Here is a 121,896-nt window from a genome sequence, read left to right as displayed (position 1 = left end):
AAGCAGGCTGAAGCCCTAAATAGCTTTGTGGTAGCTCAGCCGAAACCAGAAATAATTGTCACTTAGCGAGAACTGCCTCCCCCCCCCCGCCCCCCCCCAAAAAAAAGAAAAAAAAAAGCCCAATACATGGGTTAATTCAAATCATTCTTTCCAGACTGTCCCATTTTTCAGTTCAGTTCTGAACTTGCTCTGAGTTTTTGCAGGAAGGTTAGAGTTTAAAAGAAATCTCAAGCATGTGTGTACCACACAGTGTAACACACTCACACAGCATCTCCTATAGAAACTGAGTCTAAAAGATTCACGACTGCATCAAAACTGTGTCAGAAGTAGCTTCTTGAAGATACTGCATTCATTATCTGTCAGAAATTACCAATTTTCTAAACTTAGATCATTAACACCTCAGACAGTGGAGAGTTTGACAGGGATCAGAGATAAATGACTAAATGCAATCCCTTTGAACAAAACAAACAAACAAAACATTAAAGACACGAAATAGGTTATTTCTTAAGCCACACAACTTCAGATATTCAAGACTTACTCTTGAAAACAGGCATTATTTTTTTCCCCACAAATAGCTACATTACAATTAAGATTAATTTGAAAGTAGTTTATAAATAAAAAAAGAATAAAACTTGTAAGTCTCACATTTAACCTAACTTCTTTGTGAACAAACATATTTGTTATGGTACTAAACTATCAATTTAAAACCAGTTCCATGGTTATAACATAAAATGTATAATTAGGAAAAATATAGATGAACTGTCTTCCTTAGGAAAATTTTATTCCAGTACTTATTTTTCTTTGGACAGAGGAAGCTATTGTAGCTGAATACACAACAGCTCTTTCATAATAGAAAAAGTTACCAGCATGCACATAAGTTGCATCAAGAACAGGGGCTCTATACAATGTCCAGAGTCTGTGCCATTGAGAACCGCATTGCCTTTATATGCTGTGGATCAAAGAGCACAACCATCTGGTCAGCTTTCAGACTAAATGAGCCAATGCTATCCTGCATGCCAATTTGCATGATTGATTAAAAAAAAAAAAAGCCTATTATATATCTGTCTCAGTAATGTCTGATGTTATGGTTTTAGCAACATTCTCTTGGTTTATAATTATTTCAAGTTTCATGCTTTAACAATACATTTATTTTTATGGGTGCAATAGGCATCACTGTTATATAATGCTTCTCTTGCTTTATTATTTAAAATTAAGATTTAAAGGATAATAGCACTAAACTGACTTTTTACACTGGTTTTAATTCCTTCTTCCAGTTTTTACAGGATTCACTACCACAGAAGGCAGTAGATGAAGGATTATAAAAAGTCTTCATATAAAAGGTCTAAGAATTGATATTTAACCAACTCTAAGATGTAAATTAATGCACAACAGCAAAATTTAAGCTTAAAATACCAGGATAACATTTATATTAAAAATAATTCACCAACAGATAATACAGTCTAGTGTTTATTGTATGTTATGGAAGGTACACTTGAATTTCAAAAATTTAAAACATATAAAAAGTGGTTAAGGGCTAACATTTTATCAACATGTGATAAATGTGTAAGAATGTTTATTATACAGCAGGGTACAATGGTAGTGTTAATGCCAACAGGGCACCACAGAGTTAGTTTAAAAAAAATTTCCACTATGCTTTATACAAACAACACCACTTGCTGTTGTTTAAGAACATTGGGAGAGGATTGCTGTCTGAGGGATAAGCAGTCCTATAACATTTTTAATGTTAGATAGTGTCATAGTATATAGTTTGGTGAATATTTCAAATAAAAGTACAAATGCTGTAATTACTTCACAGAAATGCACATCCAATATCTGTTTTCAATAAGAACAATAGGTACAAGATTATAACTCTCCCTATATGAAATAATTTACACACAGATGAAACCTACACTATCTAAAATAATCACTAAATACATTTTTCTTCTCAGAAATAAACAAGCAATTATTGTTTTGCATGATCAATATCAAAAAACATATAGCAGAAGTAGTATTTTTTTTTAAACATAACTGATGCCAAAAAAAAGGAAAAAAAAAATCTTCATGAATGTGCAACCTAAAAATCAACCAAGCTTATATTGTAGTACAAGCATATTAAGAAACCACTGATCAGAAATACAACTTTATGGAAAAAGTTTATAATCCACAAAACTGTTCATCAGGCCATAAAGTAAAATAGCTCCACAGTTTACAGATAAAATTGAGGCCACATAGATGCGTGCTACGTCTTATCTCCAGTAAGTAGATACTTAGGCAGAGGATGTGACACTTTGCTTGTAGACCGCATGGTATGCATTTCTCAGCAAGACATAAGGGAAACAAGACTCCAAGAGATCCATTGTCAGGAATGGAGACTCCTGCACAATCTGAAAAACACCAGAAACAGTTTTGCAAAACATCTTCTGGTTGCTCCTAATAATCTATTCCTTATAGATACTTCTGTTCACCACCACAAGAGCACTGATGGTTTTTATAGCAAAAAGAAATAATACGAAGTTTAAATGCTGGGGAGAAACATGTTGCTATAAATACATTGCTTCTCACTGCTAGTCATATTTCCAAGAGATGCATAAAATTAAATGGAAAACCTCTGAGCAAAGAAGCTTTTCCTTCCCCCCACACGCTGAACAGCACTTCTTTAATGTGAAATTTTATATTAATAATGTACATACTAAATCAGCAATGAAAGTGATCTGAACATTGTAATACCATGTTCTAGGCAACCAAGGACAATGGTAAAAATGGGTGTTTGTGCATGCTGGGGGAGGGGAGGGGTGCCAAAATGTAATCCCTGACATTCGATTGTCAGTAAGAATGACATCAGGAACAATTTCCCTTGGTTGATGAGCTACACCAAAGATGACTCCAGAAAAACCTTTGTTGAACAATGTGATGTGAAGCCTATCCCTAAAGCTACTAATACAAATAAAACAGACAAAAGCTTACCATGTCTAGTAGTAAGTAAACAGATTCTCTGTTCCGTGTAGTAGTTTTGTCAGTCTCCTGGCCAATCTTCAGCAGACTAGACGATGCAAGCTATATAAAATGAGTATTTCAAAGCAGTAAATAAAACAATACATTGATCAGCTTCTGCGTGTGTGTGTGTGTGTGTGTGTGTGTGTGTGTGTGTGTGTGTGTGTGAGAGAGACCTTTCTGAAAATCCTGAGCACACTAACCATCACTGGGTTTTACTCTCAGCAAGTCATTTCTGTGTATTTGAAGTAGCGTTTAATAAGTGATGTGCTGTATTTTACTACAAAAAGCCATTCATTTATCTCACAGAACTTCTACTGAAGTTAATGACAGAACTCCCACGGGATCAAGACCTCACTTTCTCTGTCTTTCCCAATATGCACAAAAAAGTATTGCATGTTTGTAAGATTAAAAAATGATTGAAGTTTTTATTGCTTGAAGTTATACATATTTTTCCAATAGAAGGAAAACAGCTAGGTTTTACTTACAGAACTATATATTTATTTGAGGAAATGTCACTCTAATAAGCAATGAATAATGATATACTAGAGCATGAGCAATCCAAATTTACTAGTTTTAAAAGACTATATAGTCTAGAAACTTATACAGGTACTTAGCTCTTTACAAGATCAGGATGATAAAATGCTTTATTTGCAGATAAGCTGATAACCCCCTTTTTTCATGACTTACAGATATCTGAAAGAAAAAAAATTCCCTTCGACTTTCAGATGTACAATCATTAGTTATGTGCTTACACCAACCACTGGCGATGTGCCTAAACCATATATGCTTATTAGGCATAGAGTTGAACTTAAAATATTAGTTCTACATCAATATTTCCTCTTTTTAAGATTAGAAATTAATCCATGAAAGAATTTGTTAGAGAAAAGGCACACTACAAAAGAATCTTAGCGCATACTCATCAGCATGAAATAACCTAAGATTATTTTCCTGTATTTAATTAACTTCTGACAGAAAGTAGATCATCTCCAAGCAATACATCATCTTCCCGAGAGTAACGTTCTTTTCTGAGTAACAATAATTGATATGTAAAAAGTACTACAAAAACAAAATTAACAAAATATCTGAACCACCAAGTCATGGTCTGTGCCGTAAAAGCAGTGGTAGGAAACTAGCTCATCAGCTCTGAAGAAATACAAGCCTCATACCAAAAATGTTCTAAATCACATGAAACTATACTGGTTTCCTTCACTTGTCAAATGTATGCAACTTGACACAGCCATTTTTCTTTTATGGTCAGCAGTTGCATTAGACAAGGTCAATGGCTAAAGGTTTTTCTCTTTTACAAAATGCAATGAAGTTCCAAAGGTGAAAGATCTTTTTAAGAAAAAAGAAAGTTGCTTCTGTGAATTTCTAATTACAGAAAGTTACGGTTACCCCCATAACTGTTTAAAGCACCTAGGAAAAAAAAGGGGGGGGGGGTCTTGTTCACATTTATAGGACAAACATCAAAATTCAAGAATCACTCAAAATAAATAGTCATTTTTAAAATTAAAGTGAAGCTGCCATTTTAGCCTTTCGTTTCAAGTATTGCATAATTAGGAGCCACTTTAAAAGTTCAATTAACTGCCTAAGAAGCACACCAAAATATATTTAAAACTCCTCACCACCACCTAAGAGCTTTTGACTTTTTTCTAGGCATCACTGGATTTCAGAAGCTATAATTTTCAACGTACTCTAGAACATAAAAATTCCTCTACCCAAATATTCTCAGAGCATACAGCAATCAGACAGCTATTGTTTAAGGAGGGCATCCATGTCAAAAGGTACAACACAGAAGCCATGTCTTACCTTTGTGAAAGTTAGAGGTACACTCTATGAAAAAGTGATATAAACTAAAATGTTCAACATATCATAGGAAAGGTTTGCCAGACAGAATCCTGACTTTATACACATTGCTTTTTCCAGTCTTGGAGAGCACAACATAAGAGATAAGTGCTAAAATACTAATACACAAAGTATTATACTGAAAAAATTTATGACACTAGTATTAATTGGTTTGCTACTGTTACTTTCCAACATCACATACAACTGACTACTGCTAAAGCACTATTACTAGATTTAATCTATATGTATATTTGCATTAACAATGCTTTTGTATCTTCTGCACCAAAAATCAGATTAAAAAAAGAAAACAATGAATTTGAACATACTTCCTGAAGTCAATAGATACTTTTCTTCTTAAGATACAAATTTTGATCTATTGCTAGCCTTCAAAAAGTAACTTAACCCCATCTGATTTTCTCCTAATCAGAATCAACCCTGTATTATATAATCATCTTAATTTGGCTGCAATCTGTAACTACAGCAGAATAAGTAACATGAAACTATGAAGCAATATTACAATTGGAATAAACTGAAGTTAATCAATATTTATCCATACCAATCTAAATCTTTACAGTATGACCTTGTGACATACTATCATGGCTGATTGCTGCAGTAAAGATGACACTAGCAAATCAGAAAAACATTGACATGTTAACGGCAGCACTGTATAACCTAGCACTATGCATCAGATAGATTAAGGGGCATTAGGGCATGTGAGTTCCCCTCTTTTTAGAGAAGTTAGCTGTAGAAATTAAATTATACATACAGCCAAAAATTCTTTAAGACGGTCTTCAATGCTTCCCTTGTGGATGGTAAACAAAGCTGCAGCAATCTGGTTGATAGCTTTTGCCAAGCAATGTATGTTGTTGCAATGCCCTAAATAAAAACATACAAAAATTACCTCAGCATCACGTTTGAAAATTAAAGTGTTCTTTGAAAAATGTTACCACAAAACAGATTTGTCACAATGAAAGATCAACATTTAATGCTTTACACAACAGCAGAAAAGTACTCTTGCAGACTGCACTTGATATCACGAATGTTATCAGAAGTACAGAGCAAAGCTATAATGATCATAATAGCCTGGCAAAGACCCTTGTGACTTTAGATAAGGAAAAGCATACACTGTAAGTTTATCTCATTTCTACAGAGCTTGAGAGTATTACCGCTTGATTAGGCTAAATGGACATGTGCAAACAGGATTTTCTTAAGCTAATTAGCCGTTTTTCTCCCCTTCTCTGTAAATGAACAAGTCATCAGGACCAGATGGTATTCACCCAAGAGATCTACAGGAACTCAAAAACAAAACTGGTGAATTGCTAATTGTAGTACAGAACAGCTTGCTTAAAATTCACCTAGGCTCCAGAGGACTGTAAGGTGATTAAATGACACCAGTTTTCAAAGAGAGTGATGGTTGAAAACTAAGAAGAATTGCACATCAGGAAGCCTGATATCTCTTCTAGGTAAATTAGGTGAGTCTACTGTGTTAAAACAAAATTAATAGACACCTGTACAAACATGACATTATGAGAATGTGTCAACACATTCAATGGAAGTGGTCTTTGAAAGAGTTAACACGCATGCAGATAATGGACACTTCTGATATGCTATTCTTTCTAAGCAGTTTGGTGGGGGTGGGAGGGGTTGACCATTGCTGATTTAGTCATTTATCGTAACTCCAAAGTCATGCTTGAATAGTGAGGTCAGCTGAGACCCCATCATTTCATATGAGAAAGATGGGATGCCCTCCATGTGCAACACTGTTCGTTTAAAAATGAATTTCATCTGTCATTTTATTGCCCAATTTATTCAGTGTCATATCTTTCTGCAGCTCTTTTCTTCTCTCCAGTACTTTCCATAACTTCATATGATCTGACAGTTTTCTCACTTCACTCTTCACCCCTTTTCCAGGTTGTCTAGGAATATGCTGAACAGTGGGTGCCAGCAAAGAACCCTATGGGCCTCCACCAGTGGACTCCTTTTCCCCTCTGGGCAAGAGCTGATACTCCTACTTGCTGTCCCCTACTTATTTAATTAAATACTACTCCATGAATATGCTAATGCAAAATAGAATAGCCACTTTCCTTGAGCATGCAGTCAAGAACATCTGCTCTGCTCGATTCTGCTGATTTAAGTTTATATTTTTTTGAACTGAATAGAATTGATTTTTAGGTCTAAGAGATTGTAGAAAAAGCATCAGCAAGGGAAATTCAACTGAGAAACTGCTGTCTTCCAATCTGGTCAGGTTTCAAGATTTTGGAAAAGACTATCCCTCTAGTAGACTAATATCCTAGTCTAGTCTCTAGATGAAAAACTAGCACTCTAGTCTAGTATTTGACTAATAGTCAATGGAAGAAGCGTGTAGACATTGCTAAAGCTGTCCAAGAACTATCTGTATTTGGGAGGTACATCTTGCCAGATTAGAAAGCTGAACCTTCTTTAAATCTATGACTTGTTGATGGTTATATTCAGAATTTGGCCAGGGAGTTTACTTCATAAAAAGTAGCACATGTTACATTCTCATTCTGGAAATAGTAACTATTTAGTGTCTAAAGACAGATGTTCTACAACAAGGGGCAGAAAAGATGAAAAAAAGTATTATGGAAGGAAGGCAGGACTGACAAGGTCTATTCTGTTTGCTCAGTTATTTTTATAGAGTGAACACATTCCACATTCTGCAGACTAAGAGGGTCCTTAGAAGAGAGAGGAGTTTGAGGAAAGCAAGCGTGCACAAGCTCTAACCTACTGGAGAAAGAGAACGTGGGCAGTAATGTCTAGCTAGCCTAATTCAGGTTCCTAGAAATAAGTTTGCGCAGGGACAGGTGTGTATCACCGAGACTTGAAGGAGAAACCAATAACAGAAAATATTTCTAGAGGATTTCTTTTACAAATCTCTAAGCAATACTTACAGCGTTATAAGTAATACTGTAAGTAATAGTATAAGTAGTATTTAACAGATGTAGTCTTAACCATACAAAGCAAGTTCATTTGGACCCAGTTAAGACAACCAACCTGCTTGTCCTATAACAAGCAAGATTCTCCCCCTTTTCGCCCAATCGTTTGGTATTCCCTACTCTTGTTGATATCAAGAGTTTCATTCAGCCATCAGCACTTTGACAAACCATGCAAAAACTGATAGAAATACTGTGAGACTGCAAATAACATGAAACAACTTTGTGGGTTAAAAGCTGTTGTCCCTATCCATCGAAAACAAGTTGTTGACTAACTTCCTTAGACTTTCAAATCAATTTTCAAGTTCTGTTCATTACACAAGAGAGATATTCAGCTTTTCCACAATGGGCAAAAGGCTATGCCTTCTGCTTGAAACTAGACTTGAGAGTTAACAAATCTCTAATCTCTCAAAATTGAAGAAAACATTTCCCCTTCAAGAAAGCTGATTTCCATGTATAATTACAAAATAAATACCCCACTTAAAACCATAACCTTTGGTCTCTCAAGAAATTCTGATCTGCATACTGCACTAAGCGATACTGAAAGCTTTTGGGTGTTTTGGTCTCTTCCCAAAACTTCTAATTTTCAGAAGTCAACTTAGACATTCTATGTAATTTCATTTTGTCCTGATTAAAAATAACATAACTTAAAAAACATAAAAATACACTGTATCAAGTAAATGGATGCAGAACACAAATGTTCTTTTATCTGAGCCATGGTACACATCACAAAGGAAACAGAATGAACAGCTGAAAGGCGACTTTTGTATGTGTTGGAACAGTTTTGTCAGTCATTCCTATTCAACTTAATTTTGTCTGAAAGAGAGAACTCAGTATTTTGCAGATTACATGAAAAGAATTTCCTTGAGGCAAAGTTGTTTTTCTTCTTTTTTTTTTTTTTTTTTTAATATAAGGAAGTTGAACTATTCCTTAGGATATAATTCTTTTCACAGCTCATACCTTCCAGATGCTGTTCTCAAAATGTTATTCTTAGTAATATGAACAGTACATTCATATAGAAAACTTACTTTAATTAGTGCAAGACTTTTGTATAATTAGTATAGTTGTTTCAGTAATGGTTACATTTGCTTTGTGACACTCAATGTAGAATGTATTCTCTACCTATTCCACATATTAGTCCAAGATTGCCCCCTACAGTATTTGAACTGCTTCTGTTCTTAAAATCTCCACTTTTCATAAAAAGCGATCTGAAAACAGGACTTAAGCAAATGCTTTTCAAAATAGCTTTCAGAGAATTTTTCTAACTTCAGGCTAGCCAATTCTTAAATTTGTTCACTACAAAACCTAAGTAAATATTTAAAGCAAAAGTATTCAAGAAATAACCAGGAGTACTACAAAGAAAACATTCACAGCAAATATTTAACATTACCTTCAATGGCAGGGCTGTACTGAGACATCACATTACTGGCCAAAGTTGGCAAGGAGACGGCTACAAAAACCATGAGAAGGCAAGCAATTTTATATTCTTCTTCTGGACTAATGTTTTCTGAAAATAAAAATAAAGTCCTTTAACTCAGAAATCATCTTAAGACATTTACTTTCAACTGCAGGCAGCTTAGAGTATAAACTGTCTGATCAAATTGAGGGAGAAAAAAAAATGTTTGCATTTTGAGAAGAGGAGTATTATCTCAGTCTTGCCATAGTAAGATTTCACAGGGCAGGGTGAAGCTTCAAAACGTCCAGTTTCTTATCTGTGGAATGAAGTTGCTGCCATCCTATTACTTTTAACCATTTAAGTCATTAAACTTTTAGCTTGCTGAGCCAAGTATTTTTTCATGCTGGTGTAAATCCAGTCACCACTCTCAGGGGGGCAGAGCTCACCTGAAAGCACTGTGCTTCAAACTGCAAAGAAGGAAAAATCCAGAATACAAGATCCTAACCAATCGTGAAAACATACAGAAATTTACTGTCTTGTTCACACAGCTGCACAATAAAAATTATATTTAAAATGCTATTTCATATACTAGGTATTATCCGAAGATATATCTATGTATATTATAGATATAATGTATATAAACAAATATATATGTTTATATTTTATGCTACTCAAATAAGTTGAGCTTGATAGTTGTATGTTTTAACATCAAAACACCTTTTGGAATTAGCTGTATTTTTCTTTTCCAAAACAACTACTATTAGAGGGGAAAAAATACCAAGGTAACACTTAAAATATTCTTGAACTGATTAGAATATTAAACATCCCATATACACAGAAAAAGAAAAAAAAAAGCAACGAAGTGTTCAATAACGAAGATAGGGAACAAAGTTAAAAAACGTCAAAAAGCACTTAAGAGTCTCCATTCATGCCTTTGAAATTGCCAGAGTAAACAGAGCTGGAAAGCTCAGACACCACTATTCCAGAGCAAATAAGAGGAAGCACTAGAAAAATTGTTAGAACATTAATATGTTTATTTTACCATGTTTTCCCTTGTAAGCTTCATGTTAACACTTGTACAACACACCACTACCAGTGTTGAACTACACGCAGGAACTACATTTAGTTGGCATTTTCAGCTTCTAATGCCTACCTGCATGACAGATTTATTACAGATCTGTACAACAGAACTTATGTCAGTAGTTGTTCTCAACAGTCTCACTTTCATTGTCCTTGAATTACTGCAGTTTTCACCACAAGCCATTAAACTCATTAAACATCTACCCGTTATCCTTTTCTAGGTCAACAAGTTAATCTGTGGTTCAAAAGATTCTCAGCTAACAAATTGGCACGATCTAGACAGCAGACACACAAAATATTCGTGTTCTTAGGCCATTTATGAAGTTCACCTAAGGAACGCAAAGGAGCTAAGATACACAAGTCTCTCCCAATCACTACAAACACTTTCATACTGTGGGGCATTTTAAAAATTTGAGGGAGCAAAAGGTACTTTTTTTTTCCCCCCTCCTCCTAAATTGTAACTTCTTACCTGATTTTTGGGAAGACAGTGCTACAACCAAGGCAGGATCAATCTCACAAGGCAATCCAGCAGCTGATGACAATTCATATACATTCATTGCCACCTGAGGACCGGAAGTAAGATAATTACAAGGAAGACAACATTGAATGCTTTTGTGTAAACATTACGAAGCACAGATATGCTAATATTTTTAAACGTTTTAAACATTTGAGGCACAAAGGAACTTCAGAGACTTGACAGAAGAAAAGATAAAGAGCCTTTAGATTTTCCTTGTTTCTAACCTACACTGAACAGCTGGGTCAGTACTTTTTGTGCTAGATGGTTATCATTCTTTTTATCAGGTCAAATCAAGCTTGTATGTTTTTCTAAATTATCTCCAGAGCAAACACACTGAATTCCTGGTTAGTCTTCTGTTTCTACATCTTTTCTGTTCAAAAAACCTGACATTTTCTCTGTCAGATCTGAAGTGTCAGCTAAGATCTACAAATATAGAATTTTTAGACAAGCAGAAGGCAAAAGTTGCAATTTGATAAAATATTACAGTAAAACAGAAATGTAATCTCACAGCAACATTGAAATTTGATACAGATTAACAGTGGCCAGAGACTCCAAATGCCAAAAATTAGAGTGTAAGTGGGCCTAATATTTGGAGGAGCTGAGAACACTTTGAAATTTATTCCATTTTCCAATCTGGCTCAGTCTTCCTGTGTCTTTTATTGCCATTAACAAACTTTCAACATAGTATTTATTTCTTTCCTTAATTTACATTTTGAACAAAGTATCTGAAGCTGTAATTCAGATGTAACCCTCCAAAAGCAAAGGTATACCAAATACAAAGGACTGAGAAATGCTGCTGATACGTCTTACTTCTACTAACAGTTGAGAAGCGCCACCCTTCTCACAAACAATCTCATATAGTTTATTAGCTGTATTTAGCTAGCCTGGCTAGCTGAGAGCAGTTTTGGTATGAAAAGCATGCTGCTTTGTTAGCAAAGTGCTAAGCTGTCAGCAGGACATATGATACCAGCTTGAGTACAGTGCTGCATTAAAAGAATTACACAGCCTCCGAATGGGAGCTGGTTCACAACAAACTGGCTTCGAGCACCAGTGGCTCGCATGCAAGCCTGGGGCCTGTTTGTGGAAGCCTGTACAGACCTTCCAACAGCCTAACACTACATAGAGCCAGCTAAAAAGAAATCTCCATTTTACCAGTGGCTCCCAAACGTTTCAGGCTTACTAAAATAAAAACAACATTTCATAACAAATATTTATCTCATGAACAGCTTTAAAGCTATTTCTGCTTTGCTGTGATAAATTCACTACGTAGGAAATTACTGGTATTATGTCCTAAAATATCCGAATGTCCTAATCTATTGTATAAAGCCTTGCAAAGATCTGTTGACATGCCTTCTTTTAAGAAAACAAACAAAAACAACCCCACTCATTGTCCCAAAAGAAGTCAGTCGCCTGTAATCACACCCCTATACACGACAAGACCAGAGAGAAAGCTCAAACAGCAAACTGCTGCTTGTCCACGCTGCCTAATTGTTAGCAGACTCTTCGCATAGCTCTGGCTGCACCAACAAGCTGTTTTCAAGAGAAGGCTCTGGCAGAGATATGGGGCAGCACAAGCCAGAAATTGTTCCCAGTAGGAACTACGGACAAGATTACACAGGTTTGGCTCCTTCTCCACACACAGTCCTCCAACACTATCCTAGCAAGGTTTGTATTCTCAAGCAATTCTACATGGCATTATGCCACACCACAAGACACGTGACATCTAAGCTTGGTATCACGTAACCACCCCTGTGGTGGACTGTACCACCCCCATATTATTTCAGACACTTTGAACTAGAATATCTATGCACAAAATAATAGGTATATCTAAGAATCACAGGGGAACTGCACAGGGCCCAGAGAAGACCTACAGCTAAATATTAAGTAGGCAGAAGCAACCAGGTGGTGCTTACGTGGCAGAGAACAGTTGTCGGCATGGTTTTACCTAGCAGCAGAGACATGGCTTTTTTGCCATCCCCTTATGATTGTAAATTACTCTAGTGACTTTGAGAACAGAAGAGTACTAATGCTTCTGCATATCTGCTGACACAAATGAGTCCAGTGATCTCTTTAGAGATCCATTTAGATGTTTAAGATGATCTGTTACTATCCACTCAAGAATGCCAATGGTAAATATTGTCTTCAATGATTTATTTACTGTTTTAGCAGTTAACTATTTAGTTTTAGCTGTTTTTTTACTTTTATCTTATTTTCAGATTCCCTTTGACATCAGGGGTTGTAAGATGTCTTCTGAAAAGATTAGGCACCAGTAAGCAGTGGAAACTTCCTTCTCCTCTCTTCTGCATGCTGATTCCTCAAGTTTAATAATGGAACATGATGCACCGGCAATAAAAGATTTTTTTTTTTTTTTTAAATAATTATGGGTGAGAATTTTTCTCTAGGAAGGCTCTTCTCGAGAAGTGCAAAGGCAATTTGCATTATTTTGATGTAGCTGCTATCATGAGCCAATTTCCTTGAAGCTTTATGTCTATTTTCCACAGCATTTCCATATTATTTCTCCACTGTGGCATGAGTTTCAATGTTTTCTGGGACATCAAGCATTATGGCTGCTTTATCAGCTTTGCAAGTTTCAGAGAGCATGTAATTCTTTATCTTTTGTAGCAAAATTACATACATGTGAAATTTCAGTAGCTTATCATATCCTTCATGCAACTTCCGACACACTTCTCAGAGTGCTGAACTGTCTTCTCAAATAATGAGACCCACCCATAGTTGGCTCTGAATAGTTCTTGTAATGTGCTTTTAATAAGGATAAAGATTTTTTTTTTTAATTTAATAAATCTTCATACATAACAGAACTTAAGTTTCTTGCATCAAGAATATACGGCAAAACATAGCCTTCAAGTTCAGCAATTACAAATAGGTTCAAGTTCAGGAATTACTGAGCATCACATGGCCAGAAGCCACATGATAAACTAACAAGGGATTTTTGGATGTAAACATACTACTGTTCAGATGCGAGGCACCATATTCATGCTGCTATTTCCTCCCTTCCCTCAAACATTTCAGAGGGTAGGATCATATGAATTTTCAATTCAAGGCCAAAATCAGCCTCATAGCTATTACATGCATAGAGCTCCAGCTATGTACAGAAAGTCCTTGAAACATTTTATTTTACCAGCTCATACTATGAAGTATCTCAGTATTCCTCCCTTTATTGCTTAGCCATGTTTTAACACTTGATAAATTTTGTTCTTAATTCTTTTCATGAGAGTTCTCAAATGCGTTCACAGGCAGATAGACTTGTGTTTATCCTATCAGCTTTTTTCTGGAACTGTAGTAGGCTTACTGAAGCACAGTTATTTAGCTCCTTGGAACAAAGGTTGTTCTTTGCTTCAGGATTTTTCACACTAAGCATAAGAGTCTTGCCCCTTACATATTTTTAATAGGACAAAAAAAAAAAAAAATTGACTCTATTACCCTTAGGACCAAACATTACCTTCATGTCAGTCTCTCTTGGAATGTGATCCTTGAAGTCTTCAATTGAACTTACAAGGAAAGGAATGTGATAGGATAAGACCTAAGGGAGACAAATAAGAAATTAGAAAAAAATATTTTCAATATTAATGATCAGTTAGATACTAATGTTATTTTACTGGATTATTCTTTTTTTTTTTAATAAGTTATTTTAAGTATATGGATTAGTTTATTGATTTAAGACTTGAAAGCTTAATGAACTCAAAACTGAGCTGTTGGTGAATGAAGTGAAAGTTTTTAAAATGTATTAAACACTGAAAAGACTGACAGGCATGTTCCAATGAAAACCTATAAGTTCTAATGTAATATTTCCCTGAACAGTACCCAAAACATGCAAATTTTTTCCCAGAACTCGTAATTCAAGTTTCAGTTATGACTGACTTCCCATTTTACCCATGTGCCAAACTTTCAAAAGCCACCATTTCTGAACAGCGAAGCTTCAAATACCTTATTATTCCATTAAATCTAATGGAAATAACTGAATATGTTCTAAATGATTCAGGCATTTCTTACGTCTCTAAGTGCTTCCTGTGCCAGTGACCGAAAGGACAAGATCACACCAATAATCGTCATTCTCTTCAAAACACTGTCAACAGCTGAAGAGAAAAAAGAAAAATTAGTGAACAAGAACTTGTTGATGTTTACACGTTCAATTCCCCTCTCCACCCCAAAAATGAGAATGAAAACATTTAACAAAATACTGAAAAACATATGGTACTGAAACAAAGGCATTCCTTTAAAAAAAGTAATTATCCAAAAATAAATGTGTGTTGAAGCAGGTTTTCATAGGTGAGCTGATGATGAAATTTTCAGAAGACATACATCCTGTAAAACAGGGAAATGATCCCTGTTATAAACAGTTAACAATATTCAATGCTAACCCTAGTTCTGTCTTTTCTTGAGTTTCAAATGTCTCATTTTAACAATTATTTTAAATAATTATTTTAAATTGCGTTAATAATTACATTGTAAAAAAACCCTCCAAAGAACACAATGATTACTGTGATGAAATCAAATCAGAAACATGTGATTTAGGAGAAAAATATTTTATGCGAAACATAAAACTCCGGGCTTTCTATTCTACAGCCATGTATTCACCCAGTTTGCAGATTGTTATTATAGCCATTACAAGAGACAGAAGTCTGTTTTACCTCTAAGCATTATCATTCCTGAAGAAAAAAGATGCTTAAAGATCATTGCTGTAGTGCCTGTGTACTGATTAATACTGAAATGTCATTTTGTCCATACATGACAAGATTGGAAAATTTTGAAAAGTTACATCAGTTCATATGAACCCACTTATCCTGCAAGTAGCATACAATGTGCTGCTTCTGTTTACTTAATACACAGACATTAATTTTTCCTCATTTTCATTACAAAGACAAGGATGAAAACAATTCTACATCTTTAATAGGACCCTTCTAGTTACCCACATGATAATCTTTTAAAGAGTGCTGCCATCTGGTCTGGCTTGTCGAAGCTGGTCCTCATTTGTGTTAGAACTTCAACGTTCTCCACCACGAGTTTCTAAAGAGAAGCAAGGCTTCAGGTCAGCTACAGATCTCAGTTCGTTAACAAGGTAAGGGCATGGCTTAGGACTTTTTAGTCTGGCAGAGGAAACTAAACTCATGGAATAGAGATGTTCCCATTGTCTTCTTAATGGGACTACAATACTGTGTCAGGTCCTACAGTACAGGAAAGAGAAAGCTCTAAATCACAGAACAGAGCATGAGATAAGCCTAAGAACATGATTTTTATACTCAGAAAAAGGTACAACTTCTTAAAATGAAGGAATGAAACTCAGTAAAATCAGACAATGGATCCTTATGCTATTTATAAGAAAATTAAACACACACACAAAGATATATCTATATTATTTAGCTTCCAAAAGTAATCAGATCCTTTGGGGTACCTGTTAGGTTTCACTAGTAACATTGAAAAGTTGAATGAAGAGTTTAAGAGCCAGACTGTTAAACCCCTGTGCAGTTTACTTGAGATTTTCATTTATTACAACATAAAAGAAAAAAAAATTCATTCAAAACCACAAAACTTGGCCTAAAATAGCTAGCAAACTCCCAAGTTCAACACTTTCCATGTCTGTTTGACAAAAATTAAAAGATAAATGGGTATTTTTTCAAATTTATGAAGCTCATATGTCACTTGTAGCATTAAGGTAAATGTAATATCTTTCCTGTAACTATTCTCCAAGTATATATTAAATTTAAATTACTGGAATTGCATAACTACTTCTGTCAGATCTAAAAAGGATTATCTTGCTAACTGGGGAACTTATGTTGTGCCAAGCAGTATTTTTAAACTCCCTTCAAGCAAGAAATAGTTATGTTACTCTTACAAAAAATATTTTTCAATTTGGTTACAAACTACTCTATTTTGGAAACAGAATGAATGATAACCTCTCTTCAGGCAGAGGACAGCCAGCGGCTAAGGAAGTTTAGAGATCTTGTGTGCTTCTGAGCACTAAATGAAGAAAGATAATGCCAGCTTTTCCCAAGGCAACATCTTTTAAAGAAGGGTTAATTTAGTGCTTTATATACTAAACAATATCAAGGTAGGAAAGAACTGAAGGATGGAATAATAAGAAAACAGGATATTCTGGATTGGGAGTAGTCTCCCAAAGTGATTATTAATAGCTTTATTTTTCATGTGGACACATTTCAATCCAGCGCAATTACTAAACAGCACAAACAAAAGGAGCAATGAGGAGGGGCAATGAAAAACTACCATTCAAACATGCAGACCACTATAAGCATGTAACTTAAGGTATATTATGTATAATCTAGGAAGAGAAGTACCAGCAGGATCCTACTGCTAAGGATCCAAGCACATACGAGAAAGACAGTTCTGCTAACGGCTTTACAAATTTTATTTTACTTCAACCCATGCTGAAAACAGGGCGAAACATAGCAATCGGCAAGCAGGGAAATTCAGTTACAGAGTAAATATTCCTGCTACCACAGGAGGAAAACAAAAGAAAGCCCACAAAACCCAAGATGGCTTAAACCATAATGCCGCTATGAAATAAACTGTGATCTCTGTTACTCCCAACAATTAAGTAGCCTATGCAAAGCAGCTTAGATCTCAGCTAGCATTCAACTGCACTGTGTCATCGCCGTGCTATTTCCATAACCTCCATCCATGATCCACCCACTCTTTCCACTTTCATTTTTCTTATCTTCAGTGAGAAATAAGGAAAGAAACAAGCTATGGGAGACACTGCAAGCCAACCACCTCCAAGCACGAGTGCACATGTGTGTGCATGTAGACAGACACATTCAAAACAAATTTCCAAGCTGAAAGCCAAAGCAAGATAGATCACTGGTTTGCACTTGAAATCAAGATGGGCAATTGTAAACCAACCAATATATCAGAACTTGGCGGATGTGTGACATTTTAATTAAATTCCCTCAAAGCTCTCCGGAATGCAAGATTGAAAGCAATAGCCCACACATTTCTACTGAGTCAAGCTTTCAGCTTTACAAAAAAATCCAGCATATTGGTTTAAGTTTTAAAAGCGACAGGCTACAATACAGTTCAAAATAGTTACTTAAATGAAGCAAACTTTTTTCCCTCCTCAGTCTTAACCTCCAGATATAAAACCAGCACCTGGTTCCACTGTGGGATGAGAAAGCAAAGCAAGCACGCTGAACCCTACTCTTAATAAATTCCCCATTCTATCCCCTTGTTACTTCCTTCTCCCAAATACAGATGTTTCTCAGTGCTCTCTAAGTCAACTGCATCTAAGCCAGACAGATGAATGCTTTACTACTTTTCCTCCAAATATGAGGCCATGTTCATGTGGAACCACATTATATATCACAAGATGATTTATCCTTAGGAGTATCAGAACATAACAGATTTCAGAGACAATTAAAAGTTACTTTTTTTAAAAAAAATATACAGAGCTACAAGATCAATCATGCTGGTTTGGAAGAAGTATGACACACAACTTAACATAATTGGATAAAGGCAGCAGCAGCCAAAAAACTTCTATCGAGTGACTTTGTGTTGTACTGGAATGAGACGGACACCACTTCATATCTAGCCAAGAGTTACATAGGTAAGCCTTACTACTCAAACTATTCTCACCTGGAAAGAGTTAAGTACACAGGCATCAAGTGCTTCTCCCACCACTGCTGCTTGTTGCTTTGAATATACATGTAAGTAGCTTCCTTGACATGCCCATATTACCTTGGGGGGGGGGGGGTTGCATGCTTGTTTTACAGGACGCTAACCTTATTTCTTGCCTTCCTATAGTAAAATGGCAATAGCAGGAAAGGCTGAACATTTTAATACAGGATCGTTAAGACTGTATCTTTTATCACAATGCAACTTTTCTAAGCAAAGACGAATCACTCAATCTCAAAGCATGCGAAGTGTCAAAGTTCATGAAGATTGCTTGTGTTACTGGAGGTAACAAAAGCACAGCTACTCAGTATCACAAAGGAAGCCTGCACAGAAGACCTTCCCCATCCCCATCCAAGGTTACCTTAAGCTCAGCAACTTGTGAAGAAATGTGCCACATCAGACTTTCACTGAGGAATTTCATGCCATATGGTCCCAGAAGTTCAGAGAGGGCCCTCATTTCTGAGAAATAAAACAAGTTGTTCTACTTCAAACATTCCTTCTTCAGTAATTTGATACTCGTCATGTATCTAGCAATAATATTTTAATTGCTAAAATATTTACCTCAAAATCAAATTTTAGATATGAAAATTTATATCATGATAAAACTAAAGCAACAGTCACTAATGAATCATATACTGAACTCTACATATCAAATGCAGCAACCATACTCTTACCAAGAATAGGAAAAGGTAGATCTGCCAAGGCATGGAGACAGCAGAAATGAAAGTTATTTAAAATAATATTGAAGGTTAATAGAACACTTTAAGGGTTACTGGTATTCCAATTACTCAAGCATGTGATAACTATCCCTCACAAATATTTGGTAGAAACATCATACGAAATTTACCTGATATGTCAGAGTATTCCTCAGCATTAAATGTCAATTCATTTTCTGTTGGCAAATTCACAAATGCCTTCATGGCTGGAAAATAGGCTATGTGACCATTGCTGACTTGCCTTAGCAAAGTTTCCAAATACCTTATCAAGAGGGAAAAAGAGTTTTAGGTGAAAAGACATAATCCCTCAGTACGTCTGAGTGTAAGTACTCTATATAGATGAAACCTTCTCTTGTGATAAAGAGACAGCACACTAAAGTCTCACTTTCACAGTTCAACTGATGACTATGTCTTATTCTACATCTTTCACCTACAAAGAGATGAAATCACAACAGGCAAACTTTAAAGTGTTTTTAAAGCTATCAGGAGAAGTAAGCCTGTGCAGTCTGAAACTTAAAGTTTCAAGCACTTACACCACATGTAATTCCACTTCTCCAATTCCAGATACTTAATTAAAAAATATGTATATAAAAAGCTTGCAACAGATACACATATTTACTTACCAATTTGTGTATAGACTGGTAATGGTTGGCTCACCATGACTATCTAAATGCTGGGTTTGCTGAAGAAGAACATTGTTAAATACTCGTGTTATGTCAATCTGTACATAATTTTCTATTGATTGGAGGACTGTCATATAGGCTCTTACACTGGTTAACAGCTCTGAAGGCTTTGCAATCTCTTGTGTTGCTTGATTATACATAGTCATTCCAACAATTGACCTTTTAAATCAAAAAAATGGGAGTTACATACATTTATTAGTAAAATTAAACAGACAAATATGCAGCTATTAAATGATTTTATATTCAAAGCTTTTATTGGAATACTTCATTACTCTGCAAGTGTGAAACACTTTTGTGAAACTGTTATATCAATGAATATGCTATACTAGCAGTTTTAAGAATAGTCCTAAACACCAAAGACCACTGTATTCATAATAACGCCTCCAGCAAGAAGTTCATGAGACTAAGAATGGTCAGCATTATAAACATAAGGCTTTTCTTCCCATATATAAACTCATCCATGATGTGGAATATTTAATTTACAGCTAGTTTGGTAAATAAACAAATCGTAGCACATGCTTTGATTTGTCCAAATCCTCACCATAAATAAAATCAGGCTTCTAATAACAGATGTTACATATATCATGCTAGTTTTCAAGCTAGATGAGCTGCACAAAGGACTATTTCCTGTTAACACAAATGGACGTGGAGTTGCTCAGCACCTCACAGAACCAGGCGTTCATGCAAGCTCAGTCAGAGAGTTCTTAAAGCAAACAAACTCCTCTTAGTAAACAAATACTTGTTCTAATATTCATTTTAAGCCCAGTAGAGTCTCAAACATTCAGAATTAAGCTTTAATTGGTATGTACTTTTCAACAGCAGGATAACAGAAGCAAAAACAAAAAAGTAAGAGCGCAGTGGATTGCTGTCTTCATCAGAGGTGAACAGGTTGAGTTATTCTGGAGGAGAACATGAGCTTAATGAAACTTTTTTGTTGTTTCTTGGAAACAAGTAGATAAGCCTATTTTCACAAGCTTACTTCTGATGCATTCTTTTCCTTTTAAACCCAGTTCAAAACTGGTCACATTACAAAATTAAGGTGGCATAATAATAAGCTATAGTCCAATCATCTGTGAAAACAGAGTAGCTGAAAGTAGTACCTCCCCCCGCCCCCAATCATGGAAATCAATACCTTCAACTAAAGGTAAATTGCAAGCCTCTAGAAGAAATGCGACTTAAATATCAGAAAAATAATTATAGACTGAACATTTATCCAGCTTGACTAACAAGGCTTATTTCTTGCTTGAGGCAAGAAAAAGGAAAGCAGTCTTTGAAAACCATTTATTTCTTGCCTATGGCTTCAGCACCAATCCATGAGCCCCCAAAAAACCCAAACTAAAACAAACAAGCAAAAATGACCTGCAGAACTCCAGATTCATAATCCTGAAGATTACAGCTGACATATTAAAGTCATGAAGTTATATTTACTATTATGCCACCTTGTCTTACTTCAGCAATGGAATGCTTTAGTGACATACTATCATGTCATGATGATTAAAAATTTCATTAACTATTTATAGCCTGCTTGGGATATATAGTTAAAATCCTCAGCATAAAATATAATCAGGACAATTGGCTGTTTTAGTAAGAAAACCTCTCCAGGGGTTGCCTTTTGCCTATTTCTGCAAACAATGATGGAAAGATCAAGGTAAGGACAGACAAGAATATCAAGTGACAATACTACTTATTTTAAGAAAAAAGGTAATTAATTAAAAAAAAAAAAGTCTTCTCAGTCAGCTTTGCCAGTTCTTGAGTTCTGATTTTTAGATTTCCCTTCCAGCAAGCCACAAACACTTGAAACAATGCCTAACACTCTGCGACAGAACCATGAAAGAGAGTTATAACTTGAGAGCCTAAAAATGGGCATCACCAACTCCTACAAAATATACAGGATTAGGAATGTAGGATCAGGCTGTTAAGGTGACATTAATTTTGAAACATTTTGTTTTAAAGCAAGAACTAACTACTGTGTATGTCCGCACAGCTAATTTATTTGTAATTTCAGTCACAAATTGATTCAGAGTTTTGCAATCCACCTTTAAAAAGAAGTTTTAGGTAGTAAGTACACAATACTTTATGTCAAACTAAGAAAGATTTATCTTGTTTTTGAATAAACCTCTCTTTACAAGATATCTTACTTGGTAAAGCGGATTTCCAGGTGAGACGTTAAATATTCTCTTGGGGTAAACGTGTGTTCCCAAACCACCATGTTTGGTACGTAATTGATTGAGAAGCAGAGCTCAGAAAGTGCAGTGTGCAGTTTGTCCAGGCTTTAAGAACAGTAAACAAGAAAATACAAAAAATATTTAAAGAACCATAAATATTTTTATTGTGGAAGGCGCATGTTGGAGGAAGATGGAAGGAGCTTAAAGAGCAGGTACAACTCTAACACTTCCTTTCATTATTTTTATTTGCTTTCAGGGATTTTTTTTTTCTAGCTTATTGCTTGAAAAATAGCATTTCAGTAAGAACACAGAAGCCTACAACTGCATATTGATCTGTATTATGCACAGTAATACCTATTTTCCTCTAAACTTGCCCTCTGCTTAGGGGCTTGTTTCTTAACCCAACCTGGCAATACAAGTGATGTGTGTTACTAGTTGGTACTAAAAGCCTAAAAGCCTGAAAAAAAAAAAAAAAAAAAAAAAAAACCTTAAAATACAATAAGTTCTTTTGCTTCAACTTTTCTAATCATTACAGCTTTCTGATGTTTGTTTTTTGTGACTGTAGCAAAAAGACTTTCTTTTCAGAGGCCTGGGTGCTTAACCCCTCCCAGCCACAACATTAAGTATTTAGGGTTTCCTTTTCATAGCTTCCTTCCTCCTCTTATTTTTATCACTTTATCACCTTGCCTTATGATCCTTCCTAACAATTATCTTCTACCTTGCTGTTTTTCCTCCTCTATTATTTTCTCTTACACCTCAGTCTGGATTTATTCAACTTTCTCTCTTTCAGGTGGGGTTTGTTTTTGATCAGTTTGCTGGCATTTTCAACTTCTCTACAGCCACTAAGAAGGAAACCTGCCCTAAAGGATGGAGGAGGAACAGAGCCTCAACTCCATCGCAGCAGATGGAGGCAGCAAACAGCCTTTCAGTGGCAAGAACACCCAGGGCAGCCTGTACTGTTTCCAGCTAACAGTGTTAAGCAAGGCATAATCAAAAATGCCATGTGCTCCTTGGACTCCCACAACAGTTAACGTGACTGTTCAGACCTAACTAAAGCATGGGGATCCTTCCTGCTCAGGAAGGAAAGCAGCTGAAGGGGTAAGTTTAATGAACCACACATTCCTAATGCACTAAATAAAGAGATTTCAGTCTCTATACAACATCACAGGCTCACAGTCTACAAAATTTTTATATTTACAGGCAATAAAACTTACTCAAATAAAATAAGTAAGAAGTATTCAATATGTAAAACACATGAATTTGACTGGGGATTTGAAGTAAAAGGAGCAGAAGAGACTTACTTTGTCACAACCAATCTGTTTTTTCTCATGCTTTCTACTCCTGGTTTCTCCCTTTCTGGTTCTCCTTTCTTTCCAGTCTGTTTTTTTGACTTTTTGTTCACTGCTTGACTGATGGTTTTGGCACAATGTTTTGGCAGCAACTGGTAGAGGGAAAGAGAAATTCCCCCATCCCCCCCGCCAAAGAAAATTAAAATCCAATTTCTTAGCAGGTATGAGATACACAGTAAGCTTACGGTTCAGGCGAAGACTTCATTACACATGTAAACCTTTGTCTCATTTTGACTACTAGCTATAAAATTCTAATAAAAAAAGTCTTCCTCAAACTGTCTTCAATGTTATAAAAACAAAACTTCCCTAAAACAGGAAAAAAAAGGCGAACAGAAAATAGAGCCATAAAATTTAGAAAGTTGAACGAAAAAACTCAAAGGAGAATTAAAAGAATATACACACACATACTGGTAGATAATACATAGTAAGTTTTTTTTATGAACTCTGATTATATGAGACACAGCATGAAGTATCAATCCATGTTAAATAAAGCGTACACACACGCAAAGTTTTAGAACATTCAACACGACTACATGAAGTTTAACTTGCATCTAAATTTTCCACAGAATAATATTTAAATTTCATTTATATTCCCCACTGACACAAAAGTTCTTGAGCAAAGCACTGAGATTTGGATGATAATAGTTTAATTGTGGCACAATCATGATTTTGAAAATTACACATTATTTAATGAATTATGAATTATTCTCTAAAACAATATTCATAATAGATTCCGATAACCATATTATCACCAGCTTAGAACTATCAGCTGAATAAAACATTCTGCCTAATCAAAAGGGAGAATAGCAACACCCACCTGATCACTCAGGGTACATTGTTCTGTGCAAATATCTGTGATAAGATTTCGAGCTTGCTTAGCCATCTCATCCAAGAACATGTTACATAAGGAGAGACTGCGATCTCCAATATGATGCCGCTGTTAAAGAGAAAGTTGAGAAGTCTGTTTGCCAGTTCCCTGTTAGGCCTCCAATATTCACACAACATGTACACTGTACTGCAGATAACAGTTAACCAAATCACAGAATTGGGGTACTAGAACTAAATGCCTAATCTTTCAGCCCATTTATCACTGAGACCAGAAGGGTCTTCCCTAGGTGGTAATCGAAAGTAGCAAATCCCTGTTCTGCCTGTTGTGGGGCAACCACTTGAGGGCAATGACTGGCTCCTTCACAGACCTTTAAGCTCAAACTCTATGGATCTACACACCTGAAAGATAAGAAATCCATTTCTTTGAAAGTTAATTCCTGTTTTTTGGTGAAATTTACAGACTAAAACCAGCTTCGATACAGTTTGTATAGGCAGGCTGATGCGGCAATTAAGCAATACGTCTCATATCTTTGTTGTAAGCTGACCTAAAGCATCACGCACACATGTAATTACATATGCACAGCTTTTCTAATCAGAACACAACACTATAAAATGTTCCTAAAAATATACACAGAATATACACATAAAAAGAGTTTAAAGTTTTCCAGAAGGTATACTATATGTCAATCTAAGACCACTATATTTAAACAAAAAAATTATTTTAGAAAGTTGAAATAAAGGAGTCATCCTGGAGATTTTAAGAAAGTCCAGCAAAAACTTCCTCCCTTTGTAACAGGGATTTTTTTTTTTTTTGCTGTTGATGAGGCACTTTAGTTCTAAACAAAACTGATAAAAACCCTATTTCATTAAATATGAGAATTAGAGATCTAGCACTCCTCCTGAGCAGTTATGCTATATTTATTTACTGTATTATATCCATTTCAAATAATAGATTAATTAATATAATTTATCTCAGATCCTTTCATTCTTGAGGATTTAGGCAGGGAGGTAACTTGAACCATGAAATCTTCAAAGTCACTGGCATTGCATATTGTCATCAAAAATATTCTGTTTATGATATTTTGCAAAACTCTTCATGTAAAAAAGAGGCAAAATAAATCAAAAAAGTAGATTTTCATCTTTAATTTTGAGCTGAATCTACTTTAAAGCATCCAATACTCAAGGTTTCTGGGAATTTCCCCCTCATTAATTTGTACCAGTATTAAACCTAAGAGGAAAAGAGTATTTAACTCAAGTTATAGAAAAAGCACAGTGTCATACCACTGAAAGTCAATAATGCAGCCCTGACACATACATTCTTTCTGGATTCAGTTCTTTTTTCCACTGGATCTGCACAAGCACAGCCTTCTGTCTCAATGAAATCCTTCATGTTTACTTTGTAACAGCCACACACAGGGCACTGAAGACTTTTTCCAAAACAAGAATAGTTACTAAATCATGCAATCCATATATTGAATTAAATGTTCTGTTGGCTGTGACAAAATGTGCTTGCTACGGCTGAATTTAAAGTAACTAGTGTAAGGTGGACCTTGTCTACTGACTTCTTACTGTTACTATAATGGTTCTGAAAGACATCTCTTGTCCTGAAGGGAAGATTTCCTGGAAACTTTTTAGTGGTTGTCTTATATAAATTAAGTGCAGCTGTATGAAGCACAGTAGACAGAGGAAATAATGACACAGACAAATATGAAAGAGGATAACAGAAGAGGATTTGACGTTTAAATAAGAAAAACATACATACTTCAATAAATCTTATTCATCTAATTGTTTTCAGATCAGCACTCTTATGAATGAAAACACACCATCACGAACACTAACCAAGTTTGGCCAAGTTAACCCTTGGAGTAATTCTAAAGTCAATAGACATTTAAGAAATGTACTGAAGGACCTATTTCATTACCACATAAAAACACAAAGAATTTTCTCAGAATGAAGTTACATGCTTTAACAAATGGTCAGTTTCTTTAAGCAGCATTTTGCTTTTTTCATTTCTAATTCTAACCAAAGCCAGGGGGAGACAGCAAAATGAATGCTTGCATTATCCTGTATTTCACTTAGTATTTTTTTTTTTTTTAACTTATTAGAGAAATACCATTTATAACAAGTCATACAGAACTCTTGACTTGGTATTTCCTTCTCTAACTACAAGTTTATAAACCATTTTAAAACAACTTTTGCTTACAAGTTTTAATAGGCATGTGATACTTATTAGCACCTAAATCTTGATAAGTGATACGACAAGAGTCATACACACAGTACCTGCTTTAGTACATTTCTCTGTTCCTCAAAACAAAATTAACTATTAAATGGACCCCCAGTAGTCAACAGTCAGGAGATCTGAGCTTCATTTCAAGTTCTGCCATTAACCCAACGATTGATCCCAGAAAGCCATCTAACCTTTGTACCTTTGTTTCACCTCTCTTTAAAACAAGGATAATACTTGCTCACTTCAGAAAAGGACTCTGAGATCTATGAAGGATATGTTATTAATAAGTTATCTATATGATTTACTTCCCTTTTTACCACTGTTCTCCCTAGCATCTTAAATTGGTATAATACTTTCTTTCAGTGTTCTGTACTAGCCCTCTGTACTTTAAATGACAACTGAAAATGTACTTAAATGACAACTGAAAATATCTAAGACAATGTATTTAAAAATTACCTCTTCTGGGCATAGTTCATGGGTGCAGCTCATAAAATGAGTACAAAGCAGTGGGAATGCAATTGAGTATCTTGATTGAGAGGGAAGCTCCAAACATTGCTGAAACATCTTCTCAAAAGCACGACTATAAAAACTGATCAGAAAGAGACATTTAAATGGAGTACATACATAAAATTTCTGAAAATAAAGTCTACTTCACACAGATCAAATATGCTATTAGTTTCAGATTTGTAACTATAGCTCGCATCCAATAAAAAAGTGCATCATTTTTCCAAAAAAGTGTGTTTTCTGTGCTCACTTCTTATGGATTTTATTTTCATCTCTCTTATTATAATATCATTTTTATTCTGATGTTTGCCACATCGGCATTGCAAAAGTTGGCTGGTTTTGCAAGTTTAAACTTTTCAAATTTATGAAGGAAGAATCTGCAAGTAACCCCAGTTCAGTTATACGACTGCCTGAAGAATCTCTCTGGACCTAGGTTTAGTAGAGCTAAAACTCTACTGACAGATCTTCAGAAATACCTTTATCAAATTAATCCTGACAGAACACTAAGAAGATTGCTCATGTTTCATGATTGCTACTTTCCGAGTAATCTTTAGAAAAATATTCTGAAAACCTTCTCATGCAAAAACAAACAACCCCCCCCCCCCCCCCCCACAAATACCCCACCATCATCTTTGTCAACTCTTCAGCATAGTCATGACAACTGAATAAGGACTGGGCTTTCAGAGTCAAGTCTAGCCACTATAAAACGATGTCCTTCAGAACAGATGCTTCTTCACTGGAAACTGAAAAATAAGGTTCTGCAGTGAGGCTGAGCTATGCTTCTCCAAGACTAACCTTTTTGCACTGGGACTTCAGACAACTTATTTCAACTACTGCTTACACATTGTATTTGTCTACTGATCCTACAAACATTTAATTATTTCAGCCTTAAACAATCACAGAAAGATTTCAATCAACCTGTCTCTTGATCCTGTTTTCACAGTCCTTTTAATTTGGTTTTCTAAGAGTTAGACATATGGAATTTACTCTCTCCAAAGCAACCAATGCTAGCAAATATTACCCAGTTGGGGGTGGGGGGGTGGGGCGGGAAAATTTACTATGAAAAAATCAATTATTTACAAGTGACAATGGCCAGTTAGCTCTTGTCTGAGGACAAGTTAAGGAAGAGAGAAGGGAATTAAGGGCATTTTTCTTTTCTAATGCAGGAACTCTATGAAACATTTTACAACTACACTAGAAGAAAGCTGATTCCATTTCTTATTTAATCAACTTATTTGGCTAGTGCGTTATTAGATTGCAGTCATGGGGACCCAAGTTGCACAGACATAACAGAACTTTAACAGGTGTAAGAGAACTATTAGCTTTGATCTATTGCTTTGAGTAATTAACACATCTGAAAAACATTAAAGCTCTAAACAATCAGAGCTTTAAATTGATACGTTTGAACAATTAAAGCACTGCTGAACTGCCTTTCACTAGATTTTCAACTAAGGTATTTTACTAGGATTGACTTTATAACATTTCAAGTGAAAAATCTTAAATACCTATACTATAATTTGTTACCAAAAAGACAGTTTGAGGGAAAAAAAATCATGATCACCTGGATATGAGAGTTATGCATAGTAATAATGGGAGAACAGAAGTTAATTCTTTACATTAAAAGAATAAAAGTTATATACATTTCGATGGCAGAACTCTCTGTATCCCCGATTCCTAGCTATGAAAGTATGCCAGGAGATTTAAATCATGGCTGGCCTCAATGGATGGGAATGCAAAATGGTTAAAGTCTCCATCAGCAATGGAATGAAACAATAATTATTTCTTTATCAATATATTAGCAAGTCAAAATCGTTCCCTACAGTAATGAAGTCTGACTACCTACAGGACAAAAGCTATATGGTTTCCCTGTATCGGTCTATATTTGAAGCAGTACACTTCATTTAGAAAAAGGTTTAATCCGAATTTCAAAACCGCAGCATTATACCATAATGTTCAGAAATTGTTTCAACATTTAACTAGTTTGAAGAATTACATTCTTGAAATCTTAGTTAGTCTAGGTTCAGCTAAATCTGATTTTTATAAAGATGGTACTCCATAAATAGCTACTAATAATCTGATTAAATCAGGACCTTAACTTTTCTTGATCAGCAAAATAGTCCTTATAACTTTATGTAGATAAGGCACTATAATATATTGATTACAACCCTTTTTTCCAACATTAGTCTTCAATTTTCTTCCAGACCTGACATTTGAGTGGCAATTGCATCAGAGCATCCTGCAAGATAAACTTCCTACTACTAAATTCAATTACGCAATTAAGAATGATGTTATCTCCTTAAATCTAACATTTCCACTGTGATCTGATATTCAGAATCATTCTGCGTTTTTAGTTTTTGGATGACACTACTTTTGATCACGTTGTAACACTTTTTTGCTTTCAGTCCACCTATCAGTTCAGATCTTTCTCAGCAAACCATCCTCTTCATTATTTGCCAGTCTAAGTGCCGCATCTACCTATCTAAAGAGCACTGATTTTACTTGTGGAGGTAGCATGGAAAGGCAAGTCACCAATTCACAAAAATGCACTGTGGGGCCAAAAAAATCCACTCAGTCAGGATTCTCTGGTCATAAACACATTTTGAAATCTATTAAAATTAGATAAGTACTAAATGAAAGTTAATTTGTATTAAGTGCAATTTTCCAACACAGCAACTCTTTTGGAATAATTTCTTACACAAAGACATAATTTTTAAAGTATCACACTTTTAATTATTAAAAGAGTTTCTAAAAACAGCTTAAACTACTTTGCTTATTAGAAGAAAGATTAAAGTCAGCCATAACAATCTAGAGTACTTATCATGAGGAATGTAAATTGGCAGAGGCTTATTCAGCCTTTCAAAGATGCAGGCACTGTATCTGACTATAAGTTGAGAATAGCAAAAAATGATTCTAGAAATACAGAAAAGGCATGTATGGGTATTACAGATGTTAGTAAAGAATGAGGCAAAAATGTGGCAGAATGATTAGTCACATTGCTTCACTCTTTTGGTATTTAAGAATTACACCTGAAAGGATGAATCAAACAACAACAAAAAGCTGCCACAGTCAGGTTTGTAACATACCAAAATATAGAAAGATCTGAGGTTTCAACCAGCATCTCCACCAAAGAATCTACCATTTTTGTGTGGAAAATGATTGTATTCATCATTTTCCCAAGTTCTCTATGGTCCGCAAGACTAAGTGAGGCTTTTGAAACACTGGTGTAGGCCTGAAAAGACATAAGAACAATTTAATGTTATATCTACAGTTGCTTTTCCTGCAAATTCCACTATTGCTGCCCAATATAAAGTTTAAATACTCATTAAGCTAAGCACAGAACATCTGTGCTTTTAAAGACAGTGCACAGCCCACTTACCTTTGCACTATCACTTAAGAAAAGCAAACTGCCTTTCAATGACATTTCCAAAAGTCATTTGAGCATGACACTAACGCACAGAAAAAGTTGTAGGACAAAAGTGTTGGCAAAACACAAATGCCCGCTTGTGGTATTAAGTTTGGTGAGCCCTTCCCTCACTAAGGGAAGCCACTCCTTCTAATAATCAAGCTGTGGTAAGCAAGAAGAAAAGAGCAAATTTTGAAAATGATCTAGCAATAATAAAATATAAAGATAACATCTCATCTTGAGATAATGGCTTTGCAGTCTAAATAGTACTCCCTCCTTTATAAAGTCAACTGAAGATAATATTATTGCAATGCACAGAAGTAAATTCACCAAACAATTTCTTACTAAAAAGTCTCTACCTTCCCTTGACTGAGTAGGCTGTATCATACTCTATACAGTACAAAGCTGCCAGCAAACTGCTTGTGCTCCATATACTCTATTTGCAAAAAGTATGTAATGCAAAGACAAAAACAAAATTACATCAAAATGCAGCAAGTTATCTGCTTAGGAACTGCTAGATTATAAAAGCTGAAGAGCAAGTTATCCTTAGATATCCTGTCATCCATTTGCAATGTGAGAGTAACCTAGAAAAGCAAAAATTTATTACTACCTTGAAACCAAAATGTGTATTAAAACTGGAAGTGCCATACATAAAGTCTTACCTGCAATCTAAACCAATCTAATCTCATTCCTCTGAAGTCAAATACCTCTCCATCTTCAACTGCATTTGGAAAAAATAGAGAATATGAAAACTTTAGGAAAAGAACTACAAGCATTCAGACATATTAAATCAGTTATTGGAAAAAAAAAAAGAAAGTACTGAAGAATTACTTGGCTACTGAACTTCACACTGTTACCTAATAATATCATTGCAGCACAATCACGTCAACAGGAATTAGAATAGCAAGATGAAAATATTTATATGCTTTCTAGATGAAGATACCTATATGCTTTCTAAATTAAAATGCAGAATTTCTTCCAAAATAGCCTTCTTCAAAAGCTCTATCTATAGACTTGCATCACTACTTTGAGCCTCATAAAAGCGAGGAAAAATATTTAAGACCTTTTAAGAAATCCTCCAAGTAAATGACTACCTGTATAAACAAATGGTTTATTCTCTGGAAATGGACAGTAATTACTTCAGAATAAGAATTAAAATGCATTTAGAATGTGTTTTTGTTTCTTTTATTACAATATTTAACGAGCGTCTTTCAGCTAGACAAATCTCAACTTTTAAGCTCAAGAATGGAAGCGTTGTTCATCATGCTTGGTGCCATACACTTCAGTGTAACCTCGACTTTAATATGCTCCCAGGTCATTGCACATGTTCACTAAGCTTCTTGCACACGCGCAGTGCAAGCCTTCCCCTCATTATTCCAGTACTCTGCTCTACCTCCCTGCCACCTCCGTGCTACTTTTTATTGAGTTTTGCTCTCTGCACTGTTCTCCTCAAGTCATATAAGAACCACGACAAAAAGCACGCACAACTATTCTACTCAAAGCAGTTTTCACTTCTGCTCAATATACCTTATTTCGGCACAGCTACCTAAGGTTCAGCTACCTTATTTACTGCTTCGAACAAAGGTTTATGCTTTGCTTGCGCATAACAAAATACTTTTTCCTGATTTCCAGGAAGTCAGGAATCAGGATTCCTTTCTGTAATTTGCCTTTCCAGAGGGCACACTGAATCACTACAGCAGATGAGGTAAACTGTAAGAAATGGAAGTTAACTGTAAAAGGGGGACACAGAATAAGAAGCAGATGCCACAAAGCAGTTGAGGGAACAACTTCAGTTTATCCAAGTTAGCTACTACTACTGATTGCATAAAACAAAAAATGACAAAGTTTCCCAGAGGAATCTGTCATTTGGTTACAAGTTCCTCAAGTTCATTTGAGCAGACTTACCTTGCTTCACACTAAGTGAAGTCATGGTGTTTACAAAAGAGGACATGATGATTGATTCATCCTCTGGGCACACTGAAAGATTCTAAAATACATGTTGTTACTATTTATCTCTCAAACTTGATTTACGAAAGAATGCCAATACCCAAACCCAACTTATCAACTATACTCTGAAATGTGTTTTACATACTTTACAAAATATAGCTTGATCAGTGGAATATTTTAAGTAGTGCTATTTAACAATAATTCTACCTTTTTAATTCATTGGCTGATGACAAATACCGAGAAAAGCTTGTTTCCAAACCAACAGAGGCTCAAAGCAGAAAAATCTCTGACAGCAAATATGCCCCCACACTTTCAGGCTTTAGTAATTTATATGAGACAAACATTTTTCTGACCTCTGCATACATCTGATTTGCCTGCATGGAAAATTTAGCCATGGTAGGCTACAATACAGACCATTAAACATATCAGCATCACCTTAGATTAAGGCCCTGCTTTCCAAAGGACCCTGTATCAACAGATTTCAACATTTAAGACCTCATGAACTAAGCTTGCTTTGAATGACATACATCATCTGAAAGATGGGCTATCAGGTTTTCAAACCCTACAGAATACAACAGTTCATAAAGTAGTTTCAGCAATTGTTATGATCATATTTCTATTTAACAGTACAAAATAGAACTTTCATATAATTCCAGATGACTGATATTTTTAATGTAAGAAAGATTCAAAAAAATATATATCTATATATCTCCAAATTATCACTTAATCATCTCTGTCTAGTCTTGTGTTTGATATTTGCTATGAATGAATTAGAACTAGATTTAAGTCACTGTTAATATCTTTCTCTCATTTCAGTTTGATCCTAAGGATTATTCTTTCTGAACACAGAACATCTGTGCCACTTGTACAGCATTCAGAAGTCATTCACTAAAGCTGGGAATTCATCTCTCAAGAATCAATGACAAAACTCAAAATATTTCATTCTGTCACTAACATATCTGTTAACATATAAGTATACAGAGCTATAAGTAAGCAAAAAATCCCCAAATACAATTATATTGATATGAAAAGTAAACCCAAAGATTCAGTTATATTAATAGTTTAAACAACAATGAAATAAAACTATTTAAACAGTTTAAATACCAATTTAAATAAACAGTAGGAGATATAAGTTCTAGCTTTTGGTAATTGATGTATTGCTTAAAGTGTGAAATTAATTCTTGCAAACAACAAAAAACCTACAATACAATATAAACTTGTCAACAGCATGAGTAGCTAACAGATTCACAAAATTTGGGCTCCATCTTGTGGTCACTAGAGAATAAGATCAAAACAGTTCAGAAACTTTTTCATTTCTTTGTCAACCTAGGTATGAAAAATATTTTCTACAGTACTTCCTTGATGGCTGTACTTGTTTATTTGGATTTATTCAAATCAAATCAGGCCTGAGATTTTATTTCACAAATTCAAACCACGCCTACTGCCTTTACTTTACCATCTTCTACTCAGCTATAGGTGTTATTCCCTAGAGTTTAAAAAAAAAAAACAACACACCCACTCTGGATGGCAAACCTACAGGAACAAGAGAGGATGGTCTTCCATTAAAGAACAAGCATCATCCTCTTCTCCAGCACCTTTGTATTCCTACAGATCCACACTCCATAATGTTTTCAATGACTTGTGGTGATAGATCTGTTGAATTTGGTAATGTTCCCCTTTACTTCAACTTCTCCTTTTCTTGCAAGAGTTCATCATTTCCACATCTCATATTTCCTAACACAGGAGGCAACATGTCTCCCCTCACCCTCTACAACACAGGGCTTTCCCGAAACCTTGTTTGTCACATTTGCCACTAACTTCAGCGAGACTTGTATTTTACATCCAAGCTCCTCTTCAAACTCCTTGTCAATTCTCTCCATGCCAGTAAGCAACTCTGGCTGCAAGCATGCTATCTTTATCCTCTGTAAATAAACTGCCCTCAGTTCAGTTTAGGCTGGAACAGACTTCAGCAGGCCACCTGCTTCCACTCTCGGCTCAAATCGGGGCTAATTTTGATGCTAGATCTTTGATGCATACTATGTAGCTCAAAAGATCCTCAAGTTAAATTCACTTCCAGCAAGGAGAACAGTGATAAAGAAAGCCACAGGGAGACAGCCTCCGACGACACCTCCAACTGCCTGACTGGGTATTTAGGCTTAAACAAGCCAAATCACCTCAACTGTCAACTTCTTTCTGGGGGTGAACAGGAATGCAGAACCCGCAATGATTCTGTTAGCTCTCACCATTGTTTCTCATGCTTAAGTGTTGATGACATAATGCAGTACTTATCTCAGACACTTAAACTAATTCTTAAACACATGTTAAGGTTGATGCTGAATGGTGGAAAACATCCATTTATACAGAATATTTAGAAGTGCCACAGGATCCCAGTTCATCTCTTCATTTCATTCAGCAAGGTTTGCAAAATGACACTGGCCTCATTTTCCCCATTATGTCAGCAAAGTAACATCACAAGAGAGCAGTTAGGGCATTACATTAGAGAGCACTGGTGCTTTCCAAAGATTTCAAAGAAGAAACAACCTACATAAAAGAATCATGTTAGTCAAGAACGGCTTGGTGCTACTGCAGGCAGTTACTTTTACTCCACATCCCCCCTAGCAAGGTCAAAAGCAGTAAAGAAGAACTATAACACACTTAAGAGTAAAGCAAACGGAATCATAGGAATTCCTGAAAACGTTAAAGGAACTTCAGGCCCCAAGAGAAACCTATCAAGAAGTTCTTGCCAATCGCTACAGCCTGGTGTGTTAAAATACATTATAATTTGTCCCTTGAGGAGAAATGTGATGCAATTGTCTGTAAATTCTGTCTGTGATTCTGTGCGATTCTGTGTAAATATAACATTGCTTAGTAACATCTAAGTATTCATAGAACAACCAAAAGTACAGCTCTAAATCCCAGTATTAAACAGTTAGGTTGCCTTATTTCATGACGTTCATCAAAATTCACAAACCAGGATGCATTTCATAAAGACATTCTGAACAAAAAGGCCTTTCTAAAACTTGCATTTGAGAACCCAAAACCACAGTCATGCCATACCTGAACAAGTTCATTTAAGACCACCGCATCAAAGCCAGAGAGATACTGCACATAGTACCTCTGCATCACTGGTCCATATTTTCGCACATGTGCTCTGAGCTCTTCCATGTAGAATATTAACTCAGCTATGTGCCTAGACAAAAAGAAAACAAAAAGGCTATGAATATGAAATATGAAAAATACTATGTTTATGGTGATATTCATGCTGTATTATCTAAATAAGATAAGCTTCATTTGATTTAAAAGACAATCTTGCTAAAAAACAAAACAAAAAAATCTACAAATCAGCTTGTTTGCCAGTTTCTCCCCCCAGCACTGTTGATTTGTTCCATGTAAATCAATAACACTGAAGATGCATGATAAAGCTTTTTTTTTTTTTCTTCCTTTTCCAAAGGAAAATGCGTTCATTTACTTTAAGAAATGTCTCAGTTTTGATGTAAAGCATAACCTTTCTGCAGAATTTGAATTTTCACTGATGGGCTTTAGTTTCTAATGCAATACTTCTAGTTTTCTGTTTAGATAGGAAGATTAGGTTTTCCAGGGAAAGGTTATCTGACCTGTCCTAATTCTTTCATCTAGCCATCTTTTCCTGTTTAGATTCCCTTGCATTCAGATGTAGTCCCTCTGTGAAGTTCTCAAATATTTATGATATCACACTAAAAATTAACGTACTTATCTATGAAGTCATCTGCACTCTTCTTCGGCATATTATCTGCATGACGAAGAAGCCAAATAATTTCGTCACGAGCAAAGGATAGTGCCATAAATACAAACAGTGCCTGAAAAAGAAAATAGTTGTTCAAGATCTTCTTTTTATATACATACACACACACACACACGGCAGTTGGACACCTGCTGCACACCAAGAGGCAACCAGTTTCTAAAATAAAGAATCTTAAAATCTAAATAGATTTTCCTCTCAGAATAGGGTTTGTTTTCCCTCCCAAAATGTCATACTATCACTGAGGAACAAATTGTAAGATTACATAAATGCAAAAAATAACTAATTACCTTGGGTCCCAACAGGCCTGGCTGATCAGACAGGACAGTTGCCAGTTCTTTGAGCGCAGATCGTAAAAACTTGCGTCTCTCTCTATGCATTGAACCACTACATCAAAAGAACAAACTGAAACATCATACACTGTGCTAACCACGAAGCATTTCATTTTTAAAAATAATTTAAGCCCAAATATATGCAGTTCATATCATACCAACCCCAAGAGCTCAGTATTTTTGAGGAGATTCAATTAAAACTAGCACCTCCATCACCAATGCTGCATACTCCTTAAGTAAGGTTAAATTTAAAAATCAAGTCTTATGCTTTAGTCTATGACTTGCATTTGACTCCACTAAAACATTTATATTTAATTTGCATTCATATTAAATAATTAGATAAAAACTAATTAAAAAAACCCAAACCTTATCTCCCAATCCAAAATAACCCCCCCAAAACACCCCTAAAACAAAAAACATTGGGGAATATGCAAATTAAATGCTTCCTTCTTGAAAATTCGAAAAATAACCTAAAACTTGGGAATTTAAATCAAAGGCATACCATTAATTAAATCCATATTTAAAGGTACAATAAGACAAAACAAGAAGCTAGTATCCAAATAAAGAATGCTGTGGAACTTTCCATTTAATGGCTGATAGCTTTATAAAAGAAATGCAGCTTCCCTCAGTTTTATCTATCAATCTTCACCTACTTGCTATCTTGCATTCAACATTTGCCAAAGACATAATAGCAAGCTTTTTCAAGTATTTAATTTCTTATGAAAGGATTCAAAAACACCTGAATTTTTAAATAACCTTTCTAGTTCTCAAAGTGTCTCTCAACAACAAAACTGTTGATAATAATGAGATTAAAAAGGATATTTATACTGTTAATTAAAGAAGTTGGACTCCTGTTAAACAGAAAAGTTAAAGGCAATTACATATATACCTTCTTACTACTGCTGCAGGAAAAAAACAGGGGAAAAACACCCAGCCATAATCCCTTCTTTTTCAAATAGTTTATTTAAATAAATATCTCTAAGTATTTAAATATTTATATAAATATTTAATGAAATAGCTCTAAAAACTCTACCAAGGTCTGTAAATGGTGTTCAAAACTCTGTTTTTCATTAGGAAGATCTTAATGCACAAGGATTTTAATTTGGGGATTTATTTACTGCTTTGTAAAAGCAAAAGCAGAGCATAAATCTCCACAGAAAAGCAGAAAGAAAAATAGCTATATACTGCTTAATCTGTATATGGTCCCATTTGAAAACGCACAACTAATTAATAACTTAACAAATCCATTTTGTACATTCTTTGTATCTGAGAAAAACAACACTAAAATCTGCCTGGAAAGTTTTATGAGATACTTACGCATGTGATACAGCAGCTTCTTTGCACTCTCTGATGTCATTAATACGTTTGTTGTAGCTGCAAGTAAAAACAGTCGACTATGTCAGCAAGCACCAGTAACAAAATGTAACAAGAGCTGGAACTTTAGATGAACTGCAATTTCAAAACAAGCAGGACACAGCAAGAAGTGCACAGACATGACTTCTTTCTCTTATGAGAACTAAATGCTAAAACTGGATCCCCAAACCAAAAATACTCTCTACTGAAGTGCTCCTGACCTTCTTGGGCAGAGATCTGAACTTTGTCTGCCTGAGTTTTCATATGATCTTTGCAGAAACAGAGTTTCAAGCAAACTCTGCATCAACGACATCATTTCTCTTCTCTAGATTAAGAATTGTGAGCGTAGACCATTAAAACTAACTTTTGCCATTTTAGAGACTGATTTGCCAGACTTTTCCAGAACTGAGATTAAAAAAGTATGATGTATAAAAATGTATAAAATTGGGCTCCTGGAATTTATGCATTAAAGAAATAGTCAGGAGACTAAACAAAAACGCTTGTGTACTGAATGTCCATAAGTAGAGCTTATACGAAAAATAAGCAACATTTGCAAAACAGTTCTTAAAGACTAAGATTTTAACAGATGTTCTAGAAGGAGAAAAAGACAACAACAAAAAAAAACACCTTACCCTCGTATATTTACAAACAGGTCTTCTGCAGCTTTGTGAATATGGAATACTTCATCTCGAAACAGAGCCAAGCAGGAGCTGCTTTGAAGTGCAAGTTTCCAAAGGTTCAAAGCTGTAGCATCACTATTCAGGATTCCATGGCACAAAATAAACCCAACTTCAAAAGTTCACATCAGTTTGTGTCACAACACAGATGTACAAAGACAAGAGAACAGTGAGATTATGCATTTTCTCTTAAATACTTCAATTACTTCATTGATAAACCTTTTAACAGATAATATGCAGTTTTATACACATAGGAATACCTTGCAATATGCATTCTATTAGAGGAATGACCAGTGTTTCTGTAGTACAAATAACTTAATACTTACACTGCTCAGCTATTTTCACCAGAATTACTAAAACCCCTAAATCTAGTCAAAGTCTGAAACAAATTGATGACAAACTCAATTCCAACATATGCTGAATTCTAACTTCACTGCATGTAAAAGCACAATGCATACAAATGAGATTTAAGCAAGTTCTCTAGAATCTGAAAAAAACAGCTTTTGTACAGTACATATAAAAGCAAACTGTCTTTTTTTAAAAAAAAATAAAAGAAAAAAAGAAAAAAGTAGTGCAACCATGAGCTATTTCAGGAAATTTTACTAACAAATGATCCATTTTTCCATTGCGTCCAGAGAGAGGTATTCACATGGCATCTGTTTAAAAAAAAAAAAAGTAATTTGTAGCAAACTAATTATATAAAGACAATACATTTTGTGAGAAGTTGTTCTTATAAAAAGGGACAAAAACTTTTAAATGTTGATGAATCATGGAGGACTGCTACTGTCTGCTAATAAGGCATTGTTTCATCCATTTGGAAACTAAGAGTTTGAACTTTAAATGAGCTTCCCTATCCTCCAACACCTTGAACAAAAGAGTAAATAATTTTTGACAATTTTTAGTCTCAAATACTGTATTTAAGAATGTTTAAGAATAAAATGCCTTTAATCTATAGTGTTGCAAAATTAATACTTTCAGAAAAAAACTTAATTTTCAGAGACTAATCACAATCTTACACCTGTTAACGCTTTCATTTTTTCAGAAAGACGCCCATCTATATCACAACTAAGGCAACAAATGCAAACGGTAACAAATTTTAAAGAAAGTATCAGTTCTGATTTTCAGTCTGTTAGACTAGGAACACCCGCAATACTACACAGGACTCCTTCCTTCGACCTTGTAAAGGTTGTTTCCCTTCACCTTTTGATTATCAAAAACTGGAAATGAGGTCATGGGCAATGGAAGCTTTTCCCCGACACAAATGTCCCCAGCTCTCCCAACTAAGCTATTTATTTCTCTGACTAAAAGCCAGATAAAGGTAACCAAATAGTAAACAAAACATTGTTTTCTACACTTTTTACAGAAAACCTTGCTTAACTTTACTGTATAATCCAAATTAAAAGGCCATACTGTGTCAGACTGTGCAGGATTAAGCATAGTACTAGGTGCACTGATGAGGCTCAGTAGTTGTGCATTTCTCCACTGGTCAGCTGAGAGATTTCTTCGAGGATAGACCATCTGGAGCGAAATCAGAGCATCTGAAAGGGACTAAAGAGAAGAACAGATTAGTTTGACATGTCCTCAAGGCTCGCTCTTTGATAAACGTCAAAGATCTTTACTCCATTTTGTGAACTGCATATTGACTGGGCAGCAGATGTACAGAGACAACTGGTTAGAAGCTACTGTAATTTGTTAGTATAAGAGTTTTAACAACTGGCAAAATGATCAGGTATTTAATTTGATGCAAATAGCTATCTACTAGTACTGAAGTTCAAACACTGCTATACTCCAAGCATAAGAGAAGCTAAACTTTGTTTTATTAGCAATGCTATTCTGTTAGTTATATTACTAACAACAATTAAAACGTTTTACTGAAATAGTTCTGAAGTTAAATATGACATTAGAAATCATAGCATCTAGTTTCTGTCTCATACAAAAGACTATTACAGGCTTGGGGAAGGATAAAAGGGAAAGGAAGTGTGTGTTTTGTTTTTTTAAGTCGGGGAATTATAAAATTCTGATTTCAGAATTAGAGGACAAAAAATGAGTAGGGAAAAACAAATCTGTCACATATAACTGAAAGTTGTTCATTAAAGCAGCCACATTATTCTGCTTTTTCTTCTCTACCACTTAGTTTAGTATGTCCTTCTCTCTTTGCTACCAAATTATAATTATTTAGAGCAGAAACTGTCTATGGGAGCATCTTCATAACAGTTTAAGCTTATTCAAAGAAGCATGGTCCTACACCTTCTCCCTGTCTTCTGCATCAGTACTGGTGCTCACATGACTCCTCAGGGAGCCAGCTCAGTAAGCACTAAACCAGGAGAAGAGTCAACCCAGGAAAAAAAAGTTTTATGTTAAAGCTTTTCTAAGGAGCTTTCTGCTAAAGTTAAAGTGCTACACAACTGTCATGTTACTGCAAAGTAGTGAGATGATGGAAGGATAGCGTTCACAGAAATTGGGGATGATAAACCTGGAGGAGCCTAAAAGTTCAGAACTTACAATGAACCTGAAAATATAGAGAGGTTCAAAATCAAAGAGATGAAATTCGGTAAGAATAAGTATAGTTCTGTCTAAACTTTCCAAAACTATGCATAGAAAATATGGAATATATAATTAGTTTTCACAGAGGGAAAAATAAATTTATGATATCACAGTGGATTATAAACTGACATTAACAGAACAATACTGCTCTAAGGGCATCTTTCGTTCTGAATTTTTCTTTAAGGAAACCACTAAAAAGATCCTAGTGGTATCTATTTCTTTGTATGAGGTGCTGGGAGGACCATGTTAAACTGCAATATAGTTTTTGTCCTACATTTTAAGAAAAATGTAGACAAACTGAAGAGAATCCCAAGTTGTGTAAGAATACAAGCTTAAAAACATTTGTGCAAAAAGGCTAAAGCAAGTGGGTTCATTTAACCTAGCAAAGTCAGATGAGCAAGGTGCATTATATCAGCTTTTGAGTATAGAAAATATTAAAAAGGCAGTGGTGATCAACTGTTCTCCAAGATCATCAGTTTAAGGACTATCCAAAGCACAAAAACCCATAGGTTAGAAAACAGAAAAAACAAACAAAAAACCCCACACTCAACTAGAATGTTAAAACTGCAAAAACTGGTTTCCTAGAAACATTAGGAATCTTCTTCATTTCAAGCTACAAGTCCAAACCAGATGATCCACAACTGAATTTTAATCACTTTTTTAATCCTTAGTGAGTAACATGGATCCTTACCAATGTGTGCCAGCACTCCTGTATTTCTATGGTTTCTGTTGTTTAAGAAAATATCAATCCCCACTCCCAACAATCCATTATAAATAAAATTCAAATCCCCTGTAAAATGTACACCTAATGGTCTTTGACAAAACAAACCCTTGTATATTTACTGTTTTATTTCCGCTTCTCTCTGTTAAGGTTACTGCATTCCAGTGAAAAGAAGTTACATACTTTACTGTGAGGTACAAATTCCTCCATCATTTTCTTTAAAGGATTTTCATAATCCACAATCATCTGGCCAAGTCGCGGATATTCTCTGTCACTAAAAGCAACAACAAATAATTAACTCAGATGCAGTTATTCTTTAAAGACAAACAAAGAAAAAACTTCCAATGCAACAAATTTTTTACCTTGCTCCATGTGTCATTTCATGAGCATAATTATACAATCCAATGATGGCTTTCCTTTCTTCAATTCGAGATAGCAATATCATTAGGGTTGTGTAAGTTATAATCAAATCTAGGTAGTTCTTTGTTAAATCGAAGTTTACGGTCTAGAGATAAAAAACAATTACTTTTCATTGTAAAACTTTCAGAATAGAACATACAACTTCTTTTACTCTCTCCACCAAATCTCAACGTTTTTAAAACACAATGGACTGTCTTCATTATAGTTTTTGTTCTGGTTGCCTACAGACTTCACAGTCTTTTTCACCCAAATCCCCTTAACTATTTGTAGTCTTGAAAGCAAGCTTGTCAATAAGTCTTTTCAAGATCGTGTCACTGATTAGCTCACTGATAGAAAAGCTTTTCTTGGACATTTTCAGACAACAACTACCTCTCTATGAACTGTGAACAAAAAGGTGTTTGGGGATTTTTTTTAATTTTTTTTTTTAAACTTAACACTTTCAGCAGCTTTTGTATTGCTTTAGCCCATAGCAGAAAAAGTGATGTCCTCACATACCTCCCAGGTGATACACCTGTGGTATTTCTATTCTGTGAGCCTCAAGTGGCTTAAGCATACAGATGACAACAAACATCTTAGTACTCGCTTCAACAGGAGAGAGTAAACTTGCAGATGCAATAAACCAAAAGATACACAGTACAATATGTATAATATCTATATACTTTGTAGTAGTATATTATATTGATATTATATATATAGTGTATATAATCATAGTATATGTATAGCTATATATAGTATATACAACTACAGCACATAAAGCTATACTGTTACCACTGTCCATATGTAGTCTGTTTAAAATGTCCTACCTTCTTACTTCAAACCACTTTAAAAGTTAGAGATCTGAAGATTATATTTGTTGCATTTATAACTAAAGATATCATGTTTACTGAGCTAACATAATGAGGTATTTCTAATTCTCTGTGCAGAATTGTGATTATAAACATTTTTAAAGTAGTTTTTGGAAGCTTCACTTCTTAAACCAGAAACTTACAATATCAAAGAAGACTTGGCAAACATCAATAGTGTTCAGCAGCTCGCAAACATGGTCCTTGAAAAACAAAGGAACAATTTTTGTTTAAAAAGATCCAAGTATGTCAGTTTATTATGTTTAGTGATGGAGATTAAGTTTTTGCTTTAAAACACAACTACAATTTTGGCTATTTCGTTATGAAGTACTACTTTAAAAATAAAAAGAGAGAAACAGGGTGTAACAGGACCACTCCGAAATATTTGTTATAACTCACCTTAAATTCCATAACATCAACAAATGTGAAGTAGTATAATGCCAGGTTCTTCAGAATCTCTGATTTTTCTTTCTGCAGCTGAGCAAGCTGTTGCTAAAAGAGAAACATGTACACTGTTCTTAGAAGATCTTGAGCAAACAACTGAAAAATACACCAATGAAATACCTGTGATGCGCAGATTAGCCACCAGGCTTGTTACACAAAGAATTCCTACCATGGCTTTCTAAGACTGAGGTTCTGTGTGTCTCTTAAATACACACAAAGTCCTCAAAACAGACCGTTTTAATAGCTGCTGACTATATTTTGAAGATAAAAGTCAAATTAGTACACATTAGTACCAAAGTCATATTGTTTAGCTGAGCTAGAGACAAAAATGGGAAGTTATGAAAACACTGTTATCGTATGTATAATTAGCAAAAGCAGAACAGTACATGAGCACAAATCAGTATGACAAAAAATAATGACATTACTTGAGGTGGGAGAAAAGAAGGTGGCAGGTTACAGATTTCACTACAGAAAAACACTGTGCTTTTAAATTCTGAACTTACCAAAAAGAATATCCAGGCAAAGCCACGTTAAGCATGCAAAATAAAATGTAGATACAAACATAAAATACAGTAACGGTTCTTTGACCAGTTCCATATAACACAATAATACATTCAAACAAAAGCAACAAAATAAACAAAGAAACAAAAAAGAAGCAAAACACTAGCATTAGACACTGGTGGATAAAATGGAAGAGGCAAATGTGAATACAAAGGCATAAAATCGTTCACATGTTTTTTTTTTTTTTTTAAACAGGCATTGAAATCTCTTAATTAACATATTTTTCAAAGTTTTCTTGAAGAATCAGACAGCTCATTTAAACAATTACAATTAAAAATACAAGAAAAGCAGTGTTAGTTATTGAATAGCCATTACATTTATCCATGTATTACAGTCTCACAATAGGAAAAGGATCTAATTATTTAACTTGCAATATCTAGTTGCTAGTAAGTTTCTTAGCTGATAGATGAATTGAAAAGGATTAAAGCAGTCGTAACACTCAATATGAAAAACTGCCCTCCAAAAATCTTTAAAATTTTCATTTAAAGATTGGTCAAGTTAAATAGGATTTTCTTTCTCTGTAAAAGCAATCAAATATATATATATATAAAAGACTAAATAAATTGTTTCAAAACTGGTTAGCTTAGTTTCATGTAGGTTAGAACTGAATAATCTTCTTTGCCTCCCCCTCTTTAAAGCTGTACTCTGTGTTCTCAGTTTTACATAAAGCACTAAAGTTCCTCTAAATGCACAAAAACAAACCAACTGGAGAGGTACTGCATGCCATATGTATTTCAGATGTATTTTACTTCCTTTTCTGAATTTTTAGAAGTGATTCAGATTTTAGATGTCTTCAGCCATAAGATTTCCATTATAGTCAAGACAGACAAGCATATATATAGTAATGAGCCAATTTGAATGGCAACATTATAAACATTATAAAAACATTATAAAACGCTCATACCTACTCTTATGCCACTGCAAAGGATTTAATTTTGAAGGTCTGAATGCTTGCCTTATGTTTTATTTTGGTTTCTTTCACACAATCATCAACTCAAACTTTAAATGGAAAACAGCTGCAAGTAAACGCATTCATTTTGTAATTTCTCCTGAAAATCTCATGCACTAGGAGACTGAAAATTGATTTTGTACTGCATCAGTTTGTTAAATGGAAATATTCTAATAGAAGCCCAATGAGTTCTACTTTGATCCTCAGTATGAATTTATTAAGTTTCCCAATGTATACTTTGAACCATAAACCTGTCCAGAGACTAAAACATCCAGAATCACCATACGCTGCGTCTGGAGTTCATGCAGCTCTACGTAGTTCTAGCAGTCCTGCAGTAAAGTTGTGTTTTTACTCAGAACTTCCCCAGAAGAAAGAATTCTTTGTACTTTCAAGGCTGCTTCTTCAGTCAACAGTTGTTACAAAATGGAAGTTCAGCATCTAGGACAGCTGGTTTCATTCTTCATCCTGACTCTATACATTTAAGTATTGTATGTGATTCATTTTTGCAAACTAAGCAAAAAAGGGTTTATTTCTGTGCAACTAACACAAGCGTGAACTGGATGAATTTGAGGGGTCACTTCATGACTTTTCAGTCATGGACTATGTAATATTGTTCAGAAATAAGATATTGTATGCTACACTGAACTCCTAGTTGCATTTTCACTTCTACAGCAGCGAAGAGGTCATACAGATTTGAAAATAGGATAGAAATAAGAAAGAAGCAACCTTACAGAATTGAGGTTGGTGGGGAGGGGGGATATCTCTTCAGAGAAACTTGTACATAACACAGCATGATAAAAATTAAACTCTTCAGATCATAATTGACTAGTACAGAGAGACCAGGAAAACAAGTGATGTTACAACTACACCTATGCTTAAATGCTTTCTTCCTACTGCAATCCTGACTCAGACTAAGCAAGATGCAATGTTAAGGGAGACCATCAAGGGTTTAGGGTTTTGTATCTAAATACCTATGTTTGGTATTAATAACAATTGGTAACAAAATCTTTGCTTCTGTAAGACTTGATCCTTCCAAGGCCACAAAGTAGAGAGATGCAGCAAGAGAGGAGATGGCACTAGAAATCATGCTTGTAAAAGCAATACTTATTTTCAGAAATTCCATGAAGCTGCACATTTAATAAAAGAATACAGGGAGGTATTCATCACTGAGCCAAGAATTAACAAACCGCTGCTGTGTACCGCTAACTAGTTGCCTATATTCCCAGAAATATTTATACTGAAATGATGCTAAAAACATCCTTACACAGTTAAGTTCATCATACTTTGCACTCTGAAGGTCAAGAGTATCAGCAAATTTCTATTTAAAATTTTAAAACTGAAGTAAAACAATGTATCAACTGTAGCCATTGCTACATCAGTACCCTGTGAAAAGTTTCATTCATAAAACACTGACTGAAGAGTGATATTTAAAAGTACAGCTTACAGCATGTAGAGTCTTGGATGTTTATTTGCATTTTTAGTACTCAGGAATGCGGGTGTAGCTCTTTCCACACCCACTGCAACAAAACTTTCCATTACTAATTTCATAACAGCTGTTTAGAAATATCTAGTGCTATCTTGGTTTGTATGAGGTTTGAGGTGATCTTCCTTAGCCTGTAACGCTCACTTAGCAGCAAACATTTTTGCTTCCACTATTGAGCAAAAATTTTTAAATAGGATAAGCTGAAGAAATAAGGAACTTTCAAAACATTACTATCAATAAAATCTTATTTTAACTATAGATAATCATGCCTTGTTTAGTTCGACATAAAAGTATTTTATTTATTCTTAAAGTATTTGAAGTACAAACTATACTTGCAAGGACAAGAGTGTTTTTGTTGAACAAGGCAAGGCTGGCTTACGAAATACTGTGGCTTCTATAAAGTTTAACAATAAAGAGTCTGATGGCAAGATTAGGAAAAATCTGAAATCATTTGTTAGCCAAAATATCGACCATGCCTCCAATGACATTAGAACATCATTTAAGATCAGATTTTTAAATACCAAAGCGTGAAACCGGCGTTTTGTCCAGCACACTACCTACAAAAGTGGGAACTGAACTCTGCCAAGTTGCCTTATGTGTTTTTCCTTCTTCATATTAAAACTAAAAAACAAAAAAAATCTTTATACAACTAACTATGTACATAGAAGTAGTACATCAAATGTAAACAAATCAGAAATTGCAAGACAGCCTCATTTAAACTTATTTGAACATAATGGCTTGTAGAATAATGACACAGACATTGGCATATTAATGTGAATAAATATGAATCTAATATGAAGAGGAGATATGCGAGAAGAAATATGAGACACCTAGAAATGGTAGTTCAGAGGGTTTTCTGCAAGAAAAAAAGAGGATAACTGTAATACTGTAACTATTTTATCATATTTATTTGACTGGTAGCAACAGTGTGTAAATAAATACCTTATTTCATGATCTAGGAATGGATAGTAGGTAGGGGAATTTTCTCATTCTTACATCGCTGTGGTATTTTTCTGCAAGTCTGACCATTAAATACCGTATTTGCTTTCTACAAACCTACACAGTAAATATTACATTGTCCTCAGAGAACATCATCAACTTCTTAGTAACTGAAATCTATGACCCAAAAAACAGTATTACAAATTCTGACTGTTAAAATTCTGGAAATAGGGGGAATTAATCACTATCTGTATTCTTATTGTCACTTATTATATTCAATATGCCTGTCACCTGTAGAATTCTTAAAGATTTTTAAAATTCAACTCATTTGAACAAGTCAAAGAGTTCAGGGACTGAGACCATATGCAATAAGTTGCTGCTGAGCATGGCCGGAAGGGATTTGGTTGGCCTCATTTTGATTTAGAAGTGAATCAGGAAAAAAAAAAAATCCAAAAAAGAAGGTGGCTACAAAATTCTGCATCTACAAGATATATAGCAAAATGTTGGAGAGAGGAGAAGGATCTAATCAAATGAAGAAAATGAGTTTTAGGCTTTCTGTAAATGAACTGTAAAATGACGGATGTGTCTTTGGTTTTGTTATTTCCAACTAAAATCAGCCTCTAAAGTGGCAGGTGTAATAGAATATTTTGCATGTTTATCGACTAATGCATTCCTACAATAAGATCTGCTTTTTGTTTAAGTTTCTAGCACTAAGTTAATTCCTTTAAAACCCCCCATGACCCTCAACAAAAGTCACTGACTGCAGGATTGCCCATAATAATAGCAGCAGACAACCTGCTTTTGGAGCAGCACCTGCCACAAAAATTAAAATCAGCACTGATTATAAAGTGCAGATTTAAACAGTACTACTGTACAAGAAAGCAGGTACTAAATGCACGCATTAACGCCTCCTAACAAGCGCTGGGGGCGGGAGTCCAGCCGTTCTACACCCCCGGCTCCGCCAGGCCCAGCTCAGGCGCTACGCAACCAGATCACCAGGGGGTTAGGCTGTGAAAGAGACAGTCAGCAGCCCCCACACACCTCCTGAGATCTGAAAGGAAAATGCCAAAACACTGATGAAGAAAATGCTTAAAAATATATATTTAAAGCAAATTTAATTCATATCTGCTGTTAAAAATGGACTCAGTAAATCATTAACCACTATGAGGGTGCAGAACAACATTACAAGAATAAGGATGGAATACTGCACTGGTAGTTTCCATTTTGCTTGCTTGTTCAGTACTTCTAAGCATTTAAGCTGTTACTTATTCATTAGTAGAACAACAGTGCATCTTTGCTGGTGAATAATCGCTGACATTTTCTGCAGTAATAGGTAAATAAATAAATAAATATAGGTAGATAGATCGATCGATCTATGGTAACACACAGCAGCTACAGTTTCAACCAGGTAAGGCATCAGTATTACAGCCCATACGTCCCCTACACGTCTACGATGCCACCCCATACTTCGGCACTACAGACCCTAACTCACGGAGGCTGAAAACACTCTCGCTGCTTGTAATCCATCCTGGGCTGGTCTCACTTCCAGTCCCCGCTGACACAATACAGCGGGCAAAGGTTACAGTCAAATCAGGAAAACAGTCCCCCAAAATACTGCCTCCTAAGAATCTGAACGTGTAGCCAGAAAAAAACACAAAGGAACAGATATGAACACTACTGAAAAGTAACTATTAAAAGATCAAGATTAATAGTAGCTGAAAAACATGGCTATTTCTCTCACTAACCATTCATTTATAAACTTCAGAGTAACATTTCATTAGTCTGCTTACTGTTAAGTAATGACTAAGTCTCAACTTCTCTAGAAGATATTTCAAAATAAAGGAAATTTTTCTATAGAAAAATTGCTGAGGAGCAATCTGAGTAAAAAAAATAACATATGTTTAAGAAAGAATGCAGAAATTCTCACTACTTTCCATATGTGCTGTTGGGGAAAGCAGAAAGGAGACTGGTTCTGTTACACAAACACAGAGCTTTATCTGTGAAGGCAGCAGATTTTTCATATCCTACACACAATCTACAGAAGATCTACAGTTTATCTCGCTGCATCTCCAGTTCCCCATGATAAAAGGCTTTATTCTGGCTTTACAAAAGCATTAGATGTTATTGTTTGCTAAGAAAACAGTTATTTCTAGGTCCTGCTACATTTTTGGAGTTCAGTAGGTTCTCCCCTGATTTCTCTGGAGCGAAAAGGTGCCTGTACACCTTATAAGAGGATGAGTTCTAAAAACAGTACATAAAAAATTAGTCTGCTTCAGTGTCCCTTACTTTGGAACATTTCTTCTGAAACTAGTCAAGGAATTTTAGTAGAAATAAATTCTAACCCTATGTCAAGTCTAACACAATCATATCACTGCTCTGACCAAGAATGATTGTACTATAAAGCTTTTGGAAGGGTTCTCCAATTTGGAAGGCTTTTTCAAACAAAACTTGTCACTGCTTTGATACTGGTAACTGATATTATTTGCTGCTTGCTACTCCCAAATTCTCCATTTAAACCCAATCTTTGAAAATAAATAACAGTACTAAGCTTTCTCAAACACACAAGATAGATACTCTCCATTGTTATAGTTTCCTTTTCAAATACAAGACTGAAATGATCGTGTTTCTCACTTTGTCAATCCTTCTGATGAATGCTTATGTGACTACTAATACTCCCAAATATCAGAAGATTGTTAATCTAAAAATACTTAATAGAGTCATTAGAATTGATAACTGAAAACAGATCAGAGTTAAGGTATGTTGCTGGTCAATATCATTAACAGGTGATTTAAGAGCTCAGTCTTCTAACTGCACATTTTCAAGATTATAGGGCTCAAAATGGTGACTGGAGGAGAAATGGTAAGAATAAGATCGCAGGGACTACACTCTGGTAAAGGGGGAGAGTAGAATTGTGAAGTGATGAGGCCCAGAGTTATCTATAATCAATCTTTTGGAAGACTGACAACTGCATTTTATTTTTCAGCCTTGACAGCAAAGATTCATTCAGTGTTCCTTCTCCATTTGAACTGCTCAGCAGCTTTCACTAAAACATTGAAAATCAGTGATGGCCAGGCACCATTCTAGTCTGATTCAGCATGCCAAACATGGAAGGAGGAACAAACTCAGCAGCCATATCTTTTCAAAATAAAAATGTAGAAGTTAAAAATAGCAAAATGCAACAGATTCACTTGTTTCAAAAGAGATTAAAAACTTAGACTTTTCAAGATCAGGCACCCATTTGATTACAGGACAGATTGTTCATACTCTTCAGTTAAGCTTATTCTTTGTCTCTAACACAGAAAACACTGTAAACGATGGTGCAGGAGGAAAACAAAGAAATGTAGGTCGTAAAATCCAAAAGCAAGAGTGAATTACTCTTTAACTGAATGCAAAATTATTTGTTTGGCGATGTCACCTACTGACATGGCAATAGTTATTATTAAACATGTGGATGCATGATGCCAAGCAATGGTAATCTGCTGCGCTTAAAAGTACAAAACGAAGCCTCCTTGAAAGACTGTCCTGGAACTGCCATTACAAGGAAGCAGCACAGGTTATGATTTCTCCGTTACTGCTTCTGTAATAATGCTCAGTATGTTTTATTAATGGATGTTTCCACGTTCCAGAAAAACCTTCTTGTCCATTTAAATCTCTGACCGTCTGTTTCCCTCCTGAAGAAACCTGTCAGTGTGTCCAACTAATATGGGGAGAACTGGTCATTGACCAGCAGTAGGAGGGAGACAAAGGAAGAGCAAGGAGGGAAATCTGGCCTCTTCCTGACTGTTCCTGAGCTAGATGCTTATGCTTTTTAGAAGCTAAGCTTTATGAACAAGTGCTTATCTTGCAGCAGAACAGAACTTTCTCTGCAACCTGACATGACTTCTGTCTCATTAGGTATCTGCTTATGGTAAAAGTTTCTTTTGGGAAATACAATATAACACACCCAGAAATTATTTACAAATGTCTTCCTGTAGACAAGCAAATTGCCTGCTGCTCTGGGACCATGGGTGGAAAAAGAACCAGCCTATTTCTAGCACTGTGAATGCTAAATTCTAAACTAAGCCCATAGATATAGAAGGTATATTTTTGATAATTTCATAAACACAGGTCTGGCTGGCTCATAGTAAACAAACACATGGCAAAGATGAAACATTATGACTGTGTCCTATTTTAGAAACTGTGATTGTCAAAACAGTTCAGTTCGCCTTCATGAATTTCCGTAAACTTCACAGTACCAAATCCTTATATGTTTATTATTAGTAAAGCTGCTAATCTGCAGTTAACAACCTGAAGATGCTTAGAGCATACATGCAATGTCATTAAATAAGTTCTTGTGTTCATAATAACCTTTTATTTTTAATACTAGCTCTGCTACAGAAGTTTTGAGAATAGAAGGCTTTAGCAAGCATGTTTCAAAGGATTTACTTTTTATGTAAATTTGATAAAGAACTTGCCATATTTGTTACTAACACAACCAAATTCAAAGATAAGCAATATTAAATAACACAAAACATAAACAAGTTTTAAAATGAGGAAGTATATTGCTACTAAAATAATTTCCCTTATAAGGGAAAAGTTTTCTGAATTTTTGGGGGGCATTATGGAAGATATCATATAGGAACTCTGGAAGGTATTGTAACAGGACTATTTATTACCGCTGCTAAAATGAAAATCTGCAGAAAACAGAATGCTAAAAGCAAGCCTAAACCTCTCGAGCACACATGCAAGTAGTTGCATGCAGGGAACATTCAAACCCCATCACCTACCTCCACTTTCCGCCTTTGGAAAGGAATATAAGCAGGTTAAAAAAAAAAAAAATCTTTCCCTTTACTTTTCGATTTGAAACTGAAAAACTATTGTGTATCACCTTCCCCAAGAAATCCCACCTGTAATCTTTATCTCCAAAAGGCTAAAAAGTCAAATTCAGCAATACTGGCTCTGTCAGAAGGGTGAAGGATAATTTTCTGCTGCAACTGACCTCCCTATGTCTGAAGGGGAAACAATTATATTTCCTTGGGATTCATATTTTTGCACTCTGCAAGGTTTCTCCTGCATACTAATGCATTCTTTATTCCCACAGGACTGCCCCCAGAGATAAAAAAAGATCTGTGAGGTACAAACACATTTTCAGATTTTGCAGTCAGTTGGCTTTTATTGATCTGCTTGTCACTTCTTATCACAAATAAAGTCAGATAACTTCCATCTTCTGCGATCCACCTGCTCAGCTAAGAATTTCTGCCAAAGTAAGGCAGGAAGTATATTTAAATTTTTGCCCACACTATCTGTGGTCAAAAGTTCTTTAAAATGAAACACTAGGCACTGTCTAAAAATAAAACCCAAAAGTGTCCTACCCCAACAAAAACAATTCAGAAATACAGTATAATATTATTCTCTCTCCAGAGTCATTTTTTTCTAAAGTATTGTCAGACATTTGAATCAACACCTGGTGGGCATTCTAACTATACCTGACAGCATCAGAATGCTTCACAAGAACAAAGTCTCAGATTTGAGCAGTAAATGTTCAAGGATATTGAAAAATACAGCATTTATACAGCCGTCTAGTTACTTACATTGTTGTTGCGTGTTTCTACTGCTGGAAACTTCCTGACTATGAATTTGACAGCAGATTCCAGGTTTTTGTCAATAAGATAGGATGGTTTGGCTTTGGGGTCGCCACATGCCTATGAAAAAAATACAATGAAAATGAAGTAAAAATGAAATCATCCATCTAAAGCTAAGCAGTAGTTGCAAATCTGAAGACAAACTAGAAAGATTCTTTTCTGGTTTTAGTGAGCACGTGATAAAAATGAGTAGGCAAAGTGCAGGGACTGTCACAGCTGAAATATGCAATGGGAGACAGTACAGAGATGCTCTTCTACTGAAAAAGATGCATGGAAGTATCAAAGCAGTTAGCGCAGAACAGCAGTGGGGGGGGGGGGACTCAATCCTAAAAGAAGAAGAAGAAGAAGAAGAAGAAGAAAAAAAAAAAAAAGCTGTTTTCTTTTTACTGCTATTCCTGGTTTGAGGTAGTGTGGTGTTCATCTGGAGTTAATAAACTGCTAGAAAATTCAATCATGTCATCATCTGTAGAGGACAGTACTGGGCACATTAAATGATTTAACTATCTTTTGTGAAACAAAATTAAAAATCCCACCAGCAATCTGCATTTAGGCTTTCCTTAAAAAATGTTAACTGCAAGACAGTTTTCCATCCCACAATAAAACCGCCAGTACTTGACCCAAGTACCATATTCCCTTAAATTAGGATCATATTAAAGTTTACTCAACATTTGCTCATTTCCTTTACTCCTCCAGTAGCACAAGCTGTGCTTTAAAGCAGCTTTCAAGAAATGTCATTAAATTTTGACTCAAACAGAAGCGCCAGCTAAGTTTTAAGTCTCTAAAGTAACTTATATAGTCACATGAGAATAACAGGTTCTGTGGATGAACTGATGAAGCGTCCACTTTTGTGGACTAAAGTACATATTGTCCAACACAGACTACTTTTTCCTCATCTACTCTGAATATGAGTCAGGCGATAGAGTTTAGGTGCGAGAAACATAATAAAAGTAGCGTTATTTACATGACAGAATTTGTGCTCAAATTTTATTTTCTTTCAAACATTTATTTAGCTTTAAAGTCCTCATAAGGATTGGAAAAGAAGTTTTGTTTCTCATGCAAAACTATAAATTACATGCTATGCGTTTTTCTACGCAACACAGTAAACTGGAATGACAACTCATTTAAACTTTTCCACATTGATTTCTATGACCAAGTTGTGGATTGTAGAGACAGAAGTCATGGAATATGAGACTGATTCTGAAAGCGGGCAAAGGGAAGGTGAAAAGCTTTGCAAACCTTCCAAACTTGTCCTTGCTGGGAAAGCATTGTAATAAAAAGAGAGAAAAATTACATATAAACAAAAGATTCTTAAATTCTAAAATATGTTACATTTAAGTGAACTATTATCTACATCCAAGAAAACATTATGACCGTCTGTTACCATACAGAGCATACTTTCTACTTGATGGCCATTATTCTAATACTGAAACAATTCTACATTTACTTATTAGAATTTTACTATTGTGCAAAGCTCTGAGTATATGTTGCAACAAGTCACTTCTAATAGCATTTCCAAAATAAGTTCAGGCAGGGAGAGAAAGGAGTTAACAACAAACATCACATGCATCTACAGGGGGAAAAAGGAGAGACTCAGTGAAGTTTTACATACCTGAAAAAGAAACGGTAGCCAAGAAAAACAAAACAAAACAGTCATTATTTAAGTTTCTAAATCTACTACGGGCAGTACAACAATGACCAGCACAACACATGCTAACCTACTACTCTTCAGTACCAAAACTCTAAACTCTGCTAATTCTTCCCACAACAAATGCTAAATTTTATTAAAATGTCGTATCTATAACACTTCAACAGGAATTTATAATAAAAATAAAACAATTCACCAACATCCACACCATCAATTAGATATGAAATAGTCGCTTCAATATCCCTATAGCAGCAAACAACACACCACAGATCTGTTCTATACACACTTTAAAGTCTTTGCACCATTTCAAAAGTAAAAATACTGTAAATATTTATGTCAAAAAAGCTAAAGAATTCACATTTCAAATTTACAAAGTCTTAATTAACTAGATGTCATGAGTTTGAAAGAACTCAGATTATTTCTATTATTCTCTTTACCACATATTATACAACTTTCTCTACTCAAAGAAGGATCATAAACTAAGAAAACAGCTTAACAGACAACATATATTTGTGATCCATTAAATTGCAATATGATTGCTCTCATACAGGAGAGGAGAAATCTTAATTTGCCACTTCTTAAATTTGTCAGCCTGAATTCAAACATTACTTCCACATACACTATTTCTTGTTTTTTCCCTAGCAATAGATACTTATCCTCCTATAAAGCAGCTCTGTCAGAAGCAGCTCTGTCAGAAGCTTTCTATACCAAAAATTATGTTTACCCAAGCTTTTACATGCAGTTTATTCTTGCTGAAACAGACAGCTGAGAAGAAACAGACAGATCCTTACATGGTTTCAGGGAGTTAATTCCTACTTGTAATAAATACTAACCATCATCTATTAGGCAGGTCCCTAAATATATTCTTGTATGCAAGAGACAGCTTTGTTTCTATCCATTGTTTGTTTGCTAACATTAAAAAGAATGTAATTCTTCTTACTAATGTGCTATACAGATAGGTAAGAAGAAATTCATAGATAAAGTAAATTTCTGCAAGATACAAAAGGTTAACAATATCATTCAGATATTTCTAAAATTTCAACTTTTAAAGAGCTATAAAGCCTACCTGCAGGGACTTGATAGAAAGAGGACAACGTACAACACCAAAGGAGCAGGTCAGTGCCTTTTCCTTTTCTCCCCCATATTCCATAATGGCCCTGGCTCAGTTCATTTCTAAGAACTGATGCTGTTTGATTACTAACTCTTCTTGTATCAATGCATTTTCCACCTACATTGTTACCTGCTTTCAACATCACACATAAAATGGGCTATATAAAAATCAAACTTTTCCTGAAACTGCAAACAGACCTATGAAGCTCAAATTCAGTATGTTTTACTCAAGAAAGCATAACAGAATGAAAATACGAAGACCAGACCTAGCACATCTTTCCTGTACAAGTGGGCAAGTGTGATAAGTCATATAAACTACAATTTTGTGCTGTAAAAAGAACAAAGACATTGAGGGCAATGGCCCTACGTAGGATAAAGATTAAAAAAAAAAATAAGTGGGCTTTTGCTTTTAATTATTGTATTAGTCAATACACACTCCCCTGTCAGTATGGTAATAGGCAGGAACATTACGGTACAATACACAAAGATCATTTTGCCGTATGGAGCTCTCTAGCATTCAAACAGGACTGCTGCACTTGGCTACTGCTCAAAATTCTTACTTGATCAGACCCAGATACCGCTTTTCCACCTAACTGGGCTGCAATTACCCTTTTTTAACAGAATGACTACATATTTCTGAGCTTTAAATAATCAAGAATTAAAAATGGTCTTACTAGTGTAACATTCCTGGAATACAACACTGAAGCTATGAGATTCCGGCTGCTTCAGGCCTGAAATATTACCCTGAAAGAATCTCCCAGAAGTCATCTCTAAATTCTGTTGTACGTTACTATACAGCTGTCAAGCAGCTCTGGCAAGAAAGATGATGCAAAGCTACCATTAAGACTAACCTATGAAATTGTTATTTTTGAAAACACAAAACCACTGACTACAGACACTGAATTTCTATCAAGTTACAAAGCATTTCTTTCCACAGCACTTCAGAACAGTACCCTACCATGATAAGCTCTCAACTGAAAGTAAACATATTCTTCTGGATCTGATACTCTGCAGGCAATTCTAGCAAGAACAAAATGATTTCCATAGCTAAGAGATTAATTGTTCAGAATTTTTATTTTCTATCAGACCATGTAAACCATTAATTTACGTAAACAACTAAGAAATAATTTACTATGCCATGCATTTTAAATTAAAGCAAAATTTTCCTATCTCTTAAAAAGCTGCAGTCTTATTAAACAAAATTTAAAATTTATAATTCATTTGATGTTATTTGGTTCTTCTATACTATTTTCAGATTGATAATGAAAAACACTAGATAGTCTCACTCTCTAGGTTGCATTCATTAAGAAGCAACCTGCAAGAAAACATTCAACAACCAACCTCTCTTAAGAAGAGCACAGGACCCAATACAACTGCCTTTGGACTACAACACACCAACATTAAAAGAAATAACAGAGAGACCTTTTGCCCCAATGTAGTTACAGATATGACTGCAAAAATCAAAGACTAACAAGTGACTTCCTACTTGAGGTTAGAGTATGTTCGAGGAGAATGTAAAAACATCCATCAGCGGAATTACTATGTATATTCGGTCAATGGGACAGGAATAACAAAAAGTGAATGTTCAGGCACAATAACTGTTAAAAAACAGTAGTATGACACAGTATACAGGGTTCAAACTTGCAATTAGAAAATCTAAACTCCACTCCTGCCTTTTACACAGGCCTGCTGCGTGTCCTTGAGCTTTATACTCTTCTTTTTGTTGCTAAGCCCAACCTGTTCCAAATGACTAGCAGTAACTGGTTTCCCAGAAAAAAGGCCAAAAGAGAGCTGTCATTTGTATCAATATTTTCATCCCCCCAAACTTTCCATCTCTGTAAACAATCCCCCCAAAAAAGATATTTTGCAGCAATTTAACATGGTTTTATTACTTCAAGAGAACTTACTTTACTGTGACTGTGGACTTGAGATAAAATACTGCTCAGCAAAATTCCACCACACTGTGACAATGTCTGTTGAAATCATCTTAGCCAATAAATTACCTCATCTTTTCAAGTTCTATTTATGAATGAATTTGCACTGGAAATACCATGACCAACAAACAGACTGAATTTCAATGAAAACTAAGGATTTGCTTTGAGCTAGTCACTTTTGTCAGTAAATAGAAATACGTGAAGATTTCTAGTATATATATTAAAAAAACACTCCTGTACCATTCACAGTTCACTACAGCACATTCTCTTGACACACAAGAAAAGCATGCACACTAAAAATGTTCTTCCTTTTTAACAGTTGTTGACAAAGACTTTACCTTAAAATGTATCTACAACAAGTTTGAATGCCTGGATGGGGTTGGGCAGCCTATAAAATTATACTAAATAATACATAGCAAAGAAACATTCAAAGAGGCAGGTTCATCATTAACTCTAGATTTCTGTGGGATAAAGCATATTATTTATCCTTCATTTCTGTCATGCATTTAAGACTAATGAAATTATCAGCTGATACACTCTAATTTTGAAAAAGGCAAAACCACTGAGAAGGACAGAGAGGCAAATAATTCTAAAGAGCTGCTCTGAAAGGTGAATACATAAGGAAACAGTGCACGCTGTGCTTTTCTTAACATGTCTGGTGAAAGCTACCAGGTACGATGAAAGCTAAATTTTGCTGTATTTTAGGTTTTGTGGAAGCCTAAGTTTATTAATAAACAGATTTGTCCCAGAAAAGCTTTGTGAATGAAGCCTTGTCCTTCTAACAGTACGCAAGCTGCTGCAAGCAGCAGTCTACCATGCATGGGCAAATTATTATAGTTTAACACTACTGACGGCTAAATTTTAACAACTTTCCTACTCCAGGATCAAGTACCAAGAGACTTTACTTGGACCAAACAAATTACAGTAATGGTGTACATATACAGGTGCTTGTACAAAAGGTATACCTATTTTATTTTTTTGTATATAAACTCTGCGTATATAAACTATGCTAATAGATTCAATTACAATTGTATTGTTCCCATGATCCGATACAGATTGAGCTGTAATACAGATTCAAAGTCTCTAGTTAATTAATTTCTGGACAGTCTCTATATGACTTGGACATATTGAAAATAAGACTCAAAATGGTTATAAATTTAATTGTTCACTTTTCACGCACAAAGGTTCAAGTGTTTGAAAGATACTGCACTTTCATGTTAATTCAATGGAAATTAAAAGTGTTAAAAGTCAGTCCAAAGTTTCCTAGAGCTAAGCAAGATGTCTCCCCCAACCCCATTATTTGTTTATCAGTACGTTCGAAGCCCAAAGTATATATTTTATTTTAATTCCTAGTGTATCTCTACCTGGATATCCAAGACATTAAAATGTAAACACATGAAATCAGAAGAAATAAGGCTAGAAAGGACCTCAAGAAATTGTCTAGTCTACCTTCTTGTTCCAAAGCAAGATCTGCCGTACCAGTGTTGCTCCTGTCAAGTCTTTACTTAAGGTCTCCAATGAACTACATTCAAAAAACTTCTCAGTTTTTTCCAGTGTTTAACTATCTTTATCATTAGGAAGTTCTAAGAACTAACATGAATTTTTCTTGCTACAATTTAACCCGCCACTTCCTGTTCTGTGTGGTCACACTGAATTGGATAAGTTATATACCTTTTCTCTGCAACAGCCTTAAATACTCAAAAACTTGTTTCACTCATAATATTAACTTACTTTAACACATATATCTTCTTCCCATTTTTTAAATGGGCCAGATTTTCCACACCTCTGATCATTCTCACTGTTCTGATCTGGTCTTTCTCCATTTTGTCCATGTTTTGTGAAGAGCATGTTGAATCAGACATATTTCAAGTGAATCTTGACACATACCGTGCAGAACAAAAGGATTGCTTCTTTTGTCTTACACTATCCAGCTCATATATTTATAAAATCTTACGTTTTTGCAATGGGATGTAGTTGACTCAAAGTTACCCTTTCATGTCCCATAACCTCTTCTGACTATTTTCTGTGGACTTGTTATCTCTTTACTCCTTTACATTTCAACAAGCACAAAGTACCTTACAGTCATACTTGCTCAGCTAACTCCAGAATTTGTTAGAACATACCTCCAATTTGTTAAGCTCAAAATTAATTCTAATTGTGTTCTTCAACATTTCTGTAGCTCCTCCCAGATATGTATCATCTACAAATTCAGTAAGCACACTGTATTCATCATCTATGTTGCTAATGCAAAGACTGAAGGGAACCAGAGCTAAGACACACCCCAATGAGATCCTGCTAAACCGCAGCCTCACAATGAGATCTGTGTAACTATTCCCTAATATGGTTATCCTTCTGCTTTCATTATTATAATTTCACCTAAACCATATTTCCTTAGATTGCTCATATAAACAATCAGATGAGGAAATGTCAGAAGCCTCACCAAGGCCAACATGTAAAGGATCTGCTAAGTTTTCCCTATTAGTGATTTGTTATATCAATGATGAAAGAAATATGCTTGATTTGACACTACCTATATGTGATAAATTCATACTGTCCACTTGAGTTTGTAGCACTTGTTTAAAGGAGCGCTTGGTTCTACTAATTAAAGAGGGTAGTTGAAATGCAAAGAAAAATGAAGAGTAATTTCACTGCCACAAGACTTAGTTTCCTTAAATGTAATGTATAAAGTAAGACTTTAATAAAAAAAAAACAGACAATGGAATTGTCTTATCTATTTTAAATCTAGAATGTAAAGTGTCAGACTTTTTAGCTGCATCTCCTCTGCATAAGATCTTAAAATCTCTTGCAACCAGAACTGGATGTGCTTTTGTGTCAGCACATGGCAGGGCAAATGAACAGGAACTGGAGGAGGTGAAGGAGAAAGGGGAAAAATGGGCAATATCCATATTTGTAAGCAAACAAACAATGCAAGATTATTATAGGTGTCTGCACATGATGTAGAAGAATAAGTCCATCTGGATTTCTCTCTGTATATTTGAAAAGATATCACTGGATTTTTTAAAATATATTAGAAAGTCTCACTATTTCTTTACAAAATCTAGTGGGGTTTTTTGTTTTGTTTTGTTTTGTTTTTAAAAGAAGCGCTAACATCTATCAGGCAGTAAAAACAACAGTGCCCCACCCTAGGACACTTCCTGATGATTTGAGAACATTATTTGTGCCTCCCAGTACCAACCATACAATTCAAATGAGATTATTTGTGAGCTTTTCCTCTCAGCTCAAAGGTCTGCGCTCCAACACAGAGCTCAGAGTGAAAAGGGTGATCTAATACTATGCCCTTCCAAAATTTTCCATGGTAATCGGAAATTTTGGCATGTTCTGCCAGTCACCTAAAATCTCTCCCACGGACCTCTGCCATTTCCAGAACTCCATTACTGTGTGCTGAGGAACTACACTAGGGCCAAGCAAAATAACAGCCCTTATGAACTGGTTTATGGGACATGAAGGGGTAACTTTGAGTCAAAGTCCTGCACAACGTTTAGACTTTGTGAAATCCTTTCTAGTCCAATTTTTGGACCTTTTAGAATATTTTTCTTCATAGCAATCCAGCGTAAAAGGCTAGAAGAACAGGATCTCATTTCTATTCCATCTTGGCTAATCTGGTCAAGTTTTCATCATCTTATCACATAAAACTTGATACAGTTTCCCCAATATGTTTGCTGTTGCTCTTTCAACAAAAATATGCACTTGTAACTGCTGCAGAAAATGAAATTAATAGAAAAAGTACTCATTAAACCTTTACAATGGCTGACAGGCAGCATCCTCCATACAGATAAAAATCCAGTACTCTCAACTAAGTATTAGATCTTGAGAACACTAACTGGTAATTAATCACCTGCTAAATGACTTTAAATCATGACTTCACAATGGTTTCAAATATTTTTGTTCTTTACCTATGATTTCAGTTTAGTTACACAATTCATATCTAATTCAATTTATTAAAATTCTTGTTTTTCAGCTACTATGTGATCCGAGTTGTGAGTCGAAAAAATTTGTTCTATTAATGATATTTTAAGAAAGTTTTGCACACAAACATAAAAGCTGTACTTCAAATACCAACAAAACAGCGTTGTTATCAATGTAATTAATGCTAAGTAACAAACAGATTTATCATTTTTGAACACATACTCTAAATAATCAAAAACTAACTTCTACTCTTAACAGTTCTGTTGATAGTAATACTGCTCGGACACTCATCAAAATTATACTCTCTAGATTTGCCAAGTCTATACTCCAGGTATTTTAAGAAGGAATCTCTTATGGCAAATACTTCCTGGTATCCAAAGGCTCTATAAACAAAATAAAATTCCTACAGAAAAGATTATTTCTCTGCCACCATTCTTGAACAATACACTTATTTTATAGTACTAGCAGCTTTAAGCAAAGCTTACAAACACAGTCAGTCTCAGGCTGCTCTGACAGGCAACAACAAAATTCAAATTTCACCTGAGCCAGAATAGCATGAGAAAAATGTATTTGACTTATAGAGATTTAGTTGTAGGTGCATTTAGTTGTAGGCAGTAAAACAATTGTTAACCTGGATATTTAAGGATAAATACCTAATAGCAGAAGGAGCAAAACAGGAAAGAAACCACAGTAATAACATAGCCACATTCAGGACTAAGACTGAGCCCAGTAAAAAAAAACAGCCGAAAGGAGTAGGCAAAGAGTCATTCTTCAAAAAAAAAAAAAAAAAAAAAAAAAAAGGACCACCTAATAAAAAACCCAACTCCATGCAGGTCAAATGTTAATTTTGTCTTATCATCCTCTATTACCTTAGTAACCACATTTCATACTTTCCATATCACTCTCATGAAGAAGCAAAAAACAACCACTCAGATACTCTACTTTAGAACAACAAACTTTATTTCAGAAGACAACAACAGCACAAAATGACAGCAAACAGGAAACAATGAGCAATTAACAGCCATAAGCTCAAGGACATCAAAACTGAAATTTATATAGGAAGATGAAGTACAAATATCAGGTTTCTAATTGCTTTAAACAACTTCTATAATTCCTTAGGAAGTAAGGAATGCTCATGTGGCACTTTTAATAGCTAAGAAAATTCTTAATCCTTTAAAAATCTCTACTTCCTAGAAAGTAAATCTGCAGAAAGTTAATTTCCAGAAGTCTGTAACACAGTTTATGAATACTTCACCTCTCACTTCCTCTTATAAAAAAAAAGAAAAAAAAAATCTTAACCATTTCCTTTAACCACAATACCGCAATACCACATTTGGTTATTTCTAGTAACTTGAGTTTCAGTATCTTCGTCCACAGAGAAAGCTATGGAACAGCAATTTTGGAATTGATTGTTGATTTGGAACAGCAGTTTTGGAATTGACTGGGGGCAAGGGGGAGAGGGAACGGGGGGTGGGGGGGAATAAAGAGAGAGAGAAGGAGAAAGTGTTCCAAGAAGTCAGCTAAGCTGAAGTTGGTCTGATGCATTTCTGAAGAGAGCTCTACAGTCAAATACAGTAATCAGTCCCAAGATTTCTGGGGCTCTCCATTAAAGCTAGTTAGATACCACAGTCAGGCAGTATTTACAACAGCTTAAGAAAATAACTATTTGAATGCCTACACAGAGTTGTATCTGGGTCACCTCCAGGTTTGCAAAGTTATATGTCACATCATAATCAAGCTGCTCGGACATGCCTCCTACATCCATAGGTAATACCCGAGCCAATTTGGATTCTGTTGAGGGCAGCTGGAGGAAAAGGTGGCGTTATCTCTAGTGATGATGCTCCCATACTGAGAGCCTATCTGCTTGCATCACTTCACTACTACTAGCAATGGCAGAAGCTACCATACGGACAGTTGTGCTTAGGATGCTGTCAGCTAAATATGCCAGCAGAAGCGTGTCTGCAGGCACTGAATCTCTTAATATTAGCAAGTGTTCCCTGCCCAGGATGCTGGTAATCAAGACATGGTCTACACTTAAGATTTTTAAGGCATAGGTTTGTCAAGCAAAGGCTTAATTTCTTGAGTCTCTATCACCTCCCCCATCTCCCTCTTCCCCTCCTGCCCCCCGAAACCCCACAGCTATGCTGACAGAAGACCTAGCTTAGGCAAAATTAAGCCAGACTTTTTTAACTCACATCTCTCTCTAAAACTATAACAACTGCACATACAAATGGCTTCAAGGTTTTGATGTCATTCTCCCTAAAAAGAAATAATTTCTCTTTTGTTTTAAAAGTATATTTATATTGCTATAATTATTAAATTGAAGCAAGTTTCCAAGATACAAAACTGCAAACTAAAGGAACCTTATTTCAATTTCTGACAGTAACTTCTTGTATTGCTTTGGATCAACACTGAATACTGCAATTATGCTTCTGAACACTACAATCATTTTTTTCCTGGAAACAAACAACACCTTAAGTAAAATCAATACAGCACTTGGCTACACCAAGTCCTTACTACTCCTAGAGTAGAAGTCTCCCATAAGAGAAAGATAATTTGACAAAACACATACTTCTGCTCAAATTTGTTAGGCAGGATCACTTCCTCCAGAAAATTAGGTTCAGAAGCCAGAGTGATATCTCAGCTTCACAAACTATCCTTGCAGACTGCGGCTGACTAACTTTAGGTCTTTTGAACCCCTGGAGTCTCCGCAGCTTTCAAACAGAAGTACTGCCATAGCCCAGGCAGCAGAATGGAGCACGGGGAACAGCACGGCAGCGTTGACACACTTTCTGCAAAGGCGCACTTATTGTCTGAATGCAGTAACTACCATTTTCTTACAAATAAACATGTCTAAGGCAACGCAATAAATTCTTAACCAAGATTCACTACTGGAATGGAATTAAGCAAGCCCATAAATTCAATGATGTATTAAACATCAGAAAAAAATATATATAAGCTAGTAAGTATAAATGAAGCACCTGAAGTACTAGGTGACTGTGAGCTACATTCTTCAATTTATGAAAGCAAGACTTCCTTCAGAGGAGAAATTAACTACATATGAAGACATAACCATCTTTTCCCATCAATAACAAGATCTGTAACTTCCTGCATCTCTGAACCATCTCACCCTACGCAAACATTATTTCTCTTTACTTTTTTAATAAGGCACAGAACAGTTTTAGCACCGATGACAGCTTAAAACATCTGTTCCAATTCAAATCAGAAGCTGCTAAGCAACCGTGCGCCTCGAACTTATTGAAATCAAACTTACTAATTTTAACCGCAACCCTTCGCCGCGGCAGCGCCGCGCTCGGCGGGCGGCGTGGGAAAGCGGCCGCCGCCGCCGCGCTCCTGACTCACCGCGGAGGGCTCCGCGCCGCCCCGCGCCCCGCCGCCGCCCCGCGCCGCCGCCCCGCGACCGCCGACATGCCGGGCGGGACGCGACGCGGCGCCGCGCCGGGCCTAGGCCCCGCGGGCCGCGCCGGGCCGCGCCTGCCCCGCCGTCGGGCGGCCGGGCCCCGCCGCCCCCCGCGGGCCGCAGGGGCCCCGGCGCCGCCGCTAGGCCGCAGCGGAGCCGCGCCGCGGCCGGAGAAGCCGCCGGCAGGGCGCCGGGGCCCGGGCGGCGGCGGCGGGGAAGGCGCCCGGCCCCGCTCCCGCCCCTCCCGGCGCGGCCCCCGCACCTTCTTGATGTTGTAGAGCCGCGTGAGCATGCCGACGCCCCGGTCGTTCAGGATCGTGAGCTTCTCCGCCAGCTTCTGCTGGCTGGGCTGCAGCACCGCGCGCGACATCCTGGCCCGCGCTCCGGCTCCGGCCCCGGCTCCGGCCCCGGCCCCGGCCCCGGCGGCCCCGGCCCCGGCTCCGGCTCCGCTGCGGCGGGCCCGGCTCCGGCTCCGCTGCGGCGGCCTCCGGCGCTGCACGGCCCCACTCCGAGCCCCGCACGGCGCCGCCGCCGGCCCCGCGCTGCCGCCGCCTCCTCCCCTCCGCTCCGCGCCGCTCCCCTCCCGCCGCCGCTCGCGGCCCGCTGGGCGTGGCGACGGCGGCGGCGCGGCGGCACGTGACGCGGCTCGCGGGCGCCCCCCGCGGCCGGCGGCGGCGCTGCCCCGCGGCTCCGCGCCCGCGCCCGGGACCGGCGGCGGCGGCGGCGGCGGCGGCGGCTCGGCTCGGCTCCCCCCCCCCCCCCCCCGCCGAGGACGGTGCCGCAAGCGCTGCGCAGCTGGGACTCACCGCGCCGAAAGCTTTTCAAAACCGAGGTTCCCTAAGGAACGGTGCTGGGGCTTCCCGAGGGGGTTTAGGTTGTATTTTAGTTAGAATTCTAAGTCGTACTTCAAAACAATTAAGAACGTTAGTTTTTCCTCTAAATTTGTAATGAAAACTGAGTTAATCACGTGAAAACAATTCGCAATTTCATTCAATCATGTGAAATGAAGACCTGAAGGTTAGCAAAGCCCTGTGCAGTGTATATGGAGACATTTGTCCGCACTGGTGCCACCGATTTTCTGCGAGAACCTTTGCCAGCAGCGCACAGCCGCACCGAGGGGGGATCCTGGAAGCAAGGAAGCGTCGCACAGACCTCCCCTGCAAGCGGCGTCGATAAGCAACGTGCTGAAATTTATGAGGCTCTTATTTCTCCAAGCCATTGCTTTGGAGTGCTGTACGGCAAATTCAGAGAAATACCACTGCACCAATTAGATGAGTCACAGCCACACATATTTTTTTCTCTTGAAGCCATGAAGTTTAAAAGCATATATTTTTAAGTAGTAGTGAGGTTCCCACGTCATAAATACCCAAAATGGGCATCCATGAGACCTATCCTTCTATTTTAAATGTTACTGTTACCTATTACCGAGACAATGCTACTGCTGGGCAGCCAGTACAACCAGCTAATATGAAAGTCAACCTGGTCTACTTAATGGAAGATACACTTAAGAATTAACCTTCTAATCTCTTTTTTTTTTATAATGACACCATCTGTACTTTTTCTTGCATCTATTTTAATTTTCAGTTTGTATTTTCACATTAGAAATCAGAATCAGCCTTTCAACAGTTTTAAACTAATAGATTACAGAAAACATAGGAATGAATGTGAGAAGCCTAAATGTAATTAAATTGTTACCGACCTCCTTCTTCTCTTTAGCAGCTACAAGATAATTTATGATTCAGAATGAAACTGGGAAGCAAGAATTTAGAGTTCTAATCTGAAGCCTGCTACTGAGTCATTTTTTGGCCTTTAGCAGTTAGTTTTCTGCCTCAGCTTTTTGTCCAAGAGTTGGGAATAATATTTTATAGCATACCTAGCAACAATGTTGCAAAGATTAATTAGTTGAGATCTGACCTTTCACGACTGGAGTCTATGGAAAACATCAGAAACGATCAAATCAGTCTTTACATTTATAATGCATAAAATGCTACATAATTTCAAAGTATAAAATGAAAAATATTTACGGTAATCCTATTACAGAAAGCATCTTTCTTGTTAAAAATTCATTTTTAAATTAATAGTGAATGTAGTATTTCTAGTTGCAATAAAGATGTTTCCTATGTAGTTCCACTGCAAAATAAGGACAAATAATATACTATTGCTGAGTGCAAAATTCTTTTTCTCATCCACAGCTAAAACAAGTAACCACCCAATTTTCAATTTGTATTCAATTATTTCTGAGCCATATTCAGTCTTCTGGAAGTTTCAAACAATAATAGCCACATAACATGCCGTTTATATATAGCCAAGCAAGTGAAACGATCTTAACAGTGAGAGTTCAGCGTGAGCTTTTGTGTGTCATATCTTATCATTTATGATCTAATATTCCAGTCCCTCTCCCCTTGAAATTAGTAGCAAACCTACTATGGTTTTACTGCTACTACTCTGGGTTGCATTGGGGTCAAGGTCACTTGGTTTTAAGCCTCTGTGGTAAGGCTGGCACGCAGAGAGCTCGCTGGAGTAGTTTCAAGCTCTCTGCAACTACTGGCAATCCCTTGCTGTTTTTCAATACGAAAGCAATCACAATCACTTTCCCCGCTGGAGAGGCTGCAAGTCGAGGCACAGAATGGAAAAATGCCTGACTCTTCCTCCTTTGTAATAACGGCAAAGCATCCAGTTTTTAAACTCCCACGCTATTTATGAGGCTGTTTACAAGATCCTATTGTAAGCAGCAACTCTGGTTGCTATAATTATTAATGCAAATGATGCTGAGTTAGCTGCATTTCTTGAAAACATATTAAATATCAGACTAAGGAAAAGATCAATATCAGTAAATATGAACCTCTGATGTTTACAGTCAATTCTTTATTACCTTGCAGCTATACAGGCCTAATATTAAATAGAATATTATCTGAATTTATCACTAGAACATGGTTAATCACAGATTTTTAACACTTTTCTACTAAAATCTATTCAAGTAGATATGTTACGATGAAAAATAATCTCTAAGTGGATAAATAATCTCTAAGTTAAGTGGAGCCTGACAAAGTAGACCAGATGTTTTCAAGTACAGGCTGTGCCTCACCACCCTCCAGAAAATGAGGGTTTTTCAGCAGAAGGTATCGGTGAGGTGCCGAGACTTGATTAGGAAAAGAAGGCATATCACACCTCAGCTCAGAGGAAGGTGTGAAAGGGAAGTTCGAAACTCAATGACAGAAGTTCAAAACTCAGTGACGGAAGTTCAAAACTCAATGACTCAATCAGCTGTCCACACAGACACAACATGCTGCTGGTCACATAACTGGCAGCATCTTGTTGAGCTGCGTGTCAGGACTGGTGGCAAGTTTGGAAGGATAAAGCATGCATGTTTTCTTCTTGCTTCTAAACACTTGACTGCTTATTAGAAGGAGAAAATGTGCACATCTCTTAGGGAAGATAGGATATAGCTAAAAAGTTTGGGTTCATAAAAAGTGCAGCAAAAATAGTGTGGAAACCTTTACACTATGTGAGTGGAGAATTCACAGTTATCAAAAGCAGATGCCACTGAGATCAAACTTAGTTCATGTAAATGTATATACTCAAACGGTGAAAAGCCAATTTTGTTGTTGTTTGTAATGGAAGCGGGGTTAAGCCCATGTTGTCATACTACTTTTGCTGGAATTTTATTTCAAAACTGCTGGAACAGGTATTCAATTTTCAGCAGGAAGTTTTATTGTATACTGGATTATTAAAATATGTCTGCATTGTTCAGTCTGGGTTCACCAGTCTAGCAGTAAGCATAACAATAAAGTGGAAATACAAGCTTTGTCAGTAACAGCATAGCTCTTACAGGTGTGGTGAAATTAAAATGTAGTGAAGGGAAGAATAAGGCTAACAATTATTTTTAAAACATGCAACATCTATGTGCTTGATGTTTTATTAATGATTAATATTCAAACAGGTTTCCTATATTTAATCCAAAAGTACGAGCTATGGGTAAGTGTCAACATTCAACATTTCAGATTTGTTTTAGGCTCAGCTCTGATCCTTTTAGAGGCAACTTTCAGTTCAGTTGAGGGTTTAATACTGCTATTCACTATGGGGCTTTTAGACAGTAAAGAAAACTTTGTTTGAGAAACTTCTAAAGAGCCACCATAAGCCAAGAAGTTCCAGATGTACCAACTTCATGTGGTGTTTGGCAAAGCGGGTAAATTGTATGCACACTTTCCTAGCATTGCTACTTTAAAAGATGTGATGGGCAATTCATGACAGCAGAGTAGATGGTATCATCAGCTAGATCTTTACTACTATTATGATCTTCGGCTTTATAAATGTTAAATAAACAGATTTCTATATAAATATTTCTATGAATACACAATGTTTCCAGTCTGGACTTTGTTCTTGGTTTAGCTTTTTCCAGTTTGGGGGCCATTCAAACTTCATAACCCCAGCGGAACAGCAGCCATGAGGAGCTGCACTCTCCATGAGTCCACCACCTGGCTTCTGCAAATTTGGCTAACAAAGCCCAAGAAGTGACTCTCACACAGAAACATTTTGTTCAGTATCTCATTTTCGAATAGAAACAGTTCAAAACACAAAGCCAAGCTGTTGTTTGAACTGACTAGAATTTTTAAACTGTCATCACCATAATCCCAATTATTTAGGTCATGCCATGGTATTTATGTTAATAACACATAAGGTATTTGTTATATTGCTAATCTTGGATCTAAAAGCACACAAGCTGAAAACTTTACCATACAAAATCTACACCATTGTTTAGATCATTTATAAAAATAATAAACAGCTTTGAACAAGCAAAGCTGCCTTTATCAAGTAGGCTTTTAATCCTGTCCAAAAAGGCAACAGGTTCAAAAGACTCACTGAATCATGCTGATAAAGCTTCATTACATTTCAATCTATAATTTTCTTGATGAATCCCAACTTAACTTTTTCATTATTTAATTTGGCATAAAGCCTACATGTCTATAATTTCCTATGTCCCCTACTTTCCTCCCTTTAAAAGTATTTGGACATTATTTTAATCTATTCTCACAGCAACATGTTCAATTTCATTCCTGCCTCAGTAAGTCCCTCTAGCTGAAGTTGTATATGACATGCGGCACTTACTCAGAAATACTAGGCCTTTGAACTTTGAAGAAAAGAGTAAGAATATTGGGTGTGGAAGACATGAAGGAGATGTATAAAGCTGGTTTGAAACAGATGCCAAATGCTATATACAGCTATCCTCTCATGCACTACAGAATTTCAGGAAACATCACCTGCCAGTTTGAGAAGATATGAGCATTTCCACTCCTACTGGAAGGAAGAGTGATGAGCCTGCTCCACAACTTCTAGTCCCACAGTATGCAAATAAGCCTTAATCAGCAAAGCAGCAAGTTGTTATCAGTGTTTGATAGCTAGCTTTCTCAGTTTGTCCCAAGTTCATGACTAACCAGTAATACCTAACTGGCAAGTCAAATGTCAGTCTGGTGGCTATAGAAGTCTGTGACAGCAGAAAGAAAATTGGTTATGTATGAACTAACAGCATGAGGAATGTGTCTGAAGCTTTCAGGAAATAGAGTCAGTAAACTCTACTGGAGCCACCAAAGACAGTCGCATTAATAGCTGCTCTCTGGAAGTTTTTAGTTGATCTGTGCAGTTGTGATGATATGCTCTTTTTCTGTGGGACATTTAGGCTCAAAGGACTAGATCCCTAAATATAAATAGCTGGATCTGAAAGGAGTTATTTGACTAGGGCAAGGACCGGATTAGAGTTCAGGCTGACAATTATTGACAAAAGACTAGACCCTGGGTTCAGAAGGGGACCTGACCATGTTTTGGCCTTGTACTGAGAACAGCCATGTAAATTGTTATCAGGTCCTCCATTATTAGAGGTTCCTGGGATAAACCTAGAATTATAGTTAGGATTCAGGATGAAAGAAGCCAATAAGCTTTGAGAATACTGGGTATCTGAAGTGGGTTAGAGCTTATATCAGTAATGAGCTATTTTGCTCTGAAATTGTTATGTATCTTAACTATAAGCTTGGGGAATGGGTTTATTCCAGGTGCAGGCTAAACAGAAAGCTTAGAAAGCATTAATGAGCTACGATTTGGCTTGTTACAGCATGGAACACTGGTTACTTTTACAACCGAGATGGGATCAAAATGCTAGATTAGATCCAATGGTATCGTTTCAGACTGGAGTTAGGATTACAGTTGGTTCTTGCAGAAACCATTCAGCAAACAGACAAAAGAGTTTTCTCTTTGGCTGTCAGACAAAGCTTATGAGGGCTGTCAGGATGAGTCACCTGACTAAATTAAGGTCTTGATCTGATATGGGTGTAGAACTTAAGTTACGTTCCTAGGTAGAGGTAGCATCACCAGGTTCAAAAACATTCTGGTAAATCCTGAAATCAGAAGGGGCATTGGATTAGGACTCCATCTAGATTAGCAAGGGGCATTTTATTTCTAGTCTCCTTACAGGCTGTGATTTCAAGAGGAACCTGCAATGAGATATTTGTGAAGCCACTAAATGGAGACAGAGTGCCTAATGGGCTTGCAAATCTTAATCATAAAGATGACTTACCCAGCCTGTGCTGACTGTCCGCTAGCTAGAATAAGTCAGGAGTGATCAGTTTGCAAAGGATGGTCTCCATCCCCTTTGGAATTGGGCTGTGGTCAAAAAGTAGTGTGTTGCTGCTGGAGTAGGGATGCCAACTTGTCAAACAGGACCCATTAAGGTGGTCCTGCACACACAGAAATTGTGGGGCCACTTGATCTTCCTAGAGAGCCTTTTCCGATACAGGCATGTACAAGCTAATATGCTCTGACCTATTTTCTTTAGCCTCTGTTACAGTTCTTCTGTCTTAGATAGATGGGGTTTCACCAGGGACTAATGTCTGGCTACAGTTATAACTGTACAGAAATAACCTATTACATGTTTGTTTGTTTTTTGGGTTTTTTTTCCCTCCCCACTCATGAGAATGCCAGGGAATAGCAAGTACCCGTTTAAATACAATAGCTTTTAAGGCCTATCCAGCAAAGACCAAGGAAGAAGCCGTCAACATTAAACTTACCCTACATTTAGAAGAGGAAAATAGGATTTTCATTTCAGAAAAGAAGCGGCCAAAGAATGAAGGATTATCCTCCAGTGTTGCCAGGGATCATACTTTACCAACCAGTGGGGATCTCAAATACTGACTATAGCAAAAATCAAGTGTTCCCTGAAGTCTGAGGTTTACATAGAACAGAACAGCCCAGCTGTAGATTTTTATAGAAGAAATGTGTGTGGAGAAAAACAAGATAGTGGAGAAGGATGACACAAGCATTAGCCAAAACATCACACCCATGAGCTATGATCAAACTGGGAAACAACTTAAAAAAATTATTACTGTTAATCTCCACATCTCCATCCATGATGTTTTCTCCATTTGACAAAGAAATATGAATCACTTGAGGGTATGGAATACATGAGAGTGGTTTAACACAGCACAAAAATATTTATACAATTTAAACAGAAGTGGAAACAATACTGTAATAGATATGAAAAAATCTATCTCCGAGATACAGTGTGAATCCATATGTGTGGAAAAGGGTAGCAGGCCAGGATAAGGCTGTGAATGCGAAGGAGTGCCTCATACTTCAAATAATTGTTCCTCAGAACTAAAGTCCAGTGCTTATTAAGATTGTTACAAAAAAGATTATATATGATCATCACTTCAAATTTATATCACTCGAAAAATAGATGGGATGAATCTGTACCTTAATATTTGCTGTTCAAACATCCTGCTAAACTCAACTTTTGCTGAGTTTCTCTCTGAAATAAGATGCAGAAAATATTGCTACTGGGGCAACAGGTACTGTAATTTTACTACAGGGAGCCTAAAGCACTTAAAAGGTGCTCATTTCCTGATGTTTTACTCTCTGTGGGAACATTGCATGATTCCTTCGCTGAAGTAGAGGAATAGATATCAAAGAATCTGTTTGTATAGATTAGTTGAACAACTAATTTTTTGTGTATTTTCAAAATTTTTTTTTCAATTTAGATAATATTCATAGAGTGAAAGTGAAATAATACAAACAGTTTTAAGGAAATCTAAAAGGCAATAAAATCATTAATTCTGAGATTTATACCAATTATTGTTCTTGGATCTCTTTAGGTGGAGTTGTTCTACTGCATTTAGAGCTTTTCAGATACATTTCCTCTTTAGCAATAATACTTTCAAGTTCATTTTTTACAGAAGTACCCCTGAATATCTTTTAACATATTTGAAAAAATATTTGGCTTACAGGTATAACTCTCTTGCAAAAAACACTGGAAGGTATATATAATATTTTGTGTCTTCGATAATGAAACTGTTCTACCTTGTAGTGCTCAAAAAACCAAATGTCTAATCCAGCTCCTGAACCTTAAAGGTTCAGCTTGCCGAATTTTGTTCTGGTAATAGGGGATGCCATTAGCAAAGTATTATCAAAGACTTAATCTGCTTGAATTAATGAAGCTCATTGTTTAGGGTTGGACAGAAAATAGTGAATCCATTTTATGAAATATTGTGAAGTTTCTAAATTAAGGCAAAGCCAAAAACTCTCAATACTACTCATAATAAGTCTTTTTTTTTCTTTTTCTAATGACCAAACAGAATGGAAGCTCCTGGATACTTTATCCTATTTAATCATGACTTTTTAAAGTTGGGAATGACGTTTGAGTTGAAGCAAAATGATTCTGTACTTCCGCTTTACTGAAATACTCAGAAGGAAGATACAGTTAAAAAACTTACCTTTCAGTCTGCCAGGCTATTGAAGAATAAAAGAAAAATATTAAATGCACTGAAAGAGACAGTTTAGGTCAATCTGGGTCATTTTCCAGCTGTGCAGTATACCGTAAGTAACGAGTTCTTGCTGTGTGTGTGTGTGTCTGTGCACATGCAGGTATGCGAATGTTTCAGGCTGTCACCTCCTTTTCTGGAAATGTCTTTCCTTTAAGAGTTATCAGTTCCCTTCTCTTTATTGAAACCTTGCTTTTCAAATACTTTCAATCATCCCCAAAATATTTTGATAGATATCTCGATCTCAGTCCTCATAGCAAAAAAATAAATCATAGCAGTGTCACTTTCTTTGTTGATACATGCAATATCACATTACAAACTTAGTTATGATAATAGTTTTTATCCCATTAATACTATTGACTAGTAAAGCTTTACTCTGTCATCTGCAATTTGTATTCTGTTACAGTTCACAGATAGAGCTTTGGGGTGAGGGAGTTTATGTATTTAAAATATTAATTGATCTTATGAAAGTTTTAAGCTTTATAATGCTAAGCATATTAATTTTTAGTATTCAGTTGACCAGAAAGAAAAGAGAACATAAGAACTTGGTCAGATGAAAAGTCCATCCAGCTCAGTACCCTGTCTGAAATCAGTGGCCAAAGAATGGCTCCCTAAAGAAAAGGGTAAGAACAGACTAAGCACATAGCAGTGCTTCTGAAGAATATACTCTCAGACTCCAACAGTTTGTGGCTCAGGGACTTTGTGAGCCACTGATACTGTCTTTGTATTTAATAGCTGTTGAACTACTCTTCTACAAATGTGTCCATCATTTTCTGAACCCATGCAAACTTCTAGGATCCTGTAGCAAAGGCTCCCTTAGCTTAACAGTGTCTTGTATGTAGGAATTTGGAGGAATAATGTAGGTCTGTTCCTGCTTGAACATATTTATATTCTGAGTGGGAAAGGAGAAAATTAGTCTTTTCCTTCTTAGTAGCCAGAAGTTACTTGGCAGATCTGAGCTGGCTGGATCAAGCAATAGATATAGAATGAGCTAAGGCAGATAGTTTCTTTTTCCTTCCCTGCCTGCAGAGAATGACTTCCTACACACCAGCATGCAGCATAATGCTGTATTAATAACATGTTAAGGCAAGAAGATAGGGTACACTGAGAAACCATATTCCCTAGTTTTTAAAAGAAAGGGAGATACTATGCTCATACATTTTCCACTTCACCTTAACCCCTATTTATAGAAGCCTTCTCTTAATGGTAAACAGTAAGAGGAGCTCCCAATTCCATATTTGACTAAGCTAATTTGTGAAATAATTCTTCTACTGAATTCAGTTTATGCTTCTGACATCAAATACCACAAGAAGCTGTAATTGTTTCCTTCCTGAACTTTGTGAAGCTGGAAAAACTAGTTAAGCATCCTTGTGGAAATCATAATGTTAATATTTTATTATGTCTGTGGAAGCTACATGTAAGTAAAAGCTACTCATAAGATGTAACAAGAATTCTGAAATAAACTTTGATTTTATCCTCTGAAACTTTAACTTTCCAGGCTGTAGGCTTGGCCCTTGCTGCAAGAGAAACCTTTGGGGACTTTTGTTCTAAAGTAGCTCACACGTCTTTGAGTGACCACTGAAATAAAACTGTACAGAAACAAAATTCTGGGAGAAAGATTAATTGTTCTTATGCAGAAATGGCCTGCTAGGAGCTGAAGTGCAGGATGGAAGTTGCTCTTTTGAGTGTTCTGGTAATAAAAAAAAAAAAATTGTCAGTAGTCATAATGTTCAACTTCTGAAAAATCATAATTCTAACTTTTAGCTTTTTTTTTTTTTCTTTTTAAACTCATCTGGAGAAAGAAAACTATGCTTTGGGTTTCAAAGAACTTGGAAACCTTGGGAACATTACAGAAGATCACCTACATTACATCATTTCTTTTGAAAAGCTCAGATCTTTTCCTTTCTCTGTAGAGGTCTTGAACTCCACAGGTTCTTTTCAGACGTTATTGCAAAGTTAACTTCTCTTAAGTCAATTTTTCTGAAGTGAAAGTATTCTTAGAATGAAATGACACACAAACGGTGGAGAACAATTGCCTTGGTGACTGATGGTCCATGCTCACTGAACATTTAACTATTACTCCTCTGCAGAACAGCTAGTCTGAGTGGAAGGTGTTGTGTGTGCGCAGATATTTTTGCTGAAGTAAGTCATGTTTTTCTAGTCTCTTAATAGACTGACTCTTTCCCTGATTAATTTTAGCTGTGTCTCTACTATTGAACTGACCCACCCTGTTTTACACCAAGGTTCATCCACACTACATATGCACATTATCTATTTATTTCAGCTCACACATGACTCTGCACTGGAGCAAGTCAAAGAGCTTCTTGAGAGGAAAAACCCGAGTGCAAATGGCAGAGGAGTCCATGATGTGCTCCAGATTCTACTTTTGTAATACAGACATGAGTTGTGCCAGATCTTCCTCACATCAACAAGTCCCTAAGGAGTCCATAAGGATACTCCTTATGGTGGTTATCAAACACTTTGGCTTTGCAGTCTGCTCTATTCTCCAGTGCTCATATTCACCACTGTCAGTGACACACTATAAAAATACGTATCTTTTGATCAGTGAATCAGCCCACTCATTTGCATGGATTGCTCACAAGGTGTGGTGAGTGCAGAGAGAAATGCTCTGATAAGTGTTCATAAGGCCATGCCCATATGCACGGCTTTGCTTCTGGGAGACTTTCCCTGCAGCAATATGAGGAGATACCCCAGTAGAAACATCACTCATCCATGACACTGGGTCAGGCTAACTTTTTAAGTATCAGCAAACAATGCTGCTTGAATACACAAAATAAAAATAATAATAAAAAAAGAAGGCTGCCTACCCTGAGGCTAGGGATAGGAGCTAGTGCTTGGAGTAGGTTCACAGACTTACCAACGTTCTTAGGAGCAACCCCTAGGCATCTGATTGTTTACAGTCTTTTGCAGTGGGCACTGGGCTTTCATACATCATTGCCAGAGTCAGATCACCAGCTCAGCCTCTGAGGCTACAAACTTACTCAAAGGCTTGAAGAAGTGGCTCTCTTTTTGGGCTTGATTAACACCCACCCGCAGCTTTAATTTGAAGAAACACTAGGTAGATACAGCTGATCAAGAATGATCTAGCATATGTCAGGAGCACAGCTTTAATGGATGTTTTGATTGGTATTGAAAGTCATTGGATTTGGAAGAGTATTGGAAGAAGGAATATGTACGTGTACTTAGGATATATACTACCTGCTACAACTGGAAACCTTCTGCAGCAGTAAATAGGCACCACAAATACGTAGAATCAAAGCACAAAGAAATTTCCAGAAGACTCCCACCACTTCTGGCCTCATCCTATTCCCAGACAAGAGTAACTACAGATTGTTTAGCCAACTGGGTTTAGTGCTTCTAATGTGTTACAAGCTGGCACAGGCAAAAAACGCAGAAACAAAGTAACAGCTTACATTGAAGCTGGGCTCACTGACAACCAGATGACAGTATGAATATCTGCAGCAATAGGTGTGCGCAGGAACGTCCTGGTAACTCCAGGCCTGTACATAGCCTTCAACATGGTCCTGCTTCCCATCACTTTCCTTATTTGGACAGACTACTATGGCAAACTTTTAAAGTGATGTGTACTTACTGATCTGCCTCTGCCTTTATCCTTTCTCCATGTGATCCTAGAAACAACCATAAGAACTGGCAAAATTACAGTTTCTTATGCCTATATGGCTTACCTTGGTGAAGTAGTGATCTCAGCACACAAAACTGACAATCCTTGCGTGCTTTTCACTCCTCACCATATCCTGCTCCAGAAGAGGCTTTGCTACAAATTCATTCTTCCCCACACAATGCCCTTTTAGACTTTTGTCTACGCTTCAATAGCTTTTTAAGTTCACATACTATTCACTTCCCAGTCATCAATCCACTTAAGTCAGATTTTCCAGATATGTTACTGGATACTCGGATAAAAGAGGGTGCACATCCACACCCTCATTTCAGGATATGGGACACAGGGGGGCTGGAGAAGAGGCTAAGTCTTTCTCCACAGATCTCACTCACACTTTGCTGGGACTCTGGTTTTCTTCCAGAATATTCTTTTCATGCCTACCAGATGTAGATCCACTGCTGGTTATGCCAAGTCTGAAGGATTAAATCAAATGGGTGAGAACAAATGAATGGTTGTCTCTCTCAGCCAAAACTACGGGGGAAATGGTGTTGGGGTATAGACATGTTCCAAAGCCAATGTCTCTGAAGGGAAATATGATTTTTTTTTTTTTTTTGGAATGTCATTCCCTAGCCATTCTCCCATGTGCCACCTTGCCTTGTTGCTTAGGGTAGGAATGATCCTGAGCTCATGACTCCAAGCTGCCAGCTTTTCCAGCAATAATAATGGCAGCAGGAGCAGGTATCATATCTTTATAGCTTTGCAAAGTTTGAGACTGAGAATCTGCATCAGGTATGGGCCTTCGCATCATGTGGGCACACCATTCTGGAGTGTAGGAGGCAGATAAGTCATTGCTAGAAGTGCTTGTGTGTGTGGCAGCACAAATGGTGGTGGAACAGATACTGTGTGTAGGGGCTACTCCTGCTGAAGTGCAGTGTGGGCACAAGCTGCCTGTCCTAAAGTGTCCAGGATACAAACTGCATGAAAGTGAGCCAGTCCTCCACACTGAGACCAAGTACTACTGAGTGCTTTGTTGAATGTCTAATGAAGATACAGCAGTTTAAGCTTTAAGCTGTTCTTTGCACTTCTTTCAATATGAGAGCATCTTTCTTGAATAAGGTCAGCCCCAGATACAATGCATTCCAGAAAAGGATTATTAGATCCTTATATGATAGCATTATTATTATTTCCCTCTACTTTAAATGCCTCCTGACACATCCTAGGGTCACGTTTTCCTTTCTCATCACCACGTTCCATTCATGATTCATAATCATTCTGTGACCAACTGGTGCACACAGGTTCTTCTCCCTCTCAGTTATCTGCAGCTAATAAACTTCCAGATTGCAACAGAGGCCTGTATGGTTAGTTAAGATATTAACTAACAATATTTTGAATTTCGCCCCATTTCTTTTACTCCAGTCCTCAAAGTCATCTGGTTATTTCAGTTTGAAATGTAACATTATTAGCACATTAAGCAGGGTTTGATTCTCCTCTTCAGTTAAGTTATTGACATAAGCAATCAACCCTCAATTTTCAGTGCATTTTATAACGAAGTTCAACCATCTACCATCCTCATTCTTCAGAATGCAAGGCTGGTTTCTTAAAGTCAGCTATCTGGAATGTCTGATTATCATTTCTTTGACAGAAACTGGCTCTTTTACATCGATGAGTAAGGGCAGTATAACCTGGGCCTAAACGAGTAGTGGAAGGAAAGGAAAACAACAGAGAGATGACATATTGTCATATGGATTTTCTGACTGTGTACAAGCTGTTTTCTTTGGCAATTCATGCCTACATTATATGTTTCTTACTTTATACCAAATCTGCTAGAACACACTCTGCTGAATTTCTTGACACAGACAAAGTAAGAGGACCATGAGCTTAAAGAATGCTTAAAGCTCTGCAGCATATGCACTAGCTTATTCACAAACTAAAGATTTGGCAATACCATAAATGCGTTCTACCAATGAAGCAGAGAGTGTTCAGCTCCTGCTGTATCTTTTGAGGAGTCTTCTATATTCAGCAAAGCATGCAAGAGAAGAGTGTTCATGTGTGAACTGAGATCCCAGTTTTAAACTCTAATCTCACCAATCATCTTCTCTTCTATCTTGTAAAGGAAAGTATGAACAACTTGACAGCAACCTGCATGACAAAAAATAGTGTTTGTGAATAGTCAAGCCAGATCTAGTGCTCATGATACAGACAGATTAATTAATACTATACTAATTATTTATAAACGTCTGCAGTATATTCAGATTGATAACATAGCACAGATTTTATGTCTAGTAGTGACCCCTGCTGTTTAAGGTAGTTATAACAATGATAAACATTCCTGGCAGATAAATCTACTACTATGGAATCAGCCGCTTTTCTGTGTCCACACATAATAGAGACTCTTCTTCAGAGGTTAAAGAAGAAAATGTATTTGTATTATTAATATTTAATCACCAGGATCTTACACAGGGTCTATTACAGCTTAGTCTTGCAAACTCTCAGGCAACAATATGCCTCATTCGCATGGGGCAGAAGTCCGTTATAAGGCATATTCTAGAGCAGTGCTGCTATAATCGCAGACTTTTCAGAGTCACTGTATCCTCTCAGCTCACGTTTTAAGGATATTTTACCATCAGAGGGGAAGTACTGTAGAAATGCATCTTTATTCTGTGAATCGATATGGAGATTTTTTTTTTTAACTGAAATGTATTTGTGGTACAAGTTAACAGTATTCCCATTTACCTTTATAATAAACAAAGATTTCGCTCTGAACATTCCTTTTTACTACAGGGATAACACTACAAATAGTACTCTATAGGCTATATAGAATACCTGCAATGTATGGCCATGAAGTGTCTTGGGAACAAACAGAAGGGAAAGGACAGCGGTACCCTGCCTGCCTTTATTTTGTCTCTTTGGTAAATGAAGAAGCTGATTCTGATTACTTTTTGGTTACTGGCCCAGTAGGCCGGGAGAAAAGTGATTTTACATTCTAATATTTTCTATGTAATTGTTTGTAACATTTTCCCCACGCTTCCATGGAGAAACTCACAGTCACAATCAGGCAGGCCCGCCCGAGCGGCCGGCCCCGTCCCACCCTCCCGCGGCTCGCGGCTCGCGGCTCGCGGCTCGCGGCTCGCGGCTCACGACCACGACCACGACGACGGCGGCTGGCGCAGCCCAGCGCTGCCGCCCCGCCCGCGCCCGCCCGGCGGGGAGGCCGTTACCGCTCCCTCAGCGACGCCGCGGGGAGGCGCCGGCGCCCCGCGCGCCCCCGAGAGCCCCGCAGCCAATGGGAGGCGGCGCGCGCCGGGCCAATGGGCGGGCGCCCGGAGCAGCGGGCTGAGGAAGGCGAGGGGAGGCGCGGCGCGGCGAACCGAAGCGAGGCGCGCGCCGCCGCCGCCGCCGCCGCCGCGCGGGCGCTGCCGTTGCCGTTGCCGTTGGGGCCGGGGGGCGGCGGAGCGGCTGCTGCCGGTGCCATGCACTCGCTCGGAGAGGAGATCCGAAGCTTCTCCAGGGCGAACCTGCGGAAGCAGTGCACCAGGGTGACGACGCTGACGGGGAAGAGGATCATCGAGACGTGGCGCGGTGCCTGCGTGCAGGTGGTGGAGGAGACGGGGCCCGGCGATGGCGGCGGCTGCGGCTACGTGCCGGACCTCAGCTCCGACCTGCAGGTCGGCGTCGTTCGGCCCTGGCTGCTGCTGGGTGAGTCGGGCGCGGGGCCGCCGGCGAGGCCCGCGGGAAGATCTGTGCTTCGCCCCTGGCCGTACAGTTGCGGTTAATCGCAGGCAGTAAATAATTTACTGCACTCGTTACATTCAATGGGCTCCAGGGAGAAAGGTCTCGGGACTTTCGGAAGTGACCGTTACTGACTGCTGTGGGCTTCTTGACGGTGTGATACTACGTGATGCGAAGTGATAATTCACGTGATAACAAGCTCACTCTCTTTCCAGGGTCGCAGGATGCTGCTCATGATTTGGAGACAATGAAGAAGTATAAGGTAGCACTACGTAGCGATAAAAACGTATCTCACATAGTGCTTGTTAGTGTATTTTTTTTTAAGTTGGAAAAGTCTTAAAAATATATATTCTCGGGTAACTTTAAGGACAATAATAATACTAAAATTATACTTTTAAAAGGCTGCTACCAATAACTCCTGTAGCAGCTCCATTCACAGATGGATGGATGCATGTGAGTTTCACAAGAAGTTGAAATGCTTTGCTGCAAGACTCAAGATTGTTTAGCGCTATTTATAGAATAGATTCTGGCCTTGCCATACGTGTTCAGATGCTTAGCAGAATCAAGCCTACTTGCTTTTATGGAAATTGTTAAAAGGAGAAAAACAAAACAATAACTTTAAGTCTGTCCTGAACATCCATCTTTTTACTCTTCTCTGTTAGGGTAATGAGGTGATATGGCCTTCAGACCATTGTGCTTCTGCAGGACAGGGCATGCACTGACCTGGCATCCATTGCCATCTAAATGTCACTTCGACGTAAATTAAAATAATCCATGACTTTACCATACCTTGAACAGAGCAAAGATGGCAGGAAGCCAGATTTGCTCTTTTCTGCCAAGTGCAAGTATAGTTTACTCTGAAATTCTTGTGCTCCAATAAACTTTACTGGTAAGTCAGTAGAAAGAACATTACTGTGATGGGTTAGGGCAAGCTTTGAAATTTGGGGGATTAGGGGGTGATCTATGCTGTCATTCCCATTGGTTTCTCTTTTATTTTCCATCTGTACACTGACAACTCCCTTTTCTGTTTAAAATCCTTACTTCAGTCTGCATGTTTGGGTGAGTACAGATCGTTTCATTTCCTCTCATTTGTGATGAGAGGGGGAAATAAAAGAGCTCTTCAATCACATGATTTGTAGCAGGAGGTTTAAAGCTCATTGACCAGGTTGTCTGACTGGGTTGGTGCCAGTGAGTATGCTCAGATAGCAGATCTCAGTGTCACACTAAATTTTGGGGCATTAACATTCATCCTTGAATGCTATGGTATTTATGGTCACTTTAAATTTCTTGGCACTTCTCTGCAATACTTTAGCTCTCTGTCAAATTCAGTGTAGCTAATCAGTTTCTCCCTATATCTGACAAATTAATATTTATTCTTCTTTTTCTGTTGGGTACTATGTCTTTGTACTGTAAAACGGAAATTGTTCCATCCAGAGTTGTTTAGACTGCAGTGATGAATTCAATGCTTCCTGCTTGTAAACTGAAATAGATTTTGAGTACCTACCTGGTGATCAGACATTAAATAAAAGAAAGGTATGACTCAAAGTAGCTTCAGTAGATATAAAGTTACCTACTTGAAATACCTTCATTGCCCTAATGATAATTGCCAGTTTGTTTTAATAAAAAAGAAGAAAAGTGAAATACAGCACAATATATTTTAACACTCAGTAAAACTTTGCTTGGAAGAAAACACACCGTAGACAGGATATGTATATAAAACTGAACAGTGCAGTTGTTTGAGTTACAATCTAGGTATGTCTAATGAATAATCTACCTTTGTTACTGCTCATTTGCTTGCAGTCTTCAGAAAATTCCTTTTTTTTTTTTTTTTTTTTTGACTTAGGTTACTCATGTTCTAAATGTGGCATACGGAGTTCAAAATGCCTTCCTCGATGACTTTATATACAAGAGCATTTCTATTCTGGATCTCCCAGAAACTGATATCACCTCCTACTTCCCAGAATGTTTTGAGTTTATTGAGAAAGCCAAGATCCAGGTACAGTATATGAATAATTAATGCTACTAGTTATCCTGTTTAGATTATTTATTACCCTATTTAAAATCTAAAACAAAAAAGAAAGTATGGTACCAAATGAGTACCTTTGTCATTGCTTTTTTCATTTCAAGTAGAGAATTCAAGCAATTTCTAAGCATTCCTCAAAACATGACCCTGCTATTAATCCCCATTCCCTGTCAGTATTACTTTTTTTAGAATGACTGACTTGCATGTTATAGAGACATGTTTCTTTAACAAAGCTGGAGTGGTGTGTGCCTTTAGATAAAGAAATCCCATATAAGTTACCATATCTGACAGAGGGAAAAGGAAAAAATCCATCAGAGAGGTTATTTTGAATTAGAAGAAAACATAGCAGGAAGATGAGTAAGGCCTATATAGGTCTCTGCGGTTTGTCAGCTGCCATCCACCATCCTTGTGCTTTTCCTTGACTGTCCACTGAAGACGCAACACATTCAACTATGAAACCACATACAGTTATGTACAAAGACTATCAGAGAACTCTTTGTAGTCTTGGAGCCAAACAGTGATTTTAACTGCTAATAAAATCCTGAAAAAGATGGGACATAGGAAATGGGGTGAAGGGACTGCTTTTGGGGTTGCTTGGCAGCCCTATATATGACCAAGATCATCTCTGACTCCTATTTGTAAAATTCAGACTTACTGTATTTTCATAACAACCTTTGCTTTGGTATAAACACTATGACTTGACACACAAACCTTATTGGGCATTATTCCACCATATCTACCATATTCATTATTTACATAGTTTGGGATAAAAGAAGATAATCTTGTCCCAGCTTTCTTTGTGTCACACAGTGTTCTTTCCTTCTCTCATACATCATTTACAAGCTATGTGATACACATTGTCACTGAATGACCTTCTTAAGGTTTCTAGTTACGGTTTCCACTTAATTTCTAAATGAGACTTGCCATTCATAACTGCAATTGTGCTGCTGCTCTGCCTCTGGTGTTTATGTTCTAGTTACTATTCTGTAAGCAAAGAAGTTTTCCTGAAAACTTTTACAGCAATATTAATAGCTTTGTAATGGAAGAGTTGGACAAAAGATCACATAATTGATAGAAAAGATGTCCTCAAGGAGCAGTTCATGAAGCATGTGATAGTAGTGTGTGGAAAGTGGGATGGCTGGATGGTTCTGAATCCTCCTATTTGCTTTGTCAAGATAGAGTTAGAAAAAGCTTATGATAAGTTGTATAATGAATTTGTAGTGCTTTTGTATGTAAGTAGTTACAAAGAGATAGTTTCATTTCCTAAGGTAGGGGAGGGAGAGAGGATTGCTGGTGAGAGAAAGCATGATATATAGGAAATTATTACTAAAACATGGTTAACAGAAGGAGTATGAGAGCACTTAGAGAATGCAAGTAAAGCCTGCACTGTTCCTTAAGTTACTGACAGTTGGTACTCATAACAGAATGGAGTTTTCTAAAACTAAAACCACGCGAGTCTGTAGACACCATGGTACAAATTCTGATAATGATCAGAGCTCACCTCTTCTTCCAGACTTCAAATAGATAGACAGATTTACTACAGCGTGTTAGGTGACCCACATCAAATCATATTGCTATGAATGAGGGATAGTTTTTGTTTGTTTGTTTAATATCTAATCACAAAGCTTCTAAAATCTTGCCTTTCCAGGTTCTGCAAAGAACTCTTAGCTCATTCATGAACATCTCTCCATATCGCTGCCTTTCTCCTACTTAAAGCAAAAGCCCTGGCACCACTGCAAAGTAAAGTGGATCCCAAAGAAACTATGTTAGCCCCTGGTTCTTCATCTAAAGCTTTACGCTTCTTCTCAGTGAGGTCTTTTGACGACTGTGTAATCACTACATAACTACTCTTTCCTTTTGGTGGAAGGACATTATACTTTTCCCCATATAAAAATTCCAGGAAAACCTGGTCTTGAATCTTGCAGGTTCTTGTAAGTCGATAAACAATTCCTAGGTAGAATAAGGTTGGGCTATGAGAATCAGAATAGGGAGTTCTTAATAAGTAGAGATAAATTTAATATCTGCAGTCTATTTCTTGCTTTTATTCTGTATCCATATCTAATGCAAAATTAATAGGAATTATGTGCCAAATTCATCTTTGTATAAAAAAGCAACAGGGATTAGCAAGGAAGGCTAAATGTGCTCAGTGGTAACTGGTATAATGTTGTTGCCCTTGTTCATTCATGTTCAGTAGTTTTCAGTTCTATTCCATTGATATCATTATATAATTTTTGGCAGTGTACAACAGAGCAGTCATAAAAGAAAACTTGAGAGAAACATGAAATGGCAAAATAAAGCATGAACTGAACAAAGAAAAAAATGAATCACTTTCAATGATGATTTTTAACTTTCAGTGCCACTGCTAGATATTGATCTCACTTACAGTAGGTTATGTCTAAAATAACTCCCATTAAATCAGCAAAAACTACCCCAGATCTATAGTGGATAAGCTTGAGCACTTGCTTCATTAGCAGTGACATAAATGTAATTTTTTAATGTCATATTATTCTTACTAAGGAAGCAGCGGACTTATAGTTTGCCAGTGGCACTTCTGCAATGAATTGAAATACATACATAAATCTGCTTTCCACTCTGTTGCAGTGTGCGATCAGGAAACATGCCCCCAAGAATGTGAGAAAGGGAAGAGAGATTGTAACATCCAGCAAACAATGCAAAGGGGATGTGATTTGCATTGCAAGAAAGAGTGAAATTGTGATTCATTGTGCTGGGATTCAGAAGCTTAGATTCAGATCCTAGCTCTGCCACAATCTTGTGTTAACTTGAGCAAGTCATTCTAGTCTTAGCTTAGCATTTCTTCAACAAGTATAATACTTCATTTCATACTTCTTTGTCTTATTGTTTAAACTGTAAGATCTTTGGAGCAGGAACCATTTTCTGCTGTGTGTATATTAATACACCAGATGATTGGAACTTCAAGGTCTGTAACATAAATCATAAAGTTCCTGTAAAGGAACCCTGTCAGCTACAAGATCTTTTTTTCCTCTGGGTAAAATGTACATTGAGTAATTTGTGCATGTTAAGGGCAGGCAAAGCTGACTGCATCTAGAATATATTTCTTTAGCCTCAAATATCTGAGCACATTTTGTGTTGTGTTTCAGTATCTTTATTCAGAGTATGGAGATGCTAGCAGACAGTTTGTAGTGAGCCTTTGCCAGGTCATAGTCTGACAAACAAACATGACAGCCTCACAAAGCCTGGGCATTGCAAATGTGACCTAACCTACACTAGATCTTAACGATTGTTAACTCATGCCCATTATATTTTAACAAAACTTGCAGTGTCTTTTTAAAGTGTCATGGAATTGCTTCAAAAGTGGTTCAGGAAATATTTAAGTAGGGTAAAAGTATTAATTTTGTATATAATTCAAGATGAGTCTGAATTTAACCACCAGGAGAACATCTGTGAATTTAAAGAAAGTTGGTAGTACTGGGTTTTGCACCTTAGTCCCTACCTAAGGGACCATAGTTGTACCAACTGATACAGTTGTATGAGCAGTGTGATAGGGAGGTAGAGATTTGTTGCAAGTCACACTGTAACTTTGCTGATTTTTCTGTTCCTATGCATGATCCTGCTTACCCAAAACCTTCACGGAAGAACTCCACAGTACACAAGAAACATGACTGAAACTATGGGATGTTCTAATACCTGCCTCTGTCTAACAGCTTGCTGCATCACTGTGTTTTTAATCTGGTTACAAGATATAGTCAAGTTCCTCTCTGTATTGCAAATAAAATCTATTTTTAAGTTGGCACCCAATATCTTAGTATCCCAGATGTCTTTGATTTGGATTTTATGTAAGGGAGATGCAGCAAGGTCTTGAAAGGGACAAAGGAATGGGGTCCGGTAATTAGTTCTAAGACATTAGTATAGTTAGGTCTGAAGTATTTTGTAATTATGAAGTGGCTTTGCTTAGACAAATATTTAAGTTGGGGCTCTCTATCTTTGTTTGGAGTTACTTATATGTGTATATGTTTTTGTTTTGGAATCAGTAAGGAGCTTTTAATAAATGTTAATAGATTTCATGTTAAGTTTCCAATACTTGTTAATATCTACTTAATGAGTATCTCAACTATGTGTTTCATTTGTTTCTTGTAGGATGGTGTGGTACTGGTTCACTGTAATGCAGGAGTCTCTCGTGCAGCAGCAATAGTCATCGGTTTTCTAATGAATTCAGAAGGACTCAGTTTTGCTAGAGCCTTTTCTCTGGTGAAAAATGCAAGGCCTGCTGCTTGTCCAAATCCTGGCTTCATGGAGCAGCTTCACAAGTACCAAGAATACAATAAAAAGGCAAATGGAAGCATAAATGATCATGACTGATCAAAAGGAAGAAGTGAAACAATCTGTTTTGACTATACAATAACAGATGTTGGATGTACTTTAATCTGTCATTTTGCAGTTCCCTTTCACATATGCATTTTAAATTCATTCTCCACGCATTTTTATTCTGTGTTCCCTCCCTGCTCTTTTTTTCAGCATCTAGTTTAGAGGCCAAATGGCATTCTACTGACTTCAGAGATGATTTGGCCGAAGAACAAGCTCTTTCTAGAGCAATGATAGAAAGATAAAGTTCTCTTTTCCTTGCAATATTAGGAAAAAACAGAATGATGGGCTTTATTGAACCATCAGACAATGCAGCCAATAGAGAAAGGACATAAAATGATAATTGAGATAATAAAGTTGCCCTGTTTACTTTAATATTAAACTGAATCTTTATTCATTCTAGCTGATTGTAAAACCTAGATAATAAAATGTTCCTGTAATAAAGTACCTTGCTATTAGGTCTTGAATTGATATTGCAAAGAAAGAAGCTTTTATTGAATTTCATGGGCTAGCCACCTGATAAATATTTTTAGAAATTAAACCAGATGGTCTTTTGATGGAAGTAAAAAAGGCGTAGGGTGCTTTAATACTTTATTTCTTTTTACCATTTCCCATCTAGTAATGATTCAAAGTGCACTAACATGATGTTTTTGAAGTGCCGGAACCAGGCCATCAGTTTTTATTTTGGTAGATTGTTTCAGGAGAGATATAAAAAATATTTAAAGCAACATATCTCAGAGTTACTGCTACTGCCTTTTCTTTGCATCCAGTCCTGCACTGCTGTCTTCTCACTCCATTCAACATCACCTAAAAAGAACATATATGATAGAGTTTGTTAAAGATTTTGTTAATGTAGTTAGTGTTTTCTGTGGCCTTTATGCCAGCTCTAAACTGCTTGACATGTTAATATACAATAAAAGAGTTCTGTGTTTGGATAAATTTTGTGCTAAATGAAAGATATTTGAAAGGCTTGGTTGCAAGTACTGATACAGTATTCTCTCCTCCTCATACCACTCATTTGAATTGCAGTGTGTCACTGAGTTTCAACTACACTGTGTCTACTTCTCAGTATTAATTGTTCATGCTCACTGTTAATGCAGGTTTTAGGTGACCCCCATATTGGCATTTGCTGGCCATCATTTTCCCATTTCAAAGGGGGAATGGGTCATTCCATTGCCATTTTAGGTGTGGGTGGCTAAACGTGCTGCGAACCTTGGAAGTGCCTGACCAGCCTCTCCTCCGGTGAGTAACCTTTTCCACGCCATCTCCCGTTCTTACTCACGGGTTTATGAGTTGTTGGCCCTAGAAACGCTGCGGAACCAACGTGTAACGATAGCTACGGGTCTGCACGGGTGTAACGAGCCTCGGGGCCACAGCTTCGCCCGGCCTCCGCACGAGCCCCGCCAGCTCGGGCGGGGCGCGGCGGTGACGCAACCTCCCGGGTGACGCAGGCGATGCTCCCACCTATCGGGGTGGAAATCGCCGGGCCGCGCTTTGTGATCTCCCGCCCCGAGGGCGGGGCCCGGCAGTGACGTAGCTCCATGTCGTGCTCGGCGTCGCCACCCCGGCCTCTCCCCGCCAGGGGGGGGCTCGCGAGATGGCGGGAGGGTGGGTGGGAGCCACAAGGCCGCGCCTCCCGGAAGTGACGTCGGCAGGCGCTTCCGCCCCGTTTGAAAGCGCCTGGCGGAGGTGTCGGCAGCCGTTTCCCGCCGCCATGGCCGCCTTCGCCGTGGAGACGCCCCTCGCAGGTGAGCCGCGCCGCGGGGCCGCCCCTCCGGGCTGCGCCTCGCCGCGGCCGCGCTGGCCTCCCGCCGCCTCGCCCGCGCGCGCGCAGCCGGCGGCGGGGCGCCTCGGAGGCCGCCGCTGCCCGAGCTGCGGCCTGGCTCTGCCCCTGCCCCGGGCGGCGCGGGCCGCCGGCGGTACCGGCGGCCGGAATCCGGGCAGTGCTGGGCCGCAGTGCTCAGCCTGGTGTCGGTGGCCGGCTGCACCCGGAGATTGCGGAAGGAGGAGCGCCTTCCTCTGAGGGGAAGCGAAAGGGGGTGTGCGGTGAGCTAAACGGCAGCAGCACAAACGTTTCGTGGTGTCAGAGCTGTGCTTAGAGCACCCCAAAGCAGCAGTCCCGAGCAAGCTTGTGGGCGCGAAGCGTGGCAAGCCGCGCTCTGGTGCCTGGGCCGCAGCGAAACGGAGGTGGCTGGCAAGAGCCCCGAGGGCTTTGGCAGGGCATGTTCTCTGGGCGGGGGCACAAAGCAGGATTCTTGATAGGATTTCTTTCAGAAGTAAAATAAACACCTTAACAAAGCAAATAGAGGCAGATGTCTCATGTGACCAAAGTAGTATATTTTAAGAAGGAAGTCCCAGTGTGGCAGTTCTTTTACTGCCTTTTAGATAGTGCAGTTGCTAAAAATGCAAGATTATGATAACTTATTTTTCAAGAAAATAAAACTTATTAGAAACATCTTATTCATTGTGAATTCGTTTGCAGTTTATTTATGGAACTGCTATGTAAGTGATGGGAGAGACTGGATTGTTTGGCTGCTGTGAAGTTTTTAAATTTTGTTTTTGTTAATGTAGGAGCTGAGCCAATGACTCTTGGCTCCCCGATGTCTCCCAAGCCAGGTGCTGGTGCTCAGTTTCTTCCTGGATTTTTGATGGGTGATCTACCTGCTCCAGTGACTCCACAACCACGTGCTTTAAGTGGCCCTACTGTTGGTGTAATGGAAATGAGGTCTCCTCTACTTGCAGGTCAGGATTCATTAAAAACTGAGAAGTTGTCCCAAGAGTAAGAATTAGGGTTTTCTTTATTGCTCTGACTGTTGCAGACTTGAATCCATGTAGCTTTAGAATTTGCTTGACAGTGAACTTAAATGTGTTCAGTTTAGTTTGGCTAAACTTCTCAGAGTAGGCTTAAGCTTAACAAATATTATAAATTGGCAGTTTTGATACCAGGAAAGGCTACTTCTACAACAAAGGTAATATGAACCTCTCCTAATATAAGTTCAATTTATACAAGTCTTTACAAATCAGTTGCATGTACAGCCATCTGCATTTTCTTTGCTCAAAGCAGTTAGATATCTGCTGGCAAACTAAATGCAGCTCGTGAAAGCTATTGATTTCTTTGCAATGAATTCTAAAAAGCCGCTTACAGATTGTCAGGTTCTTAAAATTGAATGGAGAAAAAATAAAAAATACTAAGTATCTAGTAATTGATGTAGTATTTGACAGTCTTAATGTCTGCTGCAATTGGGCTGCAGTAGTGACACCTCTTACCTGTTGGAGGTAGATGCTTTTCTCTTTCCAACCACCTTTCCTCCCCCTCCCCTTAAATGCAACCCTCTTGAGAAACTAGTTTCAAAAATTAAAATAAACATGTGCATTTCACCTCATCTTTTTTAAAAAGGGATCATTACAGCAACAGCGTGTCAGTTCCACAAACAGGGCAACCAGTAAAACACTAACAGACGTTTCCTAAAACAAGTGGTTAAGTGTATTATTTAAACTTAAGGTGAGAACCTTGAAGAGAGAGTGCTTTACATAGTATTTTAAAGCAGTTCCTGGATGTGTTAAACTGGTGAGAGAGGAGTCTTGAGGTAAGTGAAAATTGTAAGGTCAAACTACTTTCTCTGGTGTAAACCCACACAAAGTATTCAGAGGTATATCAAGATCTTTCAGTCAATTTAATTTGCTGTAATAGTGGAAGTCCTAATGTTTAAAAAATGGTAGGGCAGCTAACTTAACTTCATCCTTGCTATATGCAGACTAGTTCCTACTCTTGGGAGCTTACACTTTATTTAATATGAAATTTTATGGGAAGGAAAGGAATAAACAGTGGGACTTTGACAGTGTAAGCAATGCTGTACACATTTTGACATGGTTCTTTAGTACAGTATGTCCCTTAATTCTTAGAAACCTTGCTTTTGTATCTCTGATAGGGGGCAGTTAGTCTCTGAAACAATTCAAATGTTAATCTGCCTTAAAGCAGGAAGGATGTAGCTATGCTTAGAACTCTTTAAAAAGAACAAGTATGTTTAAATAGGGAATATATCAGGTTTAATCAAGTGTGTTATGACAACTGGCGATTTACAAGTTTTAGATGATGCCTGTGTAAGGAGACAGTTTCTGATAAATATGTAATATTCATGCACAGAACTCTCTAACCTGAGCAGTTTGGTAGGTCAGATGGTTTTGCAAATCCCCAGTGAAAGAATAAATGGTCTTTTGTGGCTGAGTTTGCTGTTGAACTTTCAAGAACACAACAATGGAGTAAAATTACAGACTTTCTTAGGCTTTTTGTCTGCTCCTTTTAAGTGCAGGTGGCTCTCCCCCACAACCAGTAGTCCCTACGCATAAAGATAAAAGTGGTGCTCCACCAGTTAGAAGCATATACGATGAATTATCTAGTCCTGGACTTGGACCAACACCTCTAACCTCAAGACCGGTAAGTGGTTTATGTACTGACTTATTCTCAGCAGAAAACATGAGGTAGATTACTGCTTCAGTGAATTCTTTAACTCAGTTGTATAAACAGTTGTAGCAAAATGACTGAGTTTTCAGTTCACGTTGTTGCTTGCTCTGGTTGTTTTGTGTGCCTGTTCCTTTGTAGTAGTAGCTCTGCAGTAGTGGAGCTTTCTTCTGTAGTTGCTGTTTATCAATAGACAGTAGAGAATGAAAAACACAGATCTTGCCTGTATTATGCTTTTTACATGACAGATACAGACTTGTTGCAGCCCTTCACCTTCTTGTAAGTTTATTTGGTTGCTGATTGCCAGAAATATCCAAATAAATGTGATCTTTTCTTTTGGTGTGCTTACAGAGGTAGAAGAGATTCTGTGCTGAGTAAAATACCTTATCAAACGGGGTAGGGGGATACAGGTCATTTTGGAAGAGCAACAGTAAAATTTCTAGAAGATTATGTGAATAAACACCTTTGCTGCTCACCTAATCTGAGCAGTTAAGTGCTAGTAAGCTCTTTTTCAGTGAACATGATTCTTCTGATGCAAGAGAACATTCACTGAATGAGCAGGCCTTTTATTGAATGTTGCCTTCTGAAAGGATTATTCTAAAGTTTCAGGTCCTCTGTGAAGAAGAGAATCCACTACTGTCTTGAAGAAGTAAATGTTTCCAAAAAAATTATTAGCGGCTATCAGTTAGAATGCATGCTGCTAAATCTACAAGTGCTCCAATTTGCTTGATCTTGGACATAAGAATTGCCATGATTCAGGATAAAAATAAACTTATTTTTTCAGATATTGAGATTCTTCTATATTAAAGAGAAAATAATGGGTAACAGCTAAAACTTGAAGTTGCACTAAAGAATTGAGAGAGAATAGTAAGTCTGGTGATAGAAAATACAAGTGTGTGTATGCTTACATGATTTCTAAATCTTTTAGACAGTAAAAATCAGATACTGATAACTTACAATATTGGCATCCTTTCCCTCAGGATGCACACAAATAATGTGTGAAATACTATAATGCAGCAATAGTGAGATAACTACCTCGACAAAGTTAACCTTTAAGGTTTCTGAGTATTGATACCAAAAGCTATTTGCCTTGACAAAGGATATGTGATTGATGTTAGGTAACAGATTTGTTAGTCCAAAGTTTCCAGTTCCTATGACTTAAATAGGCTTTCTTGTATGACAGGAGATGTTGCTTGTTAGATGATAAAATACTGTGGACAATTCCTAAATTTTGTTGCTTGTGATTCTTTTCTTGGGTGTAATGGTATGCTCTACATTCCTGTACTATCTCTGCTTCTAACAGTTAAGTTTCGTAGTAAGATAGCTAACTGCATTATTTTCTGTGGCTTAGTAATCAGTTGTAAATTCCAGCATGTAATAATTGAGGCCTACTGGATGTTCAGGCTATCTACTAGGCTACTAAGTTGTGTTAGAATGTAAAAATGGTGTTGAATAGGTGGGGGAGAGTGTGTGGGGCGAGTTTGGAAACCTTGTATTAAATAAACATATAAATGTGTCTGATCTTAATCTTGAAAGTTAGAAGGAGTAACTTAAGGCAAACTGTTAATATTCTTGCCTGACATTAAGTTGCCTGAAAATGATCTTTTCTGATATGAAAAGTATACTACTTAGAATGATTTGTTACTTTCTGTATTTTAATGCAGCCCAGCTTTTCTGTAACGCAGAGCCCATTGGTTGGAACTATGCCATCAACTCCTGGAGCAGGTAGACATCCTGTCAAAATATATAGACTACTTTCTTATTGCCTTCCTTAGTACTCAATTAAAAATCATTATTGTCCAGACTAGATCAACTCCTTGCTAATTTGCAAAGCAGTCACGTCTTTCTTACTAGTTCTTCAAAAGGTATGTGAATAGGAAATACCTTTCCACCATGACACTGATTGAATCAACCATCTTTACTTGTTCCTTGTGGAGAGCTTGTTACTGAATTGAGCACAGAGGTAGTTTTACCTGAGTAAAGCTGCTGAAATTGATGGGTGGCCTTCCACCTTCATAAGGCTTTCTACCTTTTGTATGAACCTATGGCATCTTGCTAGGCTTAATTCTGGATAGTCTTGTTCCTACTTGGCCTCTGTATTAAGCTGCTGCTGCTGTTTAAGTGTTAACAAGAAAGCTGAGGCTAGTCACAAAACTCAGGAGCATGCTTGCAGATGTGAAGTTTGAATTGACTTACTATTTGTCTGCAAATAAATCTCCACCAGACTCTTTCATATACAAATGAAACACTTGATGTTGAATTTATCCTTTTAGGATATGTTCTTAAGCTTGTGTGTCTTGCAAAAGTAACTTGTTAAACAATGCCATTTCAATTTAACAGCTTCAAGTGTATTCAGCCCTGCAAGTATTGGACAGCCTAGAAAGACTACTCTGTCTCCTGCTCAGCTAGATCCTTTTTACACTCAGGGTGATTCCCTAACTTCAGAAGATCAACTTGATGACACATGGGTAACCGTATTTGGGTGAGTTGATTTCTGAAATATTAGAAATAATGGACAAAGTCTTGGCAACGTATGGAAAGAAATAGCAGTCAGACATTGCTGTTATCTGGTATTCCTAGGTTCTGCAACTGTGGTCAAAGCCAGCAAACAGACATATCTGATATTTTAGTGAAGCACCTTAGCTTAAGCTGCATGTTGTTTCTTCAGATTAGAAAGGCAGCATTCTACTATTGAGGTGTGTGGTAACATTATGCAAGTCACTGCTTCTAAAACAGTATTAATACATCATCTTGTTTTGCACTTCTAGAAACCCTTTATAAGGATGTATTTTAACACCAAAAAACTTGGTTCTCATTATGATTTTTTGAGTGTTTTTCCTCTGTTTTTCAGATTTCCTCAAGCATCAGCTTCATATATTCTTCTTCAGTTTGCTCAGTATGGAAACATATTAAAGCATGTGGTATGTCTTAGTTTGAGACTTATCTCTGAAAATGTTCTTGCACATTCTTTAAAACCTTAAATTTTGCAACTGTCATTTAATCTCATACAGATGTCCAATGCAGGAAACTGGATGCACATTCGATATCAGTCTAAGCTTCAAGCCCGGAAAGCCTTAAGCAAAGATGGAAGAATTTTTGGTGAATCTATCATGATTGGTGTCAAGCCTTGTATAGATAAAGTAAGTTAGTAACTGCTTTTACTTAAATATAAGGCACTCTGCTTTTGGACTTCCTTTTTATTTCTTTCCTGCTCCCTTAACTTTTTTGTTTTTGAAACACAAGGCATAGGTAGATAAGTTATATAGGTATAATCTATTAAACCTTAAATGAGTTTTTATTAAGTATTTGACAAAATGCCATGCTGAGAAGGGTCACTGTGGGAAGTCTCCATGATGCTTGGAAATTACCATAATACACAAATCTGTGTTGGTCTTCAAGATATGAATTGAAACCATAATTTCTTTAAGACTTAAGAGACAGTGGAGACGAAACAGTTTCCCAGATTGGAACCTGAGGCAGTGTAGCCTGCATTAGATGTGGATGTGGATTAAAATTGTTGTTATTGCTCCAAATTGTCTCTTGCATCCTCTGACTCTTATGTGACTTCTTATCTGATTCTGTCTTAAGTTTACCTTAGTACATTAGGCTGAAAATTTGCTAGCAAGACAAATCCTGATCTTACCACACACCCCCACCGTCCATTTTCCCTTCCTTGTAAATAGTAGTTGGGGGGTTGTAAATGATGGTTTTATTTCAGTCTGATTTTTTATTGTGAGCTGTTGGTTCCTGTGCATTGATTGTGCCTTATATATGGTATTGTGCACTAGCTTGAGCAAATGCCACTGTCATTTATTCCTCACAGAATTTTTGGTCTCCTCTAAAGGGACACAACACTTAAGGACTAATGCAGTAAAAGTAAAAAGTAAACTATTCTGAGAGGAAGGCCTTAGAAATAAAGCTGGTGATTATCAAATTCAGCTTTTACCAGTTTTAAACATTTCTTCCTATGTTGCTTAAAATTTGCACCTATTACAGTGCCCCTTTTCTCCACAGATTTGTGATAGGGCTTCCAGCCTCTCTTCTTACCTTATTTGTTAATTTGTTGTCCAGTTAGTATGACTGGCTGAATCACCTATAAGCCAAAACTCAAGAAACAATGATTTAAGACACTTAATTGTCAGACATCTGGTTCATTTGTTGCTTTTGAATTGTCATTATCTCTTTTGTGGATAGTGTTCACTTTTAAATATTGATAGATAAACCCGTGATCGTCAACTTTACCTTTCATATTTGCTGCTCTGACTGGTTTCCAAGGATGGGAATGTCTGTGCAGAAAGAGGTTGAGATGTTCAGTTTCTGGAAGCGAGAGAGAATTCTGGAGACTAATCCATTGAGGGCTTGGCCTGGACCTGTAAAACTCTTCCTTGCAATTGAAAACTAGATATGGATTTGACATCAGCTCAGGCTTCTGATCTAAAAGTTGCAGTTGGTTCTGTAGGTTCCCCTCATGCTGAGTGGAGGGTCAGCTGTCACCCATACTGGACACTAATCCTCTCCTGTATTTTGAAGAGCTGGTCTTCTGCCCCATGTGCTTTTGGATGTCTGCTTTCCTTCGGCTGGTTCAATGCTGTGCTCCACTGAGTCTAGATGCAGTAGAGGGAAGGTGGATCAGGTCTCCCCAGGCTGCTTGTCATCCCTCTTGTCTTGTGGAACGCATCATTCTGATCAAGTCACTTACTGCTTCTTCCATTCTCTGTGCATTGCCTTTTCAACACACACTTACAAAACGGAGCCAGAGCCTTCTGACTCCTTTTCCTAGTATTTGCCATGGGGACTGAAGGAAATTTCTTTGCAAATTGAGTCTGAGCGAAGCACTGCAGGCTGGTAAATACTTGGAGATTTACTCCTATCCAGGTCAAGTAAAATGTTTTAGAAATATCTGGAAGATGGTCATTATGCTATGTATGTTCAAGTGAGCCTGAAAAGTTATTTCCTGAAGCTTCCTGCAAGTCTTAACAGGTTGTACTGAAAGGCACTTTAAGTGTAGTCTTTGCTTGCTTTGATATGCAGACATATATTTTTATCAAACAATTTTATATAAGTCCATAAAGATTGGAATACTGTTGTATAGCTTTTCAGTTTTTGATTGTTACATTAACTTTTTTCTTCCCCAAGAGTGTGATGGAAAACTTTGAAAGAAACTCTACAACCTCAATGTCTTCAGTCTTTACTCCACCTACAAAATCCTTAGGCACACCAGTACAACCTGCAAATACTACCAGAATTTCTACAATGAGACCTCTTGCAACAGCATATAAAGCTTCCACTAGTGACTACCAGGTATTTTAAGGGGAGATAGCAACCCCCTCTGCCTTGCTTAATTGTTTGAAGCTAGACACATTTAAAAAAGTTAGTGGCCTTAGCCTTTTTCTTCTCCTGTCATTTCTTATAGCAAGTGGTAAAGAGGTGATTTGAGTGCATACTTAGTCTGCTCAGCTGCTAAAATCATTTAAAAAATTAATGACTTGTCACTTTTCCAGAAATTAAGAGTTTGTTTTGGAACTTACAAACATACTTTGGCAAAATATAGTAATACTTAAAAAGAGAAAAGTTTAATATCGAGTTAACTGTGTTGACTGATTCTCTTTATTTTCTCTCTTTCTCTTTCCCCTGCCTTCTAGGTGGTTTCTGACAGGCAGACTCCTAGGAAAGATGAAAGTATTGTATCTAAAGCAATGGAATATGTGTTTGGCTGGTAATAAACAAGAGGAAGGAACATACTAGGCACGGTTAGCATTTGAAATCTGCTACCAGCATCCTTGGTTAGTTGTATAACCATTGATGGCAGTACTCTCAACTTCCATCTCACCTGTTTTGCCTTCTATGAATTCAGCGGACATGTAGCTTGCACTTTAAATGATGGCAATGTGCACATGGTTTTAAAAATATAATCAGTGTAAATTTAAGTGCTTTTTTCCTGTTTGTGCTTTGATTGCATGACTAAAGAAGCATCAGCACTGACTTTTTTCCTTGTAATTACTTTTCCAACTTACTGGGAAGTAATTCACAAAATATTTAAAATGGCAGCTTTATCTACTGATGCCTTTAATTCTTTAATTTTATCCCCCCCCCCCAAAAAAAAAAAAAAAAGATGATGGGCTTCTTGCTGGAAGAACACTATGTACAGCTGGTTCCCAGGGATAAGGACTGTTTTTAGTATATGTAATCTTAATTTTTTTTTATTTGGATTCATTGCTGTTTTATAATTATCTCTGGCATCCTGTTCTAAATGTCATAGCAATCTTTTAACTCTTTATCCTATGTTTTATTAATAAAGCTAAATAAAATTCAGTCTTTTTAGGTTGTTTTTAAAGAAGAATGAGTTCTATTAGGAAATAGTATTTCTGTTACTCTTACTAGAGTTGATTATGAGGCTGCTTAATCTTTATTACAGTGTTAGCAGCAGAGCAGTTACTACTGACTTTTACTGAAGTAATAGCAACCAGAGTTAACACCAGTTAGGGTTTAAATGCATATCTCCATGGGTATTTCAGTGCACTTCGTAGCAGTTAACACACTGTAGCCTTCTAAGCTACAAAATGTTCAGCTGAAGTAGCTGAATTAAAAAATGAAATGTGTTGGTGACCAGAGCTGGTTTCATTTCAAGGTTGTTCTAAGAAATTGTTTCTGAGGTGTTGGCTGCATGCTGAATTTTTTGAAATTGAACCCCGTCTCCCTGAAGCTTTCTCTTGAAGGGGAACCTCTCAGGTAGTCACATGCATCATGTGAGCTCATGGTCTTAGACTGAGATAGCTTGTGAGAAGCTCTTTTATCTGGGAAAAGAGTAATTTTTCTTCAATACTTGGGAATCTACATGTAACTAATACTTTAATTTCTTTCATGTTTTTTTGTGTGGCTGTTTCAGGGTGTGTCAACATTAGAGTTTTATTTTGGATCAGGAGTGTGCTCCTGAAGTGAACCTCCCGTCATACCTACCTGCCATGCTTTGGTTCAAACTGCAATGTGGTCTCAGAGTTCATCAGCTGAACTTCTTTCAGATGAAATTATATTAGAAGATTAGTCCAGAAGCATGCCTAAAGAACTCCAAATACTAATGGACATTCAGTTTACAGGATTAAACTAAAGATGGTCCTGAGTAAAATCCCAGAAGTACTTAGTGAGGAAGTCAGGTCCTGAGCATCTGCTGTGGCTGGGCTGCACTACCTGCTATTGTAAGATGCCCTGATTTGCTATGACTATGCTCCTTGCATGTGGAGGGGGAGGGAGGAGGGGGAAAAAAAACACCCTGGAGTGGCATGACCATATTTATTGGGGGTGTGATGGTAATCTTTTGCAAATTACTTTTGAGTAGTTTCATAGGAAAACTGTGCCCCCCCCCCCCCCCCCTGTAGCTGGCTGGAGTTTAGAGCATTAGAATCTGAACCAGCCTGGTGATATCAGTTTTTTGTTTTTTTTTTAATTAAGTGAATCATGGCAGTCAGGGGGAGAAGAAGGAAGATTGACTGAAAAGGAGGAACTGTGGTCTAATTAGAGAATGAGTTTCTTTGTAGATGCACTTGGGGAACTTGCACAGTTCACAGTTCACAGTGCACATCCTCAAAAGTATGTTTCCAAAGTTTGTTTCCTTGCTTACTTGCTCCTGACACATGCATTCACATTAAGTGCATAGAAATAGGTATGTATATGTTTATACATGGAGAACTCCAGCCAGCCCCAGCCATAAAAGATGCTTCTGAGACCTCAAACTTTGGAAATCAGTGCAGAGATCTTCGGATCTAGCAGACTATACTCTTCTCTGAATCATTTACCAATAGTGGTAGGGCATACCATAAACCCGTTAGCTAGGTGCAGGTTGAGTTAAATGCCTGTTTGCATAAAATGTGAATAAATATATTACGGCCTGCAGTTGTCTGCACCATCCTTGTGCACTTCAGTCATACAGTCTTTAAGTATGAAAGCACCATACTCATGTTGTCCTGCATTGTGCTAGAGCTAATTGGTTCTCAGTATCAGCAGGACTTATGGGCTCAAGTATAGCACTATATTGTACTGTTTCCAGTTCTGCTAACTTGTCCTCTACTACCTCAGGGCCCTTTGTACTTTGTTGTATGGTGTAGAAGTAACCTGTGCCCAGGCAGATTCGGAGTTCTTTTTGAGATGCATTTTACTTTATTTGCAGGCTGATGTTGTATTAAAGATTGCTTTTTAGAATGAATGCTAATTGTTACTTATCTGTTTGTTGATCAAAGATAATGGAGCTGCTCAAACCTAATTAATATCCAAATATGTTTGCTCAGAATACACATGACTTTTTCTCACTGAAAAATATTTGACATGCAGACAACCTCAAAGAAAATAAGTAGTTCATATACATTTTCTTCTGCTAGTTGTTTTGCAAAATATAATTTTGGTGCACTTCAAAGCTAAAATGTGTGTAGGATTTAGTTACTTGAATTCAAGTGGTCAAGAATGAGATTGAACTCAAATCAAGTAAGGCTGATGCTGAATATAGAAGAAAGGAATTGGAGCCTAAGTCATTTGTTTAGCTGAACTGTTGTACCACTAAGTATCAGACTTAAAACTGTGCTCATAAGTGTTTTCACTTATCTCAGTTTCCTGTTTGTCATGCAGTCTCTTGTTTGTCATGGCTTTAGGAATTTTTTATTTATTTATTTTTGCAGCTTCCTGCACAATAAAAGCACTTGGGGGTAGTGTGCGTTTTTTCACTTTATTATGGAGGTAAATAAGAGAAGAAGAAAGTTTAGAACAAGTGAATGTGTATTTCTGTAAATAGCATTAGGTAATGCTCTTCATATGGCTTCTGCTGGTAAAGATTCCCCTTAATATATTTAGTGTTGTGCACTAGGTAAACCCTAGTCTCACTGGTAGTTCAGGCTTAGTGATTATGCAAATGTTAGTCTCACACTGCACAAACCACTGTACAACTTTATTTCAATGTGTTCCTGATGTGTTCTTACTAACTAAATCAGAGTACAGGGGGCCATGGGCGAATGGCCATGACTCAAAAGTACATGTGCGAAGAACATCTGAAACACTTGGATGTCTGCAAGTAAACTCAAGGCTGGTTACTGTTGTTAGGTAGCATTGCATTTAAAAATTAAGTTCTTCCTATTTGTTAGCCCTTTATATGCTGCTCTGCAATAAGGAGTAATGCTATGCTAACTGTTGTTAAAGATGTGATTTACATTAAAACCAAAATTAAGGACTTCAGCTAGTATTGGGTAACGTGCTCAGTCGTGGTTTCAATTGTATGAGATGTAAGACTGGAGACAGCATTTTTCATAGGATCATGGCCTTTAAAATAGAACTTTCTTGAATATTTTTTGTAGTCTGCCTCAAACACTAACAAGTTACCCAGGGATTTAATTTAATATCAAAATCTGTGCAGTTTTAAATTCTAGAAGGATCTGTTGTGTAGTTTTTGTGGCAATTTCATTACAATTTTAACTGGGATACTTTTTTGTAAAGGCTTTTTTTAAAGACAAGTAGGTAGTGTTTATCTTCCACCTCTCCTGCCATCCTGCTTCAATTTAGCTTTCTAGTAACTTTGAGTTATGTGTATCTGGGTAATGTGTTTATAAAATGAGGGTCAAATGTTAGAGTACTGCATGTTTGCTTCTCTATTTTAAACTTATTTCAAGTTGCAGGCATCTATCTCAATCTTGTGGCAATTCTTCAGAACTCTTTAGTTACTGGGCTTGTAACTGTTTAACTGATGCTGTATGGGATACAGTATCTTAATACTTTGTCTAGGCAGTGCCTAAATAGTACTGTGAGAGAACAATAGAGCTCAAATGTCATTTTTTAGTTGAAGTGCTTTTGTAATAAAAGAAGAAAGAACAAAGATGAATTTACAAAATGTAGTAACAGCATAATTTAGAAATAATTCAAACTTCTAAATACTGCTTGAATGAAATAGTTCTTAAACTTATTAAAAATCTTATCAGTATTTACTCATCTCCTTGTCATTTCGAGATGGATAAACTGAACAAATAGTATTTTAGCTGAAAATGCCGTAAAACCCATTTTACATAAACATAATTGGCTTTTTTCTGGTACTGTCCAAGTGCATGTATAACACAAGTCTTGCATGGGTTTTATCCTATTTGACTGTAGATGTCTAGAGCACAGGTGAATCCACAGAAATGTTGTATTGCTTAAATATGTTTTAAAATTTGTAAGCTCCCTTACTGTTCATTTGATAATAAAATCAAAACAAACTGGCTTACAACCAACTAAGATTAAGGAGTTGATTTACTAAATTTCAGACTGCAGGTGAGAAGCCACTGGAATAAACATTCTACCTGGAGCGAAAACATCAATCTGCAGACAACTTTGTGGCTTCTTGGTAATGCTGCATTTTCTTTTTTTAATTATGTGGACAAGGGTAAAAGGTGTTCTTTTGATGTGAAGTGTGTCTCCTGGTGAGTATCAAAGTGCAAACAGTACTGACTGTCAAACTTCTGTTAGTGTTTATAAATGAGAATTCAACATTCCAGGAGGAAAAACAGATAAAAGTTAAATAATGTTGAAGCAAAAACTGGCAATGACAGCTTGATGGAAAGTCTTAAGTCTGTGAAGGGACCTTGAAAAATGAATGCATTAAATAATAACTTTTTTGGTCTTTTATTAAGGAATCCTTCAACTCAATTACATTCTGTGTAATGCTTATACATTGTGTTTCTATCAGTAATCATATCTTCCACGTTTTCTGCAAGCAAAACCCATGTTAAAATGAAGAACGTTAGTCTGAGAAGCTGTAATTTGTACATCCTCTATAATGTTATCAAATATCTTGACTGTTCTTCAAGCTCTTCAGTTTTATAAGTGAACTTATAGCTTGAATAAGGAGTTTACTGCTGATGTAAGCAGATGCTGGTCTCTATAGATGAAGTACTGTTTTTGTACAAATAACAGTCCTTTTGTGCATAAAGGTGGAGAATCTCTTATTAGAAACAGCATGAAAGTCAAGAATTGCTTGGAACAGTTTTTATTTGCTCAGCTGTTCATCACACGTGTTTTGGGTTATATTTGGGTTTCTCAGATTTCAGCACAGTTTACTGCAAAAATCTTCTGAATGTCTTGTTCATTGTAGGGATGAACTTAATTTTCAGTAGGAAAAATAGAGAACTTTTCAATGACATTACTTTTTTCCCCTCTCCTTGTGCGTCAGTCACCTAATTAGCATCTTGTTTAGCTGCCATTGGAGCCCTGTGTGTTCTGTGAGAATCTCTGTTGCTGCAGAATTATGTTCCCAAAAACATGGTGTTTTTTTTGTTTTGGAGGATCTTTCCAACCCCCTACTGTTAAAAAAGTAACCTTGAAAGCCTGAGGCAAGGGTAACCTGACAGATGCCTGTGGAAAGCCTGAAAACCATAGTTCTGGAATGTGGATTATCCAGTTCCTCTCAATGGATTGCTTGTTTTCAAACCTAAAGATAGGCAAAATATCTTCTAAATTGGTTATCAGATAAAGCACTCTAGCTGAATATTTTAGTGACAGCACAGACTGGCTCTTTTGAGTGCTAGCATGCTAACTGGTTTTTGCCCCTTTGCCAAAACTTCCACTTTCTCCTGGCAACTAAGTGTATTGTTGGCTTGGAAGAGGCATGGTTGCAACACTGGATGTCATGAGTTAAAGCACTATAAAATGAATTTATTAAACAGTTTAAATTTTTAGTATATTAATAACATACATCATTAGTTTAACTAGTGCCAGTTTTCTGTCTCCTGCTCCAGAATACACAGCAATCAAGATGCAACAGAACTGAGATCTTGCTTCCGTGAAGCCTTAAGTATGGTTATGGCTTGTCAGTACTGACTTTTTTTTTTAAAACCTACACAATCAACTGTTATCTTAATCTCAGAAAAGCTGATGAAAAAGCTTAATGAAACTTCCTTTAAAAAAATTTGCTGCAAAGTGACAAATTTTTGTGGCACAGCATACTTTCTGGGTGGCAAATATTTTGACTTACTGGGCTTTCTCACTGAGCACCCTTAGTTCTCTATTTAAAGTATGCAAATTTGATGTTTAATGTGTGGGATTAATCTCTTGGATGCACCAGGGGACAAGATCTTGCCTCCGACTTCAATAAAATTGAGCTAAGGCCTGCAATATTTTCGAAGCATGGAATATAATAGCATGTAGTATCACATTTCAATATATGAAATGCTGTTAAAATTACCCATCATAGGGTACTGTAATGGGCTATCGATTTTAGTTGCCATGCTTTGTATTTCTTTGTAATTGAATTGTGCTTGTGAACATATGAAAATGTTCATTTGCAGAGTGAAGGTGGTAAAGTAAAAACTGCAGAGGTCAACTTTATATACAGGCTAGAGAGCAGTCTAGTTACCTTACTGTTTCCAAATAACTGCAGTATTAATAATGGAGTTTGCATGTGTTGAATAGTATAATTTTTGTTCTTGCTAGTGACAAACTAGAAAAACAGATTAGTTGTTATTCCTATGCACCTATTTAGACTTGCCAACTTTTGAGCTGCTAGTAAATATAGTTTTTTAGAATGAGAAGTATCAAACAGCTTTTACACCAAGAACTGTAGGAATGGGATAGGGTGAGTGTACAGCTTGGCTTAAGGCACCTTTCTAAAAATTAATTTTATGACACTTGCATAATTAAGAATGTGATTGCATATATTTTAAATGTACTTTTAATTATTTTGTTCTGGAGACAACTAGCCTAGCCTAATAGATATACAGTAAGTAACTGTAGTATGAGAGTTTTAGTGGAGTAGGTAAAGGTAATGACCTGTCTTTTCAGCTTATTTGACTGTTTAGCCCTCGCTAGCATCTTACTGGTTAGGTCTTGAAATGTTTTTTCCAGCTCTATATACAGTAGCCAGGGGAAAAGATCTTGAAAGACAGATCGCTAGTGTATGCTATAAGTAATTAACTAGTCGGAGTACTAGTCACTAGTATGGTGCCGGCAGTTGGCATTCTGTGCTTCAAGAAATTAAAACAAGTTTATTTGCAGCATGAGTTAAAGTTGTAAAATTGAAAATTGAAATTGAAAGTTGAAATGGTGAAAATTGAAATGTGATGCAGAAGCAGCTGCATAGCTTCTTCATTTCTACAAGACTTTGGCTGTATCATACCCTGGATAGAAGGGTATATAATGAAACTTGATGAATATTATGTATGGATACCAGATACTTGGAGTATCATCAGCTCAACATAATGTGACAAAGAACAGGTCTCAAAGTATAATTATATGTCTTTAGAAAGCAATAACAAGATCTGTGGGTGAAAAATAGTCTGAAAAAATGATTAGAAAACTTTTCTACTGCACAAATATTTATCATCAAACTACTCTAAGATCCAACAGGTATTAGTACCTTATGTTCCAATCTACCTTTTGTCATTTCAGATGTGTTTGAAAAATTTAAAGCTCTGATTTAAATTTAACTTTGGCATACAACTGTAACAATGGTGCCCTTACCACTGAACCTTAATACTTTGCATGACAAAATGAGGTTACATAAATTTGTCATTTGCTCTCAGGCCTATCACAACATTTAAAAAAAATAAGAAGCCTGGTTCAGCAGCACTTTCCCACTATTTTTTCCTCTGCTTTTTTTCTTGTGCAGTTAAAGTAGCATGATAAAAATTGCCACCTCTCTACTCTGTCAAGTGGGAAGTACATGAAATATGGTTGAAATAGCAATGCTCTAAATGCTCATAGTGAAGTAAATGCACAGTGTTTTCTCTAGCGAATATGTCTGAGTGGTGTTCTATGTGCCAGTTCTTTACTTGCTGGATGAAAAACTTCTTTTTAGCAACTAGACATGGTTTTGTGGATATCGTTCTCTGACCATCTGGAAGAGCTGACATGAGTCCCTGTAGGATGGACTGGGAACAACTAGGCGTAGGTTGGAGGAAGTTTTTGGTCTGGAAGAAATTTCTGCATAGGAATTTGATCCCACAGTCTCTGGTTTAGATTCTGTTTCACTTTTCTGTCTTCTCTCAAAAATTCTGGATTGTGAATTGGGAGAGGCCTCTTTCACTGAAAGATGTGCCAGCTGTGGTGCAGAACTGAAGGAAATGAGATAATGGTGGCTGTTGATCAGACATAGAAATATTGTTTCTTAAAGAGAAAAGAAATATACAGAAGCTCTACAAAGCTTCCTTGCAGAAGTGTTGTACCGGTGTTTGAGCTGTCAATGTAAATAACAGGTAGCAGTCACTCTGTTAGCTTTGGGGCAAATATTCTTACTAAAAGTGAATAACACTCCCTATTGTGATTTTTTCCTCTAAGTATTAAAGAAAGGAAAGCTATATTGTGGTAAACTTGTGCAACAATTTACAGAGCTAATTTAAAAGATATGTTTTTGATAAGGTATGCAAGGTAGAAAAAAATGGAGATGTAGTGTGATAGCAGGAGGGACTTCTTGAAGATATGGGATTAAAAAGCTGAGGAATACTACCACAAATGTTGGTCAATAGGAGTAGAAAAGTGTTCCTTAAAAAACTTATTGCAAGTAATGTATATAGACTTTGATTTTGGGGTATGACTGCTTGCTCAGTTTACTGTTACTGCAATCAAAATTCTAATTACAGTATATATTGTAATTATTCTTCTAAGCCAGTGTGTCAGAAAATCATTTTATTTTCACTGTAATTCTAATATTTTTAAGTGTTACACTATTATATTTCATATTATGTTTTTTAATGAGAAGAATGTTTTTCTCAAACTTCTCTCCTAAAGTCAATGGAAATCTTTAAATTGAACTTTCCAGTTGTGTAATGGCAGGACCTAAATAACTGGTGAGCTCAGCAGCATGTGTTAAATGAATTGAGGATATATTCTATTACCTTTAATAACATCATACAAAACAAATATACTGTTGACATCCAAGAAAGCCCAGTAGAAGTGGTGTAAGCTGTTATGCAACTCACAAGCTAAAGGAAAAAGGACTCACATTCTTGGCACTACATTTTAAGTTTGTTCTAATGTTCATATGAAATGTTTTTTGCAGCTGTAGCCCAGCAGTGTTAGAGCTAATGCTGTAGACTTTGTGTTCAGGAATACAAATAGCCATTTTAAAAGCAAAAGAAATGAACGTGATTTAGTTCTGCAGACTCAAGCTGCAGTGTGTTCTGGCATATTTGGTCAGAAAAAGCGTTTGTTTAGATATGTTCTAGAGTTGAACACACATGGGGATTATATCTGAACATCTCTTCCTACAGCTAGTTGCAGAATAGGAGGGGATCTGTTATTAACTTACATGCTATTGCTGTGAATGGTTGATGATTCCCCTTGATCATTATTTCCTATCATATCCATTATTTCTGTCTAACAATTTTTTCCCAACCTATTGCACACTAAAATTCAAAAGAAATAACTTTGCATCCTGTGGAATACAAATAAATGTTCTAAAGTTGAAAATGTAGCCCACCATTGTGTTACCTTTGTCTTTCCCAAAGGCATTTCAATGGGCATGTGAAGCTTTTTCCCTCTGTATTGTGTCAGAGTTCAGAGATTCACTGATCACATCTGTTCTCATTATATCTCAGGTTGACCTTGGCACAGCAGGAAAAGCCTACCTCAATATAGAAAGAGCCCAATGCCTGGCAGTTCATATGATATACTACTGAGTGAATTAGCATCTCACCAGTTTAAATGCATAAAGCTAAATAGAGAAAAAGTTGCGTGATCTTTACAACAGGTGAGGGGAGGAAAGTATGTAAACAGCAAATCATATAAAACATGATGGTCTAGAAGCTTTACGTGGCTATAAAGGAGTAGGTTTCCAGAGTTTCATTATTAGATCCTTTGATCTTGCTCTTACAGCAAGGAGAATCTCTGTTTTGAACCCAGGGATCTCCTCTCCCATTTGCTGAAGATGCCTAGAATCACCTGATACCATATAAACATCTCAAATACTGCACAGGGGACTGATCTGGAATACAGAGCTGTTTGTTCTAGAGCCTGGGTGCTCATACTGACTTTGGACTTGTATTCTTGCGATAGTGCCTTTAGTAAGCACCAGATAAACACTTTGCAAGACGTAGGCACTATCCTGAAGGATTTACAACCTGGAGGTATGAGACTGATGGAAACTGGGAGAAATGTACTCTTGTCTTCATTTTATAGATTGGGAAATTAATGAACTGAAAGAGTATATCTGTATACTGTGGAATCGGTCACTTAGAGCAGTGTAACAGATGTAGTGCAGAGTACGGTTTAGCGGTGAAGAACGCAAAGAACATTCTTCATTTCCTGTTGTTGCTAATGCCACTATGGGACTAGCAAACTTCTTAGAGACCTCAGTACTCAGTAATGTCTACTATAAAATTAATGTAGTTTAAAGCTGTATTAATGCTCCCTTTCTTTTGCTGCATAAATACACCAAAATGGAAGATGGAAATGCCTACCCGCCTCTTGCTTTTTATGTTTGCTTTCTATTTGCAAACAGGAAACAAAGTTTGAGAGGGGTAGAAATAATGCCTTTATGCTAGGTCTTACCTTGCCATCTTAAACTCATATAGCACCTCTTATCTGTTAAAAATCAAGAGCTGTATAGAAGTGGTGTCACTGCAATGCAGTTATTCTTGAAAAATAATAGCAAAGAACAGAAAGCAATAGCAAAGGGTGGCTGGTGTGTCACAGCAGTGGCAAATATTATGGACACAGAGGTTAAGTCCTACTCTTATGCACAAACAATAGACATCTCTCAATAAAAAAGAACAAAGAAATCTTGCCTTACACAAAGGAGAGAGGGCAAAAAAAAATACTCCCATATCTGAAGCACTAACTACATAATACTGCTTATGTAATTGTTGGTGGGGAGAGGCAAGCTTGTTCCTCCCTCCCCAAAGCCCTGTCAGTTTGAGATTTAAATATCCAAAGTGCCCCACAAAACTTATATATATCCCCAGTACTTGCATCAAAGATTTACTGATTTTTTTTTTTTTGAAAGCACAAACTTGGTAGGAATATTTTGGTAGATTTGAGATTTTGATGAAAAATAAGTGATATCACAAATATTTTCCATGCCCCTTCCTTCCACCAGTTTTCAATAATCTATATAAATTACTGTATATATTTCCAAGGATAAGGAGGGTAAACTTAGAATTAGAATGTCGGCAATAGAAAGGAAAAGGATTTTCTGTTCAGTCTGCACAAACAAAGTGTGTGTGTGGGTGTATCGCAGGCTTTGCAGGCCTTCACCTCTGGAGGGGACTTGTGGTTTGAAAAGGGGGCAGAGATGATTGCAAAGAGTAATGAGCTCTGACCCAGGGTTCTGAAGCAGTGTGAGAGACTGTCTCAGATACCGGTTGCAATGTGTCTAATTGGGATCTCAAGTGATGGCTGCAGCTGAGACTTTTGCTAGATTCCACACGGGCTCTCTCCTGGCAGTTTGGTTTTGAGCAAAGGTCTTAGCTAAAGAAATAAGATTCTCAGGCTGAGAAAGAACTTTGTGAAATGTAAATAGGTCATTAGGACTTGAGGCACCAGTGCAGTTTGGAGTAGGCTTTACCAACTGATTGGCTATACTTGCACGTTTCCCCTTGACTTCTCCTGGTCATACATAATTCTCACTTCTGCCCACCAGAAATGAGAGGGAGAAAAAGATGTTGCTTTGTCTGATAGTGATGTCAATAAAGTCTGATTCAGCTTACTCCAGAATTACGGTATTGACTTCAAGAATTTGTATCTATTAATAGCAGTGATATTAGACTGATATTGAATTGCATGTCCTATATCATTTAGGAGAGCCAAAGAATTGAATCAGATAACCCAAACCATGACACAATAGAAAAAAAAAAGGAAATATATCAGTGTGGGAGTTATAATTAGGGTATCTACTTTTGTAGCAAAACAAACATTTTATAAAATTGACCTAGATAATCTAAACTGTGTGTACCTCCATCCCCCATAGTGTGATCACTATAGTGATGTTGCTTAGATTAATATTTTCTTTTATCAGATATTGGCAGTGTAAGCTCTTGTTTTGCTTCTACATCACCATGAGGGGACTTGGAACCTAATTCTTTGATAAAGAAGTACTTTTACAGGGTCATTCCTTGGGCAAGGGTGTTATTGTAAATATAAAAACAAACAAAAAACTAAAGTGGAACAGCAGACTGTCTGATGTCAGCTTACAAAATTCTGTGTTTGTTATTTTGAAATGGGAAATCTCTTGGATCAAACTAGAATTCAGGTATTTGATTAATTCATGATAAGGAAAATAACTGATTGTAACTTCCACTTTTAAATCCTTCCCCATCAGACACAGCCTTAGTAAAGGGGCAGTAGCTTAACTAGTCTGTTATGTTGCCCCATTTCATGTAATGCAGTTGAACAGCTCCACACCCCTTCCTCAGCTGTTCTTTCTCCTTTTAGAGCTGGAGAGAGAATCCTCCTATACATGGAGATATCAGGTAAGTTCATCAGAATAAAGTGCCCGTTTATTAAATTTTAAAATGTTTTCATTCAAGAAAACAAAACCTACAATTCAAAGTATGATTTATGTTCTGCTATCTCCTGACTGGTGTAACCAGTGCTTATCAGACTACACTGTGAGTATCAGACTAACTTTGTGGAGGTGTCTTTGTCCAGCTGGGATTATTAGTTCCAGCATTACATTGTGTTAATATGCTTCAGGACCTCAGCTGGCTTCATGTGTTTGTGAGATGTTGTAGTGAAACTAGTAAATCTTCTTGGCATTGGGCATGCAGGAGAACGAGGCACAGAGGCAGCCGGTTCTGTGGGGCAGTGGAGTATCTAGGTTTGCTTTATGCCAGCTACCTAGTACCCCAAGCAATGGAAAAGAAATTGTATAAGAACATCAAGGTAAGTGATGCGAGAGATTGTTTTTATGTATATAATATACACGTATCTTGCATATAATACATAATTGTCATTCATCCATATGTGACCCTGCTTTATGTCTAAGAAAACTTGGAACAAAGGAATGAAAGCAATTGGAAGAGGAAACAAGTTGCAATAAAGGAGGGGGAGGTAGCACTAGGAGCATCATGATTCACACTGAAGACCTTGATGGGGAGACAGCAAATTGTCTGCACCCAGTACTGGTTTCAGTTATTTTTCACTGAATGTCTCTGTTTTTTAAAGTAAAGCATTCTTGTATCTTGTTATTTAAATTCATTGAGTCTCTTCTAATAATTGATGAATAAAGTCATCAGGGTATTTTATTCCTTAATACTACTGAGATGAACTCTTGACTAATGCTGTGTGGGTTTTTTGTTTGTTTGTTTGTTTTTCCCCCCTATTTAAACATGCTGTAGAACAGCCTGACAACTCTACTGGATGATATAGTTTCTTGGCAGTAATCACTTCAGCCAATCTGAGGGCAAGGGGCCCAGTTCAAGGAAGGAATATGTAAATTCTATGATATTCCTGTTTAGGAAACTACTCAAGGATGTGTTTCATATGAGCCACATGCTTAAACACTGTCGACTTATGCAGGCTTCACAGAGAGCCTGAAGTTTAACTTACGCGTGAATGCCTTGCTGAATGAGAAGGCATTGGTGAATTAAAAGTTAGTCTTAATTGAACTGAAATCATAGAAAGGGCACGATCTGCTGCTGCTGCTTCTCCCAAACTGGGAGCAAGACGAAGTGGAAGTGAGATTCTTTTCCTCAGTTCAAACAATTTGTGTAACTTAAACTGATGAAGAAGCCAGTCTAACTGCCTGAGCGTCATCCTGTATAGCAAATAAGAACAGAAGTTCAGGACATTTCCAGACTATTTATTAGAATTCAAGAATTCCTGAAACCAATATTGTGCAAAAGTGCTGAATTGGACTTGATGTCTTTGGCTCAATTCAGCCTCTCTGGAAGCTGGGAGGAGAATACTTTATTCCACCATATCATATATTTCACAACAGTGCAAATCAGAGATGTGTTAAATACATTTAAAAATCTTCTTTTCATTCTTTTGTGCTTACTGAACTGGCATAACTGTACTAGTAATAAAGTGCAAAACCTGTATATGCTTATATGTGTTAATGCACAAAATTTGCTTGTTATTTTGTAGTTTTCAGATTAGATTTGTGAAAATACATGTATGCAAAATAACATGTACAAGCAGAGACTGGGTTGTAGTCTTTTGTGAAAATTAGCCTAAAGTAGTGCTTCATATTGAGGTTCAGGTTTTTTTGTTGTTGTTTTGCAATCTGAATGTGAGGTGACAAAGACAAAAACTATGTTCTAATTCCATTATTTAAGCAATATAATGACAAGATCTAACCTGTATAAAACAGTATGTTCTCAAGATAATATTTTTTATAATATATTCAGCAATGGTTTAAACTGAGTTAGCTTTATGACTGTAAAAGTAAACTCTAGTCTGTCATTAGCTGTTTATGGTTCATTAGTTCTAATGCTAGGAATTGGAAAGCCACCTGGGTAAGAACGCATTAGATTTTCTGCAGTGCTGTCTATCTTGAATATAGTGCTGACTCTGTTATTCTTGCATCTAATGTATTCAAGTTGGCATGAATGTGAAAGATGCAGTTCTCATTACATGTGCTAAGCCAGGCAGCAAGGGAAACAAGCTTGACTAAATGCTTGGATTTCAACCAATGGTGCAGCAAACTAATGTTGGTTCTGAAAATGAAAACTGTTACTGTATTCATCAGCTGGAAATGCGGGGAGCTTTGAGAATCAAAGTTAAACAAGAAACTGAAGACACTTTGGCAAGTTAACCCTCTTCAGTTTAAAAGCATCAAAATGAAAATTCCTGTGAATAATAAAGGTACTTGTTACTAATAACAGTTGGTGATTTCATGCTGAAGGACATATTGTGCAGCATTTTTATTTTCAGTTGATGCACTCCTTGGCAGCAGCAGACAATAAAATGGATAGAAATCTTCAGTACCAGTAGCTGTTTCAAGAACTCTTGTAGGTCAGTCTTTCAGAATACAGTTTAAAGTTAGGAAAGTTGCATCAGCAGAGTTCCAGTTGTCCTTGAGAGCTTGATACAAACTTTGAACTTCTTGCTTTCGCTGCAGTATGTAATTGTCCCACTGTGTTTGTGGGCTGGCATTACTCTATTTAGAGCACTGCCTTGCTCTTGGAAGCAAGCTATTCCCACTTACACAGTTCAGCTTCTTCCATAGCTTAAAAGCATTTTTGCTTTTTTTGCTTTTCCAAAAGCCTGCAGAGTGCATGGCTATTTGTTTGCATGTGTGACACCTTAAATGGCTCTTGTCAACAATTACCCATTCAGAAAAGTGGCAGTCTTGCTTGTGATGCTGTAATGAAAATGATCTCTAAAGAAAAGTCTACTGTTTCCTAAATCTGAACTTATATCTGTAATGTGTATTCTGGTTGAAAACAATTCAAAGAATAATTTGTGCTCTATAACAGGTCAACATGGAATACAATGTTGTTTTTGCAATTTATCTTTCAGAGACCAACTTCTTGTTTTTTACCAGCAAAGTTATGGTCCGACACAAATTCTACTGGTTACAGTAACAGCGTCTGACAAATGTAGTCATGATGTGGGGTGAAGGGGGCAGCAATGTAGAACGTATGTAAAGTGTTGGGAAAGGGGGGAGGGGAACAGATTTTCCATCCCCAGTGGTCCCAGGAATATTTATTTCTTGGAATTATGGCTCTTCTCAGATTATTTTCAGCCTTTTTTTTTAAATACCGTGAGAACCTCTGCCACCACTGAAACTGATCATTGGTAACACCCTGACTCCAGTGCGGTCAGGAGTCCTCCACTGCTGACTGTGCTCAGTACCGCAATCACACCTGGGAACCTAGGAGTAGGGATTTACTATGGTTATTACTAAATAGGCGTGTGGGTAACTACCGAAATCCAGAAAGGATTCAAGATCACAAAGTATTCAATAAAACAGGAAAAGGTATGAGTAAATGGATCTGTTTCCAGAGTATTTAATAGGAAGCTTTAGCTGGGAAACATGGAGAAAATCATGCTGTGGGAAAATCGGAAGCTTCCGTAGTCTGAAAGCATATGAGATAGGTAGCTGTGACCCAGAACAAGTTCACAGACAGCCTTCCATGAAGAATATCGTGTGTGTGTCTCCTTCTCTGTAACAGAAGCCACCTCTTAGTTTGTATATGTAACTGCAAGGAGTTCAGTAATGTTTCTCAGATGTAATTTTTTGCAGAAGTTTAAGCATGAAAAATAAGGTGTAGTTGAACGCTTTTTTTCCCATCTGCTTTAATGTCAGCCTGCTTGTAATCAGCCTCAAACCTGTTCAATCTTTCCCAACCTCTTACCAGTCTCTTGCCTGACAATACAACTTGGTTACAGCGAATTCTAGAGCAGATAAATATTTCGCTTACATGGTGGGAGAATATGCATACTTAGTAGAGCATCTGTCTTTTTGAAGCAGATACAGCAATTATAATTATTTAATCATTATAATTTATGTGCATGATTACATCCATAATGTGTGTATAATTTATGTGTAGACAAGGGGGGGAAGATCCCTTTGCTGGGGAGCTAAGCCTTGGAGACCTGAGAGGTGAGATATCTCAGACACAGGGGAGATAACTGCAAATTTTAGTTTCGTGTTTTTCCTTTTCATCTTAATTGTTGCTGTTTTATGGGCCTATTTCTTGTGGAAGAATTAGTCCTAACCCAAAACTGTTTCAAGGAGAAACCTAAAAGCTAGAATGGAAGTATGATCAACTGTGTTGGGGAAGAACTTGAAATACGTCTGTGTATAAGGTACATCTTGCTGAATAGCAAATCTTCTTAGCACAATGGGGCTAGCCTAAATTTCTTATTTTGTTTTGTTTTTGAAAAGTCAGTGATGTCATTGGTGATTGCAGTTTAGTGTTAACAATCTACCAACCAAATACCTAAATCCAAGAGATCAAGAGGCTTTATCACGTCTCTCTAAGACTGTCCCTATCCCGGAAATTTCTAGACACAGAACTAGGAACACAACCGACAGAAGGCTTTCATGGAAGTCCACAAATTGTTCACTAAGCCTTTATTAAACTGGAAGCAAAAGCAACCAACTTTATGAATAAAGAATGGACTGTACAGAGCAGTCTGAAAACAGGTTGAAGAAAACCATAGCTCCTGTCTTTAACCATATTAAAATACTGCCCTTTAGCACTGCTTTATGCTAGTCCATACCTCAGAATTGGAATTGTATACCATAACCTTTTTTCCTTTACCATTCTTTTTTTCCCCCCCTTCACTTGGATTTTATTTATTTATTTTTAACTAATACAACTGTTTCATTCTCCTGGGTCTTTCAAGTAAGGCAAAATTATATTGTAGGTAAACTGAGAGTCCATACTTTATGAGCAAAGTCTCTGATTATGGAAAAAATTTAACAGGCAATTCTCCTTAAATTCCAAAATTACTTCTCTTTTCTGGGCCAACATTATGGATTATGAAGACTATTTATCGTGCTTCTTGGTTTTCAAGTAACTTTATTTTTAAGTGGTGTAACCAGTACCTTGTTTTTGTTGTAGTTGCTTTCTAAAGAACAATGAGGTCCCAATGTATCTGCTTTAGACTTGATAAATATGTATACAGAAAACCGGACTGTGGGCATACTTTAGCCCTGATCTTTGGTAATAGTGAATATGCGATATGTTAAGACCTAACCTAATACAAAAAAAGTCTTTCATGCCACTGGAATTTTTTGTGTTAATTAAACATCAGTTCACTCAGCCTTTGCATTAACAACCACTATTGTTCTTTATTTCTAATGAGCAAAATCTTACAGGGCTGAACTTTATTAGCTTTCTTCCCTACTGTTTTTGAGATGTCATGGTGGCTTCAAAAACCAATTTATTTCACATTTTACTTCTGCTGCCAGCTGACTAAAAGTGGTTTGATTTATGTACAAGAATATAATAAATACACAAGTGAAAATAAGATATTGTTAAATAATGTGCAGATTCCAGTGGAAAGAAGTATAACTGAGCAGAGGATGTTAGTAGTGCTAGAACAACTGCTACATTTAGTTGTTTATAATCACTCTCTGTTCATACTATGACTTTAAAAAAAAATTATGAATGCTATGGAATGAATATGTTGTTCTGTCTCCTAATCTATGGTATCTTTTTTTCCATTTTAAGGTGCATTTGGCAGGACTGACTTTGTGGAAACGTCCCCTATCAGGCTAGAGTCTGTGTCACTATTTTATATAGCTTTAACAGTGGTAAACTGATGATATACTTCCTAAGTTTCTCACTGTTACAGGTGAAAGAAAGAAACAAACTTGTATGCATTGTAAGGCTTAAAGTCATAGAGATGCATTTTCTTGGTGAGGAGCTAACTTACTGTTTTGGTTAAAAAAAAAAAAAAGCAAAAAAAACCCCAACCTCAACAACACCTGAAGAAACTGTGTAAGAGACAACTATGTATTTTTCAAGCTTGGCTGAAGGAAGATAAGTTAATGTAATAGGAAAGTAGACCAGATGAAACAGAAAAACTTCCATCTATGCTACTCAAGGTAGTTCCATTGCATTGAATGGAATTATGGTAACTTACACCTGTAACCCGCTTCTTGCAAACGTCAGAAAAGCTGTAGGGATGACTGTAGGGAAAACTAGAAATATGAACTAAATGTGACCGATAACTGCTGCAAGCAGAGAACTGCCCAGTGAGCAGAGAATTTGTATACAACGGGGAAAAAGTCCCTTAGCCTTTGTCCTAGGACTTCTCTTCAGGATCTGATCCTGCAAAATTCAGAGCAATTTCTGGAAGTGCTAAGAAACTTGTGCTGCATGAAGTCTGTGTCTAAACCTCCTTTTGAGGCTCTCAATTTCCAGATGTTGTTCAGCAGTTTGTGCAATGAATCCCGAAATAAGCAGCCTCCTTCCTCCTTTTGTTTGAGAAGGAATTAAAGGTTTGGCTGAATTTGTATGAACGTTGTTGATCACCACTGCGTTGTGATTACTAGCTGGTACGTTTAGCTGCTGTGTTTGACAGCAGTAGAGTATTCGGGCTGCAGAAGTGTGTCGCTGATGGCCTACAGGATGCTTTTCCTTGAGCCCGCAGTTAAAGAAGCACTTTCTGTGCAGAGGCTGCGCGCAGGCACCGAGCACTGCCGTAGGTGGGCTTTGTGCTGCGGAGCTCATCCGTTCTCCACGTCTCACGCGCGTGCCTGTTTTCAAAAGTGCTGTACACGTACAAGCTGTGAACACAAAACAATCGCTTTCAAGGCTTCACGCAGTTTAACGCCGCCAGGACGGACGTACCTTCTTTTCTTCACAGTATATTTAATCCCTAAATTCTTAAGAACTCTAAGTTCAAACTCCAGCAGTTTTAGCTTACTTTTTTCCTCCAGGAAGTGGATAAATAAGAGCTCAGACATTATTTCTGGTGCAGACTGAAGGTCTCTCAGTAGTGGGTGCGTTTTTTTTTTTGTTTTTGTTTTTAGATCAGGAATATATACCCGCTTCCATCTTAGAAAATTACCCTTCTCCATGATACTGTGGAATGTGTTTGATACTCGCTGTTTTAGGAAAATACTATTTATCACTGGATGTTAAAAATATCCCTGGATATTATTTAAAAAAAAGAAAGAAATCTCCCCGTTGAGACTGTTATTTCCAGCCCAGCTTTCTGCAGGCTTACGGCGCTGCCGGCACGCGTGGCCGTGCTGTAAAGCAGAGAGGCTGCGGGAGGGAGCGGGGCGCGGGAGGGAGCGGGGCGCGGGAGCGAGCGGGGCGCTCCGCTCCAGCCTGAGGCCGCTCTCAAGCAGGCAAGGGAAGTCCTAAAGCAGCACAGCAATCTGGCAAGAGTCGTATTTCCAACAGCAGTGGTGGAGTCTTTAAAAAATTATAGCTTAAAAAATAAGCTTTGAAAACCTCTTTGCTAACCTGCTAAAATTAGCATGAAAAATAGAGAGAGAGAGAGAGAGAGAGAGAGAGAGAGAGAGAGAGAGAGAGAGAGAGAGAGAGAGAGAGAGAGAGAGAGAGAGAGACAGGCATGGTGGTGGAGGCAGAAGGCATTTTGCTGTTCAGTTTAATTGTGGTTAGAAGTACTTATCCGTGAGGGGAGACGCTTGCCGCCGGGACGGTGTGTTCCTCAGTCGTCTTAAGGCAGAGGCACGGTGAAACAGCGCGCCCCTTTCCTTTCTGCGTCCGCGGGAGGTTTCGGGCCGGTCGCTCTGCAGCCGCAGACGCTGTGCTTCGCTCCTTCCAAACGGCCGCGATCAGCAGTGGGCCATTGAGCCACTTGTTCGAGTGTTATGGAAAAACAAAATGAAGAGAGAAACGGAAGGAGTCAGGCTGCCGCAAAATCCCGGGCGTAGCAGAGCCGCTGCGTGCGCTGAACCCGCCTGCGGCCTAAAGCCCTCGTCTGGGGCGACGCATTAGTCACTGAGGTTCCTTGGGAAAGGGGAAAATTACTGGCCAGTGGGGCCGTTTATTTTTGGTTCTGTGTGTGTGTTTAAGGAAAAAGAAACACAGTAGCAATTGCAGGCACTATGCAATCAGAATGCCTTGTTCACTATAGATTTTCTTCCCCCCCCTTCTGATTTTGAAAGCAAATATCCACAATGCTGTTCTGAACTGTGCTGTGAATATAATTCTGTTTAGAAACGCGATCTCCTTCCAGTTAAAATAAAAGCTCTTGTAACTGCTAAGGAATCGAGTGTATAACTCCATGAAGCAGTGGAGTTGATTGGTAGTGGAATTCATACTTGTGTTTTCCTCTTAGCTACACTCGGTGACCATGTAGCTGCATACCTAAGAGCAGAAATTCATACTTAGCTTATCTTTTAAGTACTTCCCCTCCACCCCATTACAAAGAATCCTGCAAGTAAAAGAAGCAGGTACAATTGGCGTTGGGTAATAGAACAATGACCATCAAATTCTAAATTTTTAGTAATTCTTGGAACAGAAGAAGGAAAAGCTGGCTGAGAATCCTATTCCTGCTCTCAGAAAGCTTCTTGGGGTGCAAATCCACTGATGGCGGGAGGTAACCTAAACAGCGGCTCTATGAGGAGGACTTCGTGGCCGCTGACTTTTACTTGGTGGTAATCCTGGCAACTGGATTGTAAATACATGTGCTTTCTGATTTTGTTTGTGACCATTGTAGTTTCAAAGTATTCTTTTTCTACTCTAAAAAAGCTTTTTCATATTGGGGTAATTATTCATTTTCCTGCTTGTGTATTTGCTTCTATTTGTGATAATTATCATTAAGAATTTATTTTGTTGTTATAGAAGCTAGAGGCTCAAAAGAAGAAGGGCTTCATCGTCCTTCACAGAAGGCAAACATCAAAGTAGATGAGAGGGGCAGAAGGGATGGGGGGATAAAAGACAAATAGAGTTGAATTAACCTGCCTCGGACTACATAGTGGAAAAGCTGAAATAGTCCTCAAATCTGCTGCTAAAGACCTCGGGCTCTGACTTTGCTCGCTGAGCAAACAGCTGTAGCAGCTCAAGGTGTTGCTTTGCTTCCCCGACTGTTTTTTCCCCGCAGCAGAGATGACATCTCGTTCACAGACCTGCACCTTGACCTGGACTGCTCCACCAGAGGTGCCAGCAGAAGCCACGGGCTGGTGAAGCAGCAGGGCTGGGGCTCGTGCGCGCTTCTCGCCTGCCCCGGCAGCGCCGCGGTCGCGGGGTGGGTGGCCGTAGGCGGTCCCGGCTGGAGCCACGGCAGCGGCCTCCACCACAGCTTGTCGTGCCAAAGCCTTGTCGTTTGGTCACGAGTTCTCCCCTGCGTGTAGACGTTGCTCTCCTGACGAGAACGTGGCCGTCAGGTGCTGTGGGTTTTATGGTAAATTGGGGCAGTACGTAATGATAACCAAAAAGGTGGAAGGTACACATATGTATCTTACCCCTAGTGCTCAGGGGCTGAGCTGTTACACTCAAGTTACTTAATTTTAGATGGTGATTTGGACCAGGCTTCGTCAACAGGAATCATTCTTAAAGAAGTGGTAATGTGGAAGGATCCAATTTTGTGCACTGTTTATTGTCTTTCCAGCAGTGACCATTTAAGCAAGTAGAGTAGAAGAAACACAGCAGGATCAAAGTGTCAAAGTGTGCCAGCTGCGAACACAGTCCCTTAGGCTCGTCCTTTCCACTCTTGATGTTTATATCTGGCTGTATCAAAACCAGTTAGGATCTGTAGAGCTGTGAAACTCCACAAGCAAATGAAAAGGTTCATGCAAATATAATTACCTTAATAGCATAATAACTTTCATCTGCTTTGACTTCCCAAGCTTTCCTTGTAATTAAGGGTGAAATCTTCCACCCAGTGTTTATATCAGGACAGTGAGCAGGATTTATATTTGTCTATTTGAAAATTTGTTCTGAAGTCTCTTAACTTGTTTTACAAATCAGTGGAGCAAAATGGCTTTTGTGGAATTACTACTGTAAATAGGTTTGATTCTTTCCTTATCTGGAGAATAAGATCTCGGAACAGGCTTTACTGTGAACTCACACTCTATATAGCAAAATCTGGTCTAAATATGGTTAAAAAGTAAACCCTTACTCACTAAGGGCTACATTATCCTCCTAGATATTTATGAAAAGCATTCAGAGTGAACAGTGTGTACCTATCTGAAGGCTGATTTGATCCTTAGGAAAGTTATGCCTATTCTTGGGTTTCAGGACGTACTCAAAGGATTGTGTTGTGTTGTGTTATTTTGTAAAAATACTGCAAAAGGAAAGCAAAGAAGGAATTTCCCACTGTGAAAGACCAGCTTCTCCTTGACTGGTTATGCTGACTGGCAAGTTCTGCTTTGTGCCCAAACGCAAACCTTTAATCTTATAATGTATTTAACACATAAAACACAGAGTTCTTTTCAGTGTAATCGTTCAGGTAAGCATATAAACTTTCTTGCGTTTTGTAAATCCTATTTTGTTAGTGTAACTATGGCAAGCAAGTATTGACTTTTTTTTTTCTTCTCTCTCCCCTCTCCTTCTGTAATAGGAATTTTATAATCGGGTTCAACCAGCGAGCGGGCAGAGCACTGTCCGTATACAGAAACTTTCCCTCTGTCAGCCCTTTCCCTATGTGGAAGCGCAGTCAGCAGCAGCCACACCGACGGCACCGCGGAGCCTCGGTCCGGTGTCTGGAGCGAGGCACCGCTGAGCTGTCTGGGAGGGAAGCTGGCTCCCAGAGGTCCTGCCACATGGCAGGAGACCCACTCCCACCGCGCTTAAAGGTGAAAGGTGAGGTCTAACTGCTTAAGGTAGGGTGGCATTTGGCTGTAGTTCTCTATTGGGTTTTCCCTGGAGCATTCACACAGAATTTTCCATAATGCTAAGGAGACTGCAAGTGCAGGGATTCACTGTGGATCCCACCAGAATCCTGCTATGCTCATTATATAATTTGAGGTGACTGTGGTGGGAGCAATAGCTTGCAATACGCACTCTGTTTCGCTGCTGGAGACCAAAACCACTTTATACTTTTCTGAAAATCACTGTGCACAGAATGGCTGAGGTTAGCTCCTGCTGGTGTAATACTAAGAGCAACAACAAGATCCTGCCACAGTGTCTTTGTATTCTGCTCTATCCTTTTAGCTGTGTAGCAGTAAAAAAAAAAAAAAAATTGATTACCAAAGACCTTGCGTTTGAAGTGCACTGCTTCCAACTGCTATCTGTTTTCGGATTCCTATTCCGTCTTCTCCCTCTTTGTGATATTAGAGGAAGGGCAGAACAAACCAGATCTTAAGCTACTGACAGAATCAGATGTTGCCTCTTCTTGGCATCAGTGGTTCCGTTAGAAAAGAGACTTTCAACAAGTGATAACTGCTATGGGTGTTGTGTCCCTTAGGATCATATAAAATGCTTGGAGAAAAGAGAGGGAAGGGGCGGGAGAAAAGGACTAATGTAAATTTAGAGTGTATTACCTGGAAATTATGTGCTGGATGTCCTAAAAGGAGCGAATGGTCGGCTTTAACAGTAACAGCTCCTGGAGGAGCTGTATCTTTGTTTCCTGAGCTAGATATAAGGAATTTGGACCATGCTAAGCATTTTCTCATATGATTCGTAATTAC

The 121,896-nt window shown here is 37.4% G+C and overlaps 3 protein-coding genes across 5 annotated transcripts; 2 read left to right on the top strand and 1 right to left on the bottom strand.

Moving 5' to 3' along the window:
* Nucleotides 1-1,454: 1,454 nt before the first annotated feature.
* Nucleotides 1,455-65,358, bottom strand: NCKAP1 (NCK associated protein 1). Its single transcript, XM_067298966.1, has 31 exons — nucleotides 65,213-65,358; nucleotides 52,863-52,973; nucleotides 43,316-43,408; nucleotides 43,063-43,119; nucleotides 42,017-42,159; nucleotides 41,838-41,928; nucleotides 39,800-39,937; nucleotides 38,997-39,045; nucleotides 38,345-38,501; nucleotides 37,677-37,733; nucleotides 36,318-36,414; nucleotides 35,979-36,085; nucleotides 35,307-35,439; nucleotides 32,208-32,289; nucleotides 30,965-31,023; nucleotides 29,983-30,128; nucleotides 26,852-26,984; nucleotides 24,158-24,277; nucleotides 23,293-23,432; nucleotides 21,965-22,096; nucleotides 19,767-19,985; nucleotides 19,275-19,405; nucleotides 18,789-18,886; nucleotides 15,715-15,808; nucleotides 14,795-14,877; nucleotides 14,244-14,324; nucleotides 10,736-10,829; nucleotides 9,181-9,297; nucleotides 5,606-5,715; nucleotides 2,965-3,054; nucleotides 1,455-2,384 (listed from the first exon to the last, which is right to left on the bottom strand). Exons 1-31 carry the CDS (start codon nucleotides 65,318-65,320, stop codon nucleotides 2,268-2,270), a joined length of 3,387 nt encoding a protein of 1,128 aa, XP_067155067.1. The 5' UTR covers nucleotides 65,321-65,358; the 3' UTR covers nucleotides 1,455-2,267.
* A 15,378-nt stretch (nucleotides 65,359-80,736) lies between these two features.
* On the top strand, nucleotides 80,737-88,426 carry DUSP19 (dual specificity phosphatase 19). The gene is made up of 4 exons (XM_013960495.2): nucleotides 80,737-81,090; nucleotides 81,339-81,385; nucleotides 82,967-83,119; nucleotides 87,263-88,426. Exons 1-4 carry the CDS (start codon nucleotides 80,865-80,867, stop codon nucleotides 87,482-87,484), a joined length of 648 nt encoding a protein of 215 aa, XP_013815949.2. The 5' UTR covers nucleotides 80,737-80,864; the 3' UTR covers nucleotides 87,485-88,426.
* Nucleotides 88,427-89,161: 735 nt separating this feature from the next.
* On the top strand, nucleotides 89,162-98,258 carry NUP35 (nucleoporin 35). Of its 3 annotated transcripts, none has more exons than XM_067298965.1 (9): nucleotides 89,162-89,235; nucleotides 90,100-90,229; nucleotides 91,798-91,922; nucleotides 93,611-93,671; nucleotides 94,287-94,428; nucleotides 94,798-94,867; nucleotides 94,958-95,086; nucleotides 97,083-97,247; nucleotides 97,589-98,258. In XM_067298965.1, the coding sequence occupies exons 2-9, from the start codon at nucleotides 90,136-90,138 to the stop codon at nucleotides 97,664-97,666; spliced, it is 864 nt and encodes a 287-aa protein (XP_067155066.1). In that variant the 5' UTR covers nucleotides 89,162-89,235; nucleotides 90,100-90,135; the 3' UTR covers nucleotides 97,667-98,258. The 3 variants fall into 3 exon arrangements, with proteins under 3 accessions (XP_067155066.1, XP_067155065.1, XP_013815981.1); XM_067298964.1 differs by having other exon boundaries at nucleotides 90,059-90,229; XM_013960527.2 differs by lacking the exon at nucleotides 89,162-89,235 and adding an exon at nucleotides 89,481-89,533 and having other exon boundaries at nucleotides 90,059-90,229.
* Nucleotides 98,259-121,896: the final 23,638 nt, after the last annotated feature.

This window comes from Apteryx mantelli, chromosome 6, assembly GCF_036417845.1.
Source record: "Apteryx mantelli isolate bAptMan1 chromosome 6, bAptMan1.hap1, whole genome shotgun sequence".
NCBI classification, from domain to species: Eukaryota; Metazoa; Chordata; class Aves; order Apterygiformes; family Apterygidae; genus Apteryx; species Apteryx mantelli.
Note: the sequence above shows the minus strand (reverse complement) of the source record. Positions and strands in the feature narration are given on the sequence as shown.

Excerpts from the sequence above, each read along its gene's own strand:
- NCKAP1 (XM_067298966.1), bottom strand. The coding sequence starts at position 65,320 with ATGTCGCGCGCGGTGCTGCAGCCCAGCCAGCAGAAGCTGGCGGAGAAG. Across the intron at positions 37,734-38,344 it reads CTGTTTGTAAATATACGAGG|CTACAACAAACGTATTAATG; the intron begins GTAAGGTGTTTT and ends TTTTACTTGCAG. Across the intron at positions 36,086-36,317 it reads CAGGCCTGTTGGGACCCAAG|GCACTGTTTGTATTTATGGC; the intron begins GTAATTAGTTAT and ends TTTCTTTTTCAG.
- NUP35 (XM_067298964.1), top strand. The coding sequence starts at position 89,202 with ATGGCCGCCTTCGCCGTGGAGACGCCCCTCGCAG. Across the intron at positions 89,236-90,058 it reads CGTGGAGACGCCCCTCGCAG|GAGCTGAGCCAATGACTCTT; the intron begins GTGAGCCGCGCC and ends TTGTTAATGTAG. Across the intron at positions 94,429-94,797 it reads ACATGGGTAACCGTATTTGG|ATTTCCTCAAGCATCAGCTT; the intron begins GTGAGTTGATTT and ends TCTGTTTTTCAG.
- DUSP19 (XM_013960495.2), top strand. The coding sequence starts at position 80,865 with ATGCACTCGCTCGGAGAGGAGATCCGAAGCTTCTCCAGGGCGAACCTG. Across the intron at positions 81,091-81,338 it reads TCGGCCCTGGCTGCTGCTGG|GGTCGCAGGATGCTGCTCAT; the intron begins GTGAGTCGGGCG and ends CTCTCTTTCCAG. Across the intron at positions 83,120-87,262 it reads TTGAGAAAGCCAAGATCCAG|GATGGTGTGGTACTGGTTCA; the intron begins GTACAGTATATG and ends TGTTTCTTGTAG.